At 37.6% G+C, this 144179-nt stretch overlaps 1 protein-coding gene across 3 annotated transcripts; it reads left to right on the forward strand.

Moving 5' to 3' along the window:
* Positions 1–5271: 5271 nt before the first annotated feature.
* SPRED1 (sprouty related EVH1 domain containing 1) lies at positions 5272–120616 on the forward strand. 3 transcript variants are annotated; one of them, XM_046653522.1, is made up of 7 exons: positions 5272–5452; positions 60695–60869; positions 81083–81251; positions 83673–83722; positions 95983–96132; positions 114836–114937; positions 117597–120616. In XM_046653522.1, exons 1-7 carry the CDS (start codon positions 5421–5423, stop codon positions 118245–118247), a joined length of 1329 nt encoding a protein of 442 aa, XP_046509478.1. In that variant the 5' UTR covers positions 5272–5420; the 3' UTR covers positions 118248–120616. The 3 variants fall into 3 exon arrangements, with proteins under 3 accessions (XP_046509478.1, XP_046509481.1, XP_046509480.1); XM_046653525.1 differs by lacking the exon at positions 5272–5452 and adding an exon at positions 9780–9880; XM_046653524.1 differs by lacking the exon at positions 5272–5452 and adding an exon at positions 13212–13566.
* Positions 120617–144179: the final 23563 nt, after the last annotated feature.

The raw sequence follows: 144179 nt of genomic DNA on the forward strand, positions 1-144179 counted from the left end.
TTCATTAAACAAAGTACAGCTTGAAAATAGAGTTCCCTTTGATCTAAGCACATATTAACTACAGTTTTAAAATACAAAATTTTAATAACATCTGCTAAGGGGTAATGTTAAGACTAAGTTTAGAAATGGAAACGTGAACATGTATTTTATGTACTCTTAGAACCTAACACGTTGGCATGGCTGTCACCTCTTTTGGCTTTTCAAATATAGAGATATCTGCTGAGAGCTTAATAGTGCAAGGGACAGTGTGTGTGAAATGCTGAACTGCAGTCGTGTTCCAGTAGCAATAGGAAGCCCGAGGGACCTCCGGATTTCCATCACACTGTCCATCAACCCAGCTTCATTTTTATACATCCATGAGACTTTAGCAGAATATTTCACTTGAAATGTCTCCGCTACTTAAAACCACTGCTGAAGAGAACACCAAAAAATATGAAATGCAGCCTCTGCCTTCAAGTCACTTAAAATTTAACTGGGAAAACAAACATAAACTTATAAAAAGTGGATTAGCCAAAAAAAAAATTTAAAAAAGATAGTTAGCAATATAACTATAATACAGTAAAGGCAAAAATAAAAGAATCTGAGAAGACAAATTCTGAGTTCATAAGAAAGATGATCATGACAGAGTGGTCTGGAAAGAGGGAGAAAGTCTTGAAGTGGAGCGCTACATGCCATCTGCTGGGGTTCCATGAGGACAGGTCCCCTTGCTGTGCTGGTGAACTGTGCTCTGACACCTACCTGGAACACAGAACCCACTGGTACTGTTTTAACTTGGATGATGTCCTATATTGGCTATTACTTGGCAGTTTGCTATTAGCCCACGGCTGCTTTCGATAATTAATTATTTATATCAGGTTGTTAAGTGGCTGTGGCTAATTCCTAAAGCTGAGGACAACAGTACCAAGAGCCACCTGTGAGCACCAGCTACTGTGACCAACCTCTTTCTCACAGACCCACCTGAGAAAACACCACTGAGCAAATACAAGTGTCCTCTGCCCTGCTGACCCCTGACATGGCTGTAGAATCCTTCTCGACTAGTGCTCATTGGGAGCCATACCAGCTGAATGGAGTTGGAACTTGAAGTGAAACTGTGCACTATATTCACCTTCTCACACAGCTTTTCAAGTCTTATTGGGTCCCCCTTCCCTCGCTGAACCAGCCCTCTGGCCTTGAGCAGTATGTACCTTGCCTATGATACACTTTAGGCCACCCTTTTTTGTGTTCTTCTGGAATAGAGGTTTCAGTTAGGGATGTGTTCAGAGATGGGGTGACACAAGTGGCTGCAAGGAAAGGAGGAGAAGACAGTGAAAGCCTAGAAGGACTCAGTGCCAGGCATACTTCTGAAAAAGCAGATTTGTCAGTTCCATTACAGATCTGCCAATCACAGTCTCGGGACTGGGGCCTAGGAATCTGCATTAAAGTAGTACTTGCAGTGTACTTTTAAAAAAACCTTTTTATTATGGAAAATTTCAAATATATAAAATAGTAAAGAGAATGTACTCATCATTGATCCATAACCAATCTTTTTTCATCTATATCCCCACCCACTGCTCCCTACTCCTCACTCCACTGGATTATTTTGAAGCAAATCTCAGACATCCTATCACTTCGCCTGTAAATATTTAGTATGTAGTTCTGAAAGATAAGGACTTAAAAAAATACAACCACAATATCAACACTTAAAAAAAATCCTTATTATCATCAATCTCAAGTTAGTGCTCATTTCCCCAGTTATCTCAAATTTTAAAATATTTGTTCAAATCTGGATCCAAATAAGATCTCACACACTGCATCTGGTTGCTACGTCTCTCATACTTCTTAAGGTCCGGACACTGGAATAGACCAGGACAGGCCTCTTGAATTTAGGGCAGCTACTGATGGAAAGACTAGAAGGCCCCTGTGCTCTCAGCCTCATCATAGGATCATTTCTGACTGTTTCAGGGTAGAGCACTTAGAGCTCTGGCCAGACCAAGATCGTGTTTTAAAAGCTGGTAAGATCTTCAACAACTGGGTGAGAAGAGAGAGCTACGAATGTACCCTTAAAGAGAAGGGCACATAGGTGTCCCGAGAATGGCACGGAGAACACCAAAGGAAAAGAACAGTTTGGTGACTGCTTCGCGGTCACGGGGTTGGGAACAATCTAAAAAGCATTAGTTGGGGTATTCATCATATCTTTCCCCTTCAGGTAAATAATGTGTGTGAAAGTGGCCAGCACAGTGTCTTGCATATGACAGCTAAGGTGCTTTTCATATTTTCTCCCAAAGCCTCTAATTGATAATTTCTCTGATGTACTTGAATCTCAAACTGATGCAAAACTTCTTCAACAGAAAAGGGGGCCTTTGCACGTGACCCAACTTTCCTCGTACTTAGTTAATCATAATGACTTTGAGAGCGATCATTTATTGATGGCTTATTGAGGGCCAGGCCATGTGTCCATACAGGAGAAAACTGCTAGTTATTTGTTGAATGAATGAACAAGCCTACTGAAAGCTTTCCTTTTAACCTTCAGACCAACGGCCACCACCTTGTCATGGAGTTTACTAATATCTCCATTTTACAAAGTCATTCTAAGAGCTGGGATGTATGTATTGAGCTCTTAACCTGTTCAAGTGCTTCATGTATATTATTACCTCATTAATCAATACATCAGCTTTATGAGTTAGGTACTATTGTCCCCATTTTATACAGGCACACAGTTTAGGTAATTAATCTAGAACACACAAATTATAACCGATGGGACTTGATTCAAATCTGAGCAGCCAAAGTGGTTAGCAGTGGCATTGGACAGAGAGCAGGCCAGCACCAACACTCAGCCAGCTGCAGTTTTTTTCGCAGGAAAACGCAGGTTCAGAGGTCATCTCTGTCTATTGCGGATCCCCTCACCTCTTTCTGTCACCAACTTTGTCCCTTCTTCCCTTTGAGCATGGGCGATGCTGCTGCCAAGGCAGGAAGGAAGAGTTACATAAAGAAACCTCAGGAATCAATGGGATGGTTTTTTGGGCAGACTGACTGGTTTAGTTCCTTTATTTACTGGTCAAACGTTTATTAAGCATCTACTTTGTGCAAAACACTGTCAACAGGCTGGTGTACGCGCTCCGGAGAAGAGCAGTCCTGAAACTCCCAGGAGACGGATGGCAGAAGAGGAGGGCTGGCTTGTTTGGGAGGGTCTCCCACTTTCTTCTTCCTCAGGAAACGTTCTACCCCTCAAGCTGGCAGGAGCAGCCACCTTCATTCTCAGGTCGCACAAACCTGAGAGTGAAGAGAATAGCATTGCACACAGAGCTAGGCTGATATCTAGGGAGATGCGTCAGAAACTTGGGATTCAGTCCCCCAGGCTGGATCAAGTATAGGCTGGCTTTCTAGGTAGAGAAGAGAGAACAGAATTTACAGAGCCAGGAGCTCTGAGTCCTCCAGTCGGGCAGACCCTAGACTCTAGCCCGCAACTCCAGCAGGTTTCTGTGCAAAAACCTTTTGAGATGAATGCATACATTGTCCTCTAACATGCAAACGTGACAGCTGCCTATTCAATAATCGTTCCTCCTCCATTTAGAGCAGTTCGTGCCACAGAGGCATCTTCTGCGCTATAGTTATGCAACCTCACTCGCAGCGGGAGTTATTTCCTGTGCTTCTGGCTGCGCCAGATTCATGTAACACGCCTACCCCGGGCTTCAATGGAAGTCGTTCTCCATTAACAACCTCTCTAGCTTTCAGAGATGAATGCCCTGCACTGCATACTCCTTGCGCAGTAAGAATCCAACGTATTAAAACTAACTCTTTCTCTGTCTGTCTTTAACACACACACACACACACACACACACTCCCGCTGTGCATGCAGCTAGGGGACTGCAGCAATGCAACCAGAGGGACAGCAGGCGGAGCTCTCTTGGTACAGTCCCTCCCTCTAACCCCCACCAACTAAAGATGAACTCATGCCAGTTCCATTCTTTGCTCTGCAAGGAAAACACACACAGGCACACACACGCGCGCGCGGCAGAACAGAGGAGCCTCCAATTTCCTTCCTGAGCACACTGTCATCCTAGCCTCTTCGTCCAAACACCCCGGAGATTCCAAAACGAGGAACGGGGAGCAGCGCGCCGCAACAATGCAACCTCCCCAGCAGCTCCCCGTGCAGCTCGCACCCCCGCCCCCTTTCGCAGCGTGCCAAGAGTTTGGAGCGCGCGCACGCACACCGAGCGCGGTGCTGGCGTATCCCTCCGCCTCCCTCCTCCTCTCCCCGCTCGGCGGCTCGACAACGATTTGGGAAATGAAGGGAGGAGGGAACTATTTTCCTGAAACTTGCTATGCTGCACACGACTTCGAGTTGCAGTGATTCGCCCGGAGGCCGCAGCTCGGAGTCCTCCTCCCCACACGCCCTCGCAGCTCGGGCGCCTCGCTCGGCAAGCCCGCCCCGAGCCCGCTCTGGCCTCCGGGGCACGCCAGCGTCCGGGAGAAGTCGCCAGGGACTACTTCGCCTCCCTCTCCCGCGGGCACCCCTGGTTCGGGCCGCGGCGGCGGAAGGAGCGGGCGGCGTGAGCGCTTCCGCCGCCCCCCTCGCGCTCCCCTCTAGCGGGCGTGAGGAGCTGGCCCGCCGCGCTGCTGCTGGGCACGGCTGCCGGGGCCCCCGCGGCTGCGCTCCCCACTCGCCCGCCGCGGCTCGGGACCCTGCCCCGCGGCGCGCCCGTTCTCCTCCGGCCGGGGCGGGGGCGATCGGCTCGGCGGCCCCAGCCTCCCGCCGCCCCCTCCTCCCGCCTCTGGACTCGTCCGGGCTGGAGCGTGTCTGGAGGAATCCGTTGCGGTGAGGCCCGTCGCCGGGTCTGCTCGCGCCTGAGGACCGCCCCGGTCGCCAGCGGGGGCTGAGCGGGCAGCGGCGGCGAGGCGGGAGATGGTGGGGTGGGCTCCGGCGGGACCGCGCCGCCGCCGCCCGGAGCCTGGGCTCGGCACCCCCCCGCCAGCCCCCACCGAGCGGAGCTCTGCTTCCTCCTCGCCGCATCCCTGAGGGAAGCGCCGCCTCTGCTCCCGGGTTCTCCGCCCGCCCGCTCCTTCCTGGCCGGACCCCGCCGCGCTCCACCCCAGCGGCCGGAGCAGCCGCTCTCCAGTCCGCCTCGCAGCCCCCCGGCCGGCCTGGTTTCCTTCCCACCCACCCTCCTCGGATCCCCTGGCTGGACGCTGAGGCGGGGGAAGAGGCTGGGGTCGCCACGGCCGAGGTTGTTGCCGCCACCCCCCTGCGGGGGTGGCCGGGGTTCCCGGCTGGGGGGGCCCCGTTCCGGGTGAGGCATCCACCATGGTGAGGCCCCTGAGCCGCTGCCCCCGCGCCCCCCCGGCCGCCACTGCCTCCTGCCCCTCGGTGCTGCTGCTGCTGCTGCTGCTCCTCCGCCTGCTGTTGCTCCTCCATCTCCAGATCGGATCACGGTGAGGGAAAGATGAGCGAGGAGACGGCGACTTCTGACAACGAGTAAGCGCCTCATTGATCTTGATTCCTCGCCCCCCCCAACCCTCCTCCCCCTCATCGTTCCTCAGCACTCCCCCAGACCCCTCGGAGACTCGGGTGCCGGAAAGCTTGCAGCCCTGAGAGAGTTCGGTGCATCTTGTTCTGGAGAGAACATTTCATTTCTTGAGCCATTTTACTTAATGGCAGCAAACCCACCCCCCACCCCCCGCGTTTAATTGTTTTCTTCTGAGGGAGGGCATTGAGTGTTGGGGTGGGATGGCAATTATTGTCCGTGAGATGGAGTGATGTGGATGGATGGAGGCGGGGTAGAAATTACCCCTGAGCCTGGAAGACCCCTGGCCTGTCCTTTTTCTTCTTAGCATGCCAATCATCACCCCCTGAATATCCATCCTGCTTCCTTTATAGCTATTTCACTTGGAAACTAACGTGTGGGAGCACCTTCTGCAGCAAACTGCTCTTGAATCTTAATTCGATGAGTCAGTGACTGTTAAATACCGATTAAGCCTCCCCCCTCCCCCCCCTTTTAAACTTATGACCTGTAAGATTCTTGCAAAAAATGGGGCTAGGGAAACATTTTTAGCGTTTAATAGCATTAAGGACACCTGGAGTGTGGGAGATGTGGAACTATTATATTTTACCTTTGCGAATACCGGACATGTCTTGATTAGGAGCATAGAAGAATTTTGAATGCTAATTTTTTTATTCTTTGGCTATGTTGAAACACACCATTTACGTTGATCTAACAGTGTTTTACATTGTTGAACATGTTGATGGCTTCATTCATTAACTTCTAGAACATCCCGGTTTAATTTTTGTTTATTTGGGCTGTCCTTAATGTTTTTCAAACGAAATACTTTGCCTTTTAGATATTTTGCTTTGACATAACAGCCGCCTGGAGGACTAATGGTGCACTAACAGTTTTCTTTGAGATGGGATTTAATTCCATGCAGAATATTAGCAGCCTTTTTCTTGTAATTAAGTTCCAATTTTGTTTATCTTTGGAGGGTTGGAAAGAGTTAAGTGAGTTAGGACTAGTCCTAGGAGGCATTCCTTTAAATGAAGTGCATTCCTCGAGTCAGACCGTTTTGAGAAAACTTTAAAGTCCAAAACCTAGGCCTATTTAACATAAAATAGCTTGAGAAATGCCCAGCAGCGTTTCTCCTCCCCCCGCCGCCCCCCCAGCACGCTCTTCTGCTGAGCGGCTGTGGGAGAAGGTAGATTGCTGCAGTGTCGGTGCAGTCTGGAAGCAGAAGTGGCCGCCATGTTCTCTCTCTTTTTGTGAATCGCCCTCATTTGCATAGCACACTCTTCATTCATAAAAAAATAATTAAACATCCTTCACCTTGGACATCTTGAAAGAATTTCCCAAGAAAAAAATTCGAAGCTTGACTCTCGGTCTTCATGTAGATTTCTGAGTTCAGGCAGTAAGGAGAATTCGAAGTTCTAGGTTAAATTCAAAAACCTACGCACACACAAACAACTACCCCTGTTCTCAGAATGTTGACACAGTTATGTGGGAAATATCAGTTCGGGGAGGTGCTGGGATCACGTGATTGCCTCCATTCATAAAATACCTGGCTGTCCATTCACAGTGCAGTACACTGTCTCGTTGCCTTCCGCAGATTAGACCTACTTTGAGAGAGATCAAGAAGTATCTCAGATAACGCTGAGTTAGGAGAAAAACTGCTAAAAATCCTGAACGGAATAACAATAATTTCTACTGGTATCTTTTTTTAAGAAAGTAGCCTGGATCAAAGTTCTATTTTAGAGATGGGCCAAGACTAATTACGATATTTAAAGTAAAATATTGAATACCTCCTTTTGGGATGCAGCAAATGAGGGAATGTGAATTGACGAGTGTAAAATATATTGTTTCTAGATGGGGTCTTTTTGTAATACTTACCATGGACAAATTGAGGGTGCAAGTTTTTGGTGTAGTGCTATCTGTGGGTGATTCTGCTGTTACACTAAAAATTTGTAAATATTCCCAGTAGTTTGATTCCAAAGATGTTGATATTTGAAACACTTAATGGCAATTTTTACTGGGGGGCTTACTTCTTTTTTTTGTTTTTTTTTTTTACTTAGTATGGGACAATTTGGAAATTACTCACCCAGATTTTTAGAATTCTGTTTTCACAAATTTATCCTGTTTTATTAATTTATATTCTAGGGTCTTTGTTATATTAGTTTTGGTAGGACAAGAGTAATATGTTTTAGCATATGATATTTCACTATGAGATATTAACTCTTAATGGGGATAAACTCTTGGGGGAGTTTAAGTTTTTTTTATTTTAGAAAGTGATCATCTGGTAATCAGTTTTATTAGAGCCAACATTGTTTGTGCATTAACTAAACCACAAAGAATGAACTTCTTTGGAATGTACCTTTTATTCCGATAATTTGTATATCTCATCTTTAATATGTAAAATAATGTTTTGAAATGGCAATTTATCATTTATGATCATATAATGAAGAAACAGAAGAGATCTATTATGGCAGACACCCCTACAGCCTTAGTGTGATTTAAAACTGCCCTGAAATATGGATTTTATTTGGACCTTCTGTATATATTTTCTTCCTTTTTTTTTTTTTTAAAGCCACAGTGAACAGGAATTTAATTACAGTACAGACTGTTCTTAACACTCGAATGTTTTTTCACCTGATTTCAATCTTTAAAAAGTTAAATCACCAGTATCTTTGGAAACGGTTACCCTTTCTAGATAGCTGTTGTGGAAAAATCCAGTAAGGCCTTCAGAGGCTGCATTTTGAAATTCTCTAGTACATGCTCTATTATTTGAAATTAGAGTTCTGTGTAGGGATAGAAAGCTCTCAGAGGCTGATTGTGAGTATATATTTAATCAAGAACTAGTGAAGGATCTGTTATGTGTAAGACTTTGTCTTATGCTATGCCAAACTTGGGGAAGGTGTGCTAAAAGTCTGCTTTTCTTTTCCAGTCTTCATTAGGAACTGGAACTGCATTAAAAGTACCATTCTAAAAAATAATTCCCTTCATGCAAGAGTAATGGTTTATTTCAGATAATGTACAAAATGGTCTTTAAAGTGAATAAGTAATAATAATTTAGGATTTGCATTTCTACCACACATAACAGTAAATCTTAACATTTGGTATGTAATTAAACCTTTCTTTTCCTATGGTGTTGACGAGGAATTGTATTTATTTGTTGGATTTTTATTATGTGCCAGGCACTGTGATACTTTACACACGTATTATGTAATTTATACATGTGTGTTCTCAGCAGAGTGGAGTTGCGTACTATCATATCCTAATATATTGTGAATATTTTCCTATGTCATTATTTCCTAGAACATAGTTTTTAATGGGTACATTATATTCAGTGTATAGCATACATTAGTTTTAATCAGTCTGCTGTTGCTGGGTATTTCTGTTATTTCTGAACAATGCTGCATTTGATCCTGAGTTCTGTCTTCATCCAGATCTATTACTTTTTTCTTGACATAGTCTGGGGATGGAGTTTTAAAAAAAAGCAAATTTTAAATTGCCCTCTAGAAAAGAAAAAACTCAGTGTATGAGAGTACTTATGCCTTGAAATGTCCAGTTCTCTTTCAGAAAATTTTTGCCAGTTTTGAAGGTGGAAATGAGATCTCATTCCTATTTTTAAAATGTGCTGGATGGTAAAATGAAATCAATTTTTTAAAAAAACAAAAAACTTGTTAGGTTGTTTTTGGGCAGCTGGACTGTTTTTAAATACTATATTATAAATGGAATTGATCATACAAAAGGCATTTGCAGGTAATTTATTTATCTCCTAGCAACTTTTATGCGGTGTAGTATAATACACAGAGTGTTGGACTTAGAACTGGGAGATATGTTTCTGTCTTAGCTGTCACTGGTTTATTCTGCGATTCTGGGTAAGTGACAGCCTCCGTGGGTCTCGGTTTACTCATTTGTAAATCAAGGAATTTGAACTAAGCATCAGTGTGGGCCCTTCCTGGGCTAAATTACCCTAAAGTAATACAGTGATAGACACATTGCAAGTCACTAGATGTATAACATACACATTTTTAATTGATTACTTTTATGATATTGTTTTTGACATTTAAGTAAATGAGAGACTTCCAGTAGAGATCTGGTAGGATGATAAAGTAAAAGCATGAATTTTGAGGAACCAAGATAAAAAATTTGGAAACAGTTGGTACAGTCATAATTTTTTTAAGACTTTCTTATTTTAGCCTTAAAAGCCATGTGTCTTTGGTAATATATGTATACGTCACAGACAGAGAACTTTGTAATGCTCTTTTTTTTTTTTTTTTTTTTTTAAATAAATATGGCCTGTGGGTGAATAAGTGAGCAAAAGGCTGTTGGGCTTAAACACCAACTTGAGTAGTTCTGAGAGGAATATGCTAACAAGATACCAGCCCTCATGCCTTATTGGCCAAGAAGTATCAGAAGTAAGTCTTTTCATTTGATTATTCATACAAATCATATTAATCTAACACTAAGCGATAACTTTACATTTAATTAGTTTAAGAAGTTAATGTAGATGGCTTTTTTCATTGTTTAATATTTAGATTTAATTAGCTGTTTATGCAAGTTTTGTGTTATAGCTGCATCTTATTTTAGAGTCCAGAACCAAAGTCATGGACAAATGCCTGCAGTGTTGTTTCTGTGGCACTCAGAATGGTTTGAAATGAAAAAACAATTATTGATGTATTTCCGTTTAAATAGAGTTCGTTACTTTTGTTAAAACATAGTTCATTAGTAATGAATTTTGGGGGCCGGCCGGGTGGCACAGCAGTTAAGGTCAGATGTTCCGCTTCGGCGGCCCGGGCTTCACAGGTTCGGATCTCAGGTGCGGACCTATGCCCCGCTTGTCAAGCTGTGCTGTGGCAGGTGTCCCACGTAAAACAGAGGAAGATGGGCACGGATGTTAGCTCAGGGCTAATCTTCCTAGAAAAAAAAAAAGTATCAAAAAGTAATGAATCTTAGACTGACGTGTTAAATAGCTTTAGACATAGTGTTCTTAGAATTTAGAGTGTTTTTGCTAATCTCTAACTGAAACTCGTTTATATTCGTAATTGAAAGAAATGCCAACAAATGATCGCAGCATTATGTATGGGTACTTGTGACAGCAGTTGTCTTAGTTTCCTAGAGCTGCCATAACAAAAGTACGTACCTCAAACTGGATGGCTTAAAACAACGGAAATTTATTGCATCACATTTCTCGAGTTTGGAATTCCAAAATCAAGGTGTTGGCAGGGCCATGGTCCCTCTGAAACCAGTAGTGGAATCCTTCCTTGCCTCTTCCTAGCTTCTGCTTGATGGCAGTCTTTGGTATTTCTTGGCTGGCAGCTGCCTAATTCCATTCTCTGCCTTCATCATCACATGGTGTTCTCTCTGTGTGTCTCTGTTTTCACCTGGCGATCTTCTTGTAAGGACTCAAGTCGTTATTGGGTTAGGAGCTCACTCTATGCCAGTATGCCCTTCTCTTAACTAATTACCCCTGCAGCAACCCTATTCTAAATAAGGTCTTGTTCTCAGGTACTGGGAGTTAGTACCAAACATATTTTTTTGGAGGGATACAGTTCAACCTGATACCCAGTAGAAATTAGATTTTTTTTTTTATAGTACAGTTGCTGTTCAGTTATTACAGATATCTTGAAATAGCACAGTCATCACAAATTTGAAATTATTATCGTTATTAAACCATTGCTAGAGCTTGTATTTTAATATATATATATGTATTTTTTTTTTTTTTGGTGAGGAAGATTCACTCTGAGCTGACATCCATTGCCAACCTTCCTTTTTTTTTTGCTTGAGGAAGATTATCCCTGAGCTAACATCTGTGCCAGTCTTCCTCTATTTTGTGTGTGGAGGCATCCCACACATGAGTGGAGCAGGTCCGCACCGGGGATCCGAACCTGTGAACCTGGGCCCTGGGAGAGGAGCATGTGGAACTTTAACCACTTTGCCTCGGGGCTGGCCCCTTAATATTTTAATAAAGCACATTATATTACTATATCAAAATAAAACATATTTTGATAATCATTTTGTTGCTTTCTTTTGTAATCCTATGTATTTTGTTTTAAGCTTTTAATACTGTTCTGAGAATGGAGGCCATAGGCGTTACTAGACTCCTGAAGAGGTCAGTGGCACAAAGGTTAAAAATCTCCCGCTGTAGACTGAGGCCCAGAAGGCCGAACACAGAGATAGAGATATAAAATAGGAAGATTAAGAAACATGAAGGATAAAATGAACAAGTCCAGCATAGAGTTAACAGTTCCAAAAGAAGAGATAATGGAAGAGAGGAAATATTCAGAGATAATGGCTGAGAAATTTCAAGAAGTAGCAAATCAAACCCAATTCAGTGAACTGAAAACAAAACAAAGCCTCACAGTCAGACCGGGTTTGTCTTGAGATTGCAAGAATGGATCAACATGAGAAAATCAATGTCGTTTATCACCTTGGAAGATTAAGGAGGAGAAGTGATACAGTCTTAAATGCCAGAAATGCAATATTGTCATCCATCTCTACCTGTAATATGGAAGTAAATGTTCATAACTTACAGATTTATACTATAAATGTTCGTAAATATAGGTTTATATTACTTTTCTCCTCCGTAGAATTTTAGCCTTTTTGGTTTCTCTGATTTAAAATGAAAGTGCTGGATTTGGTCAACTTTAGGATTTCTTTTAGTTGAAGAGTTCTAGAATCGTAAGTGATTTTGTTTGTACTTCCAAAATCTACATTTAGTGTATTATTCCTGTTACTCATAAGTGTAGGATGGACTGGTGCAAATTACTTTCTATCTGAAATTTTTGAATTATCTTGGGAGGCATTTTCTTTCTGCATTTAGATGCAAAGAATAAGCTTTAGTAAATTCAAGAGTAATTGCAAATTAGATTTTAATCTAATATCAGTTGTGTATTTTATTTCTAAATTTTATCTATATAACAGGGATTATAGTTTAGATAAAGGCAATTATCGCTTGGAATGTAGAATGTCATTGTTTTCCTGGTCAGATTTAATGATACTATTGCATATGATTAGATGCATCTTGTTTGTTCACTTGGTTAAAGATTCCTTTCACAAATAACACAGTATTTGTTAATGACTTCTCTGTATTAGTATCCTATAGTAAGATTACTAAAAATTTAGGTGGAATTCAGTGAATTGTGACTTTTCTGATGCTACTTTTTTCAAAGTTATTGAAAGTTTCACCAGATTAGAGTATTTTGTTAATTTTGTCATAAAGTCACCAACTTTTTTTTACTGTTGTATATTACATTGATATTTTGCGATTGGAATTAGGGATCAGTTCTGGGTTTGCACCCTTGATAATATGTAAAAGCATTTCAGAATTTTAGTTGCTGAATTACATATATATGGATTTGTTTGTTTTTCAGGACAGATCCATTAGTAACTTTTTCTTCAGGAATTTCGGTTTAGTGACATTTGAGTGTCTGCGAGGCACTTGACTTCTCCTTGGCCCTCGAGATAGAAAGATAAGTAAAACCTGATAACTGCTTTCACTATCCAACAAGGGAACTAGATCCCTCTGAAATGTGATAAGTGCTCTGCTTATGAAGTTCTTCAGGGCTCAAGGAGAAAGTGATGCTGCCTGGGGATGGATGGCAGGTTGGGAGCTGTGTGTGAGGGAAGGCTTCAGAAAAGAGGTGGCATTTTAGGAATCAACCAGAGAGGAGGGCAATGGAAAGGGGAAGGGCATTCCAAGAAGAGAGGGAAAAAATAAAACAAAAACAAGCTTAAAAGGAGAAAAGGAAAGTTTGTTTGAAAAAAGTAGCTTTCTGAATACACTTGTTTGAAGGAGTGGTGGGGGGATAAGAAAAGCATTGGGGGCCAGATTGTGAGTAATCTAGGTTTGTGCTTAATATGTATCAGCACCCTTGGGGCAAAGGGTGGTGGCTAGGACTGGAGCGTGAGACCCACAGATGTATGTGACAGAAGCTTCTGGAAATCAGTTTTTCTTGCAAAGTTGAGGAAAATGTATTTAACTGGTCAGTAATAACGTTAATTTTGAACAGAGTTCCCATTAATTTTTCAGATAAAGGACTAAGAGTTCAAAGAAAATTTGTTTTTCAAGATATCCTCCCTCACTCTTCACCAAAACTCTGAGGTCAGTAAGGATGCTTAATGAAAACCAGCTTAAGTTTATCATGTAGGCAGTGGGGAACCATTATTTTAAGTGAGAGAGGGATATCAAATTTGTGTAGAAAGCTGAATACTGGGACTTATTTGGGCCATTGATTCGAGGCAGAAAAAAATGAACTATAATTGATGAGGAAGCTTGCATAAGGCAAAACATGGCTGGAAGTGGTGCATTTGGAACGGTTGGGAATGAATTGGTGAGGCAGTTCAGATGTCCAGTAAGAATGATTACTTGATTGTGAAGGAAGGAGTAGGAAGAGTGTGGAATGACTGCAACATTTTAAATTTGGGCTGCTGTGATGGTTTTAAATGGAAAGAGGCAGAGAAGGTTTTTGATGGGAAAATAACTCAATTTTGATGTTTTTTAAGTTTGTAGTTTCATGTCCTAGGTATCAAGGAGAAAATGTCTCATAAGGCATTTTAACTACATGTAGTTTTGGTGCCTAAAGAAGGTTATGAATGTAGGGTTAGAGGTGACGTCTTCAGCGTATGTAATCGTTGAAGCCAGTGGAAAATTGCCCAAGGAGAATATTATGTAGTAATGGAAAGAACAGCAAGAAACAGCAGCCTTTTTAAGGCAGACTAAGATGAGACACTAAAAGACGACAAGTCTTGAGAGGTAGCAGAGTTCAGAGGAAAGTATTAAAGACAGAATAGGAAGTGATGAAGTGGAGACAGCAAAGAGTAAGATGATACTCATTCAGGGGGAAGTTGGGCGTTGAGATGACTTGTTGGATGAGGTGATGTCAGTAGTGGAGAGGAAGAGAAAAAAGATTTAAGGAAAGGTGAGTAGAGCAAGGCCCAGGAAAGAGGAGTCTGTCAAACTGTTTTATTGCTTATGAGACGCTGGGCTAGATTTAATCCTTCTAACGACCCGGTGAGCCAAGTATTATCCATAGTTTACAGATGAGATAAATGAGACCTAAGAGAGGTTTAGTAACTTTCCTACAGCCACACAAGGGAGTAAGTGGTAGAGCTGAGATTTAAATTGCACTGTATTGGGGCTGGCCCCGTGGCCGAGTGGTTAAGTTCGTGCGCTCCGCTGCAGGCGGCCCAGTGTTTCGTTGGTTCGTATCCTGGGCGCGGACATGGCACTGCTCATCAGACCACGCTGAGGCAGCGTCCCACATGCCACAACTAGAAGGACCCACAATGAAGAATATACAACTATGTACTGGGGGGCTTTGGGGAGAAAAAGGAAAAAAATAAAAAAAAATCTAAAAAAAAATAAATTGCACTGTATTTATACCACATTGTACCTCACACAGTGGTGTGAGGCCAGACTAATGCCCAGACTAGATTCTAAAGAAAAAAATAAGCTTGAAGTGATAGGTAGACACACAGTATTGACAGCTGTTTGGAGGGACTGGAAGTTTTGTTAAAGAGCATGTAGAGTGAAAAAAAAAAAAAAAAAGAGCATGTAGAGTGGAAGTGGGGAAAATCGAAAGATAGATTTTGATCAGAGAACACCGACTCCGAAGTGATAACATGAGGGAAGATAAAAGCAGAAACAGGTTATTGGAGTAGAGGAGCCAAGATCTGCTAAGATATTAAAAAGGGTCAAGAGTATGGCTGTTTGGGTTACTGGGTTGGTATCAGGAGTTGAGGTGGAGAGGAATCCTGAGCCAGCCTCAGTGTATTTAATGTGTCTGTGGGATGAGTGACGTAGGGTGGGAGTATGAATGTTAACATCTGCCTCTGCAATTTAAAGAGAGAGGAGTAGGGATTTTGGAATTGGAGGTTGAAGAATCGAGTGTCAGGGAGGAAGAGAAGAAAAGGGAAGGGTTTAGCTGGCAGAAGTTGAGAGTATTGGATATGATAGGATCTCTAATTTCTACAATTAACTTGGTGTTCACAGTTAATGTGATCTTGTGGTTACTGCTGACTGTGGCATTAAGACTTTGGCAAATCACATAACCTGTCTTTGTGCTTGATTCCCCATCTGTAAAACCAGGATAATATGTCCCTACTTCAGAGGGATGTTAAGATAAATGTAACCTCCCTTCCCTCAGTAACATTTTTTGATTAGAGATAGGAGAATATTAAAAAGAACTTTTATTTCTTGAGAAGAAAGGTACTAGGTTCATGAAATAATCAGTGTTCATTTTCATTTAGCCTGAAGGTAGGATTACTTTTTAAGAAGAATTACTGACCTGTTGGTAAAATTATATTTCAGTTTAAATATTAAAGGGCAGCTTTTCAGAAAAAAATCTAAAAATTCCAACAAGAAGAAAATAATATAAATATATATTGTGAACATTTTCTTCCGTGTTCTGAGCCAAGACTGATTGAAGATACAACTATTTAGTTATAGAAGGAGTATATTTCTAGATCTTGTTAATTAAAGCAATTTTAATACCTGAGCATGTTTTGGAAGTATAAGTAGATTTGATGTCTCTTTGTCATTTTCAAAGGAAAAAGCCATCTTTCCCAGAGTTGAATACAAGAGCTTTCAAATACTGAATGGAAGGCAAAAATCTGCTTTGTGGGAGAGAAAGGGAGAGGAAGATTTTTTCAGCTTATTAAAGATTTAGACATTTAGTTTTTTACAACTGGTATCAACTAGAATCTCTGTTGATAGGTGAGATAGGCTAGATCTGCTAGCTGGCAGTTCCTTGCTCTTGATTTAGTCTGTTAACTTTAATTCAGGCAGCTAACAGTCTGTAAAATGTTTGGTTCATTTTATAGTCATCAACAACTAAAGCAAAAATTTGTTTATATTTTGATTTAGCCTGATGTTTAGCCTTATTCTGAAGCTGTATAATTTGTTAATTCAAAAATGATTGCCTTAGATACATAATTACTGAAACTTGGTTTGGGAATGAATTTGAAGTTATCTATGAGTCAAGATCTTGAATGAACATAAATCAGGAAGTTAAAAATATGATGAAAAATGTATATATTTTTTCTCTTGAGACTTATCTGATCCAAAAAACCAAACTTAATTAACTTAGTAAGAGTTAAGAACATTAACAAATAACTTATTTGTTACCACATAATAAAGTTAACAAATAACTTTACTAAGTATGTCAGATTAAGATGTTCTTCAACTCTGTATTATCATTTTAAAAAGCAAGGGGAGAGACAGGAGATGAATGACTGAGACAAGCTAGCTTCCAAACACCTTAGTTTTCCTTAGCAATTTTTCCTTGTCTTGATAGTTCAGGAGAGAACAAGCTTAGCTTGTAAGTGAGCTCAAAAGGAAAGGTTTATCTGGTATTATATAGACCCTCTTGCGGTTGAATCTTATATAATGTGTACTAAGCACCAGCATACATCAAATAAAAATAGTTTGACTTATAATTACTGGCTAACTTCTTTTTTTTCTCTCTCTCTTTTGTATCTGGCTACTTTTATTTAATTATTATTGTGGTAACATTGGTTTATAACATTATGTAACTTTCAGGTGTACTTCATTATATTTCAATTTCTGTGTAGATTACATCATATTCACCCCCCAAAGACTAATTATAATCCATCACCCCACACACGTGCTTAATCCTCCCTTTCGCCCTCCTTGCTCCCCCCTTTCCCTCTGGTAACCACTGGTCCAATCTCCATTTCTATGTGTGTGTTTTTCGTCGTTTTTATCTTCCACTTATGAGTGGAATTGTACGGTATTTGATTTTCTCTCTCTGACTTATCTCACTTAGCATAAAACCCTTGAGGTCCATCCATGTTGTCACAAATGGCCGGATTTCGTCATTTCTTATGGCTGAGTAGTATTCCATTGTGTATATATACTACATCTTCTTTATCCATTCGTCCCTTGATGGGCACCTAGGTTGCTTCCAAGTCCTGGCTATTATGAATAATGATACAGTGAACATAGGGGAGCGTGTATCTTTATGCATTTGTGTTTTCTTGTTCTTTGGATAAATACCCAGCAGTGGAATAGCTGGATCGTATGGTAGTTATTTTATTACTTTTTTGAGGAATCTCTATGCTGTTTCCCACAGTGGCTGCACCAGTTTGTACTCCCACAAGCAGCGTTTGAGGGTTCACTTCTCTCCACATCCTCTCCAACACTTGTTAATTATAGCCATTTTGACAGGAGTGAGGTGATATCTCATTGTAGTTTTGATTTGCATTTCCCTCGTAGTTAATGATGTTGAACATCTTTTCATGTTCCTGTTGGCCATCTGTATATCTTCATTGGAGAAATGTTAGTTCAGGTCTTTTGCCCGTTTTTTAATTGAGTTGTTAGATTTTTTTGTTGTTGAGATGTATGAGTTCTTTGTATATTTTGGATATTAACCCCTTATTAGATATATGGTTTGCAAATACCTTCTCCCAATTGTTAGGTTGTCCTTTTGTTTTGTTGATGGTTTCCTTTGCTGTGCAGAAGCTTTTTAGTTTGATATAGTCCCATTTGTTTATTTTTTCTATTGTTTCCCTTGCCTGGTCAGACATGGTACTTGAAATTATGCTGCTAAGACCGATGTCTAAGAGCATACTGCCTATGTTTACTTCTAGAAATTTCATGGTTTCAGGGCTTACATTCCAGTCATTAATCCATTTTGAGTTAATTTTTGTGTATGGTGTAAGATAATGGTCTCCTTTCATTCTTTTGCATGTGGCTGTCTACCAGCTAGCTTCTAGTTGTCCCATTTTTATGTTTACCCTGTCTCAAATAGGTTTAGCTATAGGAGGAGGAAAACAGTGAAACTGAGCTGGAATCCTTTTAACTGACTGCTATGGTCTGAATGTTTGTGTCCCCCTCAAATTCATATGTTGAATCCTAACCCCCAAAGATGATGTTAGGAGGTGGGGCCTTTTCACAGGTGCCTAAGTCATGAGGGTGGAGCTCTCTTGAATGAGATTGGTGCCTTGAGGCTCTAGAGAGATCCCTAGCCCCTTCCACTGGGTAAGGACATAGCACAAGGTCTCTGGCTGTGAACCTGAAAGAAGGCCCTCACCGGACCCTGCTGGTGCCTTGATCTTGGACTTCCCAGCCTCCAACATTGTAAGAAGTGAGTTTCTGTTGTTTATGAGTTACCCATCTCTGGTATTTTGTTATAGCAGCCCGAATGGATTAAGACACTGAGTTTTCTTTGTTTGGGAAGGAAAGGAGCAATAATTACATCAAAGAAAGAATGAAATCAATTAAAAACCCAACACAACTAGTTGCTTCTAGTTCCATACATATATATTTTTATTTGTTTAGTATACATACAAATGCTTATTATTCACTTTTACCTGATATACTTAAAAAATGCTATGCTTTTACTTAATTTTTTGTAGTGATTATTTTAATGCTTGTAATATTTCATCAAGTTGTACTTCAAGATTACACATCTATCATCTTAGTGAACACTAAATTTCCAGCTCTTGGCTGTTATAAATAACATTGTAATGAGCATCCTTTTTTTGCATATAACTGTTTTCTTCTGTTCAACGAATTTCTTAGGATGAATTTACAGGAGTGAGATAAACTGTGTCAGAGTATAAGTGTTTTTTTTTAAATTCTTGATGTGAATTGCTGCTTCCAAAAATTCATTCTTTTCTGTTGTGGATTATTTATAAATAAAATTCATTTTCATATTTCTTAGATTCCATTTTTGTTCTTTAGTACCTTGATGTTTTTTGTATAGCTCACAGTATATAATTAAATGATAGCTAATATTTGAATGTTTACCAGCATTGTCTTAAAATTATTTTATCGATTTAGACTCCAAAACCTGTGCCCTAAAACAGTGGGTTTTAAACTTTTGACTGTTACAGTAACAAATACATCACACCTTTTGACATAGTATACATACATACATGCCTTTCTACACACAGATACACACACACACAAAACCTTTCATAAAGCAACTTAGACTTACTGTGATGACACAGGCTGACTTTTGTATTCTCTTCTGTTCTATTCAATTCAAACACATAATGCTGGTCAAGACCCTTGTAGTTAAAAATCCCCTGTTCTAAACTAAGTGCAGTATATGGGAGGTTGTCGTCTAAACATGTACCTCCTTATTGGTACTGAGGATTTACGTTTATGTTCAGCTTATGATTTCATGAAAATAAGAGATCATACTGAAAGGTACAGGATCCTCAGGGGAGTGCATTTCAAGGTCGAGTTGTGAGGAATTACAGGGGAATTCAGATTTGAATTGCTGTAGCTATAGATAATAAATGTTACATCATTGCTTCTCACATTTCTTCGCTAAATTGCTCCGAATGATAAGGGAATGCATCCCAAACCACCCTTTAAAAAGTATATAATCATTTTGAAATCTAGTAAACTGTCTCCAAGATTCATTTGACTATTGCATTTTAATCACTAATATAGTTGTATTTCCAAATGAAATGTTTTAAATTATTTATCTTGGGAAAAAATGGAAAGCTTTTAAACCACAAAATCTTTGCGTCTTTATATCCTATGGCATTATGTGTCTCGGTCGGGTGGCACATTCTTGGGAGGAAGTGCTGTGGTGCAAGGCAGCATTGGGCTACATGACAGCATTGCTCCAGAGTCAAGGGCGTGATTGTGCACTGTGATTATAGCAGCCGCCATTTTCAAATGAAAAGGAGGGACATCTGGATCTAGCAAAGATTAATAGACACTTTTGAAGTACAAAACAATAGAATCACATTATAGAAAACTTGGAAGATGACAGGAAATTGCCTCTAGAAAAAATTTTCCTATGTACACTTATTTATATTATATATAGGCAAGAAATACATAGAGGGATCTTAAATTTAAAATTTGTTGTTTCTATGAAAACCAGTGGATCATACAATTTATATAGGCGGTGAATTACCTGTGTTGGAAAGAATGCAATTATGCTAATTGGCACTCTAGGAAATCTGCAAAGTTTTGTAGAAAAGAAAAGGAAACAGATTCTAGTCTCAGTTCTACCATTTACTTATATGACTTAGAGCAAATCTTTTAGGGTGAGTATCTGTGCTAATGAAGACAGTAATCTTTTCCCATCCGTAAATTACTTTTGCATGAAAATTGTATATAAATGGATTTATTTATGTATAAGTCTTGATTTACTTTCGAGGAAAAGGAGGGTTTCATAGAAGATTGGAATAAAAAAAGGAGGTGAAGCAGAAGGCAGAAAACGGTCAGGTTTTAGCAAAACCTTAGGGAGAAGAGGAAAGCTGAGGAAAATGAACCTAGGCCTTAGAATTGAATGTCTGGACCTATTTTGGGAGCTAAATGAGATATATATAAGGAGTATTAGCCAACTTAAAGGTTGTATAACCTATATATTGGGAAGTTCTGCGAAATATCTACATAGTTAAAATCAGACTTTGAAAATTTGAGTGGTGTGTTAAATGAACTGGAAAATGCCCTTTTTAGATATTTTTGCAACAAAACAATAAATTCACAGGGATGGCGAGATCATGTAAGGGTAGGGGAGAAATCCTAAACATTTTAAAGTGATCAGGGGATGGTAAATGAAAATTCTTTATATAAGACCTATTATTTTTAAGGAGAGATTTTATTGATATTCTGTTTATTATTTGAGCATGCTTTCCTTATTGCTTCATTAATGAAGGTAAGATAATTGTGAGAGTTTTCATAGGCTCATATGTTGAAACAGTGTTTTGTAGACAGTAAGCATTAAGCATTTGCCAATATGCATTCAGGTATGGCCCCGGTCTCTTAACCTTACTTTCTTTTTAAATTTTCAAGTCCATTCCTCAATTACAATAATAACCTGAGTAGGGAAAGAATTCCTGCCTGCTTTAGTACATCTCCAGCTTTTGAAATCATCAGACTATAAAAGAATTGTAGAAAAAGAAAGTATATTTTTACTACTAGCTTTTAATTCACTGTCTCTCACAGTTCTTTCCAAATCTTTTTATTACTTTATTGCGAGATACTTTTTTCCTGCTAAAATTGTCCTTATTTCCATTTGCCACCCTTTGAGCCTTATTAGAATCCTTTCAGAATCTAAAGCAGTGCTTCCATTAGAGCTTTCTGTGGTGGTGGATATGCTCTGTTTGTGCTGTCCAGTGTGGTAGCTTCTCTGTTGCTTTTTGGCTAATGAGTACTTGAAACGTGGCTTGGGTACTGAGGAACTAAATTTTTAATTTTGTTTAATTTAAATAGCCACATGTGGCTAGTGGTTCCTGTATTGGATAGCATGGATCCTTAGCATTTCTAATCCTTCAATTTCAGCAAATTTTTGAAAACAGTTACATGTTCTCTATTCAATCTTAGCCAATTTGTTGAAGAAAGTAATAATTTTTTCAATAGGGAGGTAGCTGGAGGGTAGTGTAGCTTTTTCCAAAGTGTGGAACTTGCCCCTGGTATGTAAGATAATTTTAGTTGTTTCACAGACATGGCATTAAATTAAAGTTATTCCATTCTCAAAACTTTTTGCATTTTTATCAAGTTAAAAGGTTTAAGTGTGGTGGGACTGTTTTGCTTTTTTTTTTAATAATAGAGTAATATCAACCTCAGTCTCTGATAGACAAGCCAATACTCTTTGGCTTTCACTGTATTAAATTTTTTGGTTACCGTCTATTTATGATTTGTGATAGTTTTGTTTTTTTTTAATTGGCTGTAGTGATTAAAACCTTTCCTTTTAGAAACAACATTTTTTGGATAATAAATGTGGTACACATTTAAGGCAAAAAAATTGATGAAGGTAGAGAATGTCAGAACAAAAACAAGTGTGTGACATACTGGTCTAGTGGGAGGAGAATTGGGGTGGAACCGAGAGTCCTGCTGTGCCTCTGCCTTGCTGAGGCAGTCTCTCTCGTCTTGTTAGGTATGGTTTCTGCTTTGGTAAATTGCTTTGGGAAGAAGTTGGTTTAGAGTGAGAAGAGATTTTAAATTTTAAAATGTCTTTTATTCTGTAATAAGTTCAGGTAGATCCTACCGTTTGGGTAGTAGCTAACATGTATTAAGCATTTTGCTGTATGTCAAACATGAATTATTTCATTTAATCCTTCACTCCAAAGCAGACTACACTTAACCCCTCAGTCGTTTCTTTTAAAAGCACAGAATTGGACTAATCATTATCTTGGTTCATACTGTCATTTTCGATTTAGGTATGGACCTCTGTAGCCTATTATTTTGATTTTTTACTTACCTGACAAATACCCACTCACAGTACAGTTCTAGAGTCAGGACATTAATGATAACTAACATCTACCAGTGTGCTTCTGTCATATTCCCCTGACTTCTTCTCCGAGGTTACTGTGTCCTGAGTTGTGTGTTTACCATTCCCCTCCTATTTAAAAAACAAAGTTTCATCACATGTACGTATGCCTAAACAATGTCTCATTATTTTTGAACTCTATAAAAGGAATATATTTACTTATTTGTCAACTCTTGGAACTTGATTTTTTTTTTTTTTTGCTCAATAATACGTTACTAAGATGTGTCCTTTTTTTTGTTTTTGGTGTAATTTTTTATTCATTTGCACTTCTATATAATTTATTCCATTGTGTGAAGTTACCACAATTTAGACACTCTTGTCTAAGGGTATATTTGCTATCCTGAGCATTACTACTGTGAACATTTTTGTAATGTGCTTCTGATACATATGTGCTAAAGAGTCTCTTGAGTATGTATTTTGGAGTAAAATAGTTGGCTTATAAGATATGTTGTGAATTTTCAAGTTTACATGGTAATGCCAAATTGTGTCCCAATATAGTTCCAATTTGTACTCTTGCTAGCAATGTAACAGAATAAGTATAAAATTGCACTTTATTGTGATCTTGATTTGTATTTTCTATAACAGATAATGATCTTTGCTAAAAATTGTTTGAGTGCCTACTGTTCTAAATACTTTATATGAATTAATCAATTCACTGCCAGACACTGTTCTAAATAATTTACGTGAATAAATAAATTCTTTTATTCCTACAACAACCATATTGGGTAGGTACTGTTACGTCTGTTTTATAGACGAGGAAATTGAGATATGAAAAGGTTAAGCTAGTAAATCACAGAGTTGGGATTCAGTCTTGGGCAGGTCATGCTACAGAGTTCAGCCTCTTAACTGATGTGATATTTTACCTCTCCACATACTCATATTTATGCGTTCATCTTCTCTTACCTTTTTCCCCTGCCCCCATCAACCTTTTGGCCTCTATGTGCTTGTGATGGTGAGTGTTGGTTATTTTATCCTTATATTATTGTGTTGGCATTGTCCATTACGTAGTCTTCCTTTAAAAAGCAGTTTCTTATAAGACCTCAGTTTCTTCATTGCTAGAATGAATAAGATGGCTCAGATGATTTCTAGCACTTTTGGCTCTAATATTTTGTAATTTGACTTACTCTCCTGTACAGTTCATTTTTAGGTTCCGAATAATCTATTTGCATTTTCTCTTTTTTTAGTGTTAAAATGTGAAACAATTTAGTATACTTTATTTAATTGTATAATTTTATTTCAAGTTAATTCTTTATTTTTAATAGAATATTTTAAATGTAAAGTAGTTTAAAAAAATTCTCTAGCAGACTAAAATGTATACTGATCTCCACATAAGCTTTTTTACATACATCTTTTGAACTGAGAGAAATTCTTTCCTTTAATGTTTCTAGGTAATGTCCTTGAGGTAGTTCTTTGTTAAGCCAGTCATCTTTGTTTATCATCTCCTACATGCTCAATAGATGTTTGTTTGTTTGTTTTTTTTAGTGAGGAAGATTGGCCCTGAGCTAACATGTGTTGCCCATCTTCCTCTTTTTGTTTGAGGAAGATTGCCTCTGAGCTGACATCTGTGCCAATCTCCTTCTATTTTGTATGTCGTTTGCCACCACAGCGTGGCCTGGTGAGAGGTGTGTAGTTCTGTGCCTGGGATCCGAACCCGCAAACCCTTGGCCACCAAATGCAGCCTGCAAACTTAACGGCTACACCACTGGGCTGGCCCCTCAATAGATGTTTTTTGTTTTACTTCTTAGGTACTGAGTTTTTTAAGATAAAATATTATTTTACAATTATCATTCTAGTGAGAGATGAGAATGTATTTACTTAATAATTGTTGAATGACAAAGTGCTAGACCCAATAATAAACACCTAATTATCCCTATATTTTGCCAAAGTAGGGTATTATCTAAACCTCAGCTCTTAAGCTGTTTAGATTCTATAAAAAAAGTGTATATGCCTGTTTTGGTAAGGAAAAGTCTTTTAATTCTGATGCATTTTCTGTATGCTGCATATTTCAGCGGTAAATGTTTCAGTGCACTGGGCCGAAAAGGATCAATCACACATGTGCGTTGGAATGGTAGCGTGATAGAAGCAGCCAAACAGATGGAGATCAGGATGTTACAGCTTTTTTTCGTATTAGTCAATTTTAATCCGTCTCCTGGATTTTACACTGCTCTTAGGTCTGGCACAGTCAGTGTTGATACAGAATGAAATAGCTACAACAGACATTTATTGAGCATTTATCGTATGCCAGAAAAAGGATTGGAACTAATATTTGTGAGGTATACTGTGTTCCAGGTGTTGTTAGGACGATGGTAGGGGGGCTGGCACCGTGGCCAAGTGGTTAAGCTTGTACACTCTGCTTCGGCAGCCCAGGGTTTTGCTGGTTCGGATCCTGGGTGCGGATCTAGCACTGCTCATCAGGACATGCTGAGGTGGTGTCCCACATAGCACAACAAGAAGGGCCTACAACTACAATATACAACTATGCACTGGGGGGCTTTGGGGAGAAGAAAAAAAAAAGAAGGTTGGCAGCAGATGTTAGCTCAGGGCCAATCTTTAAAAAAAAACAAACAAAAAACAAAAGATGGTAGACTTTGAGGATGTAGATAAATAAAATCTGGATCTTTGCCCTCAGGAGTTGTCAGTCTGATAGTGGAAATAAATGATTGGTTCTTTGGTAATGAAGGACTTGGAAATATTGATTCCTACTAGGGGAAAATACAGTTTCACCAGAAGAGTGAGAAAGACTATTGGAAGTAAAAATTACTTCCTTTTGAAGAGGCATCATTACATGTTATGCTTAACTTTACATATAGTTCAAGAGTCTTATGATCTGACAAAGTAGCTACCGTCTTAACTGACTTTGGTTCACTTTGAAGTTTGTATGGCAGAATAGATTGTATAAGAAAGGTAAAAAGTTTAGCATCAACAAATTAGAGCTAATAATCAGATGAATATTGTGAACTTAGTCTTTTATAACTTTAGCCTTTATGTATGGTTAATAAAATTTATATATGAATAATACTTTATTATTTATGGGATGTGTGTGACTTTAATCTTTTCTTTTTGTTAAATTGTATTTTTACTAGAAAAAGCTTTGAAATGAATAATTTCTAACTATTTAGCCAAGTTGGGTCAGATTTTAATGTAAGAGCATGAGATGTGTCAGTCTAAGTCCGATAAATGATCCAAACAGCCTAGACTTCTGATTGGAAGACTAAGGGCATTTTAGGTGAACTACACAATTGTAGTTCCACACTCCTCAAATAACTTCTCATGAACCTACCCAACTATAATATTTGTCTTTTCCTCTCAATTGTTTGTATTAAAAACTGGAGATTTTTTTTTTTTTTTTTAAGATTTTATTTTTCCTTTTTCTCCCCAAAGCTCCCCAGTACATAGTTGTATATTCCTCGCTGTGGGTCCTTCCAGTTGTGGCATGTGGGACGCCACCCCAGCGTGGCCCGATGAGCAGTGCCATGCCCGCCCCCAGGACCCGAACCAACGAAACACCGGGCCGCCTGCAGCAGAGCGCGCGAACCCAACCACTCGGCCACGGGGCCAGCCCCCAAAACTGGAGATTTTATGGGTGGGAGGTTAAGGTAGAAGCAGAAGGGATTATGTAAATATGCTGGACTGTCATTGCCTTTACTAGTCTGGATAAGCTTGAGAATTTTTTCACTATTATATACTGAGGAGCTGTTATTCAAAGATATGTGGCAGCTCTTGGTAAAATAAGTGTAAGCTAGTCCTCGTATTTCTATGTTCCTTCAGAAATTCTTATGCATACACAGTATATATATGTATATTAATTCTCACTTTGCAATAATTTTAGACCTAGAAAAAAGGAGGGGAAAATATACAAAGAATAGCCTTATGTTCTTCAGCTGGCTTTTCAAACTGTTAACATCTTACATAGCCAAGTCAGGAAATTAACAGTGATGTAATATTATCTACTGACCTCATTCAAGTTCATCATTTGTTCCACTAATGGCCTTTTTTGATTTCAGGGTACAATCCTACATCACATTATGTTAAGTATTCATGTCTCCTCAGTCTCCTTTAATCTGGAACAGCTCTTCAGTCTTTCTCGCGTAACTTTGAAACTTTTGAAGAGTACTAACCAGGTATTTTGTAGAATGTTCTTCAGTTTGAGTCTGTCTCATTTTTGGCTACAATGCTATAGAGAGATGGCGTCCTCATGCTTCAAATCAGGAGGTCCGTGATGTTGATATATCCCACACTGATGATGTGAACTTTGATCATTTGATTAGGATGGTGTCGGCCAGGTTTCTCAATTGGTAAATCCTCTTTGGAGTAAGTATCTTCTTGGGAGAGGTACTTTGAGACTATGTAAATATCCTATTTCTTGTCATACACTTGCTCCACTATTTTTAACATCTATTGATGATTCTTGCCTGCAACAATTATTGTAATGTTTGCCAAATGGTGGTTTTCTCTTTCCATCATTCCTTCTACTTTTATTAATTGGAATTCTATAGATAAGCTTTCTCTTCTCCCCACATTTAAGTATTTATCAGTGTGGATTATAATCCATTGCTATCATTATTTTGATGTTCTGTTGTCCCAGATTTGGCCATTGGGAACCTCTTCAAGTTGGCTTCTGTTCCCTTTTGACATATTCCTTCATTTTTTGAGCACTTCCTTTTTGGCTTCACAACATGTTCCAGGTTCATCTCATATTTTTCTTGTCCCAGCTTTGGAGTCATCCTATTTATCCAAGGAACTCTGGTTCTTTTTATTGGAGAATTGTATTTAGAAACTATTATCTGATTGCTCGATGTGCTCATTGCTGTTAGGGTGTGGTTGGTGGTACTAACCCCATTTTACAGATGAAGAAAACTAAACTGGAGGTTAAAAGTCTTGTTCATAACACCCAGATAAAAACGATAGAGTTGGGACATAAACTCAGGCCTTCTCAGTCCAAAGTTTAGTATTTTTCTACTTAGTTTCATAGTTTTCCTTCCTTACACTTGTCTTTTCCATTAATTTTATTTGTCTTCCCAGGCAAGGACAGGGCACAATTTAATTCTAATATTCAGGAAGATTATTTGCTAATAAGAGATATAGCTCTTTCAAAACAGAAAATAGTCATTACAGTTCCAAAAATGTTTATTATATGCTTGCTATGGGTAAGGCAGCGTGCTAGACGTTGGTAGTAATTAAGTGTATGTATATATGTGTTGTGGGGAACATTGTGCTGTGAATTTTTTTTTGTCTGATTACTGTGGCTTTTTTTGCCCTCAATATATGGTTAAGGGGTAGAGGTAAGTAGTATAGCTATTGTAAATTAATTCATTGTCCATAAAGCCAAATGGCTTAGGGATTTATATTTATATATAATTATATACTACATAAATATATATAGTATTTAGATTTATATATATTTTTTATTTATTTTTATTTATTTATTTTTAAAGATTTATTTTTTATTTTTTTTCCTTTTTCTCCCCAATGTCCCCCTGTACATAGTTGTATATTCTTCGTTGTGGGTTCTTCTAGTTGTGGCATGTGGGATGCTGCCTCAGCCTGGCTTGATGAGCAGTGCCATGTCCACGCCCAGGATTCGGACCAACGGAACACTGGGCCGCCTGCAGTGGAGTGCGCAAACTTAACCACTCAGCCACGGGGCCAGCCCCTAGATTTATATATATTTATATGTGTCTCCATTTAGTGTACTGTCATTTCATAATTTTAGTAATATTATGCAAACATTAAATGATAGCTGTTTACTAAAAACACTTCAGCACTTTCTATTGTTGCTTTTAATTCTTACAGTAGCTTCTTGAGTTGATGTTATTTTTCCCATATTCCAAGTGAGCAAAGAGACTTAAATTAGGTGACTTGCCTAAGATCATAAGGTTTAATAAATACCATAAGGTAGATTTAAATCCAGTTTTCACATTGCTTACTATTTGAAGTACTGTTTCTGTTATGTATGCATTTTGTTCGGACGTTCAAAGTGTCCCTTGGTTCTGATGTTGAGGATTCGGTGGACAAGTCTATTTTGTACACCTCCATGGGGGTTTTTGAATTCATTCTGCCAAGATTGAAGGCCCAACTCTGTCTCTTACCAGGTTTGCGATCTTGGACCTTTGTAAACTGCATCTGCAAAATGAGGATAATAATCATACCTGTTTTGGAAGGTTATTGTGAGGATTAAATGTAATCCGTGTAAAGTGTTGAACTGTGTCTGCAGGGAACAAATACTAAAGTATTAGCTGCCCCTTAATGGTAGTACTGGTAGTGGTGGTAGTAGTAGTAGAAGTAGTAATTCATTGCAAAGAAACATCAAAAGTTCATACTGTAGAATCAACAAAGTAATACATGACAAACATTTATAGTGGACTAACTGGGGTAATTTTACAAGTCTTGAGTATTTCATGGAATCAAAGAAATTTAGAGTGAGAAAAGATTTTGATCAAATAGCATCTTGCCTGATTTTTTTTGAAGGAGAGTAAAGGCCTGGAATGATAAAATGGCTTGTCCAAAGTATTACAGTTGTGTGTGTCAGTTTCACTGGAAACTTTGGCTTCGTGACCGTTAATTTCAGTGTTCTTTTTCTTTCCACAATATGTCTATGGAAACCTCAATCTCTATTAAGAGAAATAATTTGTTTCGGGACATCATCCTCTTTATTTTTTGGAATCATTGATACCAGTAATCAACACTGATTCTTAAAATATAGCCAATGTAAGGTGGAAGGAAAATGTCTGTTTTGCCTCTTTAAGGGTGTATGATAGCATAGTAATGCTTTTAATCAGAATTCTTTTATTAATGTATGAGAAACAGGTCAATGCAAAAGCTTCTCCAAAAGCACTGTTTAGATTCTCATTCTAGCCAGCGGGCTCTTGGCACAGAATAGTTTATTTAGCTTTTGGGTGGGTTGCTTACTTTTTAGGAATTTAAAAGACAGAAAAATGCAAAGAAGATAAGTCATCTATATTCTTAGCATCGAAAATTAATCACTGTTACCATCTTTGTCCCAATTTTTGTTTTTGCTGAGGAAGATTTGCCCTGAGCTAACATCTCTTGCCAGTCTTCCTCTTTTTGCTTGAGGAAGATTGTTGCTGAGCTAACATCTGTGCTAATCTTCCTCTATTTTATGTGGGATGCCACCAAAGCATGGCTTGACGAGTGGTGCTAGGTCCATGCCTGGGATCCAAAACCACGAACCCTGGGGTGCCAAAGCGCAGTGCGCAAACTTCACTGCTGTGCCACCAGGCTGGCCCCAAGTCTTCCTCTATCTGGTATGTGGTTGCTGCCACAGCATGGCCATTGACGAGTGGTGTAGGTCCATGCCTGGGAACTGATCCTGGGCAGCCAAAGTGGAGCGCTGCCAAATTTAACCACCAGGCTACAGGGCTGCCCCCAGTTTTTTTTTTAAATCAGTTGTATGTGGTAGTTATAATGGAGTTCATCTACTCAATCTATTTTATCTAAAGAGAGCTAAAAGATGAAAAATCTGGTATTTTAGCTATAGTTATTTAGGACATTTGGTTGGGAACTGTATTCATGAAGTTAATGAGTCTGTATGTGGACAAGCAAGCTACATTTTCTTTCATAAGCAAAAACAATTGTTTGGAAAACCAAATGAGTTAGAATTAATAAGTACAAATTATTTAGCATCTCTTAAAGTAAAAGAACTGCTTAGATTGTGAACTCTTGACCATCATTCAGGAATATAATTGTAGAATGGATGGCACATTAAAAGGGAAAGCGGTGAGTCACTTTGCTAGTGAGTGAGCTGAGCCTATGACCTAACCTCCAAATCCAAAAGGTTATTATTTATTCTTTTTCCATACACACATAACCATTGTGATAAATTCATAACCTACCAGTATGATGAGATATTTAGAAACTAGATTAGATGAGGAAAAGTTGTAGAAACTTGTCAGGTTGAGCTTGGAGAAGAGTTGATTAATGAAAATTATTAACTTGTTTCCAAATAGTTGAAAACCTCATAAAATATTAGGATTAAACGTAGACTGTTTCGTCCCTGAGAATAAAACTAGAATTAGTGGATGGAGGTTAAAGGGTGGGGATGTAAATTTTTGTTTTATCCAGAAGACAACTTCCTAATGATGTGATTTGAGTGATAATGGAATAGACTGTCTTGTGAAGTCAGGAGTTTCTCAACTTGTAAGTTATTTTCAAACTGAGACAGGAAAGATGGAGCATCTGTGTGGATCTTTCCGAAAGGAGTGCTGTGTTGTGTGTCAGGTTAGTCTAGATCGTTTAGGTTCCTTGTAATTGTTTAAGTTCCATGCTTTTAATTTTTATACACTTAATACATTACTTTGTTTTTAAAGTTTCCACCTTTTGAAAAATGCATATCTTTTGCTTAAAAATAAAATGCATAGCTTTAGAGAAATACCTTAGAGTTTGAGATTTATGGATGAGGAAAAAGTTGTCGAACCCCATTAATCTTTTGGTTTAAAGGAAAGCACACATACTCAGTTCACGTTCACTTACAAGAAGTTCCTGAAATTTTTAAATGAAAAGTTGATACCCAGTTTAGCATACCTTTCTCTTTAGTAGATGCTGTGAGCTCTTATAGGGCAAAGAAAGTACATTTTTGTGGCTGTTTTAAATTTGTCTATGAAATGAAAAACCTTTCACTTCTTATGTTAAGTGATTGACCCTTAATACTCACTAAATTGTCGTATTTTAGTGGACACCAGCGTTACTGCAGTCATACATGGTCCATAATATTCCATATATTTTCCATAAATACATCCTTTTGGGAATGGGTGTGAGTTTACTGTACATGCATTAAGCAGTCTTTATTCTGCCCAAGAAGCCATGGATAGTATCCTTGATTCATTCCACCTGTGTCTGATGTAAAAACTCCTGACCTAGATGGATAAGTGGTATTAGAATGGTTTGAGTTTTTAGACCTTGGAAACTCTTGAAAATTCTTATCTATGCCTGTTTCCTAATATCAATGGGAAATGTATTCTCTACATTTTACTCATTATGACTTTCAAAATGAAAGTTTCTAGATTATAGTTAGTCTGATGATTAAAATTTATCTGGAGCTGGTTGTTTTTATTTCCTCATTGCCTATTTTTTTTTCCTTCCATGTGAGGACCATGGTTTGTAAGACCCTTCCTTACTGGCATGCTGTTTTTTTTTTGTTTTTGTTTTTTTAAACCACTGTGTATGAGGAGCCTGATGCCAGTTGGAATTCAGTATTGCCCATAGTTAAAAAGCATCTCCTAAGTTTTTGTGTATTTCCATGAGGTGTACTGGGTTGCTGAACATTTTTGGGGTGGAGGCGGGGGGGTTGAGGGGTATTGGGCATTACATAAAGCTTATGTTGTCAAGGTGGATAGGTTTACTTTGTGAAATAGGATTATAGAGTTTGAGATTTGTTTCTCTGCAGGATGGGGAGTCATGATTGTAGAATCCTGTTTTTTAAGTAGATGCTGTGAGCTTACCTTGAGACTTTTAAAATTGTAGAAAAATGAAAAATGTAATTGATAGAGAATATTTACTCCGAATATTTTTACTTCGATGTAAGTGGAGCTGGGGATAAAGAACTCTTTAAGTTGTATAGCAGAACTAGAACAGCATGGATTTTAAATCCTTGCTCAGTCACTTACAAGTGATACAAGTCACTTAACCTCTTGAAACTTTAGTTTCCTTGTCTGTAACATGGAATAACACCACTTTGCAGGGTTATTGTCAGAATTAAAGGTAACAGCTTTAACCAAATACCCGAAATAGATTAGGCAGGTAGTAAGAGCTAGACAAATGTTTACTATTAAATGTTCATTATTAAAGCTTAGATTGCTTTGTTTCATTTTAGGTGGTTTTATTGTGTTTTTGTGACTATAAAAGAAGAAAATAAAGGTAACCTCTAACTCTAGTACTAAGGGGGAGCCATGATGGCATTATGTTGTAAATTTTTCCAGGTGCTTTTTTTTTTTTAAGGCATATTACACATATTTTAGCCTTATTTTTTCCAAACTAGGACTTTAGAGTTTGGCCTCTTACCATGAATGAAATAGGCACCTTTTGGCAGAGTTTTGAGCAAGAGTAATATGACCTGACTTAGGTTTTTAAAAGATCATTCAAATGTTCTTGGCGTCTATATAGACTTAAGACACTTTTTTTTAAAGTTACCTCCTTCTTCCTCAGAAAAGTCCATTAGTATTTTGAACTGAATTTCCTATAAGTAAACAGAATTTAGACAGAATTGTCATCTTTAGGATACTGAGTTTTGCTTTTAGAAAACATAAAATCTTTTTATTCATTCAAGTCCTTTATACCCTTCATTAAAGTTTTACGCATTTCTTCATATTGATCCTACACATTTTATTATAGTAATTTTATATTTCTTTTATTATTATACATTGGCTCTTTTTGTATTGTATTTTTTTTGCTTATTGATAGATAGGAATGAAGGCTTATTAATTTTTTATTATTTCTCATATCTACCACACTGCACTCTCTTATTTTTTTTTAATAGACTTTATTTTTTAAAGCAGTTTTAGGTTCACAGCAAAATTGAGCAGAAGGTATGGATTTCCTGTGTTCTTCCTGCCCCCACACATGCCCAGCTTCTACCGTTGTCCCCATCCTCCACCAGAGTGTGGTACATTTGATGAACCTACATTGATAGATCATTATCACCCACTGTCCGCAGTTTACATTAGGGTTTACTCTTGGTGTTGTACATTCTTTGAGTTTGGACAAATGTGCAATGATATGTATCCAGCATTATAATATATAGAGTAGTTTCACTGCCCTAAAAATCCTCTACGCTCTGCCTGTTCATTGCCCCTCCTTTCCCTAACCTCTGGCAACTACGATGATCTTTTTACTGTCTCCGTAGTTTTGTTTTGCAGAATGTCGTATAGTTGGAATTATACAATATATAGTCTTTCAGACTGAGTTCCTTCATGAAGCAGTATGCATGTAAGCTTCCTCTGTGTCTTTTCATGGCTTGATAGCTCATTTCTGTTTAGTGCTGAATAATATTCCATTGTCTGAAAGTACCAGAGTTCATCCATTCATTTACTGAAGAACATCTTGGTTGCTTCCAAGTTTGGACAAATTATGAATAAAACTGCTATTAACGTCTGTGTTCAGGTTTTTATGTGGACATAAGTTTTCAGCTCCTTTGGGTAAATACCAAGGAGTGCTATTGCTGGATTGCATGGTAAGAGTATGTTTAGTTGTATTAAGAAACCACCAAATTGTCTTCTAAATAGGTGGCTGTACCATTTTGCATTCCCACAAGCAATGAAAGAGTTCCTGTTGCTCCACATCTTGACCAGCATTTGGTCAGTGTTCTTTATTTTTGCCATTCTAAAAGGTGTGTGGTGCATTGTTTTAATCAGATGACATATGATGTGGCGAATCTTGTCATTTGATTATTTGCTATCTGTGTATCTTTTTTGGTGAAGTCTCGAGGTCTTTGGTCCAATTTTTAATTGTTATTTGTTTACTTATTGTTGAGTTTTAAGAATTCTGTGTATATTTTAGATAACAGTCGTTTATCAGATATATCTTTTACAAATATTTTTTCCCAGACTGTGGCTTGTCTTTTCATTCTCTTCACAGTGCCTTGCAGAGAAGATTTTAATTTCAATGAAGTGTTCAGCTCATCAATCTTTCTTTCATGGATTGTGCCTTTGGTGTTATATCTAAAAAGTCATTGCTGAACCCAAGGTTATATGGGTTTTTCTCCTATGTTAACTTCTAGGAGTTTGATAGTTTTGTGTTTTACATTTGAATCTGTGATCCATTTTGAGTCGGTTTTTGTGAAGAGTGTAAGGTCTGTGTCTAGATTCGTTTTTTGGCTTGTTGATGTTGAGTTGTTCCAGCATCATTTATTGAAAAAACCATCTTTGCCCCACTATATTGCCTTTGTAAAAGTATAGATCAGTTGACTATATTTATGTGAGTCTATTTCTGGGCTCAGTGTTCTGTTCCATTAATCTATTTGTCTAGTCTTATGGCAGTACCATGCTGTCTTGATGACTGTAACTTTGTAGTAAGTCTTGAAATTGAGCAGTATCCGTCCTCTAACTTTGTTCTTCAGTATTGTGTTGGCTCTTCTGGTCATTTGCCTCTCTATATAAACTTTAGAATTAGTTTGTTGATATCCATAAAATAACTTGCTGGATTTTGATTGGGATTGCATTGAATTTATAGATCAAGTTGGGAAGAGCCAACATCTTGACAAAATTGAATCTTCCTATCCATGAACATGGAGTCTCTCTCCATTTATTTAGTTCTTCTCTGATTTCTTTCATTAGAGATTTATAGTTTTCCTCATATAGATCTTGTACATGTTTTTTAGACTTCTACCTAAGTATTTCATTTTTGGGGGTGCGAATATAAATATTAGTGTGTTTTTAATTTCACATTCCACTTGTTCATTACTAGTATATAGAAAAGTGATTGGCATTTGTATATGAACTTTGTGTCCTGCAACTGTGCTATAATCACTTATTAGTTCCAGGAGTTTTCAATGTCAAATCTTTCAGGTTTTCTACATAGATGATCATGTCATCTGTGAAGAGAAAGAGTTTTATTTCTTCTCAATCTGTATAGTTTTTACTTTCTTTTCTTGTCTTAATTGTATTAGCTAGAAATCCAAGTACAGTGTTGGGAAATCTGTATACATTTTATTTCCTTTGCTTATCTCACTGCATTGACTAGAACCTCCAATATGTTGTTGAAAAACAGTGGTGAGGGGCCAGCCTGGTGGCGTAGTGGTTAAGTTCACTCTCTGCTTTGGCGGCCCGGGGTTCACAGGCTTGGATCCTAGAAGCAGACCAAGCACTGCTCATCAAACCTCACTGTGACAGCATCCCACATAAAACAGAGGAGGATTGGAACAGATGTTATCTCAGGGACAATCTTCCTCCCAAAGAAAATAAAAAGAGTGGTGAGAGGGGACTTCTTGCCTTGTTACTGATCTTAATGGGAAAACTAGTTTCTTGCCATTAAGCATGATGTTAGCTGTAGGTGTTTCATAGATATTCTTTATGAAGGTATTTCTTATCTATTCCTAGTTTACTGACAGTTTTTATCATGAATGTGTGTTGGATGTTGTCAAATGCTTTGTATGCATCTATTGATAAAATCATGTGATTATTTTACATTACATTAATTGATTTAAAAAAAAAATAGTGATCCAGTTTTATATACCTGGGATAAATCCCACTTGGTTGTGATGTGCATATATATTTTTTTACACATTGTTGGATTCGGTTTGCTATTTTGTTAAAGATTTTTGCATCCATGTTCATGAGAGCTATTGGTCTGTAGTTTTCTCACAATGTTTTTGTCTGGTTTTGATGTTAGGGTAACACTGGTCTCGTTATATAATGAGTTAATAAGTATTCCTTCTCCTTCTATTTTCTGAAAGAGATTGTAGAAAATTAGTATAATTCTTCTTTAAATGTGTGAGAGAATTCGTCAGTGAACCCGAGTGAGGCTGGTGCTTTCTGTTTTGGAAGGTTATTAATTATTGACTCATTTTTTAAAGTAAATATAGGCCTTTTCAGATTGTTTATTTCTTGTGTGAGTTTTGGCAGATAATGCCTTTCAAGGAATTGATCCATTTCATGTACCATTTCATGTAGGTTATCAAATTTCTGGGCATAGAATTGATCGTAGTATTCCTTTATTATCTTTTACTGTCCCTGGGATCTTTAGTAATGTCTCCTTTTTCATGTCTAATATTAGTAATTTGTGTCTTCTCTCTTTTTTCCTAGTTAGCCTGGCTTAGAGAGTTATTGATTTTAGTGAACTTTTCAAAGAACCAGGTTTTGGTGGTTTTGATTTTTCTTTATTTTCTGTAGTCAATTTCATTGATTTCTGCTCTAATTTGTATTATTTTCTTCTCTTCTGCTTTCTTTGGATTTCATTTGCTCTTTTCTTTCTACTTTGCTAAGGTTTTAGCTTAGATAATTGATTTTAGATGTTTCCTTTTTTCCTGATATATACATTCAATGCTGTAAGTTTTCCTCTAAGCCTTGTTTGATGCATCTCACAAATTTCAACAAAATGTGTTTTCATTTTCATTTGATTCAAACTATTTTAAAGTGTCACTTGAGATTTCTTTGATCCATGTGTTATTTTAGATATGTGTTTTGTATATATACACACACACAAAAACACATGTACATGTTTACATACATATAAACGCACATAATCGAATACATTGTTGTTACTATTTTGAACAAATTATTGTCTGCTAGATCAGTTAAGAATAAGAAAAATAAAAGTTTTTATTTTACTTTCACTCATTCCATCTTCGGTTCTCTTCCCTTCTATGTAGATCCAAGTTCCTCACCTATGTTATTTTTCTTCTCCCTGAAAGAACTTTGAGCATTTCTTATAAGGCAGATCTACTTGCAACAATGTCTTCAGTTTTTGTTTGCCTAAGAAAGTCTTTGTATCTCCTTTACTTTGGAAGGATAATTTCACAAGGTACAGTATTCTAGGTCAGTGTTTTTTTTCTCTCAACACTAAATATTTCAGTCTGTTGCTTGTGTGGTTTCCGAGGAGAAGTCAGATATAAATCTTATCTTTGCTTCTGTATAGGTAAGATGTTTTTTCTCTGGCTTCTTTCTGGATATTTTTCTTAATCTTTGATTATGTGTAGTTTGAAAATGACATGCCTAGGTGTAGTTTTTTTTTTTTTTTTGGCGTTTGTCCTGTTCAGTGTTCTCTGAGCTTCCTGGACCTGTGGTTTGGTGTCTAACATTAATTTGGGTAAATTCTAAGTCGTTGTTGTTTCATGTAGTTCTTCCATTTCTTTCTCTCTTCTCCTTCTGGTATTTCCATTACACATTTTTTAGTTGTCCCACAGTTTTTAGATATTCTGTTCTGTTTTTTTCAGTCTTTTGTCTCTGCTTTTAAGTTTTGGAGTTTTCTGTTGAGATATCCTCAAGCTCAGAGATTCTTTCCTCAGCTGTATCCAGTCTATTAATGAGGCCGTCAAAGACATTTCTCATTTCTGTTTCGGTGTTTTTGATCTCTAGCATTTCTTTTTGGTTCTTTCTTAGGATTTCCATCTCTGCTTTCATTGCTCATCCATTCTTGCATATGGTTTACTGTATCCATTAGCAGCCTTAGCATATTAATCATAGTCGTTTTAAGTTCTTGGTTTGATAATTCCAACATCTCTGTTATATCTGAGTCTGGTTCTGATGCTCTGTCTCTTTATGTTGTGTTTTTTGCCTTTTGGTACGCCTTATAATTCTTGATAGCCAGACATGATGTACTGATTAAAAGGAACTGCTGTAAGGAGACCTTTAGTAATATGGTGGTAAAGTATGGGGGCTGGGGAAGTGTTTTATTGTCCTATTATTAGGTCTCAGTCTTTCTTCCTCCAGCTTTATTGAAGTATAATTGACACATAAAAATTGTTTATACTTGTGTATAATTTGATGTTTTGATATACACTGTGAAATTATCACAATGTAATTAACATATCTGTCACAGCACATGGTTACCATTTTTTCTTTCTTTTTCTTTTTTTTTCTTTGTGGTAAGAATACTTAAGATGTACCCTGTTAGCAAATTTCAAGTATATAGTACAGTATTGTTAGTTATAATCACAGTGGCATATATTTCATCTCCAGAACGTATTTAGCTCTTAGTCTTTTTGTGATGCTGTGTCTCTGGACTGTGAACTTCTCCAGAGTTCCTTAGTTTCCCGCTCGCCCCTCTTAGGTAGGACAGGATGGCTGGGGGGCTGTAGTTGGGTATTTCCCTTACTCTAGTCAGTTAGGTTCTGATAAAACTCCAGAAGGTTAGGCTTTGGTAAAATAATTTCTCCTGAGGGCACACTTTGTTAAGAAGAGCAGAGTGCTCTGGTGTATTTTGAAATGCTTCCTTTTCCCGTTCCCTTCTGGAAGCCTGAGGGGCTTTTTCTCTGATATTCTCTGTGAGGATTTGCTAGAGCTCCAAGAGGTAAAACTCTCAAAAGTGTGGGGCACTTTGATGACTGGGTCCCCTTGGAGTTTTTATCTCAGAGTTGTCTTCACTGAACCTTCAGCAGTTCATCACTTAGGCCTCAGGTTTCCCTCCCCCGGCACTGTTTCCCATGGAAGTCTCTGCTCTCTGCTCTTGGGTTTCTGCTCCAGGAAGTTGGATTCTCTGTATTCGTCCACTTGTTTCTCCAATTGTGGGGGCAGCGCTTGCCCTGTGACTTCACCGCTTTTATGGATCTAAGAAGAGTTGATTTTTGTTTGTTCAGCTTTTTACTTGTTAGCACAGATTGGGGCCTTCCAAGCTTGTTACAGGCTGGACTGGAAACTGAAAGTCCTTCTTAGTTTTCTAACAAAAAAATTTGCTTGTGTTTTTTAGGTAAGCAATCATATAATCTGCAAATAAGGGTAATTTTTTAAATTAATATTTATATTTCATTTCTCTTCCGCTCTCCTCTTTAATCATTACTATAATTGTAATTTTTTTTTTTTTTTACCTCCTCAGTAATGTTGTCCTATATCTGGCTGTAATAGAAATGCCTCAGGTGTTTTGCTTTGAGGTATGCTGGTAATTATTGAGGTATTAATAGCCTTTACCATGTTAAGGAGTATCTTTCTAATATTTTTTTATCAAGGACATTTTCAAGAATCAATGTTGAATTAAAAATTATTTTTGAGCATCATTCGAAGTAGTAAAGTTTTTCTGAAACAATGTCTCTTGATTCCCAGTTTGGTTCCCTTTTCAGATGTGAATTTTGGGTTACAAACTATGTAAAAATAATATTGCCCCACTTTATTTTTATCAAATTTACATTTAAGATTCTGCTCCTCCTCTCTATTTCTGTGTGTTTTTGTTCGTACTGCACATTATGTCGCTTTTCCATTGTCTGTAATGCTATTTAATAATGCCATTTAGATGATGAATTCCTTGAGGAGGAAGGGTTGTGAACTCCTGGAGAGAAAGAGGTGCCTTCTCTCAGGAAAACCATTCTTCCCCTCCTTCACTTTCCCCTTCTGTCTAGTTTCCCTCCACTCGTCCTGCAGCTCTCTTAGGATCCGGAGTGCATCTGGCTCCTGGGAAGACACATCACCCTGAAATCCGAGGTAGTCTGCTCTGAATGACACATAATTGAGAAAAGTTCTATATCTTTTGCTCTTTGCTTGGACTGTAAGTTGCTTGTACCTCTCTGTCGTTAGAATGCTTCCGGAGTCTCCCTCGTTTAATTTACCCCAGGTCAGAACTACTTGACCATAGGGTGCAGGGGATGATTGTTTCTGGAGGAAGGGCACTCACAGGAGGAAGGTAGAGGAAACTGGGGAACTGAAGGTTTTCTATTTTAATCTTGCTTAGGACTAAAATGTTATAAAACATTTTATTGTCTTCATAGAGGCTCATTGATATGGGACATTAATAAGTTGAGAGCGAGATTGGGAGTTTGTATGCTTTTCCGTTTGTGTACTCAACAATTCATACATATTGAACACTTTTTGTATCTCAGATAACATTCTATTCAATACAGTAGTGACTGGGGGAAACAAAGAGTCCTGCTCACGCAGAACATAAATCCTATTAGTAGGAGACAGATAATGAATACTAAAGAAGTAAGTAAATAAGATTTCAGATAGTTGTAAGCCTTATGAGGAAAATAAAACCACGAAAAGAAATAGAGTATAATAAATAGGGTGGATGGAAGCTGGATGTTGGCACTAGTTCAGATCAGGTGAATTCTCTTTGAGGAGGATTCATATTAGCTTGATAGTTAAGGAGTTGGCCAATGGAATATCTCAGGGGAGTATCCAAGTAAAGGAAACAATAAGTGCAGAGGCCCTGGGGCAGAAGGAAATTGTTTAAGGAGAGGAAAGAGTGCTATTGTGGTTGGAGATAGTGAGTGAGCTAAGAGAGGTAGTCAGAGAAGTATAGTCTTATAAGTTATGGTAAGAAGCTATTAAAAGATTTTAGATTGCCAAGCTATCTTAAATCAATATTTTTGCTTTGACTACTGTGTTCTTGTGTTAGTGCTTTCCCTAATTTTTAAGATTATCTAGAGCCAGAGGGGTCAGCCCTGTGGCCAACTGGTTAAGTTTGCAGCTCTGCTTCAGTGGCCCCGGGTTTTGCCGGTTCAGATCCCGGACGTGGACCTAGCACCTCCTATCAGGCCATGATGAGATGGCGTCCCATGTAGCACAGCCGGAGGGACTTACAACTAGAATATACAACTAGGTACTGGGGGGCTGTGGAGGAGGAGGAACAGCAGCAGCAGAAGAAATTGGCAACAGATGTTAGCTCGGGTGCCAATCTTTAAAAATAAATTAATTAATTAAATAAAGCCTAAGACTGGAGTGACTGTGGCTGTATTGCCTGAAGTACTAGGAAAGAAATTATTTTGAATAGAATTTTATAGTGACAAATTTTCAGTTAGTTTATTCAAAATTAAGATTAGTTTACTAAGATTCTGAATAAGTAGTTATTCCCAAATACAGCTATACATCAGAACTGCTTCAGAAATTGAAAATACAGATTTCTTAATCCTCATCCCTTAGGCATCACAGAGCGGACCTTGAGAATGTGTGTTTTTAGAAAGTTCTTCACATGATACTCAGAGAGTCACTCCTCAGACGTGAGTTTAAGGACCTCTGAATTAGTGGAATTTTTATCCAGAAGTTTGCCATGATTCCTGATCATTCGTGTGGTCATTATTAAATGAATTTGTTGGGATTTTACAAGTTTTGTGTTTCATGTTTAAGAGCCAAAGTGTATTCAGCACTTTGAAGTGAAAAAATATATTAAAGTGACATTTAGATTAGGGAATTAAAGGTAACGTACTGATTGGTTAATTGCTCCTTCTTGTTTCTTGCATTGTTTGGGAGATCCCAAAATATGCTATGTTTGTTTATGTAGTTTTCTAGTTTAAAAAAACAGATAAATGCAGTGGTAAAAACATTTTAAAACAATTTATATTTCTCTTGAACTAAAGGATCATTATTCGTTTAAGACAGAAGATGAAAACTGCAATTGAAACTTGTCCACATATAAATGAGCCAGTATTTAAGAAATCAGGAGATTTCATATGGGCAGGATTTCCAGCTTCTCTAAAAAGATCAAAACATTCTCGTAGTATTGGGCCTGCATACCTACAAGGCAGCTGCTAGGCTGGAGGGTTAAGTGTTCCCTTTAGATGGCCACAGTCCCCACCACTACAAGTATTGGAAGCACTTACTGTAGTAGTCTTTACTCATTTATGTTTGGTTTTGACCTCTGCTTTAAGACGTCAGATGCTGTTACAGCTATCAGTATAGGCTGATTCTCAGTCTTCTGTGAAATGAGAATTAGAAAATTCTAGTATTTATTTATATTGTGAATTCCTTTCTAAAAGGCAGACTGTCTTACTTAAAATGATTTGGCTTAACAGAAGATATTAGCAGAATCTGAATTATTACCTTAATTATTCTCTATTACTAGAGAAATGAATATTCCACATTTTTGTATCAATCCATTAGTACTTTTGCATTCAAATCATGCTTCCAATAAACTAGGCTTCTCTTTTGCATTTTAAGACAAAACCATTGTCTTGGCTTTCATTAAACTCTGTTCTTCAAATTTTCCCGCCTGTCTTAAGTACTCTAACCCCCATCCCTGACTCCTCTTCTTCCTTAAAAGGAGTCTCTCTCCCAAAGCTCAGTCTCAGTAGTATATTCTACTTTTATACAGTCTTCTGATTCATTTTCAAAACTTCCATTTCCAGAATCAATCACTTGTTCATCTGAAATCTGCTGGCAGTTTAAAAAAACGATGTGCTTATTGTTTATTCGAGTTAGTTGTGAATTCTTTGAGAATAAGAACTGTGTCTTATTCATATTTGGTTACTTGCTGTTCAGTATATCATTTGGTTTGTAAAAGACATCCAATCCATCCATTTCTGTCTGAGCTTTTTTAATCAAACATCTGTTATGTGCTAGGGACTGTTGAGTTTACTTTTCTCCATGGCTTTTTAGTTATTTCCTTCGAGTTTTCTTACTATACTTGACAACTGAACTCTTGTTGTAGATTGACGCCAACTTCTTTTCTACATCCTTTACACTGTGTGCAGTACCACTGGACTGAGTCTTTACAAATTTACAATCTTGGATGTTATCTTTGACTCCTTTATTGTTTGTATTCTCTTCTTCTTAGTTTCTTAGTATTGTCTGTGAGTTTTGTTTAAAAGAATAGATCTAGAATTCTGTCTTCTGCTTCTATCTGTAAAGACACTGCTGTATTCCCAAGCTTCATTAGTGAAATAGCATTTGGATTCAAATAGCTAGCTGCCTGTCTCTGCTTCCCGACTATTCCAAGCTTTTCTGATCCTATTTTTCAATATAATTATTCTTAGATACAAATTTAATGATATCCCCCCTGCACGGAAGCCTAGAATAGTTCCCTTTTGAATATGCAAGGCCTTTTTACCAGTAGGATTCCTATTTAGTCTAACTCATTTTTGTTGTCTTCAGTAATCTTCCAACTCAATCAAGAATAGCATATATATTGCATACTCTTGTCTTCTTTCATGATATGCTACCCACTTTAAAGGATTTTTTTACCTTCTCTCAAATCTATGCCCGTGTTCCCTCCTTTGACATTGTAACGTCCATCTATTGTTTTAGTATTGTTTAGTATGCCAAGCATACCTTGATTCTGTGTCTGTTAAGAGCTCCCTACTTTTCTTTGGGGAATCATCCTTTCTTCACTTTCAGTCAGGCCTTTTGGTTTGAGTGGGTTGAGCCTTCATGGGTGTGATTGGTTCAGGGATTATCCAGTAACCCAAGCCAGACGAATCAGAGACAATGAGACTCAACTCCAGGACTTTTGAACTCTGAGAAGAGGCATTCTCTACTGTGACTCTAAGGATTTTGTGTACCTAGAGGTAATAGGGTGGGGGAAGATAAATAAGGAAGCTTAACCAGAGCCAACTTTAAAATGAGGTCAGTTTTATTTAAAATTAAAACCTTTTGGTTTGAAGCGTTGTCAGTACACTTTAAACAATTGCATAGCAGGGATTCGGCTAAATTTTCCATATTGATAGTTGTTTGTTGTGTCCATATGCAGGCAGGGGTGTGTGTGTGTGTGTGTGTGTGTGGATGGACATGCATGTGTGTAAGAGAGATCGCTTTTTAACTTACTCTACAGGAATCCAACAGCTTCTTGGAAACCTGAAGAATAAGATTAAAAGATTTTATTTTTGACTAGGTGAATACATATGAATGCTGTTTTTTTCAGTGCATTATATCAGTCATGCATTTGCTTTGACATGCATTTGCAGTGATAAAAGCATATGCTGTCTATTCAGACCTTTGCTTGAATACTTGTTCTATCACTTACTATGTATGTAATTGGGTATGGAAAAATTGAGGGATTAAGGAAATCTCACTGTAAGAAAAACTAGCTCTGAAACTGATTCTTAATGTTTTTTAGTCTAATTGGAGAAATGTTATCGAGAGTTTTTGTTTTGATCCCCAAAGGGATCCCTATTCTTTTGGTTAATTGGCAGCTGCCAGACTTTGTCCTCAGAAGGCTTGATACACAGGAGCATATGTCCTGTCTTTCCACTTTTAAAATCGACTCTGTGGCAGTACAAATTGGCTGGCAGGTCTTGTAAACTCCCTCACCTGCTCTCTGTCACCACAATTACAGATACATACTTGATGTTATTTTGAAATGTTCTATCACAGTCCACTTTTTTTATAAGATGCTACTAGAATGTTTTTCTGCCTCTGTCAGTGACATTTTAGATGATATGTTGGAGAATATCTTATTTGTTAAAAGCAGCAATGCTTTTCGGATTTACAACACAGATTAAAAAACATGCGTAAGAAATACTAAAGTCATTGTTTACTGATTTTTATTCTTAGAACTTAGAATATTATTATAATGAGTAAGTTGCATATAATCAGGCAATATCCATATTCTGATAGCTGATATTAATAAGGCAAATTACAGTGAGCAAGCACCTCTTTAAATAGGATATGTATGTAAATATGTCCCCATCACCTTAGTTACTCTGTTTTAAATAATTATAAAAATAACTAAATCCATTCTCCTTCTTTGTGGAAAATGACTTTGGGTTAACTTTTTAAGCTCTGGTCCTATGGAATCCTGATGAAGATGGACTGTCAGTTGTGTGATTAGGCAACATTGCTGATTGATTGGTAAACGGCATCTGGACTGGGAGGATTGTGAATGAACTATATACCTGGTGGAAAGCCAGAGCTTTGGTCTGCCCTGAGTGTGGTGTATTCTTTTACCTGGGGATATCTCTTGCCAGGACTTTAAGAAGCTGTGTCCATGGGACAGTTATGAGATAGTGTGGTTCTGTATGGAGTATGCGGCTTTTAAACCAGGAATGATTCCATACATACACTCATGATTTCATAGCCATGGGGTTTCATTCCCTTGTAACTGAACTGTCAATTAAGGAACTAAAGAATAGCCCCTGAATTGCTATGAGGACTCTTGCTAAAGAAAAGTTTTGAAGTTGTCCTGCTATATTTCCTGTCCTGTGCTTTTTTTAAGTTAAGGATGCTAAGTAGCCTATTCAGGTTGTGTGGACTTTGATCATTTAGTTCAGCTGAACACAATTCGTTGAAAGTAGATGTTGCAGATGTCCTTTTGGTATTATCAATACCTGCATATGAACTATTGTTCATTAGTTGTAGTAGGGAGAGAGCTGTAATGGAACAGGAAAATGTCGAATGTCGAATCATGTTGTTGTTGTTTATGAGGCATTATGAGTGGTATAGGGAAGTTCAAGATGTGATAAATGGGAGAAGTTTGAAGGTAATGATAGAAGATAATGTTAGAGGAATCATAGCGGTAGTAATTGCCTAATGAAAGACCCAGATGATAAATACATTGAATTCACTGGGAGAAGCCTTGAGCCTCTAGAATCCAAGATGAGAGTTAAATGTGTTTTGCACAGGTGTAAAGAGTGCCAGGGGAGAAAAATAGGAATATATTTTCATTTCTTTGGTGGCTATTTTAGTTTATGAAAAAGAGAAGGCATTGGGGATTAGCTGCATGTGTTGTATGATAGAAAGTGAGCACTCCAGATTTTAAGTATGTCGTCTTTAAATATGTGCTTACCTGACAACTAATTTTGTAATCTTTTCATAAGATTCCTTGTCCAGTATGGTGGCTGTTAGCAACATGTGACTGTTGAGCACTAGTTAAAATTGCCATGTGCTGTATGTGTATGTGTACGAAATTTCAAAGACTTAGTATGAAAAAAAGGTAAAATATCTCATTCATTATTTTATATTGATTATCTATTAAAATGATGTGTTGGATATATTGGATTAGTTAAAATATACTATTAATATTAATTTCATCTGCTTTTACTTATTTTTAAATTGAGATGGAATTCACGTAACACAGATTTAACCATTTTAAAGTGTATAGTTTATGGGCAATGTTGTATGACCACCATCTCTATCTAGTTCCAAAACATTTTCATCATCCTAAAAAAACCCCATATCCATTAAAACAGATACTCCCCTTTAGCCACCCCCAATCGCCTAGCAACCACCAAGCTGACCTCTGTCTATAGATTTACCTATTCTGAATATTTCACATAGATGCAATCATACAATATGTGACCTTTTGTGTATGGCTTCTTTCATTTAGCATATTTGTGAGGTTCCATATTGTAGCATATCATTGCTTCATTCTTTTTTTAATAGATGATATGTTCATAATTAAAAGTGTGGTATTGAAGTCTCCAACTATTATTGTAGATCTATTTATTTCTCCCTTCAATTTTGTCAGTGTTTACTTCATATAGTTTGGGACTTTGCTGTTTGGTGCATATATATTTATAATTGTTACATCTTCTTGATGAATTGACCCTTTTATCAATGTATAATGACCGTCGTTGTCTCTTGTAACAGTTTTTTACTTTGACTGTTTTCTCTGATATTAATATATCTACTCCAGCTTGCTTTTGGTTATTATTTCATGGAATATCATTTCCTGTTCTTTCATTTTCAGCCTGTTTGCAGTTTTGGATATAAGGTGACTCTCTTGTAGACAGTACTTAGTTAGATCATGGGTTTTTTTGTTTGTTTTTAATTCTTTCTTCGAGTCTCTGCCTTTTGATTAGAGAGTTTAATCCACTTATATGTAAAGTAATTACTGATAATGAAGTATTTCTGCTATTTAGCTGTTTGTTTTCTGCATATTTTATACCTTTTCTGTAATTCAGTTTCCTCCATTTTTCTTTTTTGTGCATTTGATTTTTTTTGTAGTCTATTCTTAATTCCCTTCCAGTTTCTTTTATACAGAGTTATGTGTTGCTTGATGACAGGGATACATTCTCAGAAATGTGTCATTAGACAATTTTATTGTTGTGCGAACATCATAGAGTGTACTAAACGGCAATCAAATTCTGGCCCCCCCCCCATGTGTCTCTTTAACATGAAGATATTTTAGGCTGATTATTTTTAAGAAAACAAAAGACTCAGAAAGGGGCGGGCCCTGTGGTTGAGTGGTTGGGTTCACAGTCTCCGCTTCGGTGGTCCAGAGTTTCGCCGGTTTGGATCCTGGGCGTGGACATGGCACTGCTCCCGTCTGCCATGCTGAGTCAGCATCCCACACAGCACAATCAGAAGGACCTACAACTAGAACATACAACTATCTACTGGGGTGGGGGGCTTTGGGGAGAAGAAGAAGAAAAAAATAAGATTGGTAACAGATGTTAGCTCAGGTGCCAATCTTAAAAAAAAACAAAAACAGAAAACTCAAAGGTTTTTTTGTTATCTCCCCCATAACTGGTTAAAAGAATTCAGATTTAAAAATCTGTCTCAGGAAGTGAGCTATTGCCTTAGCATAACATGAACTAGGTAGTAGACAGGGAGGAACCTAAAAAGCCTGTTTGTTGAGCTCCCTGCTGTGTTCTTCTGTTTCTCTGTAGCCAAACACTTATTTTCCAAATGTTTACTCCTTTCACCTACCTGTGAATTGCCTTCTTTCCCTTTGAAGTCCCTGACTCTTTCTACCTGCAACATCTTTGTCTTTAGCTGAGGATGATATTTAAGGTGAGGGCTTCAGCCGTTTTGACAAGTTACTCAGTTTTCCTCATGTATACATATTATTAACTTTCGTTTGTTTTTCTCCTGTTAATCTGTTAAAATGTCAGTTTAATTCTTAAGACTACCCAGAACAACCTAGAAGGGTAGAGGAAAGTTTCTTCCTCCTCTACAGTACTTACACAAAGCTAGATGGTATAGCCTACTACACACCTGGGCTGTCTGGTACTAATCTTTTTTTTAAGGTATGCTTCTTTTTTTTTTTTTTCTGATGAGGAAGATTGGCCCTGAGCTAACATCCATTGTCAGTCTTTTTTGTACGTAGTTGTATATCCTAGTTGTAAGTCATTCTAGTTCTTCTACATGGGGTGCTGCCACAGCGTGGCTTGGCAAGCGGTGTGTTGGTCCGTACCCAGGATTCGAACCAGTGAACCCCAGGCTGCTGAAGTGGAGAACACAAACTTAACCACTCACCTGTGGGGCTGGCCTTGATCTGGCACTAATCCTATGGGGCCACCCTCATATAGGCAGTCCATTGTTGACCAAAATGTCATTATGTGGCACAAGACTGTACATATTTTTTAGATATTTTCTTAGTGATTACCATAGAAACCCCAGTTAACATCCTGAATTCATAACAACTTAGTTTAAATTGATACTAGCTTAGCTTTGATAGCGTATAAAAGCTCTGCTCTTATGTAGTTCCACTCCTTTTTATGTTATTATTGTTACAGTTTATATCTTTATACATTAATATGCCTATTAATATAGATTTATAGTTATTGGAAGCAAAAAGAGAAGTTACAAATGAAAAATACGATAATAATGGCTTTACATTTACCTAGGTAGTAACCCTTACTGGAGTTCTTCGTTTCTTATGACTTTCAGTTACTGTCTAGTGTCCTTTCATTTCATCATGAAGATCTCCTTTTAGCACTTCCTGTACGGTTGATCAACTGTGGCAAACTCCCTCAGCTTTTTAGTTATCTGAGAATGTCTTAATTTCTCCTTCATTTTTGAAGGATAGTTTTGCTGTATATAGAATTCTTAGCTGACAATTTTTTTTTCTTTCAGCGCTTTAAATATGTTGTCTCACTGCCTCTGGCCTCCATTGTTTCCTATGAGAAATCAGCTGTTAATCTTATTGAGAGTCCCTTGTGTATGTTGAGTAGCTTTTCTCTTGCTGCTTTCAACATTCTTTGTCTTTCTGCAACTTGATTGTAATGTGTCTCAGTTTCTCTCTCTTTGTTGATCTTTTTTGGAGTTTAGCTTCCTGGATGTGTAGATTTATGTCTTTCATCAAATTTGGGAAGTCTTTTGCCCGTTATTTCTTCAAGTATTCTTTCTGCCCCTTTCTCTTCTCTCCTTGAGACTCCCCATTACACATGTGTTGGTATGTTTGATTGTCCCCCAGATTTCTTAGGCTCTGTCCATTTTTCTTTCGGCACCTCAGACTGGATCACTTCAACTGACCTATCTTTAAGCTTACTGATTCTTCTGTGTGTTCCAATCTGCTGTTGAAACCTTTGAGTGAATTTTCCATTCAGTTACTGTACTTAACAGCTCCAGAATTTCTATTTCATTCCTTTTCACAATTTGTTTTCTTAATTGATATTTTCTCTTTGTTCATACATTGTTTTCCTGGTGTTATTGACGGCTTTGAGTATATTTAAGACATTTGATTTAAAGTGTTTGTCTAGTAAGTCCAGTGTCTGTGCTTCCTCAGGGAGATTTCTCTTAATTTCATCTGTTAATGGGTCAAGTTTTCATGTTTCTTTTCATGCTTCATAAATTTTTGTTGAAAACTGAGCAGTGCATATTATAATGTGATAACTCGGGAAATCAGATTCTTCCCACTCTCCAGGGTTTATTTTTGTTGCTGACTGTGGGCTATAGTTTGTTTAGTTACTTCTCTAAACTCTTTTTGTAAACTCTTTATTCTTTGCCGTGTGTGGTCTCTGAAGTCTTTGTTCCTTTAGTCTGTGATCATCTCATGTTTTGACAGAGATGTCCTTGAACACCAGGAGCTAAAAAAAGAAACTGAAAGAAAGAAAAACTCTCCCAGTTTTTTCAGATTATCTCTGTATCATGACATTCCTTCAGTACTTAGCCACATTTTTTACAACTCTGCCTTACCCTTTACTTCCTGCTTGTGCTGAGCCTAGAGGTGATCCCAAGATGAATACTTGGGATCTTCTCAGATTTTTTGTGAACATGTGTCCTGTCCTGGGAGTACATGTGGCTTCCTAAATTCCCCAGTATATGAGATTGGTTTGATTGTTCTAATTCCCTGAAGAAACAGTCTCCCCAGCTTTTCCTCCCAGGCTTTTGTTACATCTGTTGTTGGCTTCATCTGTAATATTTTGTCCCCAGCAGCAACTGGTTGTTCAGTTGCCTTACAATGTGTTTGAGGAGTGCAGGCACCCTGTGTCAGTCCTTCACATAGCTCAAGACACAATTCTTTGAGACTAAGGTCTGCTCTGCTCTCTCTGGAACCAGGAACCAGGATTCCATGCTGAGAACGCAGGCTGCCATCTTCCAGACGGCAGAGTGGGATTAGGCCAAGGGCAATGAAAGTGCCACAAAGCTTTCCTACCATTTTTTAAGTTGCCTGCCTTTTGGTTTAGTATTTTCCTGGTTGCTGTAAACCTTTGACTGTTTTCTAGAGTTCTGACAAAATTTATTCTGACAATTTTTGCCCTGTTTTTTAGTATTTCTGATGGAGCTATTTTCTTTGCCATCTTCAGTGCCAACCTCCTCTTTTAACTTTTTTAATGTAACTACTAGAAAATGGGGATTACGTATATGGCTGGCATTATATTTCTATTGGATGGTACTGCTGTAGGGTATTAAATTTTCAGTGAAAATTGAGTTCATTTATGTTGCATTCAGAAGGAAAAAATATCAAAAATTTTCAGAAGTCCCACAGTTACACAATTAGGATTAGCTATTTGCCATTATATTTTTTATTCCAAGACTAGTGTGGTATTTTCACAGGAACTCTCTAAACTTCCTTCTGTAGGATGAAGTGTTATTAATGTTGTGTAATTATGTCCCTACATTACTAAAGCTCCTAAATTTTGACTAGATTCTCATTTGATGAAGTGTTTAAGTCACCTTGTGCTGTCTACTTCTCGCCAGAAGCTCTCTTGATAGGTGTTTATAAGAAGGGGTGAGCATTCTTCATGCTGCTTCATCTGATTTTCTTTTTTTCCCCCTGGATTCAATTATACAGGCATTTATTAGATGCCTATTTTATGGAGGTTCTCCTAGGACTTACTTTCAGGTGTTGGCCATATCCAGGACTCTCAGATATTGGTGATTTTTAATACTGTGTGTGGAGATGCTTCCTTTTTTCTCAGGAGATTGTTCTACTGATTAATCTCTGCCACTGACTCCATGTCTTTTTAGCATCCCTGGCTTGTTTGCCTGATCCCCGAAGAATTGGCATTCTCAATATGCAGGGTTGGCAGCTTACTCTTGTTACTCCTCTCTTAAATGCCAAGATATTATATGCATTCTCAGCGTGGGTAAAGCTGTAGTCTAAATACTTGCCTCCAGGTGCATTTGGAAAAGTGAATGCTCTTCACCTCTGCTAAATAAAGTTATAGGTACAGAACCATATTGAAGGAGTTGGCAACATATTCAAAAGTTGAGGGTACTAAATGTAAGGGATTCTCCTGGCTTGCTTAGCAAAAGCCGTCTTATGTTGACAATGAAAGAATTACCTCTTCAGGAGTGTCAACTCAATCTCCCTGTCTGTTCCCTGACTAGAGAGAGTGGTGATTTCTCACTGAATGCTCTTGTCATTGCCCTGGTGCAGTCAGAAGAGTATTATTTCATCTCAGCCCTAAACCCACAGTTTTTTCATTAGTATATCTGAGCACAGGTGAGACCAGGCAATATCATTTTACTGAAGACACTGAGAAACGAGTAGTAGACTACTCTGCCTTCTTCCTACCTGGTGAAAAGGAACTTCTCATATAACTGCATAGTGGTACACTCAAGGATATCATGTACCTAACCTACATCAGAAAAATGGGACAATGTCCCCTTTTTGCTTTAAGTAAGAATTATTAACCATAGCTAACCATCAAGTATCAATTACTTGAGTCTCCCACTCATACTTTATATAATGGAAGCAGTTACAAAAGCTACCTACCCTAATTATAGACATCAGGGAAGACTTTCTGGAGAGTGAGAATTATAATTAGATAATGTGTTAAAATTTAGAGATTGTCCCTGTTCACCTTGGAGTCTGGAGGCACACCTCTCTGCTAACCCTATGCCTGCTTTCACAAGGTGGAAATCGTTTTTCTCCTACCACCCAGCAACCTCTCTCAAGCACGTCTTTCCTTCTTGAAACCTTGATCTAAGGTGCAAGAGGACTCTGGAATTCCTTCTCCTGTCTGTCCACCTTCTAAGAAGTTCCTGTCTCCTCTCAGGACATGCCCATGAGAGTATCCAGCTTTCTTCAGGCAAGACCTTATTTGCTATCTACCCTTCCACAGAGCAGCCACGTTAAGTTTAGTAAAATAAGCCCAGCATCTTTGGAAGAAATACATGCATGTGATGTGATTTGTGGGATGTTCTGTAGAAGTGTGTGGAGAGTGCTGGGATGCAGGCTGTATCTGAACGAGTCTGTGTGATGGGGGAGAATTATAAACTGTAAATAGTGGGAACAGAGAGACTGATTCTTTCAGCTTGGTGGGAAAGGTGCACTGTGCAGGATGCAGCAGGTTTTGACATCAGGAAGGGCACAAGGCTGTTAAAATCAATCTGCATTCCACTAGAAATTCATCGTTGTACTATGAATAGCAAGTGTACAAAAACTGCTAATTCTTTTTATAGAGACAAGTACCATTTTGAGATCATAACCTTTCAGAGAGAGTACGTTTGTGTGTGTCAGAGTTTGCTAAAAACATTTTTGAATGGGTAGGGCATTCACGTGGTATAAATTTCGAAAAGCATAAAAGGATATTTAATGAAAAGAAAATTACCCTTGTACCTATGTCTCATTTCACCTTGCTAGAGAAACAGGTTACTAGTTTTATTGTGTAAAGTTTCTGTCTATATGCAAGCATATGTGCATATATGTTTTTTCCCCACAACTGGTAGCATACTAAACATACTTGTGTATCTTAAAAAAAAAAACAACTAGTTAATAGAACTTAGAGATCAGCTCACTTGATAATATAAAGAGCTTCCTCATTTTTGTCATGGCTACATAGTGTTGCATTCAATAGGTGTTCCACAATTTAACTCGTTCCCTGTTGAGTCTTATTTAGGTTGCTTTCTTTTTTTTTTTCCCCTGTTAAAAACAGTGCTTCTCTTTAAACTATGCTTATCAAGTAATGATTTCTTACATGTAGAAAAAAATGAATAGAAGTAGAATTTGCTGAGTCAGAATATTTGCATCTTAAATTTTGGTAGATATTTCCAAATGACCCTCCAAACATGTCATGCTTCCATCCCCTCACCAACTTTTGTGATAACAAATTTGTTGATATTTGCCAATGTGATAGATGAAAAATAGTCTTTAATTTGCACTCTTCTTTATTTTGAATGAGGTGAATTTTCTTATTATATATTTCATGGCATCTATGTTTTCCTTCTGAGAATTTTATTCATGAACTTTGCCTATTTTCCTCTGGGTTGTTGGTCTTTTTAAAATGATTTTGAGGCCCTGCCCAGTGGCATAGCAGTTAAATCCTCACATTTTGCTTTGGCGGCCCGGAGTTTGCTGGTTCGGATCCTGGGCACAGACGTATGCACCGCTTACCAAGCCGCGCTGCGGCAGGCGTCCCATATATAAAGTAGAGGAAGATGGGCATGGATGTTAGCTCAGGGCCAGTCTTCCTCAGCAAAGAGGAGGATTGATGGCAGATGTTAGCTCAGGGCTAATCTTCCTCAAAAAATAAAATAAAGTAAAATGATTTTGAAGTTATTTTTGAGGAAATACCTCTTTATTTTTTCTGTTATATGTTGTTTGTGGTAGATAGAATACTGTGTTGGTCTTCCTCCCCACTACTCCACACCTCAAAGATGTCCTGGCCCTAAACCCCAGAACCTGTGAATATATTAGGACTTGGCAGATGTGATGAAGCTTATGAGCTTTGATATGGGGTGATGATCCTGGATTATCCGGATAGGCCCAATCTAATCACATAAGTCCTTAAAAGTGGAGAATCTTTCCTGCCTGTGGGGCTGTGGTCAGAGAGAGATGGGACTACAGAAGAAAGATCAGAGAAAAGCAGTGTTCCTGGCTTTGAAGATGGAAGGCGGCCATGAGCCAAGGAAATGTGGACGGCCTCTAGGAGTTGGAAAAACAAAGAAATTCATTCTCTTCCATACACTCCTGAGAGGAATGCAGCACAGCTAGCACTTTGATAAGCCCAGTGAAGCCCTTTAGGCTTCACACTCACAGAACTGTATAAATTTGTGGTGTTTTAAGTCACTAAGTTTTCAGTAATTTGTTATGGCGCCAGTCAAAAACTCGTACATGTGTGCTATACATTTTTTTCCCCATTTGTTGCTTTTTCTTTTTACTTTAATGTTTATGTGTTTTTTCTATGGGGGAATGTGTTTTATATAGTTGAATTTACCCTTTTATTTATTTATTTATTTTTATTTGAATTTTTTTTTTGTGAGGAAGATTGGCCCTGAGCTAACATCTGTGCCAATCTTCCTTTCTTTTATGTGGGGTGCTGCCACAGCATGGCTTAAAGGTAGTGGTGCTAGATCTGCACCCAGGACCTGAACCTGCCAACCCTGGTCCGCTGAACCAGAGTGCGTGGACTTAACCACCATACCACCCGGCCCGCCACATTATCCTTTTATTTTTTAATGGCCTCCAGATCTTAGACCTTTCCTATTACAAGATTATTTAAAATTTTACCGTATTTTCTTCTAATGCTTTTTCTCATGATGAGCTCTAGTATTATTGTTGGTTCCTTGTCTTCTACGTTCTGGTCTCTTATTGACAGTGAGTACTTATATTTATAGTTCAGCTATTCTGACATAGAGCTAGAGAATTTCGAAAGATGAAATCATAGCATCAGTGCTGGTAATTCGGATGTCAGAGGAGATGGACGGTAGTGATGCCAGAAGGCAGGAGACATACAAAGTTAGAATTTTGTACTCCTTTAGCAGATTGCTTTTATATCCTCAAGAAGGTTTTCTCTCATCTTTTGTCTTTTGTCTCATCGATTGCTTTTGTAACAAATTGCTACAGATTTAGTGGCTTAAAATAACACAGATTTATTATGTTGTAGTCTGGAGGTCAGAAGTCCAAGTGCATCTCACTGGGCTGAAATCAAGGTATCGGAAGGGCTGCATTCCTTCTGGAGGATCTAGGGAAGAATCCCTTTCCGTGCCTTTTCCAGCTTCTGTAGAGGCCTGCATTCCTTGGCTCATGACCCCTCTTTCCATCTTCAAAGCCAAGAAGTGTAGTATCTTCAAATCTCTCTGATTCTGACCTCTTCTTCCTCCCTCTTCTACTTTAATTCATCTTATATTGGTCTCATTTTCATTTTCTGAATATGAGTTAACATATTTTCTTCCCTTGGAACCATAATAATTTTATGGTTTACTTAAGAGAGGATGATGTAACTTAAGCAGCTTTCAGGTAACTCATTTGCAAGGAAATAACATCTTGATAAATTTTTAAATTGTAGGATCTGAAAATCTATTGCAGAGCGACTTTTCCCTTTAGACCAAATATTCTTAATCTCAGGTTTGTGAACTTCTTAGCAGGGACTGCGAATCCCAAAATTGTATTTAAATGTGGTTTTTAGCCATATATGTATTTTCTTCAGGGGAGATAATCTGTAGTGTTAATTACACTTTAAATAGCATCAGTGATTACCCTGGCCCCCCAATTTAAGAACCATTACCATGCAAAACAAACAAAATGACTTGTACAGCTCTGACTTTTCCTCAGTTCTGTTTCCTAAATTTATATACATTTCTAATTACCTGTTGGTCATTTATAATGTTGTAGCTGACTGTTCTTTGACTTAGCATTTCAAAATACTTTCCTTAGTCTTTCTCTCCTTTTCTCTTTGTTCCTCTCTTTCTCTCTGCCATCTCATACCATCCCACCTCTGGACTCCATGCTGAGAGCACTTTGGTTCCAAGGTCTTAAGTATTTATTTGTGATTTTTCTCTTTTAGCTTTCTGCTGGAGATTGCTAATTATGCCCTTGTATCTTACCGTCTTTTCTTTAGTAATTGTGTCCCCAGTTTTTAGATGGGCACATGGTCACATGGAAATATAGACTATATTTCCTAGCTTCCCTTATAGATAGGTGTGGTACTGTGACAATGTGATATAAACAGAAGTGTCTGTATAAATATCTGTATTTATTAAGATATTTTATTATGTAAAATTTGTTATAATAACTTCCTAAGTAATCTCTCTGTCCACAGTCTCTCCTTATAAATTTTTCTGTACTTTCAAGCTATGTAAATCTTTTATTAAACACCTTTTGGTAGGAAACTTTAGATAAGGGCATAATTGACGTATATTGGCAACATCATTGTAATAATTTGGCGGTTTTTTAATGAAAATATAATTGAGCAGTGTTTGAGGTAAAGTTTAATATCAGTGAAGTAAAAAAAAAAGAGAGACATCTGGAAGTTTTAAAGCATGGCAGGGTAGGAAGGTTTAGAAGTTGGGTTAAGCTTAGGAATGGGATGAGGAAGTTTTCTGGTAGAAATCCATGCTAGAACAGGTGGGCCCTAGATACAAAGAGATGCTAATGAAGGTAGGCCTCAATTCACTGACACTGTGCAGCAGCTGTGAAGACCTGGTTGCTGTGCCCAGGGGAAAAGAGAATCATACGTAGCTGAGAAGCAAAGACCAAATTGGATTTAACTTCCTGGTAATGGAAAAGGGTTAGTGTGTGCTGTAATTCAGTAAATGCATGAATACTTGCTCTGCCAGATATGGGTGATTTTAGGGACTTTCTTACTTTCACAGAAAGTAGAGCATTCTGTTTGCTTCCTCTTAAGTCACTTTTATCTAAGGAGGGGATGACAAGTACAAATTTTATTATGCTACAAGGCAGAGTATGACAAAGTTTGTAAGAGCTCCTGTTAGTATTTGGGAGTGGGTGAATGTTTTCAACAAAGGAGTTACTGCTTTTATTTGGAAAAGAAGACATTTGAAGGTAAGGGGCTTATGAGATTAAAAGCACAGGCGAAAAGATTAACTTTGGCAACAAGGAAGGTCTGTCAAAAACAAGCCAAACATTTATTGAACAACTTGAAAAGTTTTCTGGTAGGTGTTTTAGTCTTAGGTCTTGAAGTTGAAAGCTGAGTTGTTGAATTATAAACGAATGAAGGCTATGGTAGGGAGAATACACATAAGCTTCTGAAATACTTTAAAGCTTGAAGGATCAACTAGAATAGATAAGGGAAATAGTTATATATTTGGTATAGTTGAAAACATGAGATTCAAAAAAAAATTTCCATAAATTACTTGCCAGCTTTAAAACCTCTTTTGTTGTATTAAGGTGAACAATGAATTGGGCAACCCTACTCTTCCAGTAAGGAAATCTTTGTTTTAGTTATTTTCCTAGAAAGGACAACAAATCTTTCTAGGTGGCACTTTTTATAAAAAAAACTTTTTTAAAAGTATTTACTACTGCTACTTAAGTACTACATAGTAGTACTCAAAAAGAGTACTACTTTTTATAAAGTAGAAAAAAAGAAATTGGGATAGTGAGGGTAATTATGTTGGGGATACCTTTGTTTAGAAATATTCGTACACTTAAAAACAACATTTTAAAATTTTTATAGTATCTTGAGTAGAGCCAAGTTATAGATAAAATGTGAATTCTTAATTTATTTAAGTTTCTTTTAATTTATAGATATTATAAAATAATAACTTTTGAAGAAACTGAGAAATGAAGGGAAAATGCCTAATTTCACCATCCTAAAGTAACCACTAGAGTTTTATAGTTTTTAGTAATCTTACTTATGCACAGATTTATATTTTTAAAATATAAAATATGCCTAAGAAGGATTATACAAATTGTAAAGGAGAATTAGTAAGATTCAAAGATGATAAAAATAAGAGTCTGTGCCCTAACAAGGATAACTATTCTCACCCTCTGAAGTCAAAGTACACCCTGAGCTTCTGAACTGAGTCACTTTACTCCTGAGTCCTCCAAGTCTTGTAGAATCTAGTATAAAATTCTTAAATTTCCCAATTTACTATATAAGTAGAAGAGAAGGAAGAGTCAGGATTCTGTCATAAAATAAACACTTTTAAATGATTATTGGGAACTTGAATTTTGGTTCTGACCTAAGTTCTACTTTGTGACTCTGTATCTTCACTGAACTTCAAATTTATTGAGCTTTAAATGCATGAGTTCAGTTCACACATATTTAATCTGAACCTAATCTATCTAAGTTATGTGCTATGCCTCTTGGGATATCCTTAGACTTAAATTCTTGATAAACCAAAGGACCTTTGTCTAGTATTGATTCTGTCCCTCCAAGCTGGTTCCCAGTGTAATAATTTTCTCTGGCTTCTTGGGATGCATGTCATGTTTATTTATAGTAGAGGTACTTATTCCAGCCCATCCTGGAGTATTCCAATTTGATATCTGTGTCAGCCCAGCGTTGATGTACTCACACCTCCTCTGGCCAGTTCTCTGAGTTGAAGTTTGGTAAGAACTGGGCTCAGACAGGAATCAGAGCCTCTGAATAACTGAATAATAAAAAGCTTAGACACAATGGTAGCCTATGAAGCTAAAGACTTTCAGAGCTTCGGTATAGAGAATTCTTTTGACCCCAGTAAAAGAGAATTATGGTTGACTAGGTAAATTTTATTTTTTCCCAGGCCCTACTTGGGTTTGAATTACCAGGATGACAGCTAGTTCAATTTTAAATTCTTTGTTTTAGTAATAATTAATACTTATATAGTGTTTGTTATGTGTCAGGCATTATTTACATTTGTTAAATGTGGGTTCTTTAACTTTCTCAAGGACACATAGCTAGTAAGTTGCTGAGCCAGGATCTAACTTAGGAAAATTTGACTTTAGACTCCTTGCTCAACCACGACACAGTGCAGCTTCAAAAGTGTACAGCTCTCTGACAAAAGACTTGTGTCAAGAATATATGAAGAACTTCTAAAAAGCAATAATAAAAGACACATAATAAAAAATGATCAAAAGACTTAAAAAGAAGGCATGCAAGTGGCCAATAAGCAGTGAAAAGATGCTCAACGTAATGAGTCATTGGGGAAATGGATATTAAAGCCCCAGTGGGTTACCATTACATCCTCACTACAATAAGTAAAATTTAGAAGTCTGAAAACACCAAATGTTGGCAAGGATGTGGAGCCATTGAAATTATCATACATTATTGATAGGAGTGTATAATGGTACAACCGCTTTGGAAAACAGTTTGTTAGTTTTTTATGTAGTTAAATATACTACCCTATAACCCATTGATTCCGTTCCTAGGTAATTATCTAAGAGAAATGAAAACGTATGTGTACTAAAAGACTTGCACAAGAATGTTTATAACAGCTTTATTCATAATAGTCAACAACTGGGAACAATCTAAATACCTATCAGCGTAAGAAAGAACAAATGAATGGTGACCTGTTTATTCAGTGAGTGAACTACTAACACTATAGAGTGAAAGAAGTCAGACCAACAGGGTACAAGTGGTGATTCTCTTTGATTCCATTTACTGGAGGCCCATAAGAGACAAAACTCACTCACTCGTTAGAAATCAGAGCAGTGGTTACCCAACTGTTGGAAAGGAGCCTTAAGGGAACTTTCTGAAGTCATGAAAATATTCTGTATCTTGATTATCATGTTGATTACAGATGTGTACATTTGTGAGACTTTGTTGTTGTATTTAAGATCAATATGTGATGTTATGTGTAAAGTATGCCTCAAAATAAAAAATAAAGTAAAACAAAAAAAAGCAAGGAGGAGATTTCAGACAAGCACTGACAGTAGAAATGACAGCTGGCAACCTAACACTTAGAACATGCAGAGACGCTAAGCACAGAACTGTTACATAGAACCTCAGTTGATACTCATAATAACCAAGACAAGCTTAGGTTATATTCAGTATAGTTTTCTAAGAAGTCAGTAAGGTATATTACTTTTAGAAAGGATTTCACTAATAATTATTATATTAAAAGTTTTAGAATCAAATGCTTGCATGTTATCTAGAACATTAGTATAATGAAACATTTCTTAGATTTTATGCAGAGTAATTTTGGCTAACATTGGGAAATTATTCTGAATGTAACTACAGTCTAGTCTCTCCTAAGAACAGAGTCTACCAAAAATAAAGCATGAAAAGTTTCTGTAGACCAATTTGCTTGATAAGTTTTTGAAACAATATTTATCTTTATATGATTTATGTCATTTAGATTCCCAGTTGTTAGAAGAAATGGAAAATGTGAGATCTGAGCTAACCATGTTTGTTTCAACATTTTATTTATACTATATTCCAGAAATGTTAGAAACTTAGTGATGTCACAATTAAGTGTGCTCAAATACAGCAGTAATTTGTCCTGGTTACATTGCAGCAGGTGGACGTACATAGATGAGTTTGATAGTGGCCTATGTAGTTTGACAGTGCTTGTCTCTGGGGTCCTTCATAACTTGTTCCATGACAGTCAGATGTGCTTGAACTACTCAAATGATGAATTGAAATGAGAGATCTGTAGTCTTTTATTTTGAGGTTAGTCTTCAAAATGAAGGTTAACCTTTTAAGTTAGTTTGTGGTTTTTTACCTCTTTTAAGTAGGTTACTTTCTGTGAACTATCATGGAAGCAGTAAACACTCTGTTTAGTTACCACACATTAACTAATGTGGTCTTTGGTTTCTCAAACAAGACTGACAGCTTGACTGTTCTTTGTTTATGGAAAAGCTAATTTCTAATCTTTGCATCTATTTTAGTAATAGTTATGCACGAGTGCGAGCTGTGGTGATGACCCGGGATGACTCAAGTGGCGGATGGTTACCACTTGGAGGGAGTGGACTAAGCTGCGTCACTGTCTTCAAAGTCCCTCACCAGGAAGAGAATGGCTGTGCTGACTTTTTTATCCGTGGAGAGCGACTCAGGGACAAAATGGTAAAAATAATGCATCTATTGCTGTAATTTTAAGATTCTCTAGAATAAACTGTCTATTTAAAATTATGATTAATGCACCATTATGAGAATTACTTTTGCCCAGGATAAATGATTATATTTTCTGTAGTTTGTTTAGTGTTAAAGATAGTGAAATGTGCCTGTTTCTTTGCAATTGGGACTAATATTAATGTACACATGTTAGAGGGGAGCTGCGTTTCTGATTAGGTTTAATACAAGAACATTCATGAATAGTCCCTCTAGTTATTAAACCAGGTGCACCCTGCCTCCCCTTCTCCTCGTTATCCCCTAGACTGGAGATTGGCAAAGTATGGTCCACAGGCCAAATCCAGACCTGACACATGTTTTTGTATGGCCTATGAGTTAAGAATGGTTTTTACGTTTTTAAATGATTGAAAAAAGTCAAGAGTAATGATTTGTGACACATGGAAATTTAATGAAATTTAAATTTCTTTGTCCATTAAATGAAGTTTTGTTGGAACATAGCAAAGCTCATTCATTTACGTTTTGTCTATGGCTGCTGTCACCCTACAATAACAGAGTTGAATAGTTGCCACAGACACTGTAAATATCTGGCCCCTTACAGAAAAATTTTGCTGGCCCCTGCCCTAGATTCTTGTGTTCTCAGATTTCTTATTTCATTCCCTATTAGTCTAGTTATTCTAGACTCATAAGACTACCTGGTGGCCAACCTAATTTTAACACTGCTATCTTCCACTCCAACAAGTGTTTCCTTACATCTCTGTATTTTAAAATTTGAACCTAACCTTTGATAATGTTAGATATTTACTCTTTTAATCCGTGTGTAAAGCTCTTCTTCTTTACTTTGTTTGTAAGCCAAAAAACAACTCTAATCATATCTGAAAAGCTGAGTAATGTTAGTGTCATTCCTGCATCAAGCAAAAGGAGAGCATGCACTTAGAAGCAAAATGAGAACAGAGTGCCAAAAACTTCTAAGACTCTTGAGAATAACTAGAATTCCTTTTAAATATATATTTGTGGATAGTCTGTGAGCCCACGTTGCATCTATAATCTTACTTCTATTGAAAATGTATTTTAAGTTCCAAATAATTCTTTCATATATGAACATTTTGAATAAGCCTACTTTCAGTTTGGGTTCTTGGTTTCTGGGTATTTTTCACTAAATTATTTCAGTAAGTTAGAAAGTAGTCTTATTTGTCTGTGCCCCGGTTTCTGCCTCAGTTAAATGGAGACTTAGCCTCTATCATCTTGAAAGCCTTCCAACTCTAGTTTTGTGTAAGTTTATGGCTCACTCGTCACTATGTATCTCAATTAACCAAAGTGTGGTTTTAGGATTGTTGGAAACCCTACTTTGAAGTCAGACATGTGTATAATAAGTTAAACACGTCATCTCTGAAAGTTTAAATATTTAAAGATGGTTCTTGCCATGAGTAAGATGGTGCCTGGCATATACGGATGCTTATTTGAAATAAGGTTTGTAGACTTCTAAGAAAGAGCTTATGGTGATCTGTTCTACTGGTAGTGTTTTAAAAGTAATGCTTTAAAGAGTGTTTGTAAGTCAGAATACTGGTAACAGTAGTGAAGAAGAAAGGTGGCTTTTCCCAAGGGTGAAAGAAGCACTTTGGTAGAAGACTTTTCCAGCCTTTAATTTCTGATTACTTGTACTAAAAATGTCTTGTTAAACTTCCCAAAGAGTTATGTTTCACTCCCTTTTTATAAGAGGCACAAATAAAGAGCAGACTGACCAGGATTTTTTCAGGAAGGCAGTATTTTGTGTGATTGGGTCAGTTCATTCATTCATTGGTTCATTCAGAGTGATCAGAAATTATTTCCTCTGATGCTTACCTGTAACCTGCTTGTTTTTATGATGCTTCTGAAGGTAGGGTTTATTTCCCAGGTTGCCCTTCTGATACTCTAAATTAGAGCTTCCCAAGCTGTGTGCTGTGAATACGTCTTAAGTGGCTGAACCTGCAGGCTGGTTGCCTCTCAACACTAGCAGCTCCTCCTCTTTCTGGTTGCCTTATAAATGCTTTTTCTAAGTGTGTCTGAGGAAAAAGTTGGAAAGCTCTGCAATACATAATTGCCTTTCATACTTTCTTTTTTCCCTGCTTTATCTCCCCAAACTCCCCCGTCCATAGTTGTATATCTTAGTTGCAGGTCCTTCTAGTTGTGGGATGTGGGACGCCACCTCAATGTGGCCTGACCAGCGGTGCCATGTCCACGCCCAGGGTCTGAACCCTGGGCCGCGGCGGCGGAGCGCGCGAACTTAACCCCTCGGCCACAGAGCCGGCCCTGGCTTTCATACTTTCTTGATGGTTGAGAAGGAATTCAAAAGAAACACCAGACGTTGGTGTTGTAGCCCAAGATAATGGAAGTACTGCCTCTCTCCCAGACATGAGGGGATGGATGGAGTGGTCTTTAACAAGGATAGATTCTCAGAACCACTTTTCTTCATCTGTGTGAATTGCATCCTTCATTTCCTGATAAATCTTTATATCCTTGATTTTTTTCCCTTTAATTCTTTAATAGAAGTTAGTGTTATCTTGGATCACATTTTTTTTTTACATGCTAATTAAAATTTAACTGTTAATTTGTATAGATAATCTTCATGATAGAGCTCCACATTCCCCGTGGTAGAAACTTTCTCCTTTGCATTTTTCCTTAGATACAGTGGCTCTTCTCTGTTTGTATAACACTTCTATTTTATGGGCAAACATTTTACCAAAGTGTTTACCGTATATATAGGTTATATTATTTGACCATTTTCAGCTAAATTGTATGGGATATCTAAATTTAAAACACTGAATTATAATACACCTTTACAGACTTTATAAGTACCTGAGTAAATTGTCAATAATGACATTAAAATTTTGCTAAAAGATTTACTCAACAGTTTTTAATTACAATCAGGGATCTAAAATAGCTATTTTTAAGTTTATGTTGTAGACAAAATACTGCAAATTTACTAATTTAATTAAAATTACCATGCTTTTTAAAGCACATTATGTACTAAGAGATGACAAAAAATGGAGTAGGCTACCTAGAAAGATACAGATCCTACTGTATCTTTACAACAACTGGATTACTTAAGACCGTCTGTGAAAACAAGAAAAAAATGCTGCGCTGTTATAAGATAGATGTGATTGTAAACTTAAGAGTGAAAAAGGTAATATTGAAATGAAGAAAGGAAAAACAAACATTTCAAGTTTAGAGACTTGCCAAAGAGAGTTAAGGAATTTTTTTTGCAGATTAATAAGTGATTAGATTGTGGATAAAAAGTGGTTTATAAAAATTAAAATACCTATAAGGTAATAGTTGTGTTATTTTAAAAGGCAAATGGGGTTTTTAAATGGGGTTTCTTTCCTTATGTTAGAGACTAGAACAAGTTTAGAGTATTTGTTTTCTAGGAAGGATGTAAAGTAATTATAAGATAGCAATAGCTGTATTAAAAATGAGACCTTCTTTCTATAGTGGGAAACCTTAAAGACCAGGGAAGCATCTTTCTGCCTTGGATTGCTTTGAAAAAGTGCCAAACAGCAATTTCCCATTGTGCCTCTGTGAATTATTTCATTTGTGAAACCTCAGTCCTTCTGCAGGACTCTTCCTCCACTAAAAACCAATTGCATTAACTAGCTTGTCCCTTAGGATTCAGCAGCTCTGTCACTTGAAAGATAGTAGTTCTCATGTTCACCATAATATCACAGAGTTAGGGAAAAAAGTGGGAGTGGGAGTAGAGCTGGTGTCAGCATTTTTGTGTTTTTTATTCCCCTGCAGAGTATTACTCTATGACCCACTTATATGAATCCCTTTATTGACACGGTACCATTCAGATCAGCATCCTCTAGCTTTCATTTTTTGTTTAGTGACCTTCGCAATTCCTTCCTATAGCCAAGTTTTCCCCATCTGAGCCTCATCATCGTTCTTGGCTACTTTTCTTTGCACTGTCCTGACCTCCTGGTCTTCGTTTCAGCGGGCTGCTTTCCTGAGTCTGGTTGTTACCCAGAACTATTCCATTTGAGGAATTTTACAATTTCTTGTCATTTCTATTTTATTCCCCTTTTCTTGCTCTGCATTTTCATGCTTACTTTATTACTTTTTGCCACTATTTCCACCCAATTTCACTAGATTTCTTCTGGCTTCAGTATCTTTTTTATTATTTTCTTTTTTAATCCAGTCTAAGTTTTTCTTGTCAATCATTTAAACCACTCTATCATTTGTATTTCAGTAAACAATATGTTGCTGAGTTTTTTACCTTTCCTCGCACTAAGGGAACTTCATTGAATCTTATTAAAAGAGAATATTTTCTTTTTACAAGTGAGTCTTTCATGCAATAAATATTTACTGAACAGTTACTGTGTGCTAGACACTGTTCTAGGCACTGGGGATATTTAAATGAACAAAGACGGAAATCTCAGTTCTTAAGGAAATAATATTTTCTGGTGAGGGACTAAGAAATACCACAACAAATAAGTAAGTAAAATGAGTTATATGCTAGACAGTCCCAGCTGCTAAGGGGAAAAACAAATCAGAGAAAAGAAGTATAGGGATTGTTTTATGGGGAGAGTGGATAGAATTTTAGATAGAATAACCAAGAAAGGGCTTACTGAGAAGGTAGGTGTTAACATTTGAGTAGAGATTTCTAGTTATGAATAAGGCATTATATTCTAGTTTATATGTTCAGATTTTCAAATCTTGAGTAAAGTAGAAAACTGTATTGCTGGTTAAGTTCTTCTGCTATACTATATAACATCTTGGACTTCTTGTGGATTTGGTGAATGGTGTCAAACTGTGCATCAATAGTAGTCATAAGCCTAGCTATTTGTGATTCCTCCATTTATTCAAAGAAGTCTTATTTAATCTTGATTCTGTTTCATCCTTTTCATCTCTGCCCCTCTCTCATCTTGCCTGTATTAATGCAGATGAGGCTTATAATATTTTTTCATGGCCTAGTTTTACTTATTCTCTCTAGCTTCTATATTGCTTACCATACTGAACTTTCTAAAGCTTGAGTCTAATATTTCTTTAATAGTTCCCCAAGATTTCCTAGAGACAACTCCATCTCCTTATCTCAACACAAAAACTTTTATAATCCATCTGCCTGTTTCCCAAAGGCAATCACTTCCGTGTTGCTGCCTTACTGAGTTCAACTCATGGTTCACCAGAAACATGCATTGCTTAGGGCAATGCCCTCCCCTCTTTTACATTAACTAAGAAACTATAAAGATAGCATTTTAAGAATTTATGTGGAATAGAGAATGTAGACAGCTTACTGAGGAAATGATAATGGCAGGAACAGTTTCTTTTATATTGTCATGGTAGGTCACAGATGGAAAAAATAGGAAAATTGAATTAGAGAAAGCACCTGGGGCAAACCAGTTTTGCTGTGAAGGACTGGAATTGGAAGAAATGCTAATAATAATTACCTTCATCTAATTCAAAACTTACTTGTTCATTTTAGGGTCAATCCATTTAAAAGATAATAAATTCAACTATTAATAATTTTTCTCTACAGCCATGAATTTTGTGACTTTCTCCCAGCAGTTGTTTTACAGCAGTTAATTCTGAATATTGCCAGTATTCCCTGAAGAGAAAAAACCCTGCCTCTTAGCGTTTCTATTCTCATTCGTTTGGAGCCACGTGATAGCTGTTTCCTGAAAATTAAGATTTAGAATGTGTCCCATATTATCTTCCTGGCTACTTTTATTTCCTCTTTTCAGAAAACTTCAGCTTAACACTTACTTCAGCACTCTCTTTACTGACTACACTATATTTCCTCTTTATTATTGAATTGTTTATTTTAGGCTAACATCACTCCGTTCTTTCGTCATTGATTTATCCTGGTTGATCTAGTCTATCAGGCTCCTCAGGATTGTCTTGGCTTCATCTTTCTCTTTTATACCTGATTGTGATATATTTCGTAATATTTCCATTACATCCCAAGTGCTATTAAACTGTTATAACAGTTAATAGCCTCCCTAATAGCTAAATTAAAGTCTAAATTCTGTTCTCAAATTACTGACCTTAGCTGTTAGCTTTCTAAATGTTTCCTCACTGCTTTTGCTCTATTAGAATCTAAATTATAATCTGAATGTAGCATGCTTTTAATTGATTGGTTGACTAATATTGTTTTAATTAATCAACAGCTGTTTGAGCCTTCCATGTGCTAGACTTTTTTTGTTTTTTTGTTTTTTTTTTTAAGTTTAAGGTGTACAGTACGATGGTTTGATTTAGTCTTGCATTCCTCTACTCGGGCTGCCATAACAAAATACCGTAGACTGCCTGGCTTCAGCAGCAGAAAGTGATTTTCTCACAGTACTGGAGGCTGGGAAGTCCAAGTTCTGGGTGCCAGCTGATTCAGTTTCTGGTATGAGCTCTCTTCCTAGTTTCAGAAGGAATAGAATTCAATCCATACCACTTTCTATTCAATTCTACTGATTTGTTGATTCTTGTGTAAATAATATACTTTTACAGTTATTTTATTTAGAGTTTAATATCTGCTAATACTGGTTTTTCCCTTGTTAGTCTTCTTTATCCTTTTTTTATATATTTCTGCCCATTCTTTCAGAACCCTATACAATTGACCATTTTTTTCATATAGGTGTATTTGTTTATGTTTCTTCCTAGGCACATAAAAATTTTCATGACTTGTAAATGATTTTTTCCCCTCATTTATGGTGTCTTTTAAAGCTCATTCATGCAACTTATCTTCTTTTTGTGTAGCACTAGCCAGAACGCAGAATAACATTAGATGATGTTGGTGATAATTTTGGCTTCTTTGTGAATTTAATGGAATTTCTAGTGTTGCACCGATAAGTATGGTGCTAACTGTTGTTTGGACATGTCCTTAATGTCTCGTAGGTCCCCACCACCATAATTTGATACTGATTTTTCTGAAATCTGGTGTTGCAAATGTTCCATAGACTTTTGTAATCTGATATTTTTATTGAGGTAATTGTAGATTATTAATTGCTGTTGTAAGGAATAATATACAGATTCTGTTACCTTTTACCCAACATTTTGCAATGATACAGTATATCACCACCAAACTATGTATTCACATTGATACAATTCATCATATTCAGATTTTCCCAGTTGTACTCATTTGGGTTTGTATTTAGGTCTATACAATTTCACCACATGTATCCACTACCACAGAAAAGATACAAAATAGTTCAATCACCATAAGAATTCTCCCTCCTGTTACTCTTTTATAACCACAGCTACTTCCCTCTTGGCCTGGCAGTCACTCTTCTGTTCTCCATTTCGATAATTTTGTCCTTTCAAAAATGTTATAAATGAAATCACAAATATGTAACCCTTCAGAATTGGCTTTTTTCATTCAACATAGTTCCCTGAGGGTTCATCCAAGTTGTTGAGTGTATCAATAGTTTGTTCCTTTTTATTGTTAAGTAGTATTCCATGGTATCTTTGTATCAAGGTTTGTTTCACCACTGACTCATTGAAGGACATCTAGGCTGTTTGCAGTTTTAGGCTATTGCAGATAAAACTGCTATGAACATTCATGTACGAGTTTTTCTGTGAATGTACTTTTTGTTTGTCTGGCGTAAATGACCAAGACTAAACTTGCTGGGTTGTATGGTAGCTTCATATTTAGTTTTATAAGAAACTGCCAAAGTTTTTCCCAGAGTGGCTATACAATATTACGTCTCCACCAGCCATATATGAGCAATCCATTTTCTAAGCGTTCTCACCAGTATTTTGGGTAGTCACTGTTTTTTTTTTTTTGGTCATTCTGATAGGTGTGTAATTGTAGCTCATTGTGGTTTTAGTTTGCATTTCCCTAATGGCTAATCATGTTGAACAACTCTTCATGTGCTTATTTGTACCTTCTTTGGTGAAATCTCTCTTCATGTCCTTTGCCTATTTTCTCACTGGATTGTTTGGTTTTTTTGACTTTGAGTTTTGAGAGTTCTTTATATGTTCTAGATACTTAGTATTTTGTCGGGATCTTTTTGTCTTTTCCACAGGGTCTTTTGTAGAGCAAAGTCTTAAATTTTGATGAAGTTCAGTTTATCAATTTTTCCTTTCATGGATGATGATTTTGGTGTCGTGTCCAAGAACTCTCTGCTTTGCCCTCAGTCCTGAAGATTTGTCCTGGGTTTTTTCCCTGGATGTTTTATAGTTTCACATTTTATATTTAAGTCCCTGGTCCCTTTTGAGTTAATTTTTATATAAGTTGTGATATTTAGGTCAAGGTTCATTTATTTCGCCTATGCATATCCAGTTTTTTCAGTACTGTGTGTGGGAAAGATTATCCTTCCTCCCTTAGATGACTTATATACTTGTTAAAAATCAGTTGGGCATTTTTGTGTATGTTCTCCGTTTTGTTCCATTTCTCTTTTGTTTATCCCTTCATAAGTATCACACACTGTATTACTGTAGCTATATTGTAAGCCCTGATACTGGGTAGAGACATTTCTCCCATTGTGTTCTTCTGTCTCAAGATTATTTTAGCTGTTCTAGGGTCTGTGCCTTTCCAGATCAATGTTAGAATGATCTTGTCTATGTCTGCAAAAATCCTTGCTGAGATTTTGATAGTAACTTTGTTAAACCTGTGGGTCAATTTAGGGAGAATTGACATCTTTACTGTGTGACTCTTCCAATCCATGATGTGGTATGTCTCTGGTTAGGTGGTCTTTGAATTCTTTCATTAGCATTTTGTGATTTTCAGCATATAGATCCTATATGTGTTTTAAGAATATACCTGAATGTTTCATTTTTCTTGGAGCAGTTGTAAACCTTATTGTGTTTATAATTTAGTACATGCTCATTGTATGTGTATAGAAATGTGATTAATTTTTGTGTGTTGATCTTGTATCCTGTTACCTTACTGAATTATGAGGGTTTTTTGTAGACTCTGGGATTTTTTAACATAGACAATCATGTACCTACAAATACAAACAGTTTTGTTTCTTCCTTTTCAGTCTGTATGCCTTTTATTTCTTTTTCTTCCATTATTACAATGACTAGAATTTCCAGTTCTGTGTTGAAAAGAGTGGTAATAGTGGACATCCTTGCCTTGCTCAGATCTTAGTAGAAACACGTTGTCTTTCATCCTTGAATATGATGTTAGCTATAGGGTTTTTTTTTTTTATAGATGATCTTTACTGAGTTGAGATAATTCTCTGTTCCTAACTTGCTGATAATTTTTATCATGAATGGGTGTTGGAATTTGCCAAATACTTTTTCTGTGTCACTTGATATAATTGCATCTTCAGCTTATTGTTGTGGTACATTACATTGATTGCTTTTTGAATGATGACCCAGCTTGTGTACCTGGAATAAATTCCACTTGGTCATGGTCTATAATCTTTTTATATATTGTTGGATTTGATTTGCTGCTATTTTGTTGAGGAATTTTGTGTTTAAGTTCATGAGAGATATTGGTTTGTCGTTTTCTTTTTTGGTACTACCTTTGTCTGATATTGGCATCAAAGTAACACTCACATCATAAAATGAATTGGGAGGTGTTCTCTCCTCTTCTGTTTTCTAGAAGAGATTGTGTAAAATGATGTTAGTTTCTCTTTAAATATTTGGTGGACTTCTCCAGTGAAACCATCTCAGTGTAGAGGGATCTCTTTTTGAGAGTTCCTAAGTTACAAATTCAATTTTTTAATGGTTATAGGACTATTTAGGTTAACTGTTTTATCTTTGGTTGATGATAAAACCAAAGCTCTTGGTTGAGTTTTGATATATACAATTTTCAAAGAATTGGCCCATATCTTCTTCCAGGTTGTCTAACTTATGAGTATAAAGTTGCTCTTAGTATCTCAATTATTCTTTTAAAGGCTATGGGATCTTTAGCAGTAATCCCCTGTTTTATTCCTGAAATTGGTGATTTGTATTTTCGTTTTTTATTTGCCAATCTTGCTACAGCTTTATCGATTTTATTGGTTATTTTTAAACCAGATTTTTTCATTGATTTTTTTTCTCCTCTATTTTCAATTTTATTGACTTTTGTTTTTTGTTATTTTCTTCCTTCTGCTTGCTTTGGGGTTATTTTGCTCTTCTTTTTCTAGTATCTTGAGGTAGGAACTTGAATTATTGCTTTGAGCCTGTTCCTCATTCCAACATCCATACCCTTTGAAAGGATTCAGTTCACCGTAATAGAAAGGTTTGAATTTATAAAGTTTAATCTTTAGTATATTCTTTTTTTTTGTCTACTTCAACTCAAAGGCTGAAGATCTCCAACTATCATGTTTTTGGATATTCTTGTGTTTCCGAAATGTTTTTGTGTTATATAGATATTACTGTATGAATCGCTTAATAAAGGTTCATGTCTGTTAAATCCTTAGATCATTAACATTGATTCCATCAGAATTGTATGGGCCCCTCTCCAAGTTATGCAGATCCTGTTGAGGGAGAAGAGAATTGTTTAAGCTTGTTTAGTTTAATTCTGGCAGTTCAGAGGTCCCTCAGCCAGTAGGGTTTTGGGAAGGAGACAAGTAAAGAAGCTTGGGAGTATTTTGTGTGCCCAGTAATTTTGTGATCTTTAGTGTGGCTACTCAGAGTTAGTCAGGGCAGTGTCCTAATTAGAATTCAATTGTGACAGTTCCCTCCCCTCTTTGCTGGTAGTAATCACCCCTAAATTCTCTACAGAGGGTGGCCTTCTTGCTTGTGGCTCCTAGTACTTGACCTGTTTCCCAGAGGCACTGTTCGAATCCCAGTGGATCTCACCTCCCGTTCCCTCATCCCCTCTCCGTCTTATTTTCTAGTGATTCACTTTCTTTAATGGTTTCAGGTCTCTAAGGGTTTTCTAATTTTTTTCAATCAGTTTTGGTAAATTATAGTTTTTCTAGGAAATCAACTATTTCACTTAGGTTTTCAAATTTGCGTCATAAAACCTTACATTGTATTCTTTATTAGTTTCTAAATCTTTGCTGTACCTTCAGTTTTGTTCCCCTTTTCATTCTAATATTGTTTGTTTGTACTTTTGGGCCTTTTTTATTTGTTCATTTCACTGGTCTTTGCAAACAATCAACTTTTAGCTTTTAATTTTTAATTAAACTTTTAATTAAATTTTAATAGTTCAAGAACTCTTATACATCTTTTACTCAGTTTCACTAGTTTTTAACTTTTGCCATGTTAGTTTTGTTCTCTCTCTCCCTCCCCCAGTACACACACACACACTCTTACTTGTTTTTGAACTACAGTCACACACTGCTTAAAGAAACGGATACATTCTGAGTAATGTATTATTGTGCAAACATCATAGAGTGTACTTAGGCAAATCTAGATGGTATAGCCTACTACACACCTGGGCTATATGGTATTAATCTTATGGGACCACCATCATATATGTGGTCAGTTATTGACTGAAACAGCATTATGCGGTGCATGACTGTATTTGAAGTAAGTTGCATACATCCCAACTTTTACCCTTTACTACATCAGTGTATTTTTCCTAAGAATGAGGATATTTTCTTAGATAATCACAGTATAATTATTCTATTTAGAATACAGTACTTTAATCTACAGTTTTGTCAACTGTCCTAGAGATGTTCTTATAACATTTTTGTTCCTTCAGTACAAGATCATGTAGAATTTAGCTGTCATGTGTCTTTACTCTGCTTTATTCTGGAGCAGTTCCTCAGTCATGGACATGTTTAAAGAATGCTGACTCCCTCTCTTCTTTTTGTGGTAGCTGACTGTTGTTATGCGAAAAACATTGCCGTTGTTTCTTCTGTTACTTTAAAACATTTTTTTAAAATATTCTAAAATCCCACTCAGCTCAGAACACAGCATTAAACACAAGTTTTTCTTAATAGAAAGTTGCTAAAAATATGTATTTGATAATATAATTTCATAGAATGCCTTGGTTTCCTTTATATAAAGGATACTACTAGTTTTTATATTGTCCAGAAAACAAAAAGTCATAATATGAGAGAACTGTTTGAGATACCAGCTATTGATTTTGGTTATCAAGTAATTTAATTTGAGTTTGGAATTTTTATTTCAAAAATGAACCTTGGACTCATATTTCAGAAAATTACTAGTAAATTTTTTTTGTCTCGTTACCAACTTAGCTTACTTCTTAGATAATACTACTTGTAAACATGTAATTATCTACTTGTACGGTAGCAACTGTAATAAAGTACATAGTAGTTTGAAAGTACATATTTAATTTTACTCTGCTGTCCCAAATTATTAGTTGTTATTAGTGAAACAAAAATGCTCTTGTACCCATTTTTGGCTTGGTCTATTTTAAATGCTTCTGGCAAACAGTCCAGTAATTTTATGATGGGAGTTTTACTCTATATTTCCCAAAATAACTTGGAATATATCTTCAGAAGTTTTAGTTATTTAGTGACTGTGGCATTTCTTTTTCTTTCTTTTTGCTTCCTCTATAAAATATCCTAGAATTTCTTTCAGAAGAAGGAAAAAGGTTGGAGATTGAAATGTTTTCAGTACCTTTAGAATCCGTTAACTTAAGCTCCTCAGAGTGTAAACTCTTTGAGGTCCTGAGTACCTTTATTTATCATTCATACTCTCCCCCTTCCCATCCTCAGAAAAGGTCTCCCCTCATAAATGACATACCAGCCTCTCATAGCAACTGTTCTATTATGGGCTCGTGGCATCACTTGGTGACCAACATCACCATTACTACTAATATTTATTGAAAGTTTACTATGTGTCAGGCACTATTTGAGTACTCTGTATGCATTACCTCATTTAATTCTCAACCGCCAGATGGATAATGAGTGGTAGAGACGGGATGGGACCCAGCTGGTCTTAGCTGCAAAGCCCACAAGCTTAATTAATTGCTACCAAATTCCTCTCACACAGAGCTAACATTTTTCTTCTTGGGAAGTGTATGTGTCCTGTTCCTGCTCCTTCTGTTATTCATACCTTGGTGACTTTATTTTGGACACTTTTCATTCATGTAAATCTCCATTCTCATTAACCACCTTTCTTCTTCGCCTTTCTTTTTTAACTCTTAGCCTTACTCTTCCCTCTTTCGCTTCATCTATATCAGATTTCAATATATTTATGCTAACAGTAGTTTCACTTTTCTTTCTATTTAAAGTTCACCTGTTCATCTGTATTTTTTTCATAAATAACATCTATTTAGCCTTAAACAGAAGAAACTAAAAGAATAAATGTTCTTTATTGTTACCACTAGATTGAAAGACTAAGATCTTATTAAAATATTCATGGTTCCAGAAGTATTTATCTAGCCAGAAAAGAATTTTGACTTGTATGTCTTAACCAACTTAGTTGTGTTTAGATCTGTATAGGAATGCAAAGCTGTCCTACCAAATACCCTACATAGTTGTATTTTTCCTCCTTCATTATTACAGTCCCCTTCCTGAAGCTGGCTTCAGCCAGTCCCTTTGCAGCAGTTGTATTCTGCTCCAACCTGGTTAGGTCTGTTGGTATGTAAAAGTCTAAAAAAGGTTTTTTTGAGTGTAGTCAGAATAAACATTTAAGTGCTTTTGAATTTGTTGTTTCTTTTTCTAGTTTTAAAATTTTTCATATATGTTTACTTTTTCCTTTATAATAATGCTTCATTTCTAATCCCAGTATACTTGTAGATGATCAAATGTTCAGAAAGTTCTAGTACTGATTCTACAACATGACTCTTTAATTTGTTCTTCGTTGTTAATTAGCCACATTCTTAATGGGTCAGTTAAGGGTTATTGATGTCAAATTTCTTTGGCAACATATTCTTTTGTAGTTATTCTTGTTGAGCCAGTCTTACATTTAATATTCATTTTACATTTGCTGTTTACACTCTTGATGTCTTTTCTGTTTAGTAATTTAATCTATCTGTTGGGTAGGAATGAGGCCAGGCCCACTGATCTACTTTTAAATTTATCTTTACTCTAATTTATAAATGTCCTTCATGGTTATCATAGAGGTCTGATGAAATTCATGTATTTCCAGAACTCCTTAAGCCCAGAAAGAAGTATATTCAACTATTAGTTAGAATTTGTTAAAGACGTGTTTCAGGTTTAACAACTGTATATAAAATATTTGTAAGATTATATTTTTAATGGTTTCTGGCATTTACTTTTAGGATAGTCTTAGCAGAACTTACAGTTATTCATTTCATTTTGTATTCTGGGAGAGTTGTAACCGCTTCAGGCCAGTAGAGTACCTTTTAGTTTACTATATTGGTAATTAATAGATATAACTCCCTATTGGCCAGAAATAATTTATCCTGTTACTTTATTTTTCCTACAGAGCAAATAACTCACCTGGTGATGTTGGATTGATTGGTTGTAATCTCTTAGCAGAAATGTAATTGCAGTTGTCTACAGTTTGTTTGCTAATTATGCCAATCATGAATGTGGTAAACATTGAATTCTACTTCCTATATGCCCATTACTATTAGAATTACCGTGTGTGGTGGATGTGTAACCTCAATATTTACATGACTTAGGTGGAACATCTTCTTGCAAAGGTATTTGTGTGAGTCAAAGAGCTACTTCATTATCCTCCCCATTTCCTCAATGTATTTTAAAGCCCATTTTTAAAACTCACTTCTCTTTGTGTTTTGGGAGCCTCTAAAAAATAGATGCCCTTTGTGAACAAGTGGTAGAGATGAGTGTAGATCATGTTGAGATTTTATTTATCTGAGAGAAAATAGTTGGAATACAGCATTGGAAAATTTAAGATAGGGGTTAGTTCAGCAATATTTTCATGTGTTAAAAATTAATTTAGTGATATTTTCATGTAATAATAACTATAGGACCAAACTAGTTGTTTATGTCCTCCCCTTTTTTAACAATGGCAATTTAGCATCGTTTTCCAAAATGCATATTACTCTCCCACTGTTTAAGAATACAGTAAAAACGTTGCAGTAATCTATAACACCAATTTCAACTTCTTGAATTCCAGAATTTAATTTAATTATGAATTTTATTATTATTGCAAAATGGTTGTTGTGACAAATAGTAAATTTTTACAAAATGCCATGGCAAAGTGCTGGCATGTAAAAGCCCTAGATACTTGTTCATTCTTTTCTAATACATGTAGAATCATCGAAGTGTAGGAAACAAAACTCTTCAGACAGTTTCATTACTTTGTCTCTAAGCAGGCAGGACAGAATTCAGTCACCTTCTTGGTTACTTATTTCAGAATTAACAAGACTTACTACCAACAATTGTTATATTCAGTGATATCCTGGTAAAGGTTTAACAATCAGCTCTCCAACAGAGGGGAAAAAGGCAATGATTTAGAGCATTTACATACTCCCACCATAGCTGATTTCAATCAATAAGACATAGAGTTGGGAAAAAGTGAGCAGTAATACACAATTATTTTTTCTTTTGTTACCTATGCCTTTGGCATCATATCTAAGAAATCATTGCCAAATCCAATGTCGTAAAGCTTTTGTCCTATGTTTTCTTCTAAGAGGTTTATGGCTTTAGGTCTTATTTAGGTCCTTAATCTATTTTGAGTTAATTTTTGTATATAGTGTTAGGTAAGGATGCAACTTCCTTCTTTTGCACGTGGATATTCAGTTTTTCCAGTACCATTTGTTGGAAAGACTGCTCTTTCCCCCATTGAATGGTCTTGGCACTGTTTTCAAATACGTCAAGGTAGTTTCCTTATGGTTCTAGTTTGTTGAGTGTTTTTATCATAAAAAGATGTTGAATTTTGTCAAATGCTTTTCTGCATCAATTGAGATGATCACATGTTTTTTTTCATTTTGTTCATTTGGCATATTACGTTGATCAGTTTTCATCTGGTGAACCATTCTTGCAGTCCAGGAATAAATCCCATTTAGTTACAGTGTAAATAGTCCTTTTAATAGGCTGCTGAATCTGGTTTGCTAGTATTTGTTGAAGATTTTTGGATCAGTATTCACAAGGAAATTGGTCTGTACTTTTCTCGTAGTGTCTTTGTCTGGCTTTGGTATCAGGGTAATGCTGGTCTCATAGAATGAGTTAGGAAGTGTTCCCTCCTCTTCAGGTCTTTGGAAAAGTTTGAAAAGTATAGGTATAAGTCCTTTAAATGTTTGATATAATTTACCAGTGAAGCCATCAGGTCCAGGATTTTCTTTGTTTAGAGGTTTTTGATTACTGATTCAATATCCTTACTAGTTATAGATCTATTCAGATTTTTCAGATTTTCAATTTATTTCTGACTTTGGTTCCTCTTTTTTTTTTTTCCCTCCCCAAAGCCCAAGTACATAGTTGTATATCCTAGTTGTAGGTCATTCTAGTTCTTCTGTGTGGGGGATGCCACCACAGCGTGGCCTGACAAGCGGTGTGTAGGTCCCCACACGTGATCTGAACCAGCAAACCCCAGGCCACCGAAGTGGAGTGCCATGCTGAACCACTTGGGCACAGGGCGGCTCCCACTTATTTTTTAGTGTAACCATTTATAGCGGTACATTTCCCCTTTAACACCACTTTCACTGTGTCCCATAAGGTTTGGTGAGTTGTGTTTTTGTTTTCAGTCTGTAAGTATTTTATAATGTTGCTTGTGATTTCTTCTTTGATGGCTTGGTTGTTTAAAAGTGTGTTGTTTTACAAAATTTTGTGAGTTTTCCAGTTTTCCTTTTGTTATTGATTTCTAACTTCATCCCGTTGTGGTCAGAGAATATACTTTGTATGATATCTGTATTTTTGAATATATTAAGATTTAATTTTTGGCCTTTTCATATGGTGTGTCCTGAAAAATGTCCCATGTGCACTTCAGAAGAATGTGTATTCTGTTGTTGGGTAGAGTGTGTTGTAGATGTCTGTTAGGTCTAATTGGTTTATTGTGTTAAGTCCTCTATTTCTTTATTTACCTTCTGTCTGGTTGTTCTGTTGATTATTGTGAGGGGGCTTTGAATCTCCAACTATGATTGTGGATCTGTCTATTTCTCCCTTCAACTGTGCTGGGTTTTGCTTTGTATATTCTTTGATGGTCTGTCATTAGGTGCATAAATGTTTAGTGTTATATCTTCTTGCTCTGTTGAACCTTTTATTAATATGCAATGTTCTCCTTTGTCTCTTGTAACCTTTTTGATTTAAGTCTGTTTCATCTGATAGTAGTCTAGCCACCCCTGCTCTCTTTTGGTTACTATTTGCATGGAATGTCTTTTTCTATCCTTTCACTTTTGACCTGTTTGTGCCTTTGCATCTAAGGTGAGTTCTGTGTAGGCAGCATATAGTTGGATCATGTACTTTTTATCCATTCTTCCAATCTCTGTTATTTGATTGGAGAGTGTAATCCATTTACATATAAAGTAATTACTAATAAGGAGGGACCTACTTCTGTCTTGTGCTATTTGTTTTCTATATGCCTTATAGCTTTCTTACCTCTCATTTCCTGCATTCCTATCTTCTTTTGTGTTTAGTTGATTGTTTATAGTGAAACATTTAAATGTTTTTTTCATTTCCTTTTGTGGATATTCTATAGCTATTTTCTTTGTGGTGACCATGGAGATTACATTAACAAGGTAGAGTTTTAACACTTGAATTTGAATTTAAATCAGCTTAACTTCAGGGGCTGGCCCCATGGCCGAGTGGTTAAGGTCGCGCACTCCACTGCAGGCAAGCCAGTGTTTCGTTGGTTCGAATCCTGGGCGCGGACATGGCACTGCTCATCAAACCACACTGAGGCAGCGTCGCACATGCCACAGCTAGAAGGACCCACAGCGAGGAATATACAACTACGTACCGGGGGGGCTTTGGGGAGAAAAAGGAAAAAAAAAAATCTTAAAAAAAATAAATAAATAAATCAGCTTAACTTCAATAACGTACAAAAACTCTGCTTCTTTACAGCCCTGTTCCCACCCTTTCTGGTTGTTGATGTCACAAAATTACATCCTTATACATTTTGTGCCCAGAAATATAAACTAATACTTCTTTTAAATGCATTAGTCTCTTAAATTTTGTGGATACAAACCAAAGTTACAGTAATAACTAGCTTTTGCACTAATAATTTTTTTCTTTAAATGTCTTTTAAATATAATAGAAAACAAAGTACAATTAAAAACCAGTGTTACGATAGTACTGCTTTTATAATTGCTCGTGTAGTTACCTTTATTGAGATCCTTATTTCTCCATATGGCTTCAAGTTACCATCTAGTGTCGTTTCATTTCACTTTGTAGGACTCCTTTAAGCATTTTTGCAGGGCAGATCTAATGATGACAAACCCCTCAACTTTTGTCTATCTGGGACTGTCTTAATTTCTTCCACACTTTTGAAGGACAGTTTTGCCAGATATAGGACTTTTGGTTGACAGTTTTTTCTCTTTGAATATATCTACCCACTATCTTCTGGCCTCCAAAGTTTCTGAACAGAAATCTGATATTCTTGTTTAGTTTCCTTTGTATGTGACAATTCTCTTCCCTCTTGCTGCTTTCAAGATTCTCTCTGTCTCTGTGTGGCTGTCTTTGAGTTCATCTTATTTGGAGTTTGTTGAGCTTCTTGCATGTTTATATTGATATATTTCATTAAATTTGAGAAGTTTTCAACCATTGTTTCTTCAAATATTCTCTCTGCCCCTTTCTGTCTCTCTTCTTCTGCAGCTCCCACAATGTGTATTTTGGTCCTTTTGGTGGTGTCCCACAGGTGCCCCAGGCTCTGTTTGCTTTCCTTTAATCTTTATTTTTTTAAGGTATGCTTTTTTCTAGGGGGGTGAGAAAGATTGGTCCTGAGCTAATATCTGTTGCCAATCTTCCTCTTTTTTTTTCTTCTCCGCAAAGGTCCAGTATATACTTCTGTATCCTAGTTGTAATCCTTCCTAGTTCTTCTATGTGGGACACCACCTCCGCATGGCTTGTTGAGTGATGTGTAGGTCTGCACCCAGGATCTGAACTGGTGAAGCTTGGGCTGCCGAAGCAGAGCGTGCTAACTTAACCACTGTGCCACCGGGCTGGCCCCTTTTCAATCCTTTGTCTTTCTGTTCCTCAGACTCAAGAATTTCTATTGTCCTATCTTCAGGTTCACTGATCTTTCCTCAGCCTGCTCAAATCTGACTTTGAATCCCTCTAGTGAGTTTTTCATTTCAGTTATTGTTCTTTTCAGCTCCAGAATTTCTTTTTAGTCTGTGTGTGTTTTGTGTGTTTGGTTTTTTTGTTTGTTGGTTTTCTATCTCTTTTTTTTGATATTTCCATTTTATTCATACATCATTTTCTTGGCTTTCTCCATATCTTCGTTTAGTTCACTGATCATCTTTAACACAGTTTTTTTTAAAGCCTTTCTCTGATAGATCTGGCATCAGGTCTGTTTCAGGAACGATTTCTGTTGATTTATTTTTTTTCATTTCAGCAGGCCACACTTTACTGTTTCTTTGTATGCCTTGGAATTTTTTGTTGAACACTGGACATTTGAATCTAACAATGTGGTAACTCTGGATATTAGATTGTGCCCCTTTTCTGCAGTTTGCCGGTTTTTGGATTGTTGTGAGTTGTCTCTGTGTGGAGGATCAGCTTGAGGTATAAACTTAAGGTCTTCTTTTGTCTTTTTCTGAGCCTTTCCCTGGGTGTGCATAGTCACTTTCTAATTTTTCTGTAGTTGTTTTTGAATGTCCTGGTCTTTAGTATCTGTCTCCCCAAATGGGAAAAAGTGAAATACAATGGGTAAAAAAGAGTGCTGGTCTTTTAAATAACCCTGGAAGTCACTTCATTCTGATTATGAGGGACTTACAACAATGAGGGAAGGTACAGAAATGATGGCTGCCCTCCTCTTTGCACCTCTGTGATGAGAAGCAGTAGTCAGTGACCAGAGCACTGATCCCTGATATTTGGAGGACAGGGTCCTTTTTACCCACCTTTGTTCCCGTAATTTGTGTGCAAGCTGCTCCAGGAACACATACATAGCTCCCTGCCATGGGGTTGGGAGTGGGGGATGGGGAGCTGCTACTGTACTAATAGGTGAAACTGACTGAAATTAACTGCAATTTACTGTCCATGTCTTCCCTTGGAAGTTACAAGCCTTCAACAGACTCCAGAGTTCCAACGTAGTTACATCAGACAGATGCTGTCAGTGCAATTGTTGTCTAGGTCTGGGAGAGACTCCTGGTGTTTCTTACTCTGCCATCTTCCCAGAATCCTCCTTAATAGCATCTTGATTTCTGTATTGAGTGTGAATTAGATTAAGTATCAAGACCTCTGTGTTAATATATGGGGGAAATGTTCTTGTTAAAATTTAATAGCTCTTTTCTCACCTCAGTTTGTATTTAAGAGCTACATCAGATGCATTTGATGTATGTATAGTAATTTTTGGCATTTAACTTTTGGCAGGTGGTTTTGGAATGTATGCTTAAAAAAGACCTCATTTACAATAAGGTCACTCCAACATTTCACCACTGGAAGATTGATGACAAGAAATTTGGCCTTACCTTTCAAAGTCCTGCTGATGCTAGGGCTTTTGATAGAGGCATTCGAAGAGCTATAGAGGATATTTCTCAAGGTAGGTTTTCTTGACTATTTTTTAAATTTGTTTATCAGTTATATATAGTAGAGTAGAGTAACTTTAAGCAAGTCAGCTTTTGTGGCATGTGATCAGACTTTGAAAGCTCACTGTAGGTAAAGATAAAATAATGGGCTTCTTAGTCTGTTTTATATTTGTCACATTACAGTATATACCAATTACATGTATTATCTTGAAGAGCCCATTAACAGCAGCCTTCAGATAAGTTAAGTATTTTAAAATAAGAGCTTGAAGAAGAGGAGAAGAGTCAGGTAGAACTTTCAAAATCCTCGTGTGCGTGTGCTATATCAGTCATATCCTTGTTTGGATAATGATGAAAAGAAAATTTCTAATAATCAAATATATGTAGACTTCAGTTATTCTATGACAAATCCCTTCTTAACTCTTTACTTGATTTTATTATTGAGGATTAGCAGAGACTACAACCCCATTTATCCCTTTGTGTATCTTAGCGATCTGCTTGATGGTTAGTTAACTCTAAAGCTTGCAATTTTTTAAGGGAGAAAGAATACATTTACATATAAAACTAGCCTCTGCTCAATTAAACAACAAAAAAAATAACATTAAAACCTATTTCTTCCCCCAAAAGAAGTCATAACTAAAACTTGATTTGTTTTTCTAATTAGGAAGGAAAATTATCTCTATTAATAGAAATAAGCTTCTATATAGAGTAATTGAATCAAAATGTGTTAGCATTGTAATTTGTATATTTTGAAGATGACATTTTAATTGGAAAATTAGAAGAAATGAACTAATTATGAGATAGACCATAGGTAAGAACATGGAAATGCTTAGTACAAATCTATACTGATAGTACATGAAACTGTGGTTAAATAATTAGCCACTTTAAAGAGTTTGGTAAACAAACAGTCTTTAATTTTCGATTCAGAAAAACATTCCATGAAATTATAGCACTCGTTTGATTTTTATTACAAAAACCTATAAATTCTCCCTAGATCAGCATTGTCAATGTTGGCTGTGCATTTGAATCACCTGGGAGGCTTTTGAAAAATAGAATAACTGGTCCCCACTCCATACCACTTGAATCAAACTATCTGGGGAATGGAGCTGAGGCATTCCTTTTTTGTTTTTTTTGTTTTGTTTTTTTTTTTTTGAAGTTTCTATGCATTTCATATGTGATGAGGACTTGTCAAATGGTTGTATTATGAATTTAGAAAAAAAAAATATGAATGCTCAGATTCTGTAGCAGTGGTTGTGGTTCTCAAACCACTGCAAGGAACTTAATTAAAAATACGTGATGCCCTTTGCCTCACCCCACAGAGATTCTGACATTATTGGTTTGGGACTATACTCTGGCATCAGTAACATGTTTTAAAAGTTCCCTACTTGATTCTGATATTTAGCTAGTGTTGAAGAACCAATATGTTGAAAAGAAAATCATTATCCATGGCTGCTGGAATTTATATGGTTTATTTAAAGTTTTGTATTACTTTTAAGCCCACACTCATGTCCCTTAAGAGCAAAGTTCTTTCACTAGGATCAAATAGATTTTGGGTTTAATGTTTTAAAAGACAGTTTATAAGGAGGAGCTTACAAACTCTTAGCCACGTAGAATAGACTAGTACTCAGCCTGTCTCGTTATTTTTGAACATTTTCTTAAACGTGTTGCTTAACATTTTTATCAGCCATTGTGTTAACTTTCAACAATCCTATTAAATTTCGCTTACTTAGTCTTCCATGACAATAAGAATAAACTATGCAGCCCCTTCTAAAGGGCAGATTTGTCCTCATCTTGATGCTAGCTTTATCTCAAGGGTGGCACAAACTCAGAATACTTGCTAGGACAAATCCTTCCTTATTAGTTTATTGGGACTAAAGGCACACTTGGACACCATGAAAACCTATATAGAGACATTAATGCACAAAGGTCAATAACAACAATTGGCCATTGATTATCAGTAGTGAATTGAGGCTCATTTATTTTCTTTCATTACGAAAGCAACTAAAATCTTAGTTTTGGATACTAAATGCTATTTCCTGGATCAGAGTATTTAGAAAAAATGAATAAATCCTATGTTGGCGTCACCTGAACACCAGAGGGGTGTGGTGTATATACTCTGCCTAGCAGTTGAAGTGTTTAGGAGGGATCATGGGCAGGGCTTGCTAGGGATAGTACACTTTCACAGAAAACATCTCTTTAGTAAGAAACTGGGAATTTACCTGTAGAAGAGGAAAACAATCCCTTTATTCTCTATTGTTCTAACAAATAAGAGTCTTTGCAAGTATACGTGGCCAATACCTGACTGGTTGCCAGGCTTCCCAGATTGATCTCTGATTATTCTTATACAGCGTTACAATGATATCATCAATTAATCAGTAACACTAAAATCTGAGACAAAAATCCTATGCTGAAATTAACTTTTACCTGTTTTTTTGTAGGATGCCCAGCATTTAAAAATGAAGCTGAAGGTGCAGAAGATGACTTACAAGTAAGTGGTTTGGCTTGAAAGGAATTTCTAAACATAAAAGATATAGAGGAAATCACTAGCCTTAATAAATAAACAGCTCATATAAATTTTTAAGAAAATGTCTAAGACCGTATTTGTCAGGAAATATAGAGAAATAGTAACCAATATGGTGTGTGTATATGTATGTATATATATGTGTGTGTGTGTGTATTTATAGGAGAGGAGTTGTTTTGGTTTGGTTTGATTTGGTTTGTTCGTTTAATTGGCTGTTGTGATTGGGGGCTGGCACGTCTGAAATCCACAGGGTAGGCAGGTAGGCATGCATGCTCGAAATTCGGGCGTGAGTTGATGTTTTGGTCTTGAGTCAGAAGGCAGTCTCAAGGCCGATTTCCTTTCTCTTTGGGGAACTTCAGTCTTTAAGTCTTTTCAAAATGAAGCCCACCCACTTTATGGAGGGTAGTTTTTTTTTTCTTTTTAACTCTGAGTCTACTGATTTAAATGTTAGTCACATCTGAAAATTACCTTCACAACAACATTTAGACTGGTATTTGACCAAACAGTTTAGGACCGCCGCCTGGCCAAGTTGACCAATAAAATTAACCGTCACAGCACGGATGTTAGCTCAGGGCCAGTCTTCCTCAGCAAAAAGAAGAGGATTAGTGGCAGATGTTAACTCAGGGCTAATCTTCCTCAAAAATAAACCCCAAAAAAACAAAAGAACAAAAAACAAAATTTAACCATCAAAGATACCCCATTCCGTAAGCAAAGTACTTTTATTACTTATATAAAAAATTCACAGAAAAGGAATTTCAAATTGTTGTAAGTATGTGGACATCCTTCTGTTTTATCTCACTGGTAATCAGCAGGTAGTGTTAATTAACATTTTTTAGTTACCGAAAGTTTGAAAGTTGATAACTACCCCACAGTGTATTTATCCGTGAGATTGACAGATTGATGCCCTGCTGGAGAAAATGTAGATTGGTAGGTTTTTTTCTAGAAAGCAGTTTCATAATTGGTAGGTTTTTTTCTAGAATGCAGTTTGGTGATATGTATTTTTTTAAAAGCCTTACAAACAGAAACATTCATGACTGTTGGTCCAGTGGATCAATTTCCAGTAATCTATACTAAGGAAATAGAGATGCACAAAATTTTTTTTTTTTTTTTTATTAATGTTATGATAGATTACAACCTTGTGAGATTTCAGTTGTACATTTTTGTTAGTCATGTTGTGGGTACACCACTTCCCCCTCTGTGCCCTCCCCCCACCCCCCCTTTTCCCTGGTAACCACCGATCAGATCTCCTTATCAATATACTAAATTCCACCTATGAGTGGAGTCATATAGAGTTCGTCTTTCTCTGACTGGCTTATTTCGCTTAACATAATACCCTCGAGGTCCATCCACGTTGTTGTGAATGGGCCAATTTTGTCTTTTTTTATGGCTGAGTAGTATTCCATTGTGTATATATACCACATCTTCTTTATCCAGTCATCAGTTCATGGGCACTTAGGTTGCTTCCACGTCTTGGCTATTGTAAATAATGCTGCAATGAACATAGGGGTGCATGGGACTTTTGGAATTGCTGACTTCAAGTTCTCTGGATAAATACCCAGTAGTGGGATGGCTGGGTCATAGGGTATTTCTATTTTTAATTTTTTGAGAAATCTCCATACTGTTTTCCATAGTGGCTGTACCAGTTTGCATTCCCACCAACAGTGTATGAGGGTTCCTTTTTCTCCACAACCTCTCCAACATTTGTCACTCTTGGTTTTGGATGTTTTTGCCAATCTAACGGGGGTAAGGTGATATCTTAGTGTAGTTTTGATTTGCATTTCACTGATGATTAGCGATGATGAACATCTTTTCATGTGTCTATTGGCCATATTCATATCTTCTTTTGAGAAATGTCTGTTCATGTCCTCTGCCCATTTTTTGATCGGGTTGTTTGTTTTTTTGTTGTTAAGCCGTGTGAGTTCTTTGTATATTATGGAGATTAACCCTTTGTCGGATAAGTGGCTTGTGAATATTTTTTCCCAATTAGTGAGCTGTTTTTTTGTTTCAATCCTGTTTTCCCTTGCCTTGAAGAAGCTCTTTAGTCTGATGAAGTCCCATTTGTTTATTCTTTCTATTGTTTCCCTCAACTGAGGAGTTACAGTGTCCGAAAAGATTCTTTTGAAACTGATGTCAAAGAGTGTACTGCCTATATTCTCTTCCAAAAGACTTATTGTCTCAGGCCTAATCTTTAGGTCTTTGATCCATTTTGAGTTTATTTTGGTGTGTGGTGAAAAAGACTGGTCAATTTTCAATCTTTTGCATGTGGCTGTCCAGTTTTCCCAGCACCATTTGTTGAAGAGACTTTCTTTTCTCCATTGTAGGCCCTCTGCTCCTTTGTCGAAGATTAGCTGTCCATAGATGTGTGGTTTTATCTCTGGGCTTTCAATTCTGTTCCATTGATCTGTGGACCTGTTTTTGTACCAGTACCATGCTGTTTTGATCACTGTAGCTTTGTAGTATGTTTTGAAATCGGGGATTGTGATTCCGCCGGCTTTGTTTTTCTTGCTCAGGATTGCTTTAGCAATTCGCGGTCTTTTGTTGCCCCATATGAATTTTAGGATTGTTTGTTCAATATCTGTGAAGAATGTTCTTGGGATTCTGATTGGGATAGCATTGAATCTGTATATTGCTTTAGGTAGTATGGACATTTTAACTATGTTTATTCTTCCAATCCATGTGCAAGGAATGTCTTTCCATCTCTTTATGTCATCGTCAATTTCTTTCAAGAAAGTCTTGTAGTTTTCATTGTATAGATCCTTCACTTCCTTGGTTAAGTTTATCCCAAGGTATTTTATTCTTTTCGTTGTGATTGTGAATGGGATTGAGTTCTTGAGTTCTTTTTCTGTTAGTTCATTGTTAGTGTATAGAAATGCTACTGATTTATGCAATCTGATTTTACATGAAGTTTTGGAGATGTGTGTATAAAATAATGATAAAAAATAAGAATCAATCTAAATAGGAGAATGAGAATGGTTGAATTAATTAAGGTATATCTTTGTTATGCAACCATGAAAATTTTTGGTATTTATTTGCTTGCAATATATTGATAATAAAAACACAAAAATTATGTGATGTTATCATCATTACTCAGCTAAAAGGTTAAATGTTTTTGTTGGTTACTTTTGGATTGTGGGATTCTGAGCTATAGGGCTTTCTCTTCAGTACTTGTCTGTATTTTTCAAATTTCTGTGAAAGGTATTAATAGTTTTAGTATAACTGTAAAAGAACCCAAGTTTGTATGTATACCTTGTATTAATAATCAATTATTCATATTATTGTAAAAATAGTTGTAGCTTAAAGACATGGCAAAATGTTTTATGAACAGTTATCATAAAATCAAAATGTTTCTATTTTAGAAAATTTGACAAATATAGCAAAATTTAAATAAACATAAATATGCTACCATCAGTGATAACCATATATATATTTTTTAATTTGTGAGGAAGATTGGCCCTGAGCTAACATCTGTTGCCAATCTTCTCCTTCTTTTTGCTTGAGGAAGATGGTCCCTGAGCTAACATCTGTGCCAGTCTTCCTCTACTTTGTATGTGGGATGCCGCCACAGCATGGCTTGATGAGCGGCGTGTAGGTCCACACCCGGCATTCAAACATGTGCAGTGGTATGCGTGAACTTAACCACTCGGTCACGAGGCCAGCCCCTTTACATACATATTTTTAAATATAGCCTTTGGGTTTTTTCTGTACACATGAATGTGTGTACACATGTGTTATTATGCTATCATTATAGTATAGTCTGTTCTTTTCCCACTTAAATACGTAATAATAATTCTGTATCCTTAAATATTTTTCAGGTTTGTAATTTTTAAGGTTTTTGTTTTTATCTAATTTGTTTTCAGTGGACGTATCCTAATTGCCAATACCCCTATTGTACATTATTTTATTGACTTTTAATCATTGTTTTTAAAATATAGTGAGTTGCAGTTAATTAAGTATAAGAAATAAGTAATAAAATGCAAAATAAATTTTTTTTAGTTAAATCTTTTCCAGAGTTCCATTTTATTCTGGTATCAATCAAAATATGAGACTAAAATTAGGGAAACATTTTCTGAATTGCTTCCTGTGATGAAAGTAAATTTGGTTAAAATTCAACTTAAAAAAGTAGAGTTTTCACATACCAACACTATGTCCATTACACAATGGCTATTCATTTTAATGTTCTTCTGAACATTATGGTAAAAGTTACCATAGACCTTAGCAACCTCAGCATATGGTTTTTTTCTTTCCTTTTTAAGTCGAGAACTTTCACCTTTTCACTTAAAGAAAGCACTTGACAGCTTCTCTTTGGCATATACGAATTGCCAGCATCATTACTCTTGCACTTTGGGACCATTATGAAGTAAAACCAGGGTTACTTGAACACACGTACTGTGATACCAGACAGTTGATCTGATAACTGAGACAGCTACTAAAGTGTACAGGTAGCCTGTACAGCATGGATACTGGACGAAGGGATAATTCATGTCCTGGGCACTACTCAGAATGGCACACACTTTAAAACTGAAGAATTACTGACTTCTGGAATTTTTCACTTAATATATTTGGACTGTGGTTGACCACAGATAACTGAAACTGCAGAAGGCAAAACCTCAGATAAAGGAGGGCCACTGTAATATCTTCACTGCAACCTCATGAAGGACTATGAGCCAGAACCACTCAGCTAAGTTGCTCCCAAATTTCTGACTCACAGAAACTGAGATAATAAATGTTGTTTGAAGCTACTGTTTAGTGGTAATTTATTATGCAGCAGTAGCTAACCAATACACAAGCAGAAAGGGAAGATGGTTAGAAAAAAGCTAACATTTGTAGCTATGTTCATTTAATCCTGCTGCCCATGCTATTCTCAACTATTTTAGGTGATACGTAGCTTAGGCTAAATTCCTTCTTTCAATAGAAGATTGTTTATAGCCCCTTTATAACTAAAAGTACATTCAAGTAGAAAAAGATCGTAGTCCTTATTTAAAAATATTCTGAGCCTGAGTATATATTAACCTTAATTATACAAAAACAGTGGGAGAGGATACTGACAGGTGAGCAAATAACATGAGATCAATTTTTCTAAACACCCTATTTGAAAATTTTTAAAAAATCAGCATCCAGGATTAAAACACTGAAAGAAAACTCTTAAATTTACCTTAGCACCATTTATTTTATGATATGTGGAAGTTTTCACTTCATTCTTATTTTGGAATATATTGGAGGTTGTAAAGTATTCTAATTTATTTAATTTCTTTATTAAGAATTAAGTACATCATTGTTTTTTGATTCACCTATGGGCTTGGCATAAACATTTTGAAATTATTTTGAATACAAGATGACTGATTTCTGGTTGTGGTTATATCAGGTTTACTTTATTGGTAATTATTTGCAAAGACAACTGAAATTCAGGTTTTAAAGAATAACCCATTATCTAATCTGTTTAACCCAGAGGAAGTAATGATTATATTTAGATCGCAAATGTCTTGAAGGCATTAAATATCAGAGCAGAAATCCTCTCCATTTTGTGTGTAAATTCGTTCAATAAATATTTGAGCGCTTGTTCTGTTCCAATAAATGTGCTAGATATTTGGTTATTTGCTGGTGGACAGCTGTCTCCTTTCTACGATTCAGTATCTTCCTCAGCTGTCGTAAATCAACAGGAAGATGTTTACCTTTCTATTTCATACCTATCTTTGAAGGGTTTCATAACACATCGTCATTTGAATTTAAAATCATATCTTGCTCATCTCTTATCCCTGGTGTTTAGTACAGTACTGATCACATATATAGTTGTAGTCAAGAAAGGATTTTTTGAAGAAAAATCTTCAAAATTAGGATTTTTTTAAAACCTAAGCAATAATAAGGAATGAATGTTCTTTTCATTTGGTTTTTTCCTTTGACTATTTTAGTGAGCCAGTTAAGTTTTTTTTTAATGCTGGTTTATATTCAAGATCATTTTTACAGTGTTTTTCCAGTGTCCGTTATAACAGCTCTTATTGTTCAGATATGCTAGATTAGTAATAAAACCCATAAACTCACCTCACGACAGGCTTGGGGTTATAAGAGGAAAAGATCTCAGATTTCATGCTTTTGGGCAGAAGAAAGATGACACCTAATTGATCTGAAGTGAAAAATTGTCATATTTTCTCTTTTGGCCAATGGGAAATTCTTGACTAACTTATTCTTTTTTAGAATTGGGTAGTGTCATTTCTGAGCCAAAATGATTAAAAAGACTGTGATTTATATTTATTTTTTTGAAGTTATTTTGCTTTAGGCAAGGGGGATGTGAATTGTTCATGTAATTTTGTAAAGGCGGTAACGTTTTAATAAGGTGCTGTATTTGAAAACAAAGTTAATGGACAGGCCTTAGTTAGCTAGCGAAATGGATTTTGTATTACTGTGACTAATCACCATCCTACATTAACTACTATCCTATAGTTAAGTTCCCAAAACCTTAATATAATTGGATTTTTATTATCTTATAAGGGAGCAAAAAAAACCCCTCTGTATACGCTTTTTGCATAATGTTTTATCATTATTTAAAATTTTTCTAGACTCTTAGACTCATCCATCTGCATCTAGAATATTTGGACAGTTAGAAAATTATAAAGAAGAAATTGGGAATCATTTATCCCTCCCTACCCAGAGATAACTCGTTTTAGTATTTTGGGTACTTCTGCCTAGGTTTTCCTTTATTCTTGCATATTGTATTCAGATACGTAGTTCTTTTTAAAAGCTCCATCAGGATCTATCTCTCCTCCATTTTGATTGTGTTTTTGTTGGATTTTTGTTTGATTGGTCATAGTACTGATGGTGGTGGTTGGAATTTAAGTAGTACAGATCATAAAATTTGAACCCACACAGTCTGACTTCAGAGTCTTTGAATTTAGCCATTATATCCTGAAACTGTACTACAATTTGTTTAACTATTCATGTTTTGTTGAACATGTACTTTATTTTTCACAGCCTTTTACATTAATTTTTCTTGGTGTGACCTTAGGATAAAATCCTAGAAATAGATCTACCGGTTAAAGGATTGTATAAAGATTTATATAGGTAGCAGGAACTATGTAACTACTGCCTGTTAACTCAAAAGCAGATTTACAGACAATAAACAATACCTGAAAACCTAGTACCACATTTAAGCCAAAGTAACTTTTCATTAGAAACGTAGTTTAGTTTTTCTGTCAATTAATTTAGGGTGGAGAACTTGTTTTCCTTTTCTGTTTTTTCCAGACATTATATCTTGCTACCATTCACTGATTTATGCACGTTAATTTTTATTATGTGAACTGGAACATGTATATATCCTATAATCCAATATTTCCACTCCTATATATGTACCAGAAAAACTCTTGTACAGTCATGTGCCACATAATGACATTTTGGTCAATGATAAACCACATATATAATGGTGGTCCCATAAGTTTAGTACTGTGTATCCTAGGTACATAGTAGGCTGTACCGTCCAGGTTTGTGTAAGTACACTCTGATTTTTGTACAACACTGAAATCACCTAACAACACATTTTCCAGAACGTATTCTTGTGTTAAGCAATACATGACTGTACATATGTACCATGAGGCCTACACAAGAATGCCCTTAGCAACGTTGTTTGAATTAGCCAAAATTAACTATTTCATCTTAGGCAAGTTACTTATCTCTGAGCTTTAGTTTCTTCATGTGGGATAGAGACATAATACTGTCTACCTTGAAGGTTGTTGTAGAGATTAAATAAATTAATCCATGTAAAGTACTTGGGGCAGTGTCTGATACATAGAAAACGTTCAATATGTGTTAGCTATCATTGTACAAAGAAGTGACAATGAACGAGCTGTTGATGCACATGTCAACATGAATGAGTTCCACCCAAAAAACTGAACAAAAAAAATCAAGTCCCATAATGTCGCAAATAGCATGATATCAGTCAAATAAAATTCAAAAGCATCTATAACTAAATATCGTTTAGGGATAATACTTGTTTGGTAAAACTGTAAAGAAGAGTAGGAAAGTGAAAAAAACCTTGAAGATAGTGTTTACCTACTGGTGGTCTAAGTGGTAGAGATGGGGATGCCCACATGGAGAAATACATAGGAGTCATTTGTTGTATCGGTTATATTTTCTTTCTTAAGTTGGGTGACACGAATACACATATTCATTTTATTAGTCTTTATATTATGTTCATAGTTCTTTATGTAAAATACTTCCTTAGGGAAAGATCAATGGTTTAGTGTATAATCCTTCCTGATAGTGGTAAAATTTAAAAATCTATATCCATCCTCCTCTCAATCCGACAGACGGGATCATGTCAGACAGATGGTTCTATACCTAGCTTTTTCTCATTTAACAGTATCTTGTGAGTACGGCATGCAGATCTTTTTAATGGCTGTATAGAATTGTATCATATATGTATGTCATAGTTTTTTAACAAATCCATTGCTGATAAAGCCATGGGATGTTTTCTTTTTTTGTTTAACAATAGTGCTACTGTGATTATTTGTGTGTATGTATCTATATATGCAATCACTTTCTCAAAGAATTGCACTCCCACCAGCAGTGCCAAAGTATGCCTAATTCTTCCTACCCTTGCCAACATTGAGTATTATTATCTGTCTTTTCCATCTTTTCTAGTCTGTATTAAAAAAAGAATTATATTTTTATGTCTTTAATCGAATGAAGTCCAACATCTTTTCATATATTTAGTGTTCCTTTCTTTTTCTTGCGAAGTAAAATTGGACTTTATCTTGTATGTCATTGTTTCTAGGGGGAGAGGGCCCTGGATTGTGTAAATTATGTATCTTATGAAAGCATTCCTCAGACAATACTGATTCTCTTTCCTCTCTCCAGTATGTGCAGGGTCCCCCAACAAAGCCTTGATAACTGGAAAGCTTAGAAGGGTTCTGAGCAGAAAAACCAATAGATTTGCATGAATAGCCTTCCACAGGCTGGAAACAGGATCAATTAGAAACCTACTGAAATAAGACAGGCAAAAAAGATAATGAGGGCTTGCACTAAGACAGTGGATAGTGGTATGGAGAAGAGAAAGTGGATTTAAAAGATACTCAAAAGGCTAGCTGGTTTAGAAAAATTTTTTTGACAAAAAGATATTCTTTTTTCAGAAGGGTTTGGGGCAGGGATTTAAGAATGGCTCAGTTCATTATTTCAGATGTAGAGTTGAGGGAAAATGTATTTAAGCCAAAAAGCAAATGACTGGTTCATTAGTTAGCTGAATTACTTGAAAATATTGGTAGAATATATTGTATCTTAAAGTATTATGATTCTATATCAAAAGAAACAAGGTAGGAGTGTATACCTAGATTTTAAAAGAAATCAACCATATAAAAGTAAACAAGCCATAGAAAAATTGGAAAATTACTCATAATTATGCCATCAAGAATGTGTTAACATTCATTTTATATCTTTTCAATCTTTTACCTTTCTATGGTTATGATAATCCTGTAAATAAAATTTTATATAATGTCTTTTTCTTACTAAACCTTTCCCCACATAGTAGATGTTATTCATAAATCTAATTTCAAATGACCATTAAATATTCCAGTAAGTGGGCATACCGTAATTTACTTAACCATTTCCTTATTTGGGGACAGTAAAATTGTTTCTTCTTTTTTACTATTAAAAATAATTCTGAGAAAAATATTTTGTGCCTAAAGCTTCTTCCATTCAGTACTTTTTTTCTTACTAGATTCAAGAAGTAGTCAAAATATGTGAATATTTTGAAAGCTTTTGATAGATTTTACTAAAATTGCTTTTCAGAAATGATCGTTTCAGATATTACTCCTGTGGTAGAATTAGCAATGAATGATAAAGGTCATTTTCCTTATCACCACTTTTTTTTTTTTGGTCAGTTTAACGTACATCTAAATTTATAACATGCTGAAAGAATTATAATTAAAATACTCTTTCCAAGCTTAGGAGTCTCTAAAAATGTTGCTTTCTCACAATTCATGGATAACATCTACCTTATTGTAAATTGTAAACTCTGCATTTTCAAACAATGAGGGTTTTGGGTTTTGTTTTTTTGTTTACCATATCAGATAGCTGAAAGATGTTTTAGTTGTTTTTAGCTGAGACCCGTTTAGGTATGTAGTTGTAAATCCACTGTGTGATATGAAATATTTCTAGTTAACAGGTTAATTCCAGCTGTTTTGGTAAACATTTTTAAGTAGAACTAAATCATTTGTTACACAAATATTATCCATATTTTTATTTAATAACAAAACAATAAACACTTTAGATATTTCTCTTTAAAAATAAATGTATTCTTAATCAAAGTGAAATATGTTACTATTTAATATACAGAATGTAAGTACACTTAGGTCAGTACAGTAAAACGCTGGGTCATGTAAGCATTTTGTGTTTGTTCAGATATAGATTTTTAAGTAAGCTTTATCTGATTTTACAATTCTTGAGTGCCTCCTCAATTATGTTAGAATTCAGTAAAGACAGCCTGATCCAAATAGTTGTCACCGTTATAAACATGATTACTTTATGATTACTACTGATACTACTATAGTTTTCATGCTCATTTATAGTTTTTTAATCTTGTATCTCAGCTAACCCCGAGATTATTAGTACAAATATTATGCATAGTTTATAATAAAAAGAAATTATGATTCAGGGAATTTACTTGCTTAAATTTTATACCCTAGTTGGATGAAACAAGGTTCCAATGTGGGCCCTTTCTTTAAACTTCTTTTTTCCCATGTTTTCTTCTGTTCGATTTGCTTATGATTTTTGAGAATTACTTGAGTCATTTTTTTTTTTTTTGAATACTTTCTGGAACAAGTAAATATATTTCTTGAGTTTTTTACTCTTCTCAGTTTTGATCATGCGTGTTGAAAGAATGTTTGCTGGATACCAGTATTTAGTGAACACTTTTCTAATAATTTAGCATTAATTGTCATAGCACATTGGGACAACTGTTATGAAAATTAGCTTAAAATAGCAATTAACTGAGTTTGACATATTTAGTTTTAAGTGACAGTAGGTTTTCAGATATATTTTTAAAAATTTAATTGCTTACTCCCTGATAAAATAATAGCTTTTAGTTTTCAGAGCATTTTCACATGTATTATCATCTCACTACATCCTTATGCTAATCCATGTCATAAAACAGTATAGGTATTATAATTATTTAGTAGTTGAGAAAACTGAGTCCCAAAGAAGTTAAATGTCACAAGCCTACTTTGTTCCAGAGCAAGGACTAGAACGTGCATTTATAAATTTAAAATATTGTAGCCATTTTAAGAATTTTATTGCTTAATGTTAGAAGTAACACCATATGTTTTTAATATTTTCATTTAAATTTAAAAAGCTTATAAAGGTTTCTACCTTTAAAATTTTTAGCCCTATAGTGATTAAATTATTTTAGAATGAGCCAATGAAAATATTTCTCGTTTTTACTTAACTGACACTGTTTCTTCTCAAATAATTATACAGTAATGGGAAAAGTAATAGCAAAATTACTTTTTCTTTAAAAAAAACAAACAAACAAGCAAAGCCCTTCAGGACTTTATTTTGCAGTGTGCTAAGTTTCACCTATTTAACACTTATTTCACAGATATTATTGTTTATGAAATTTTAAAAGCATGTTGTTGGCAACTGTCATTGATTGAGCATATCCCCTACCTAAGTCTCATGTGCATGATTTGAATCCTTCTAAATAATTAGGAAGTTCAGGCTAGTCTATTCGTTTACTCATTCAACAAGGTGATGGACTGCTGTCTTCCTTCTTTTGACCCCCTGTATCACACAGCACAGCATAGTCATTAGTACATACTTTTATTTTAACCTGAAAAATGATACTTTTATAGATTTGCATTTTCTTCCTAATAATTTCTTCATTTTCAATGTAAACATAGCACTTTTAGTTATAACTGGAAGCTTCATTATAATTAGAACTCTCTCTCACATAGCATGGTTATTAGCCTTCTAATTCTTCCCAAGATGTGTTCTATTAGAAAGCCTATTTTGCTCATAAAGTTGATTTAAAAAAAATTTTTTTTTAATTATTTTAAAATAAAAAATTTCATTTTATTTTGACACGACTAATCTTGCGCATTTGAATTTGGGGAATTGCCATTCATAGTGATGGTGGTGTTACATACTTACTGATTTGCTAAATACTTGGTAGATACAGTGAAAGTGTCTTATTTTGTTGTTGCTTTTTATATTCTGGCAACTAATTCATTGGGGATTGTTCCCATTAGGCAACTGAAGAGGATACTTCCAGTTCTCTAGTGAAAGATCGTTTCCAACAAGAGACAGTTGTTACTAGTGAGCCTTATAGAAGCTCAAGACCTTCTCCTTTTGAAGATCTGAATGCCAGAAGAGTCTACTTGCAAAGCCAAGCCAATCAGGTGAGAAGATAAATATTTTTCAGTTTATTATTCCTATCTATAGACATTGGATGTGTTCGAGAAGGACATTAAAACCATCTGCCCTTTACCAGACAAAGTAAACAAACAACAGAAATCCAGGAGAATGTGATTTATAGTGAATCAAATCTAGAATGGGGTGATAAATATATAGGCCATAAGGTCCTAAACAAGTATAATAATTGAGCTATAAATTTGACTTTAAATTTTTTGATGACAGAGGTGAAAAGGGGAAATATGTTGGTTCTGTTTTCATTATCCAGGAGGAAAAAGTGTTTCATTTCAGCCTCTAAGGAAGCAAGTTTCCCTTGCTTTATTCTGCAAGAAACTTCTCAGATAAGAGAGATTGTGAAAACATGTCTTTAGCAGACGTATCTTTGGCAAGTACACTGACAGTTTTCCTGAAGTTCTTTCTTGTAGCTTACCTCAGAAACTAATGACGTGCTCCTAAATCACTTCAGTGAGAGGTTTTCCACTGGGCACTAAGGATACAGCCTTCTAATGTTTCCAGCTTCATCTCAAAATGAAACCATGGTTGTGGGGTATAACCCTATTTTTCTGCCATTCACAAGTGTTATCAAATCTCAGAAGACCATTCTTGACCCTAATTCTCTCAGTGATACGAATAAACGCTTTTGTTGTTAAATAAACATAACTGTTATTCTGTGTGAAGTCATGTAGTTTAAACCATACCCAGTATATGTCTACAAAATCAAAGGCCAATCAAAGTGGTTTTAAAAACATATTTTAAAATATCTATTCTCTTTGACAGACGACATCTGTAAGATGTGTTATTGTCCAGCAGCAGAGTGACTCTCGTAAAGCCCCCTAGTTCTCCTTTAATGATTCTCGTGTTGATCTGAGGCACTCAAACAGGCTGTTTGTGAGGGAAGACATTTGTGTAAACTCTTGATAGTCAGACAGATCAAATGAACAGCTTGATAAAGCGCTCAGTTCAGTATTAATATTAGTTTGTTATACCATATATGTATACCATAAGCCAGACCCCATGCTTAGAGTTGAGGGCTACAAAGGAAGGTAAACCATGGTTTCTGCTCTGAAGAGTTTCTGGTGAGGTGAGAGATACATGCTCATAGTACTATGGGAGCACAGGAAGGGGACATTGAACTCATTGTGGAAAATGAGAGATTTTTTTTCTCATATGCCTAACCTTTTCAGGTAAAGAATTGTTAATCAACTGAAGAGGGTAGGGCTGGCTATGAGATTTGCGGGAAAGAACACAGGAAGAGCGCAAGGATAAATGTTTTAGACGAGTGTTTTTGTCAGCTTAGTCTGCCATAATAAAATACCATAAACTAGGTGGCTTAAACAACACAAATGTCTTAGAATTCTGGAAAAGGCTGGAAGTGCAAGATTAGGGTGCCAGCGTGGTCAATTCCTGGTGAGGGCTCTCTTCCTAGATTTCAGAGAGCCACCTTCTCTCTGTGTCCTCATACGAGAGAGAGAGAAAGCACCAGCAAGCAAATTCTTTGGTGTCTGTGCTTATGAGAAGACCAGGATCACACCCTTCATGACCTAACTACCTCTCAAAGGCCCCATCTCCACATACCATCACATTGATGGTTAGGGTTTCATGAATTTTGAGGGACACCAACATGTAGTCCATAACAAGAAGCAACATGAGCAAAGGAATGCAAGATCTGGGGGAAAACCAACACAGAGGGTAAAGAAGAGAGGCAGAGAGGACAAGGGCCAGAGCGTTGGATTTTTATGTTCTGCAATACACCTTGGGCTTTATCTTATTTGTTGCCTCACAAACCTGGGTACATGGTCTTGTGCCAGAAGACACAAGAAACCACAGGTTAAATCCAGTTGCATTTTTACAGACTATCAGTTTTACTGAAAACCAAAGAAATTCCAAATTGATATACCTGTTTACATTCCCACAGTGGGGGGAATTTTCCTGAACACTTGGTATTGCCCTTTTTTTTTTTACCCCCAATTTAGTCACTTGGTGGAAGTAAAGTAATATTTTATTGTGATTTGAACTTATACTTTCGTGATTACTACTCATGTTGAGCAGCTTTTTTCATGTGCCTATTGACCATTTAGAAATTCTGTTTGTGAAGTACCTGTTCAAGTTTTTGTACATCTTATATTGAGTTGTCTGTCATTTTCTTATTGATTTATAGGCATTATTTTTATTTATTTTGGAAATAAGTTCTTGTTGAGTATGTATTGCAGATGTCTTCTACCCTGTGGTTTGCCTTTCACTCTCTTAATAATGCCTTTTGTTGATAAGAGTTCTTAATTTTAGTAAAAGAGCAATCTTAATAATGCCTTTTGTTGATAAGAGTTCTTAATTTTAGTAAAAGAGCAATTTAATAATCTTTTCCTCTGTGGTGAGTGCTTTTTATGTCCTAAGAAATCTTTGAGTACCCTCACCAAATCATGAAGATATTTTATATATCTTTCAGAAGGTTTATTATTTTTCCTTTCATGTTTGATTTTTATATATGTTTGATATTAGGAGGTCAAGGTTTTTTTCCCCTCCATCTGGGTAGCCAATTGTCCAGCACCATCTAGTGAAAAGTTCATGCTTTCTAAAACTATTGCGTTGCATTATCACCTTTGTTATGTGACTAAGTATGTATGGATCTGTTTCTAATCTCTATTGTGTTCCATTAGCCTATTTGTCTATTTCTATACCAATGCTACATTTCTTAAATTACTGTAGCTTTATAATAATTTTGGGATCTGGGAGTTATGTTCTCCAACTTTGTCCTTGAAGATTTTTTTTATTGGGGCTGGCCTGGTGGTGTACTGGTTAAGTTTGCGCATTCTGCTTCAGTGGCCCCGGGTTCCCCGGTTTGGGTCCTGGTTGTGAATCTCTGCACCGCTCATCAGGCCATGTTGTGGTGGCATCCCACATAGAAGAACTAGAAGGACTTACCACTAGGATGTTCAACTATGTACTGAGTTTCTGGGGAGAAAAAACAAAAAAGGAAGATTGGCAATAGATGTTAGCTCATGGCCAATCTTCCTCACCAAAAAAAAGGATTTTCTTTGTTGTTCTTGACCTGTATAAATTTTAGAATCAGTTCATCAATTTCCACAAAACTTATAAAATTTTGATTGAAATTGTATTGCATTCATAAATTAATTTGAGGAGAATTGATATCTTGATAACATTGAATCTTCTAATCCATGAAATGATGTTTATATCCATTTATATATTATTTGTTAACTTATTCTTAGGTGTTTGATTTTTTTGTTATTGTAAGTGTTGTTAAAGAACAAAAATTCAGTCAAGTAAATTTAAAGATCTGATTGGCCTTACTCAGCAGTTCTTGAATTGGGCAGTTACCCATCCCATCCAACAAATACATTGGAACTCTGAAGAGTTGTACAAAATGATGGAAGGTTTTTATAGACAGAAAGAAAGTGGGACAAAGAAGTTAAGACTGGATTATTTCAGGCAAGGTCACCTTCCTTAGGGGAGGGCAGGGGTCTTATCAGGCAGATTACCTCACTGGTGTTGGTCAGGAAATTCTAGACTGATCTGCTTAAAAATCTCCTGAGAGAGACTACAATTGCAGTTAGGATAGGTATTAAGTCTTGGAGGGGGTTAGCATAAATCACTCCATTTGGGGCCTGTTATTTCTTTATAACAGTATATTTTGTATATTGACCTTGTACCCAGAGACATTGTTCAATTAATTTATTAACTCTCTACTTCAATCTGTAGATTCTTTAGATGTTGATTTCTTGTCTTGTTGCACTGACTAGGACTTCTAGTGCTAGGGGGCATTGAAGAAATTTTACTTTTGTTCTTTATCTCAGGGGAAAGCTTTCTGTAGTCATCATTAACTATGATACTTGCTTTATTTTTTCGTAGATCCCTTTATCTGATTAAGTGTATTTTTGTATTCTCACATGACTAAGTTTTAATCACATACTTTGTTTCCAGTAATCGACATAATCCTATTCTTTTCCTCCTTTGTTCTATTGATTGGTAGATTGTAGTACTTTGTTTGCAACCTTTCAGTCTTGGAATAAACCCTTCTTGGTTGCTATATAATATTCATTATACATACACATACATGCACACTTAAAATTGGATTGGATTTATTAGTACTTATCTAGGATTCTTATGTCTTTCTGAAAGAAGTTGGCATATAGTTTTCCTTATAATATCCTGATCAGGTGTTGTAATCAACATATACTAGCTTCATAAAATAAATTGGGCAGTGTTTTTCTCTCTCTCTCTCTTTTGTCTTTTTTTTTTTTTTTTTTTTTTTTGCTGAGGAAGATTTGCCCTGAGCTAACATCTGCTACCAATCTTCCTTTTTTGGTTTGTTTTTGCTTGAGGAAGATTAGCCCTGAGCTAACATCTGCTACCAGTCTTCCTCTATTTTGTATGTGGGTTGCCGCCACAGCATGGCTGATGAGTGGTGTAGGTCCAAAGGTCCAAGCCTGGGATCCAAACCCACGAACCCAGAGTGCGCAAATTTAACCACTATGCCACAGGGCCGGCCCCTAAGATAGGGTGATTTTCTTTCCATCTGGGCCTGGAGTTTTCTTTGTCAGATGGTTTTAAACTACAGATTCATTTTGTTTAACAGATAGAGGACTATTCAGATTTTCTAATTCTTTTTGTGTTAGCTCTGACAAGTTGTGGTTTGCAAGGACTTTGTCTATTTCATCTGAATGTTCAAGTTTATTTGCATAAACATGTCTTATTTTTCATTGCTAATACTAGAAATAGTGTGCCTCTCTTCTTTCAATTATTCTTGCTTAGGGGTTTATTAATTTTATTAGCCTGTTCAACAATTTAACTTTTGGGTTTTTTACTTTTGTCTTTTCTATTTCATTGATTTTTCTTCCTAACTTCTATTTTCCTGCTTTCTTAGGATTTTATTTTACTATTCTGTTTTAGCTTCTTGTGAAAGCTTAGTCCCATGATTTTTTTTCTTGTCTTTTTTTTTCTAATCTCTGTATTTAAGGCTATCCGTATAGTACAGGATTTTGTTTTTCATTGTTTTTTTAATGGAAAATTTCAAACGTATCAAAAGTAAAATGAATAGTAGAATGAACTACCATGTACTACGCTGCCTCTACCGTTAGTCATTGGCAAAATGATATGCCATATATTCATTATTATTCAGAAATGGATTGTTTGATTTCTAAACATTTGGGATTTTCTAGTTTTCTCTCTATTATTACAAATATCCATTCAAAGCATATACTGTGAATGGTTTCTTTCTTTAACATTTGTTGAGACTTGGTTAATGACTCATCATATGGTCAGTGTGCCATGTGCACTTGAAAAGAATGTGTATTCTTAGATGTTGGGTTCAGTGTTCTTTCTGTGTATTAGGTCAGGTTTGTTGTTGAACAACTATTTGAACTTAGGTTCAAATCTTATATATCCTTATTAATTTTGTTTTAAATCTGCTTGTCAGTAACTGAGCAGGGTATGTTTAAAAATCTTCATATGATCATAGAATCATCTTCTTTTAATTTCATCAGCTGTACTTTATATGTTTTGTGGCTGTTATACATTGCATGTAATTTTACAATTGTTATATCTTTTTGTTGAATTGACTCTTCTGTCGTTATGAGATATGCTTCTTTGTTGATGGTTATACTTCTTGCCTAAAAGGCTACTTTGTGTGATGTGAGCATGGCTACATCAGTTTTCTTTTGCTTGGCGTTTGCACAGTATGTATTTTTCCATCCTTTTATTTTAACGTTTCTGGGTGTTGTATGTGAGATGTCTCTTTCAAACCATGTGTAGTTAGTCGTCGTTGTTTCCCCTCAGGGTGTCTTTGTCTTTTAGAGTATTTTGTCCTTTTACTGCAATAACTGAGATATTTAAGTATACGTCTTCCATCTTGTTTTCTGTTTGCCCCATTTGTTCTCTGTTCATTGTTTCCTCCCTTTTTTCCTTCACGTCCTTTCTCAAGTATATTTAACTACTTAATTTCCCCCCTTTATTAGCTAATTAGCACTGCAGTTCAGTATTTTTGGTAGTTATCCTGGAGATTACAGTATGCATCGTAGACTCCTTAGACTCTACCTTAAACTGACATTTTGTTTTTACAGCTTCCTCGACAATGCATGGATCCTACAGTACCTTAACACCGTGTAGCTCTCTCTCACTTACCTTTTGTGCTGCTGTTGTCATGAATTTTAATTCGTTCTCATCCTCCCTATCTCTCTTCTCTCTCTCTCTCTCTATATATATGTTAAAACCTCCCAAAATATTATTATATATACTCAATGTTGATTTAGGTTTATCCTCCTATTTATGATTTTTGATGTTCTTTAAGCCCTTGTTTTTTACTATACTTCCTTCGAGGATCTTTTACTGTTTATTGCTGTCAGTGAATCTCCATTTTTGTTTTTCTGAAAACATCTTTTATTTCCTCCATTTTTGAAGGATGTTTTGCTGACTCTTGCATTCTAAGTTACCGTTTCTTTTCTTTCAGCCATCTTTTCAAAGATATCATACCATTAGCTTATAGTTTTCCATCATTGCTATTAAGAAATATTTTCTTTATTTTTGTCTTTCAGCTGTTTTATTATGCTATGCCTAGGTATTATGTTATTTATCTTGTTTGGTATTATGGAGCTTCTTGAAGCTGTGGCCGATGTGTTTGAGCAAATTTAGAAATTTCTCCACCAGTGTCTTGAAATATTGTTTCTGGATCTGAGGCTCAGGGAAAGATAGGGACTGGAGATAAAATTGGGGAATCATTATCTAAGGATGCAAATTAAAACTATGAGAATGCTTAGAATTGCTTTGTAAGAAGAATGGTGTTCAAAACTAGAACACTGGGGATCACTAAATATTAAAAGACAGTGAGTTAAAGAATAGTCACATAGATAGGAGAACTAGGAAAGGATAATAGCATCTCAGAAGCCTAGGAAGGAGAGCTGAACGAAAGTGATGGAGTAGTTAATGTCTTGCAGTTAAATGGTCCAATAAAATTTGAATTAATCGCTATAAAGGTAATTGGTAACTTTAGCACAGTTTCGGTGGGATTAGAAGGTATTCATGACAGGAGAAGAAACGAAGACTTTTTGTTTTTTGTTTTTTGTTTTTTGCTGTGGGCTCCTTTCAAAAAGTTTGACTGCAAAGGCTTTCCTTTAGAGAGTAGATAGAGCTAGAGGAGTGCAGGGCCAAGGAAGGAATATGTTTATAAGTTGAAAGGATAAAGAAAGTGAGCAGTTAAAGATTCAGGACAGAGAGAATGATTGACAGAGCAGAGGTACAAAGGAGACTGTTAGGAACACAGGTAAAGGAATTACATGAAAAGAGGTGGAGTTACTTCATTTCTAGGCTGAAGAGAAGTTAGGAAGAACTAGATTTAATATGAAGGAGACAGAAAGTTAATGAAATTCAAACTTGATCAATTCAGCAGTGTGGGCCCGAGCATTCTTAGGCAAGCCTAAAATTTAACTCTTATTTTTATCCTAGAAACTTGATGGGGGATGAAGAGAAAATGAAAGACTTTCTAGATCATCTGGGAACTTTTCTTCCAGAAACTCTCAATGTAGCTATACCATAGCAAATTAGTATAGTTTGAAATATTCAGTAGGCAAATTTTGAAAGATTCTCTGCTGATGGATCTGATTAATTAGGTTACTTAAGGTTGCAAGAAATAGATATTCTCAGGCTGTATCAATTAGTAGGGGCTTAGTGTAAGGACCTGGGTAAGTACCAGGCTAACAGCACATACTCATACAACCTCCCTGGTACCTCCACCCTAACTAATTCTGATGTCACTATTTTCCATTTCAGTAAATGGTATATGCATTTGCTCAGGGCAGAAGTTGAAGCCATCCTGACTCATTCTTCTCTTAATCTCACACCCTGTGTATTCAATTGATCAGCAATCCTATCAACTCTATGTTTAATGTATATTTCTTTTTCAGACCTCCATCATTTCCTACTATTAGAGTCTTCTAATTTCTCTACTTCACCCTTATCCTTCCCACCCTCCCCAACAATCTGTTCACACAGTAGCCGAAGTGATCATTTAAAGATGTAAATCAAGCTTGCTCAAAACTTTCCAAAAGTTTATCATCCCATTTAGAAACATTCAGAGTTTTTACACAACTCTACATGATTTTGTTCCTGGCTTCTCCAGAATTATTTCTTCTTATTCCTTCTCACTCACAGTCTCCTACACACTCTGACTTTCTGTGTTAAATATATTGAGAAGATCCATGCCTCAGGGGCTTTGCGTTTGCTCCTCCCTCTGTATCGAATATTTCCCCCAGACCTCCACAGAGCTTGCTCCTCACTGCAGGTCACCTCTTCTGTGTTGCCTTCCCTAAGCACTCTAAATAAAATAGCACCCCTTTCTTGACTATATCCTAACTTCTTTGTCTTCATGACACTTATTACTTCTTGACTTTATATATTTAATTTGTTTCCTGTCTTTTTTTTGTTTGTTCTCTGATAAGTTCAGAACCTAGAATTCCCTGAAATAGAGTAAGCATCCAGTAAACATTTATTTGTTGAATGAATAAATGCTAACAGCATCACCTTGGAAGCAAATGATGTTTTGATTCAACTTATTCCTAGTCTTGTTATCATGCAGTATTGGGAACTTGATTAATGTTGGATCAATTGGCTAGCAAGTGATAAATTCATTCAAAATAGCTTAAGGAAAGGAGACTTTATTTTAATGACTCAGTTGCATTTCTCAGAATTTATTTTAAGAATAAATAGAGATAGGGGCTGGCCCAGTGGCATATAGCACTCGCTCCACTTTGTTGGCCTGGGGTTCACAGGTTTGGATCCCAGGCGTGGACCTAGCACCACTCATGAAGCCACGCTGTGGCAGCATCCCACATAAAATAGAGAGAGGTTGGTACAGATGTTAGCTCAGCAACAATCTTCCTCAAGCAAAAAGAAGAAGATTGCCAACAGATGTTAGCTCAGGGCAAGTCTTCCTCGCAAAAAAAGAAGACGAAAAAGAAATACAGCTAGGACTTTTGAGATCTGGAAAGGCATATTAGGTAGCTTCTCTCTTTCCACTCTTCATCTCCTCCCTCCTACCCTACCCACACAAACCCCACATGACCATCTGTCTCTGATTCTCTTTACATATGTGTTTCATTCTTGTTCTCTATGGTTTAAGTTCTCTGTTGCCTCATTGGTTTGTAGTCTACATAACAATCCACCCTAGATCCCTATAGTCTCTAAACCAGTTCCGTATTCTTACAAGAAGAAAGATGATTAGCTGAGCACAAGGCAGATTTATATGGTGTATACAGCTCTCCCTTCCAGGGTTATGGGATGGGCAGATTAAAGAGGAGATAAAATGATGCGTACTCCATCCAACATTGCCACTTTGGGCAGAGCTCTTGTTCCAGGCTATCTTACAAGCTTGTGGCCTGCCTTTGTGTTGAGTGCCAGATCCTGGTTTGATCATATTTATGGCTGGTTGGGAAGAGAGTTACATGGCTAATCATCTTCATCTTTGAGTCAGGAGATGCTCCTTTCTGCTTTGTGTCAGTAGGAGCTGTGAGTTTTACATTTCCTGCATAAACTTGTTATTCTGCTGTTTGTCTTTAAGGTCTGTTTGCTTACTATACCCAAAGTAGGCATTAGGGAAAAGTTATTCCCTGGATAGGAATTTCTGCAGCAATGGGTAAGATCTTGGGCTTTAGATGCAGGCAGATCTAGTTTTAAATCCGAGCTTTTTAACTTATTCACAGTTACAAAGCTACTGCTGCTCTTCGTCTTCCTGTTTCCTTGTATGTAGACAGCAATAATGATAACACTTATTCTCATAGTGTTATTTTAGGCGTGGAGGAAGCTCATTCACTCATACATACATACAGTGATATATGTGCCTGTGATAAATGTGAGAGCACCCACTGTGTGCCAGGTCCTGTTCTGAACTCCGAGCATGGCTATGAACAAGAAAGATACCAGCCCTAGCCTCAGGAGGGATGTCAGTGCTAGTGAGGGAGATAGACTGTAAATAAGTTCACAAACGAATAATATTTCAGGTAGTAATAAGTGCTATGAATTAAAGTAATGGAAAGTAGAGTAGTAGAAGTACGGAGGGGGGCTTCGACAGATGTAGAAGATGATTGAGGAAAGCCTGTGAGGAGGTTTTTATATAGAGATATGGAAGATGTTTCAAAATAAAACAAAACAGCCGTATGAAGATCTGGAAGGAAAATATTCCAAGCAGGAGCTTGGTATTTTAGAGAAACAGAAAGGCCAGTGTGACTGCGGTTTACTTAGTGCGTGAAGGTGGAAATACTGCAAGTTACAGTTGGAGAACTTGGTCGGGTCTGGACAGTGTAGGCTGTTGGGAGGAGTTGGAATCTTGTTCTAGTTTTGATGGGAAGCATTTGGAAGGTATTTACATTATTCTGGCTGCAGTGTGGAGCATGGACAGATAGAGAATGGTCATGAATAGAGTTAAGACCAATTTAGAAAGCTGTTGTTTTCATCCAGGTAAAAGATACTGATGAGTTGGACTAGATGGAGATGATGAGAAAAGGTTGGATATGGGGTGAATTCTGGAGGAAGAGCCAAAAAAAGACTATCGTAGATTGGATGTGGCATATGAGGAAAAGAGAGGAGTCAAGGATGACCTCTGAGTTTGAAGTTCAAACAGCTGAGTGGGTGGCGATGCCGTTATCTGAGATGGAGAAGACGGAGGAAGACTCCCTCTGTCACCACCAACACAACTCCACTCCCACTTCCACCACCACTTTCAGAGGGCACAGAGTGATTTGCCTAATATTCAAAGTTTGTATGTTAAAGACCACAGACATTTTAGTACATGTGGCCTCTTATATTCTGAATAATGTGTGTCATGATTAAACAAACTTCATGATTATTTAGAGGCTGTAAAAGACATGACTTGTCCTGACAGCCAGTGTAAATTGGGTAGTAAAATAAAGTTAAGAAAAAGTAAATAAAAGCAGTACTTTAAAAAGTAATTAAAGTTAAAATTTTTTAACGAAGTTTGAACCAGAAACTCAGAAACTGGGCATAAAATTGTGATAAATAGTTAACCAGTGAAGAATAGATGGAGTATAAAGATAAAATTTCCAAACTTGTGTGGATTAGGAAATTAAAGGCATGAAAATTAAAAGCGTAAAAATGAAAACAGTAAAACAATCCTTTGAAAGACCAAAAATCTTTACAAGTAGAGAGATCAGGGAGATAAATGATAAACTAGGCCTAGAATAATGAAAAGAAAAACATAACTTTTCTAAACATTATAGTGATTTGAAATAGTCTAAAGCATAAAAGTTGAAGAAATATATACGTCCTAAGATACTGTTTCTAATTTTGTGGTTGCTCTTGCTGCTGTTTATTTTTAGTGTAAAATGGGTAAACCTGGGCAAATAGTTACTATCTTTTGTTGTGGCTGTTGTTTATGTAAAACAAGTGATGAAATCTAACTGCATGGAGTTTGACATCTTGACTCTTAAGAGTTCCTTGAAAAGAATGACATGGTGAATTCTTAGAAAGCTGAGAGAACCCAGTGGAAGATCAGATCAGAACGTTTGGTATTTCAGCCTTTGCCTCAGATTAGGACCCGTAGTTGACCGACTCTCAGAGGATGCGTGTGCGCATACAGAGACGCTTGTGAGCCTATGTGTTGTTTTTGGGGGAAAAGGGCATGGTAACTGGTCTGACTGGTGGGTTGTTGCATTGATCTGGCTTAAGGACAAGCCTTCTGATTCCAGAGATAGCACTCTCAGCCTGTTAATTTTCTTCTGAGTGAATTAAGCAATCTGTAAACATTTTCCTTACTTATGATCTTACTGAATTACAGACTCAGTAAGATATAGGTAAAATACTAGCAAGGTTTAATGCTGTTCATGGTCCCAGTGAGGAAGAAAGGGGAGGTTCCATGGCCAGAATAATTAAAGATTATAATTTCTTAACTCTCCAGGAACTGTGGGTGGCTCAAGGAAAATTGGTCTCAGCAGGAGTCGCCGTAGCAGCATGGATTGTATTATCTAAATTTTTTGGATGATTATCCTAAGTAATTCTCATGATCACATAGTTTTTAATTATTTACTTAACTGAAGTTTTACTTTTCCTCCTCACATCAGATTTTATAATCCTTCTTTCACTTTAGTGTTGACCATTTTTCAAACACGTTAGTTTTGCCATCCATTGCTTAGGGTTTTCTTTCCTTCCCCAAAGACAAGACAAGACTCTTGTTTCTTTGATAGTGTTAGATTGTCTTAGTTTGTCATTCTCATGAGTGTCTCTGTTCTTCCAGTACATTAGAACTGCAATTTATACTGATATTCTTGACACTTTTTGCACTCTAATATCATGTTATAGGAGAAATGGTATGTGAAGTTGCATAATGAAACCTGGTAGTATTCCTGTCTGGTATTTTTCATTAACTTCTACAGAAAATAAAAACATTCTGAAAGCAACACTCAAATTTCTGAGACTCATTCTACTTTAACTTTGGGAAGTGATTCTTAATTCTAATAATTATTTTCAGACTAGTTGTTAACGTGTTATATGTGTTTTTGTGTTTAACAATTTTATACCACCTCTGTGACTATCTTAGGAAATCAAGACTGTTTAAAATAAGAATGAGCTTTCATCGTCCTTTGGTGCTTCACTAAGTTCTTTTGATTCCAGTACTTCATTTGAGCAGAGCCAATATCTTTAGTTTTTATCAGTGAAGAAATTCATGAATAGAATGTTGAGTTATTAGAATTCTAATGTTACTTAGAAACGGTAAATATATTTCTTCTTCCTTCTTCCTCTTCTTTTCCTCTTCCTCCTTTTTATTCTAGCTGAAATTAAAATATTTTCCTTTATGGTAAATATGCAGCTTTATACTTCATTCAATCTGATAATTATGGTTTGTTAATCTTTATCAGAGCTAGTGCCTACTCTGTGCTGGATACGGTTTAAAGCACTTTACTTACATAACTCATTTTAATCCTCACAACAACCTCTATGGCAAACTGCCTCATTTGAGGGGTAGAAATTATCTATAGTTAATGTATGTTTTTTTGTCTAAGTTTCTTATGAAATTTTATAAGAAATTCAGGAAAAATCATATTAAAATATTGGTACAAGAAGGAAAAAAGTAATTGTAAGCCAGTTTTACTTTGAGCAGAATAATAGCAAAAATAGAGGCTGAAAGTAACCTGCATACCTTCTCCAGGGGTTTTCGGATGTTGGAACAATCCATCTGGAGTCGTATTTGCTCATAAACATCTAGGCATCCTAGGAAATGAGGCAGTTAAGTCTGGAGATATCCAGTTTAACACTTTTCAATACAAAGTATATTCCAGCATCTTGAGTGATAGGCAGAAAAACTCATCCCAGTGGAGGAGAAAGTGGAAATACGTACATCTTGAACTAGGTCACTGATTCGTATGGTTGAGCAGAGAAAAAACGAAAAAACCTGGCGGATATAACACAAAGTTATAATAGACTGATATTCAGCATCCCAGACCCTGGGGATTTATTGGGCCTACCTTCTTTGGCTTAGGGAACTATAAACTTAAAGCTATTCTTTTGATTGATGGGAGGGAAATGAACTGAACTCCTCTCCCCAAATGCCAATGATGGTAGTGGTGGGGTGGTTGAAGAATGTTGTCCTCATGTAGAAAAGTACAAGATAGTGCTAGATAACTGCAGAGAGAGAAGCGAACCAGTTGACAGACAGCTCTTAGCATGGGGGTTTGAACATGACTTCTGGAGCCAGGCTGTTTGGGTCTGAATTCCAGGTTCTTTATGAGTAATACTTTCCCTTATCACCAAGATTGATGTGACATAGAGAAACAAGGTTTGTGTAATATAAGTTTGCATAACTAGATATTTAATTACATATTTGCTGATGTTAAAGTAAGTGACCGGGCTGGCCCAATGGCATAGTGGTTAAGTTCAGCCTGCTCTGCTTCGGCAGCCCAGGGTTCATGGGTTTGGATCCCAGGCACGGACCTGCACCACTCATCAAGTCATGCTGTGGCAGCGTCCCACATCCAAAATAGAGGAAGATTGACACAGATGTTAGCTCGGGGCCAATCTTCCTCACCCCAAAAAAAAACTAAGTGACCTTTTCAGTTTATTAGGAATTAGAATGGCATTAAGTTTTTCTTTTCTTTCTTTCTTTTTTTTGAAGAAGATTAGTCCTAAGCTAACATCTGCCACCAATCCTCCTCTTTTTACTGAGGGAGACTGGCCCTGAGCTAGTGTCCGTACCCATCTTCCTCTACTTTATATGTGGGACACTTGCCACAGCATGGCTTGACGAGCGGTGCTTAGGTGCATACCCAGTATCCAAACTGGCAAACCCTGGGCCACCAAAGTGGAATGTACAAACTTAACCACTGCGCCACTGGGCCAGCCCCAATTTTTTCTTTTAAAGCTACAATAGACATTAGCTATACATTTAATAAATATTGCAGAAGTTTCTTAACAGGAATAATGCACACTTGCATTTAGCACTGCACTGTTAGAGTTGTGTACCAATTGTCCATTTGGATGTCACCCAAAAGGCCTCACAGGGTGAATTTCCCACAGTACAGAATCTGGCCATCAACTTACAGATCAGAAACCTTATTTTGCCAGGATATTAAGACTGGAGTCATCTTCAGAGACTAAAATAATCAGGTTTAAGAAAATGAGGCGTGAAAATCATAATGTAAAATTTAATTTAAGCCATCATGTGAACTGTAGTACCAGTAGTATCTTGTTTAGTGCATTGTCTGCATAAAGTAGTTCTTCATGAGATACTAGATCTTTACCAAAAGCTAGCTTTGCAAATCTATACTCAATAGCATGTCTAATTGCATTTGACTGGGATAGTTTGATGGGCTCTTCTCTGTAACAGACGAACAGCCCTGCCAGAAGAACTACACTTCTCCTTTGCTGTTAAGAAATATGAAGAGTCTGAGATTTTTACCCTAGCTAGCAAGTTAACCTGCAGGTTTTACCGATGCTGCCCGAAGACGTAAGGCTGCTAGATCAGAGACAAAAGACTTTGTTACTCACAGCACAATAAAGTAGCATGAGCTTCACGTTTGTGTGTTGGTTCCCCTTGCCTCCCAAGCCCCAGAGGGGCAGTGCTGAGCTGCTCAGGTGGATGTTGCACACTCTCTGGGTTTGCATCACAGCACTGGAACCCTCAGCTTAGGGACCTTAGTCTTTCATGGGCAGTAAGCCTGCCTCACTTTGGCCAGGGAGAGAGGCAGTGTCTTCATTATACTGAATACTAATCAAACCTAACTTCAAATGGGAGACACTGTCGTCCAAGGGTTTTACTATACACCCATCTTTGAAAAGATAATCTGAAACAGGGACAGATGGTGCTCTGCTCACTAGATATGCAGAAATGAGACCCATGGAGAATTGTCACCTAGCACTAGCTTAGGTTTTTCCCTCTAGTAGTGCTTTAGTAGGCATTGCCAGTGTTTGTCTTCAACTCATTTTCTATCTTCCATGAGCTACTTAAATGCTTTTGATGGATAGGTACATTCTTTCAAAATACTGATGCTCTTAGTCAGGTTTTAGTTAAGTCTAATAGGCCTGGAAGCCATTGTGGGTCTTTTACTCATTTTACTTACTTTCAGGTTCCTGGAGGTCATTTCACTATAGACAAATAAGACCATATATCAGTGAGCTTATGATCAAAGATTTATGACATATTTAATACATAGAAAACAGTGTATGTAATGACCCCTGAGAAACCACCAACTTAGAAAAAGGAGCACCCCCAATTCTATCCCCTTCATCCTAGAGGTAACCTTACCTTGACTTTTGTTTGCTTAGCATTCCTATGCTTTTCTTGATAGTTCTACCGCTTATTTTTCAGTTGTGTTATATTTTTGTGGTTATTAGACATACTGCTAGGACAGGCTTTCTTGTCCTCCACTGTTCAAGTGCTGGAGTTTCTTTAGGGTGTATAGGAATGGGCTTTTGCTGGTGTTAGGCTACAAAAGGCTCTGAGATGAGTTAGTCTGTAGGATTCATGTGTTCTGTGAAAACGAGATGTATACTGAGCATGTGAAAGAAGATGGAAATAGCCTGTGATTGGGCTGGCCCCGTGGCCGAGTGGTTAAGTTCGCGCGCTCCGCTGCAGGCGGCCCAGTGTTTCGTTGGTTCGAATCCTGGGCGCGGACATGGCACTGCTCACCAAACCACGCTGAGGCAGCGTCCCACATACCACAACTAGAAGGACCCACAACGAAGAATATACAACTATGTACCAGGGGGCTTTGGGGAGAAAAAGGAAAAAAATAAAATCTTTAAAAAAAAAAAAAAAAGAAATAGCCTGTGATTGTTTCTTTACAAACTGATTTTAACTACATGCTCTTATATAACCTTGTTACTAAGTAATAAAATTTTCTGTGACACTTCTCCTTTTTGAGTTTTATTTGTGGCCAATATCTCCTAGTTTGTGGTTGTTTTTCACTCTCTTTATGGTGTTTTGGTGAACAGATGTTCTAAGTTTCAGTGCAGTTGAATTTATCGTTCTTTACCTGGGGGTGTTTTTATGAACTCTTCCCCATCCTTGTCTCAAAGATTTTCTCTTTATTTTGTTTTAAAAGTTTTGTCTTTAACCTACTTCAAGCTGATTTCTCTTCTGTGGTAGATATTCGTTTTTATTTTTTTCATGTGGATTAATTGTTCCAGCACCGTTTATTGGATCCTTTCCCCTTCTGATAGGCAGGGCCGTATCTGTCATATACCAAGTTTTCACGTCTGTTTGCATCTGTTTCTGGTCTCTCTCTGTGATCTGTTGGTCTCTTTGTCCCTGCACCAGTGCTGCGTCGTCTTCTTTCCTATAGAATTACCTTAGCTCTGTGACGCGTCTTAGTGTCTGTAGAGCAAGTCCTGTCTCATCTTTTTCCTCTTAGCAATGTTTTTGGACTGTTTACTCTTCCACAAAATTTGGAATCAGCTTATCAAGTTTGGTGAAATATCCATTTGCAGTTTGTATTTGAAGTGCACTGAACCAATATATTAGTTTGGGGGAGAATTTAGGCTTCTTATCCATGAATATGATATCTCCTTCTATTTAGGGTATCTCTCTATATCTTCAGTATCTTTCTATATCTCTCAATAAATCTTTGTGTTTTCTTCATGAAAAGAAATCATATTTCTTTTATAAGATTTATTCCTCTATGCCATTTTGTTGTTGTTACCATTATAAATGGAATCTTTTTAAAATTTCTTTTGTGACCAACTTTGAAGAAGCATTTTTTGATTTTCTGGCATTTTTACTGCTTGCTGTTCTCTCTCTCTGAACTTCCTGGATCTGTGATTTGGTGTCTGATATTAATTTGGGTAAATTTTCAGTCATCATTATTTCAAACATTTCTTCTGTTTCTTTCTCTCTTCTTCTTCAGGTATTCCTATTTTATGTATGTTACACCTTTTGTAATTGTCCTACAGTTCTTGAAGATGGTTTTTGTTTTTTTCAGTCTTTGCAATTTTGGAAGTTCCTATTGCTATATCCTCAAGCTGAGAGATTCTTTCCTCAGCCATGTCCAGTCTACTAATAAGCTCATCAAAGGCATTCTTCATTTCTCTTAACGTTTTTGATCTCTAGCATTTCTTTTTGGTTCTTTATTAGAATTTCTATCTGCTTGCATTGCTCATTTGTTCTTGTATGCCGTCTACTTTATCCATTAGAGCCCTTAGCATATTAATCATAGTTGTTTTAAATTCCTGTCTGCTAATTTCAAAATCCCCGCCATATCTGGTTCTGATGCTTGTTCTTGAAATTATGTTTTTGCCTTTTGGTGTGTTTTGTAATTTTTTTCTTGAAAGCTGGACATGATGTACTGAGTCAAAAGAACTGCTGTAAATCGACCCTTAGCAATGTAGTGGTAAGATGTATGGGGAGAGGCAGCATTCTATCGTCCTGTGATTAGGTCTCAGTCTTAGTCTGAGCCCATGCCTCTGGACTGTATACTTCACAAGTATTTCTCAGGTTTTTTTCCCCCACTTAGATGGGTCAGATGGTTAGAGTTGACTGGAGTTGGGTATTTTCCTTCCCCAGGTCAAGTAGTCTCTGATAATGCCCCAGCAGGTGAGGCTCTGGGTAACTAGTTTCTTGTGAGGGCGGGTCTTGTTAAGAACAGAGTGTTCAGGCAAATTTCAAAATGGTTCCTTTTCCCCTCCCCCTGCTGGAAGCATGCAGGGGACTTTTCTCATATTTACTGTGGGAACTTGGTTGAACTCCTGGAGAAAAACAGAAAAGTTTGGGGGCTTCACTGTGTCTGAATCCCCCTGGAGTTTTAAACTCTCAGAGTTGTCCACACACAGTTCAGGTTTTGCTAGCGCTAGTTTCCGCAGCAGTTTCCACTTAGGAGTCTCTGCTCTGGTAAGTAAGCTGTGACTCCCTATATTTTCCTGTCTGTCTCTCCAACCTTGGGGGCAGTGGTTTCCTCTTTTCTCTCATGGATCCAAGAAGAGTTGTTGATTTCTTTTTTCTCTTCAGCTTTTTGCTTGTTAGAGCAGAGAACTCTATTACTTTTTAAATTAAATTTTAAGTATATAAGGAAAGACCTATGTTTAAATAATAAATAGGATGACTCAAATCATGCTTTTTATTAAACTGTTCTGAAAGACTTCAGTACTGATGGGTTATGAAGTTTTGGATTATACACTGTATGTAAGTTTATTAAAAATAAGAAGTCTGTTCTTTTGTCACTTAAGTAGGATTTGTTTGTGTTTTAGATAACGTTCAGTCATCCAGGCCTAGACATTCAGGGTAGAAACACAGAATATGTACAGCGGCAAATATCCAAGGAATGTGGAAGCCTAAAGTCCCAAAATAGGGTAAGTAATCTTAGTTTATCTTCTGATATTGAATGTAGCTAATTAACATGTAAGGGAAATTTTTCAGTTCTTCTAATTCTCCATATAGTTCAATTGTACTAGAAAAATTTTTTGTATATAAGTTTAGTACATATGTGCTTACTACATATATGCTGTTATTTGAATTCCATCCAGATTTCTAGTTTGATTCTGGAGGACTGTCACAGTGTATTTATCACTGGATAGGAATTGAAAATTGTTAATTTAATGGACTACATCCATCACTATACCTTTAGCCCAGACCTGGAATTTTTTTTAGCCCTGATTCTAAATATCTGGGGAATAGGAATTTGCCCCAACTTGGACCAGGTGCTTACTTGTAGACTAGTCACTGTGTCCCAGGACTGGGGCTAAGAGATACAAATAGGACTACTAGAAGCCTACTTGTATGGGTGAAGGGAAGGGTCATTGTGATTTATCCCCCAAGATTTACTTTGCCCCCTGGTCTCAAGGAGACAATCTACAGAAACGTTAGAGAGAGAGGCAGAGAGAGTGTCTGTATGTGGTATAGTGTGTTTTAAGCCCTTTTCAGAGACTTTTGTATAGCCAAGCTATAAACGTGTATGTCTTTGTATTAGTTTGCTAGGGCTGTCATAACAAAATACTACAGACTGAGTGGCTTGAACAACAAAAATTTATTTTCTCACATCACAGTTCCAGAAATGGAAGTCTAAGATAAAGGTATTGGCACATTTGGTTTCTTCTGAGGCCTCTGTCCTTGGCTTTCAAATGGCCCCCTTCTGGCTGTGTCTTCATGTGGTCTTTCCTCTGAGCACCCACATTTCTGGTGTCTCTCTGTTCAAATTTCCTCTTCTTATGAGGACACCAGTCAAATTGGATTAAGGTCCATCCTAAGGGCCTAATTTTAATTTAGTCACCTTTTAAAAGGCTCTATCTCCAAATGTAATTACATTCTGAGGTACTAGGGGTTGAGGCCTCAACATATGAGCTTAGAGGGGGGAGTACAACTCAGACCATAATATTCCATCCTCTGGTCCCCAAATTCATGCCTTCTCACATGCAAAGTACATTCACCCCTTCAAGTGTGGGTGAGACTCAAGGTATAATTCATCCTGAGGCAAAATTCCTCTTCACCTGGGAACCTGTGAAACGAGACAAAATACCTACTTCCAAAATACAGTGGTTTGGGAAAGCCACAGAATAGAGATTCCCATTCCCAAAGGGAGAAATTGGAAAGAAAGGAGTCATGTGTCCCAAGCAAATCTAAAACCTAGCAGGCTAAATTCCATTTGATTTTAAGGCTTGAGAATAATCCTATTTACCTCGGTGTTCTGTCTTCTAGGCCCACCAGGGTGGTGGCCCCACTCCCCTTGGCCTTGGATGATAGCATCATTCCTAGGCCCCCTTCCTGAAACTGAGGAGGTGGCCCCACCCTGTGGAACTACGGAGGAGGCAGTCCCACCTTTGGGGTCATTCTTCCCTTTTCTTACAGGATAACACATGTTCTCAGCCACATAGCTCTTTTTGCCAGTCCTATAAATCCTAGAAGTCTGCCTTCATTTCATCCCAACTCAGTCCCCTTCAGTCCAAGGTGGCAGCATTTCAGCTCAGATGGCTGATTGGATCCATGAGTCTCTTTAATTCCTTGGAGGAGTCCCGTGATCTCTTTATTTTATGATTGTCTAGCCACGCCTTTGGTATTCTTTCTGGAACATGCTTTCTCAATTTTTGCAATATGGATAGGCGATATGCAATATGGAGAATTTTCCAACTCTTCAAATTCTGGTTCCTTTTTGCTTAAAAATTACTACAATTTATCTCTTTCTTGTCACATTTTACCATAAGCAGCAAAGAGAAACCAGGCTGCGCCTTCAGCTCTTTGCTTTGAGATCTCTGCTAAATGCCCAAGCCCATCACACACTCACAAGTTCTGCCTTCCACAAAACACTAGAATATAGTTCATCCACGTTCTTTACCACTTTATAACAAGGATTGCCTTTCCTCCAGTGTCCGATAATATGTTCCTCATTTCCACGTGAGCCCTCACCAGAAGCACGTCTATATTTCTACCAACAGTCCCTTCAGGGCTATATAGGCTTTTTATAACATGCACCTCAAAACTCTTTCAGCCTCTGTCCATTACCCAGTTCCAAAGCCATTTCCACATTTTTAGGTATTTGTTACAGCAACTCACTCCTTGGTACTAAAATTTGTATGAGTCAGGGTTTTGCAGAGAAACAGAATCAACAAGGTGTGTCTATATACAGAGAGAGATTTATTTTAAGGAATCGGCTCCTGCGATAGTGGAGGTGCATAAGCAAAATCTGCAGGGTAGCCTGTCAGTCATGAGACCCAGGGAAGAGCTGCAGTTTGCGTCTGAAGGCAGTCTGCTGGCAGAATTCCCTCTTGCTCACGGGTGATCAGTCTTTGTACCATTAAGGCCTTCAGCTGACTGGATGAGGTCCACCTGCACTATGGAGGATAATATGCTCCACCCATAGTCCACCAATTTCCATGTTAGTCTCATTCAAGAAACATCTTCACTTAAACATCCAGAATAATGTTTGATCGAATATCTGGGCACTGTGGCCCAGCCGAGTTGACACATAAAATTAACCTTCACAGTCCTTAATGCAATTTTCATCTCTTTCCTTTTTAGGTCCCTTTGAAATCAATCCGACATGTCAGCTTTCAAGATGAGGATGAGATTGTCAGAATAAATCCTCGAGATATCTTAATACGTCGCTATGCGGACTACAGACATCCTGATATGTGGAAAAATGACCTGGAGAGAGATGATACTGACTCCAATATTCAGTTTTCTAAACCAGACAGTAAAAAATCAGACTATCTATACTCTTGTGGGGATGAGACTAAGTTAAGTTCACTCAAAGACTCTGTGGTATTTAAGACACAGCCTTCCTCATTAAAATTTAAGAAGTCAAAACGAAGAAAAGAAGATGGTGAACGTTCTCGCTGCGTATACTGCCAGGAAAGGTTTAATCATGAAGAAAACGGCAGAGGAAAGTGTCAGGATGCTCCAGACCCTATTAAAAGATGCATATATCAAGTTAGTTGCATGCTCTGTGCAGAGAGCATGTTGTATCATTGTATGTCAGACTCAGAGGGAGATTTTTCTGATCCCTGTTCATGTGACACTAGCGATGACAAGTTCTGCTTACGATGGTTAGCCCTAGTAGCTTTGTCTTTCATTGTACCATGTATGTGCTGCTACGTCCCTTTGAGAATGTGCCATCGTTGTGGTGAGGCATGTGGGTGCTGTGGAGGGAAACATAAAGCTGCTGGATGAAAGGATCCAGTGCCAAAATGAGCTTAAATCTTTGTTTCCAGGAATTAGCTAACTTGGATTTGTGGAAGCTTTTGGCAAGCAATCTGAAATCTTGCCTGGTATCATTGGGGCCACACGCGGAGGAAGCAGAACTCTTCAGTTCTTGGCGTTTCACAAATGCCAGCCATGCCTAACTTTTTCCCTTGAGTGCATGGCATGTTTTGTTACAGGTTGTAAAGAGTATTTGCAAAAGGAAACCATTTCTGGTTATTGGCTATAAAAAGTGAGCATAAAATATGATCCAACTAAAAGGGATTAATTTTTGGCATTTTTGTATATTTATGCATTAGGTGATGGGACTTTTAAAGGTTTGAATTCATTAAGACGTGAACTAAAAGTGCGCTAAGGGGACAGTTGATTTCAATCTAAGAAAAGTTAACACTTGGGAATTGTAAGACGTAAAAGAAGTGCAACTAAATCATTTATTAGTTGTTTTTTGAAAGCAGTTTTATGTATAAATAACAAATGTTTATATTTAACTAAATATAAGGTACGAATTATTACATATTAAACTTTTCTTCCCCTTCCTAGTTCTGAGGTAGATGTACATATATCTACTATCACATTCCATTATATTTTGAATATTTTACTCATCCTAGTTAATAACGTTTTTATTCCATGTGAATGATTTGATATTTTCATCCTCATTTCCCTTTGGCTACAGTTTATATTGAGTTATATCTGTACATTCTGGTAATCTAAAATCCTTAAAAATATTCTAATAGCCTTGAGTGACCAACTTTTTTTTAAAGCACAGATGTAATTGTCTAATGTTCTGATGGGAACGTAACACTTATTTTTATATAAAAAGAGACTGAGTAAACATTATAGAAAAAAGTGAGGTTTTTGGGTTGTTGTTTTGTTTTTTTGTGGTATTCAACCAGCAAGTTGTTTTCTTTCAGAGTTTCCTCCTTCAAAAAATTCTATTGCATTTACAAATGTTTGACAAGGCAAAAAGTGTAACTGGATAGTCAGTATAAAAGTGTCCTCCTGAGATCTCCATTCCTCTCTCTGCTAAACCAGAATATGTTCAGCTGTGTTACTAATTTCTTAGCTTAATTCTCAGTACTTATTATTCACATAACAGTAATTTTTCTCAGTTGCATTTTATTTTATTTAAACTGGCCAAAAGCAAAATCATTTTGTGTTCAAGTGTGTGCTAAACTATCCCAGGAATGTATTTAATCCAACATTGTGAATGAAATATCTTGTACATATAAATAGATTTCTTCTGCAGAACATTGTATTACTGGATGTTTTATTTACAAAACAGTTGGATAAATGTTCCAACAAATTGTTTAAAATACTTTGGGGTCAAATTGTCTTTTTTAAGTGTTACGTTACAACTCTCGCCAAGTAAGGGGTTCTTTAAGAACATTCCCTGAGAGGGATAAAGTTGAGAAGTGTGCCTTTTTTTTAATGGCTTGAAGTTTCAGAAGTGATAAAAACTAAAATCACACTACCATTTGAAGCTTATTTTCTATGCAGGTTTTAAAATGTCATTTATGTATCATTCTTTTTACATATCACATTTAAGCTTGTGTTTGCTTTCTTCTTTTGCCCCAGATCAAACTGAACAATGTATATAACACTATATCTGTCTGTAAAATACTTTTTTTTTAAGAAAGCATTTATATTTATATGACAGCTTGAACTGACAACATTGTGTATATAGATCATCTTGAAGTATTATTTCACATTGAAAAGAAGAAAAATATATTGATAACTATAGACGTTATGAAGAAGAAGTTATTTCTAGTTTTGTACTAAAAATCAATTGGATGAACTAAATCCAAAACGTGACACTGTGGCAGCAGTTTTAAGTCTTATTTTTACTGTTTATATATTTGGACGCTGCTACATCAGATGATCTTCATCCCTGAAGTTTTCAGCTAAACTTGGTTTCCTAGAATAGACTGTTAACTTTCAAAATTACTTTTTATTGGTGAAATAGAAATATTGGTTTTCCTTGTGAATGAATTTTCATATTTGTAAGTGCTGAGTTTATAATTCAGGTTTGAGCAAGGTGTGAATAACTGAAGAAAATAACTTGCTGGCTATATAGGAAAATGCTGTGGAAATGAACTGTGTATATACTTCTGGAAGAACAAATTTAATCATTTCTTCTGTTATGCACTAATCGGTATAGTGCAACTCCTGGTTCCGTACTGTATTTTATATGCAACATATATGCTTTAAAATTTTAATGTTTGTGCATTAATATTTTCAATTTGTTTAACCACTTTGCTGCTAAGATTTTGCCGTCCCATCCCCATTTTTTCCTTTACAATTTTAAACAAGTTTCTTCATTAAAAACTATGGTGATGAAATGGTTTTTATTTCACCTTGGATCATTGTAGTTACACGCTCAGTTTCCAAATCAGTTTAGAAGACTAACTGATAATAGAATATTAACTGAATCCCTATGTGGAAATTTTCTGGAGTAAATTAGAATTCTTATGTGAAAACAAATGGGTAGTTTGAATTTCTCGCTAAGCAGGTGTATAGGTGTGTTCAGGAACTATTTTCTCGTTCTGCGTACACATTTGGCACTGCCAGTTGGCTTTTCCTTTAAAACCTTTCTGTTTTTAATCTGGTAGTATAAGCAAATGGCTAAACAAAACTGCTTCAGTAACAGTATTGAAAATGAAATCATCTAGATGGCATAACAAGAAAGACTTTGGTCTGGTCTCACGGCTTGTGTTCAGAATTGATAGTTCTTAGAGATTCCTCTCCTGCTCTGACGGGGGAATCATTTGATTTCTGAACACGTATGAGAGGTGGAACTTCAGCACCACCTACTGGGTGATGCATAGACCAGAGACATGAGGTGGCACTGGGATCTGACAGGGCTCCTCACTACTACCAGTACTAAAGGGCTATTTACACGGTGGCCGCCTGCAAACGGAGAAGGCAGGAGTACAAAACATCTCCAAGGAACTGTAAAACAAATCTTTTCCGTAATGTGTCTTGTTGGTCACTGAAAGATTTTAAGCACTTTTTCTTACATATCCTGTTTTAAAATATGTATTGATATTTGGAACTGGCAGTCAAACTTAATGGATGTGCCGAAGTATTTATAGAACCAATTCTTTTAACTTGCAAAAGCCACTACCAAAATGGTATTCTTATTTTTCCTCCCGTTACCAGTCAGGGAGAATTTTTTTAAAAAATAAACATCACGTGTATTTCATCATGACAATTTCAGAGAGTGTGTGTCTGTCTCTGGGATGCTGTTGGGGCAGGGGTTAGAATTTAAAGGGGAAAACTTGAAAACTACCTATTTTCATTGGTTATTCAGCAGTGCCTAAAATGAACTCTTGATGTAATACAAATGCACTTTCAATTCATATGTATAGTGCCATCTGATATCTTGGGTAAGTCTTGCTTTTTCTTTTTTTCTCCCCCACTTAATTGAACGCTACAGAGATTGTTGCTTAATATCCATGTTAGTCTCCAGAGTACAAAAAAAATGGCCTTTCTTCCAGATGGGCAGTTTAAGGAATCTTAAGTATGTTCCTTTTGTTGAAATCTACCTTAGGTTTTGTGATTATACTTTGGAAAGTGTATTTAAGGTTGAGTTTTAAATTTTAGCCCAAAGATGCAATTAAGCAAGTATAACATTTTTCTACATAAAACTTGGAAAACTCCAGTTGCCTGGAAAACACAGATTCTTCGCTAAATATTCTCATTTTTAATTTGACCTCCAGACTCACATTTCTAAGTGTAAGGGGAAGCACTAAAATCTTGCATTATTGTTGCACTTAAAAAAAAAATTGGTCTATAAACCACAATAAAAGCACCATAAGGTGTTTTGCAGTGAGTCAAAATATTAAAAAAAAAAAAAATCACAACCTGAGGTGATTTATGTAAACTAAAACCAAAACAAAAAAAGGGCTTCAAGGTATGAAGGTACTTTTTGCCTAGCAGCCAGGTGGTTATAAAACTTGCATATGCTTTGATACACTGATGTTAGCCATTGTTTCTGAAAGCTCTTTAAATTGCATAAGTCGCTAGTTTTGAAATTTTTCAAGATTAATCTAATTGAAAAGTCTTTGTATTAAGATACACATAGATTTTTGTGGACATTGCCAGTATGTAGTGTCATTTGCTTTCTATTCTTGACCTCAGAAGTGCCTCACTTGTATATTATTTCCATTAAAAGCTTGACTGCATTCTTTCTAATAAGCAATGAAAAATTGTTTAATTCATATCATAATGTATCTCCTTAGATATAGGTGACTAGCTTGATAGTTTTGGATATATAATGTAAATATGCATATATAAGTTTGTAACTGTTTTTGTTACATCATACTCATGTAATTGGACATATCAGATGATATCTTAAGAATTTGTTTTAATTACCTGATTAAACCTATCCTGAAATATAAAAGGACTTTTTCTTACTCTTCTAGAGGATAACAAACTATCACATGAGATGCTAATTATTAATGGAGAAAGGAGTAGAAATGATTGGAAGCTTCTTATCATAGTTTTTTTAAGGTATATTTTTAACTGAAAGTTCATGTATGGTTCATCTTAATGACTTATTTATTCATCCTTGATTGTATCCAGATTTTTTTGTAGTCTCTTACCTAATACATTATATTTATTGGTTTGGGAACATGTTACAGCTAAGTCTGGATTAACCACCTTAAATGATATGTGGGAAATTTTTGACCCAAGGTGACTACTAATTTTTTTTGTGTCCTAGTCAGTTTCAGAGTTTCGCTTAACTTGTAATATAAACAAAAATAACTTAATAATCAACATGAAAAATTATTAGGACAGAACTATACTCAAAAACGATAGTGTATTTCAACACTAGAATAACTTTGGGACCTTTATACCATGAATTATGAAATGTAGTCTTCTACTTATTTCCGGATTTTCAGAAATTTGCTTTATGTTCTTCACATCAAGTTAATACCCAAGAGTAAGTGGAATAGTTTTTACATCAGACAAATTAAAACTAGGGTTTCTGCTTGGCCATCAATATAGTTCGTGCACACAGTGGTCCTTAAAAAAGATAACATTGGTGTTAATATGAAAGCTGGCATCAACTCCTTTAAAATAAACTGCTCTAAGACTTGCAGTTTTAGAGAGATCCTTGAAATAATGGCTCAAAAAAGATATTCTTAATAAAAGTCGAACAAAATCACAGTTGAAATGGTGTTTTCTTTTGTCCAGCAGTCTTTATTTTTGTTGCGTGATGTATTTTAAATGATCGCTTTTATTTCTCAAAGAACACTCTAATGAAAGTATTATCCTCATTTTACTAAGGAGGAGATTTAGCCTTCAAGTGTTAAAAAATATTCCCAAGATCTCATTAGAGGCACCAGGATTTGAAGCAAATTGTCATACTTCAAAGCCCATGCTTTTTAGTCACAATGCGCAGTATGTTTTGTTACAAGGGTCGCAGATTGACCTCACAGAATAGTCATTGTTCTGTTAAAACGAAATCTTTTTTAAGCTGGAATAATTTTATACAGAAATAATTTCTTAACTTGCACTCCCTTTTGTTTCATCTCTGGGCCCCCTGTTCCTCTATCTCAGGAGGCTCTGCACTATCCCCAGTAAGACACATGGGGATCCTTAAAATTGGGAGAATAAAATTGATAATGCTTCAAGATACATCCACTGTGTGCCGATCCAACAGGAAGCAGTAAAGACGTGTACAGGCCAGTGTGTGGGAGTGTTCCTTTTGCTCGGTTGATGTTATTTTTCTAAAGATTCTGAATCTGAGCGATTCTTTTTTGCTAAAACAAGGATACTTCCTCTTGAGGCGATAGAAAACTGCTCTCAAGTGAGTCTTTCACAGTATTCTGTACTCTTCCTTTTCAAGTGGTGAGCCGTTCGAATGTCAGTTTTTCCACCAAGCCTGTCTTTGAGCCAGAGTTGCATTTGGTATCAGGGCTACTTCCTACACGTGTCATCATGATGAGGTTAGTGTTCTCTCTTTCTTCAAACTTAACCTGAAAATAATTTGCAATAACCATGAGGTGTGCAATTTGGAAAGAATTGGGACAGGAAGAATTTCATCATGCAACAAGATCATTCTTTCTGGACAATAAAACTTAAGGAGAGGTGTTTAAGTTTCATTTCCATTACTTATAAATTTTGCATTGCCAAATTGCAAATATTAATTTAAATGCTTTTTTTCTTTTTGAAACACCGTGAAACAGAAAATCATATGGATTTTACTTGTCAAATATAAATCCTTTTTGTGCCCTCCATATTTTCCTCCTTCCTTTTCCCTGTTAAGGACTAGTGTCTCCAACTTTCTCCAAATCTATGAGGGCAAGAATTCATGGAGAAGACTTTTCAACAGTATTCTATAATTCTTTTTAAAATTCTTTTATTCTTCCCCCAAAATGGCTAGTGAACTTAAGTGTGTGTCTTTCATCACTAGGGGAGTCCAGTGCTTCACCGTCTCTTCAAATTTAAGAGAAAACACAAAGTTGTACGAATTCATGAGCTCCCAGCTAGTTAAAAGTTCTTGTTAAATTAGCAAAGTAAAATGCACAGAGATAGCATGATACTCCAAAGTTGTATGGAAATAATGATCCAGACCAGATTACTTACCATTGCTGATAAAGTCGAGTTCACTGATGTTTAGGACTAGGAGGCACTTCAGAAATAATACAACACCCTTATTTTACAAATGTAGAAACAGGTCGCAGGAGGTTGAGAGAGTGCAAGGTCATTTACTTATTTAGAAACACCGCGTGTACTTTAAACGCATACAACCGACCGCCTAAAGTGCATCTCTTGCAAAATGAGCCCAAAACTGATTTCTCCCATTCTTCAAACCTTTTTTTTCTTCTCTGTCTTAGATGGTGACACCACTGCACATCAGTAGTCTGAGCCAGAAACCGATCATCACCTTTAGTTTCTCGTTTTCCCTTGCTTTTCACCATCAATTCTCAATTTTTGACAGTTCTATTCCCTAAGTGTCTCTCAAGTCTGTGTTCCTCTGTCCTCACCGCTGCTGTCCTAGTAGAAATCACCTCATGCTACTGATGTTGGGGATTCGGATTGAATCGCTTGGACATTTTTATCTTTAACAAGAGATGATCTGGATTTTAAATATGATTGGACAGTAAAAGTACTTTAGACTGCAATGAAATGGTGACAAAAAGGTGAGATCTTCAGATTGAGATATCCCCAGATTTAGACAAAAGAAATGGTTTCTAGCGGGACTGAGGAATCGAATGATGGCGACTTGAAAGAAGAGTTCAGCGCCTAAGGAGTTAAGAGCAACTTGAACGACGAAGTACAAGTTTACAGAAATGGAAACTTGAAGCTGTGTATGTTCACCTTTTCTTGAACCCACTCCCATTTTTCACTCCTAGAAGCTTGTTGTCTGTTGTTCGTTGTGGTGGTGGTGGTTTTCTGAGAGCATGGGGAAAGAAGAGAGTGCATTACGGGAAACCTTTGGAATCCTACTGCCAGTAGCATTATAAGTCAATAGCTCCGTAAGCAGGTGAGCCCGTATTCAAAAAAGGTTTCTTTGCCTTTTACAACTCATTGTTCCCTAAAGCAACATCAAAAATTGCCTATGTGGTACAGAGTTTTTTCCCTTTCGAAGGTCACATCTCCAGGCAAAGCCAACTACTTAAAGGATGTTGGGAAGGTGCTATTTTTTAGAGAGGAGTCCCGGGATACTATGCAAATGAGAGTGAAAAGAACCATCCATGTTAAAGGAGAAGCAAGTGCAGAGGCTCTGAATAGAAAGGAGCTTGGCTTCTGGAAGGAGCAGCAAGGAGGCTAGCACCCTGGAGCGGGCGGAGTGAGGGAGCTCCTGACAGAAGCTAAAGTAACAGAGATAGCAGGTGCCAGGTCTTGGGACGTGTAGGTCATGGGACAGAGTTCAGATTTTATTCTGAGAATGATAGGAATCCACTGGAAGGTTTTGAACAGGGACATTTTGTGATCCAGCTGCTATGTGGCTTTTTTTTTCTTTTTTTCTTTTTTTGAGAAAGATTAGTCCTAAGCTAACATCTGCCACCAATCCTCCTCTTTTTACTGAGGAAGACTGGCCCTGAGCTAACGTCCGTGCCCATCTTCCTCTACTTTATATGTGGGACGCCTGCCACAGCATGGCTTTTGCCAAGCAGTGCCATGTCTGCATTCGCACTGCCAACATCACTGCCGGACATCTCCTAACTCACCTCATCAGAGGAGCAGCGCTAGCTCTCGTGAATATTAGTCCTTCAACAGCCCTCATTACATTTATCATTCGCATTCTATTAACTATTCTCGGATTTGATCCGAACCCGGGAACCCCAGACCGCCGAGAAGCAGAACGTGCAAACTTAACCGCTGTGCCACCAGGCCGGCCCCCTTTTTCTTTTAAGTAGTAAACCCAATACTGGTTTCAGATGTTAGGCTGGTATTGTATGACCTCAAGATTTGTCCTGCCCATTCCAGTGAACTGTTCTCAAAGTCCCCCACTACTTCCATGTTTCTAAATCCGGTGGATGTTCCTTTCTTTTTTTTTTTTTTTAAGGAAGATTAGCCCTGAGGTAACATATATCGCGAATCCTCCTCTTTTTGCTGAGGAGGACTGGCCCTGAGCTAACATCCATGCCCATCTTCCTCCACTTTATATGTGGGACGCCTGACACAGCATGGCATGCCAAGCGGTGCCATGTCTGCACCCGGGATCCAAACCAGCGAACCCGGGGCCGCCTAAGCGGAATGTGCGTGATTAACCGCCGCACCACCGGGCCAGCCCCCGGTGGATGTTTCTTAGATAGACCTCACCTCACTGAGCAGCTTTTGACACACTCTTTGCTTCCCTGGCACTACGCTATCCTGGTTTCCTCCCATTTCACCAGTCCCTCCTCTCTTCACTGGATCCTTCTCCTCTTTTCAATCTCTACAAGTTGGAATTACTCAGGGTCCAGTAATAGATTCTTCTCCAGCAATACTCCCCTCTTAGGGGATCTCATCCAATCTCACAGTTACCTGTCACACATATGCTGGTGGTGACCTCATTTAGATCTTCTGCATGACATCTCCACTTGGATGTGTCAGGCATTTCCATTTCAGTAGGGCCAAAGCAGGACTCCTGATTTCTCCCTCCAAACCTACTCCAGTCCGGTCTGCCTCATTTAGGAAATGATTGTAGTTTACCCAGTTGCTCAAAGAATTACTGTCTTTTTTCTTCAAGAGACTTAAAAATAGATGTGCAAATCTGAACAGTTCTTACCATGCGCACACCTCTCCCATCTCAGTGCAAGCCCCAGTTACCTCCTGCCTACACTTCTCGAACAGCTTCTTACCTCCGCTCTTTCACTGCTATGTCCTTTATTTTTAGAACTGATGTATGTATGTATTACAGTGATTGAATATTTGTCTTTTCCACTATCTTAGTTTCAGAATTGTTACTGTATTTTTTTTTCTTAATTAGACAGTTACTTCCCTTACTCTGTTCCTTTCTTTCCCACTTGTACTTTGTGAGCAGGTAATGAGGAAAGAGACCCTAACATTCGTTATATGCCTCTTAGGTACCAGGCACTGTGTCGAACAAATTCACATATGTTATTTAATTCCTCAGTAACTTTATGGAGTAGAGATGATTACTTCCATTTCACAGGTGAGGAAACTGAAGGCATAGAAGAAATTAAGAAACTTACCTACATTCTTAATTAAGTGTAAGAGTGGAAATTCAAACCCTGGTCTTTCTGACTCCCATTCTTTCCTGGCCACGGCTCTGCCTCTGAGGTGTGTCCTCCATTGTCCCCTTAAGTCCCTGGTCTCTTCTTCTCTGTTTTGATTTCTATTCCTTTATTGCTTTTGCTCAATCTGTCTTGTTTTCCTTTGAATTGCTGCCTTGATATTTTGTCTCATTCTGCATTTTCCTTTATTATTCTCACTGACCTATTCTTACCTATAAATGACACTCAAGTAATACTAGATTTTCAAGGGACAGTCTGTAGGATTAGTTTCATGATTGCCATCAATAGCAAAGCCACTTAAAGATGGTAAGTCTATACTTTGAAGACTTAGAAAGAAAATGACTAACTGGAACGTCAGGCTGGGCCTCTGCAGCAGGTTTCCGAGAAAGAGGCCGTTATTTGCTTCCTGGTAATGGGGCAGCATTAAGTCCTGTAGTTTGATCTGCAATCGATTAAAATCATCTCACTTCTGATAACATAATGTAGATTTAATCTGTGTGTATCTTAATAGAGAATTTGTCCTTTTCAGCATTTAAAAACCACTTTCTTCTATATAAGTGATCTTTTTCTTAGGCTTTTCATTTTCTCCACTTAATTTTTAATGTGAGCAAACCTAACAATACATGACGGTGTTTTTAACCAGAAATAAATTATTATTTATTATTATTAGTAGTAGTAGTATCTAATTTTCCAACTCCCCTTTGCTTCTTAAGAAGCCATCTGATTCAGAAAATTATAAAAGAAAACTGAATCAAGAATAAGAAGTCTGGAAAAGTGGTGTTCAAGATTTAAAACCACCCTCGGACCACCAAATTTCAACCAGCAAGAAGTAAGCTGAGAAAACTGTGTGGCCTCCAGAGGCCCACTTTGGGTGGACTTATGGAGGATAATAATGAAGAAGAACTAGCTTCCTGTAGTAGGCTGAATAATGGCCCCCAGAGATACCGGGTCCCAACCTGTAAGTGTTACTTTATATCAAAAACAGTCTTTGCAGGTACGACTATTTTAAGGATCTTGAGATAGAGAGATTATCCTGGATTATCCAGGTGGGCCCTAAATACAATCACAAGTGTCCTCATAAGGAAGAGAAAGAGAGTTGACACACAGGAAAAGACAATGTAAGGATGGTGCAGGGAGACATTTGAAGATGCTGGCCTCCAAGACTGGAAGGAGGTAGCCACCAGCCAAGGGATGCCAGCAGCCACTAGAAGCTGGAAGAGGAGGAAAGGATTCTCCCCTACCTTACAGCCTCCAGAGGGAGCACAGCCCTGCTGGCACCTTGATTTCAGCCCAGTGGTTCTAATTTCAAACTACTGGCCTCTAGAACTGTGAGAGAATAAATTTCTGTTGACTGAAGCCACCAAGTTTGTGGCAATTTGTTACAAAAGCCACAGAAAATTAAAACACCTCTCAAACGGCAGAGTGTTGGGCCATAGAGAACAATGGATACGGGAGTTTTCTTCAGCAGAATGGGGCTGATCAAGGATTTTTTCCCACTTCTAGGGTAGGAGACCTTTCTGGTGTCTCCCACTTGGAGGACTTGCTGTGGATTATTGATTGCTTTATATTTACAATTCCTCCTCTTTTTAGATGAGAGTTTTTACTGTTTTTGCCTCAGCATCATATAGTGGATGTGTTGGAGGGAAGGGCAGAGAAGTTAACTCTTTTGGCTCATAGATCTCTGGAGAAGAAACATGTCTCAGAGAAGAGAAATCGATCACTTGGAGATTGAGGACATTAAGCTGCATGCAACAATAGGACGGTACTTTAGTTTGTCTCCCTGGGGAATGGATTGCTTGTGTTCTTGGGATAGAAAGGATCAAAGGAATAATTGATGACCTGATTAAGGCAGAGATTGTCAGTGCTTATCCAGTATCCATGTGCTTTCTCTACATCTCCGACCTTCCCCTGGGGAGAGGTTGAGGCCACATGACTAGTTCTAGCCAGCGGAATTGGAGAGGTAGTGACATGTGTCACATTTGGGGCAAGGCAATTAAGAAGCAGTGCACCTCCTTTGTCTCTCGCCCTGCTGCAGAGCCCTCGGAGTCATGCGTAGCTGGTGCAGCCAGGAGACGGAGGAGGGCCACCTGAACTCCGTTGGTCTTTGCCTGAATAAGAAACAAATACTTGTTATGGTACATTGGGGTTTTTGTTTGTTTTGTTTTGTTACAGCAGCATAATCTAGCACTGTCATGACTGATATAAGTGATAAGCATTTTCTGCAATTATTTTAAAACATTAATTCAGCTTCAGCCAGTGAAAGCAAACTAGAAATGGATCTCTTTCTTCATACAATTTGCATATTAGTATACCGTTAATCTGTCCCCATCTTCACTAAATAAATCCTAACTTTGGGGAGGATCTATCTGTCTGAAGAAGCAGGAATTTGTTGGCTGTCTTAGGTTGTTTATGTGACTTTGTCTAATACCGAGGACAGGAAAGAGTAGGGCAAAATATGAAGCTGGAAATTCTAAGTTTACAACCACATCCCCAGCGGCAGCCCCTGGGCATGAATGAAAGGTAATCAGCCATTATATTATGAAGACTCATATGTCATGCCAGAAAGTTTAAACTTTATCCCAAAGATTGTAAAAATCCGTTAATGGGAAGGGGAATGCCATGATCAGATTTGCATTTTTAAGTGATTATTTTGTTAGATTATTCAACAAATATTAAGAGGATTCCAGGGTGAACAAGACAGACAAGTTCCCTGCTTTCACAAGGATTATACTTTAGGTAGGAAGAAGGCGTTCAATAAACAGCTAAATCAGAGAGTTGAAAGTGATATACAGAAAATTAATATTTAGTTGGAATACAGAGTGCCTGGGTGGCGAATGGAGAGCCTAAGAAAGTGAATTTGAGATGAGACCCGACTGTCAGTAGGGAGCCAGCCATGTGAAAATTAGAGGAAAGTGCATTCCAGGAATAGGCAACAGTTTTGTGGTAGAGACTTTTGGCACTCGTATCTTGTTCCTCCTTCTCGGCATACAGGAGGATCGCATTTCCCTCCCATCCTGCACGTAGATGGGGCTATGGACTAGTTCTGGAAAATGGGCTGTGAGAGGAAGTGATAGAAATAATTTCCAGGCTGATGTGAGACCCTCTATTTCTCTCTTCCTTTACCACAACAATCACGGATGAGGCCACCTACTGAGATGGTGGAAGCTCAAGATTGAGGCAGCCTGAATGACTGAGTCCCCTCGTGGACAACAGTTGTCCCAGAAAATTGCCTAGCCCCCTGGATATTTTGTGTGACTTAGAGATTGTGTCTTACAGTGGCATAACCTATCCTATCCTGTCTAATGCGGGCCCTCAGGTGAGAACAAGATTTGTGGGTTTCAAGAAAGAGCTGGAAGACCAGAATAGGTGCAGAGTGAGCATGGGGAGACAGAAGCCAGATCATCTGGGCCTCGTAAACCAAGGTAAGGAGTTTCGATTTTACCCTAAGTATGAGAGGAAATAACTGAAGGGTTTTAAGTGGGTGTGGGGATGACATTTTATAATTTCCAGTTCTAAAAGATTAGTCTGGCAACTATCCAGAGAACTGGTTGGGGAGAAGGGAGGTGAAACAGAAAGGAGGAAGGAAGGCCAATTCGGAGGCTGTTCGAATAGTCTTGGTGAGATCCTTGTTTGGATCAGGGTGGCGGTGAAGATGAAAAGAAGTGGACAGACTCTGCATATATTTTGGAGGAGGTAGCAAAAGGACTTCCCAATGGAGCAAATGGGGAGGATGGGGGAGGGAGTCAGAGAAAGAGAATAATCCTTGGGCTTAAGTCTGGAGAGACGTTGATGTGGGCAAGCCTGGGGAAGGAGCAAGTCTTGGCGGTGTAGGAAGGAAGGCCGTATCACATTTGAGGTGACTATTAGACGTCCCAGTGGAGATGTTGAATAGGGACTTAAATATATGAGCACAGTTTTGAGGAGCAATCAGGTTTAGAAATGAAAAATTGGCATATAAATGATTTTGCCTTGACCTTCAGTTTTTGTAGGATTATTAATTGCATAGTTAATAAGCTTGATCTAAGGAACACATACTGTACCCTAAAACTGTGTGGACGTGTTTTCAAAACTTTATTTTCAAACACACTTAGAAAATTTACATAAGCTGACTATATATTGGGTCATAAAACAAATTTCAATAAATTTAAAAGGATTAGTCATAGACATATCTCTGATCTCAATGAAGTTAGGGAATCAAAAGATAATTAGCTATATATATATATATATATATGTATATATGGAACATTAGAATCACACAGCTAAATAACTTGTGGTTTAAAGAGGGGCTTATAACAAAAATTTAAGATTCTTTAGACCAGAACAATAATAAAAATAGCTATCAAATATCAAAACATGTAAGGTGCAGCTAAAGCAGTGCTTGGAGAGAAATTTATAGCTTTAAATTCTAATATTAGAAGAGAAGAAAGTTTTAAAACGAATGAGCTACTAAAGAGTCATATGAAAAGTTAAAAAAGGATAGTGTAATAAAGTTGAAGGAGTGTATAAAGGAAGAAAATAAGAAGATAAGGCTGGAATTTAGTAAACTGGAAAACATACAACATAGAAGATCAACAGAGCCAAAAAGTGGTTTTGAAAAAACTAATAAAATTGATAAACCTCTAGTAAGATTGGATCAAATAAACAAAATCAGGGCCAGCCCTGGTGGCCTGGTGGTTAAGTTTGGCATGCTCCACTTCGGCAGCCCAGGTTCAGTTCCTAGGTATGGCCCTACACCACTCATTGATGGCTATGCTGTGCCAGTGGCTCACATACAAAAAGAGGAAGATTGGCAAGAGATGTTAGCTCAGGGCAAATCTTCCTCAGCAAAAAATAAATAAATAAACAAAATCAGAGCTCTATGTCCAAGAAAAATATATTTCATAAACAAAGGCAAAACAAAGACTTGTGCAGATATATGACAGCTGAAAGAATTCATTACTGGCAGACTCACACTGCAATAAATGTAAAAGGAAGTCTTTTAGCCAGAAGGAAAGTGATAGCAGATGGAAATCTGGATCTAAACAAAAGAATGAAGAGCACCAGAAGTAGTAACTACATGATCAAAGAAATGTGTAACCATGGGCCCTCCAGGACCAGTTCAACTGACCCCCTCTTATCAACAGAGTAATTGAGAGTGGGTTTTTCAGAAACGGAGACTCCTTGTCCAGTTCAGGCCAGTTGAGACCACCAACACATCAACCAGGCCTGCGCAAATGCTCAGGAAGTGACCTTTTTGATGTCAAGGAGCTAAAAACTCTACCCTCAGATCATTGTAATGCTGCCACCTTGTGAACATGCGTCCTAAGAAGAGCCATGAAGCTCGACTACGCTTGAGCAGGGCATCAATTACTCACTTTTCGTTACCCCCAATCATCTATCTCCACACTTCAGACTGCCCTGCCCTTCATCCCATAAATTATGCCCCAAGTGCTGGATAGGGGAGACAGACCCAAGGGCACATGCCCCCTGTCTCCCTACAGGTTGATCTCACAGAATAAAGCTGATTCCTTTCCCCAAAAGCTGATGTGGTAATAATTGGTTTTTTTAATGTGCATTGGGCACGAGAACCCCAGTTTCATCTGGTAACAAATGCTTTCCTTATATTTAATTCTGTTTGAAAGAATATTGGCTATTTCACTGAAAATAAAAACAACGTAGTATGTGGCTTATAACAGATGTAGAAATAAAGTGTATGACAATAGCACAAAAACTGGGAGGGGAGAAAGGGAACTATAAGGTTCTTAGACTACATGGGAAATGTTATCACTTGAAGGCAGACTGATAAATATTTATACTATAAATTCTAAAATAACCTCTAAAATAGCAAAATAGAGTTACGCAAAGAATTCTCCTGTCCATAAAGGAGATAGCCTCTTATGTTATTAGACTGGAAAGCTTTAGTCCTCCAGACTGGGCCCCAGAAGCTAACTTGCATGACAAAAAAAAAACAAAAAACACTCATTAAGATGTTTTCTTAAACAAAGGTGCCAACTTCCTGATCCTTGGCTATCTGCACCACAAGCAAACCCGGCTTTGAAATCACCATTTCCTTAGGCAGGGCTTCTCCCTCCACTAGTCTCAAAGGAAGGAGGTTAATAGAAAATTTTATGTTCCAGTCGAGAGCAATCCTTTCATGTACGTGTCGAATCTTCCCTAACAAAGTAGAATTTCCCTTGGGCAAGGACTGAATGTTATTTAAATATTGTTTATCCTTCAGCCCCACACAGTAACCTTGATTTTGATTTGTATTTCTGCTTAGAGTTCACTAAATATTTGCTGAATCAATGAACGCTTGGTGACATGTTATTTCCACGTGGAAACAGTATAGAGGAATCACAGAAAGGGGAGGGTCCCTGGGGTCCCTCCCACGTTCCCACCTCACCAGCCAGAAATCCGTCTTCCCAGAACTGGTCACGTGATGGGGCTGCTTCCGCCTTGCTGCTTCTGAGCTGCGTCCCGACACTGCTACTTCTGCTTTTCTGTCACTTTTATCCTGGCCTTAATTCGCAAAATTATCTGTACTCACTTCTAATACCTTGCTCATCAAATATTACTGCCTCTTCTGCCCGGACCTTTTCTGTGTCAGGAGATCAAACATTCCCCACTGCAAACACTGAATAAAAAGTACATTCATTACTTCAATTATTTACTCAGTGTTAAGAGTCCCTTCTCTGAAGAGGTTCTGAACAGATTTTTGAAAGACTAAAGAAAAGCAGAGAAAATATCGCTAAGCAACTTTCAGTCTCTTTTCAAAAGGCTTCAATTTAGTGCCTCCTCTAGAGAAATTTATTTTCCTTCTCAGTCAATAAGGTGTAAATAATAATGTTTTCAAATACTAGTTCACATGGTTAAATTTGTGGATCTGTTTCTCCATTTGGTAAATATTATGGTTTATAAATATTTATTGTGCCAGCTTTCTTTAAGAAAACCTTTAACATCCAATAATGCCACCTAGTATTTAAATAACAGAGGATTTCACAAATAAAGTTATTGTAATTTTTGTATAGGACCTGGCCACCCAGTTCTGAAAAAACTGACCATGAAAACTCCACGACTAGCAGCAGATCATTGTCTGATATAGCACCGGAAGGTGAAGGATGGCACACAAAGACCAAGCAGGGTATCTCTGCTGCACACAGGGTCACTGGAGTGAGAATCAACGGGGAGGGCTGGCCCAGTGGTGTCATGGATAAGTTAGCACACTCTGCTTCAGCAGGCTGGGGTTTATGGGTTTGAATCCTGGGCACAGGCCTATGTACTGCTCAGCCAGCCATGGTGTGGTGGCGTCCCACACACAAAATAGAGGAAGACTGGCACAGATGTTAGCTCAGGGCCAATCTTCCTCACCAAAAAAAAAGAGAGATAGAGAGAATTGGTTTGAGAGCACTAACACAAAATTTTTGCATGAATAAATGGGACAGAAAGGAGTGTGAAGAATGTCACTTCCAAATTTCAAGCAATGCCTTCCTCTCTACCTCTAACTTTGAAAATAGTGCCTGGGGGTGGGAGATTGGGCTTGGGGACAGGGAAGGGACACGGGGTCAGGAAGATTGAAATTTAGAGTGGAGTGGAGAAAAAAGATAAAAGGGGAGCAGGCCTGTTGTCTTCTCTGGGCTTTCTTCATTGGCTCCTTATCTCTAATCATGTATTGAATACTGGAGACTCAAAGATTCCATCCCAGGACCTCTTGGCTTCCCACTCAATGCGCCCTTCTGGGGAAACCTCACTGGTTTGGGGGGCTTCAGCTGCCATCCTTATACAGGTGACACCCAACTGTCTAATTGTGGCCCAGACATTTCTCTATAAAACTTGTGTTTCCAGGGGCTGGCCCCGTGGCCAAGTGGTTGAGTTCGCGCGCTCCGCTGCAGGTGGCCCAGCATTTCCTTGGTTCGAATCCTGGGCGCGGACATGGCACTGCTCATCAGACCATGCTGAGGCAGTGTCTCACATGTCATAACTAGAAGGACCCACAATGAAGAATATACAACTCTGTACCGGGGGGTTTGGGGGAGAAAAAAGGAAAAAAAAATAAAATAAAATCTTTAAAAAACAAAAAAATCTTGTGTTTCCAGTAGACGTATGCCACTGGATATCTCTCCAGTTGAGAAGGGGTTGGCAAACTATAGCCTGTGGGCCAAGTCTGCCCTGCCATCTGTTCTTATACAGCCTGCAAGCTAAGAATGGTTTTTACATTTTTTTAATGGTTGGAAAAATCAAAAGAATAATATTTCATGACACGTGAACATCATGTGAAATTCAAATTTCATTGTGCATAAATTAAGCGTTCTTGGAACCTAGCCAGGTTCCTTTGAATTGCCTGTGGCTGCTTTCATGCTACAGCAGCAGAGATGAGCGGTCACGAGTAGTTCTGACAGAGACCTTATGGCCCAGAAATCCTAAAACAGTTCCTGTCTGGGCCTTTCTAGAAGAAGCTTGTCAATCCCAGCTCTAGAGTGCAACTGAAGTGATGCTACCTGAGTCCCCAGGCTGGATTGTCAAAGGCGATGCAGCTCCGCCCTGGTGACAGGAGTACTCAACTCTGAAGGCTTCGGCCACCACATAAGCAGCCTGAGGGCCCTGGAGTCATCATGGTTAAGAATCCGCAAACCTGCTGACATGGAGAGTCCCTGAGACTACCTGAGAGCGAGCCACCCCAGGCCCCAGCCCCTCAAACCTCCACTGCTAGGGCATTATAAACCCGAAGCCAGAACAGCCCAGATGAGTCCCACCTGAATTCTAGAGCCACAGAAACCACGAGCAATCATGGAATGATTGTTGTTGCTTTAAGCTGCCACATTCTGGGGTGACTTGTTACGCAGCAGTAAGTAACTGGAGCATTGCTGTTCCTTTTCACTACTCCAACAACCGCTTCCTCGCTCCCTCTTGTTCCATTTGTGCTGCACTGTGTTGTCGTTTCCAATCATCCATTTCCTCCTCTGAAAGAGCATTTTATATCAACATCCTTGTTATGCTTCCTCATTCCTTTGTTTGGCTTGGCCACGCGGCTTGCCTGGGCCCATGGAGAGGTGAGTGGACGTCACTTCTAATCAGAAGCTTTTAGGGGTATGGGAGGTTTCCTCCATGCCGTCTGCCGTGGGAACAGTGTGTCTCCTAGAGGGCCCACTTGGTCAGCCTGAGTCCTAGAATGGGAAGAGAGGGGTCGGCACGTAGTCCCCCTGCAGCCTGGAGCAGAGTCTCAGAGTCACAGAGCTGCTGCACCTCAGCACGCCCATTGCTGCCAGGTAACAGGAATGACAACCTTTGTTGTTGCAAACTACAGAGATTTTGAAGTTACTTGTTCCTCAGCATGACTGTAGCAAAATGAGCTTCTACTATGTGCCAAGGCCCTGAACATCTTGAAGCCATTGCAAGGGATTGTTTCTGACCCCTCATCTGCCGTCACCTGACAGTTTCTTCCCAGTGGTTCCATGTTTCTGTGCCCTTTGCGCACACTCTTCCCTCCGCCTCGAATGCCCTTGGCTGCCTATCAAATTATTTGTACTCTTCAAAACTTCACTGAAACATCATCTCTTTGTGAAGCCTCCCCCAACATCCCCATCCTTATTTCTAGTACCTTCTCCAGCACTCGCTCCTAGGCCAGTGAGCACCTCTCTTCGTATGGTGATATTTGTTTACCAGTCTGAGTCCCTCTAGACGTAACCCCCCTGAGGACAGAGAGAGTGTCTCTTCCATGTTGGGATCAAGCCCCCAGACGCTAGCACAAAGGCTACAGTGACGGCACTCAGGGAGTGTTTGTTGAAGGAGGGACCTGAGGCTGAGGGAGCCCTAAGGATGAGGGGTAGAATTTAAGTAGGGGGCAAGTCCTCTGTTTGAAACTCTCTCATTTCTTGCCTTCAGCATTTTCCTGCAGAACAAATTAGATCCAAATAAACATCCAGGGCAAGCTTGAAGCTAAAGGAGGCACAAAAATTCATCCTGAAGACTGTTGGGATCTTAGAAGTTTGGGGGTTCATTTTAGGTACAAGAAGCTTGGTTTGTTTTCTTTAGTACCACCACTCCACCCGTCATCTCCTCCTCTCCCTTTAGCAGTCTTCTTGTCCTCAAATCTCCCCAAAAGTAAGTTCCTGGGGCTGGCCTGGTGGTGTAGTGGTTGAGTTTGTACATAGTCTCAGTGGCCCAGGCTTTGCAGGTTCCGATCCCGGACACGGTCCTATACACCGCTCAGCAGGTCATACTGTGCAGGCGTCCCACATACAAAATAGAGGAAGACAGGTAACGGATGTTAGCTCAGGGCCAATATTCCTCACCAAAAAAAAAAAAAGTAACTTCCAGGCAACCACCCAATTTACAATACCCTAGCACAGAGAACAACTTTGGGTCCCTGCTAAAGTAGACATTTCTGGTTCACCTACTCACCCTTTGGGGAGGCTCTGTCAGAGTCTTGGGGGCAGCTCTCCCCTAGTGGAGAATGCCTGATGTGGATCAGTACCCACCCAGGAGGGGCAGAGGTGAGGGAACTGAACCTTTTCTGCCTTTTAGTGCCCACAGCACATTGTGGGGAGCCACACAGCTTTCGCTGATTGATGAGGACTGCTTGCCAGCAGAACTGGGTTGTCATGTTAGCATGACAAGGACATGCTTAGGTGAATCTTAAATTTTCTGCATATTTCTTTAAAAACCTTGTATGAAAGCAATATAATAACCATCAGAGATTGTGAGTAATGTCTGCATGTGTACTTGTTTTATTTGACTATAATCCTGGCTCTGCCTCTAGCTAGCACTTTTGGGCCTCAGCAAAATGAGTGGTTTGGAAGTAACTGAGAGCTAATGTTCCCTCAAACCTCTGAGATTCTAAGATTTCATAATGGATTTAGCAGCTGCAGGTTTTTGATGATGTGCCCAGAAATACACACCACAATGGATCAAGATCGTGAACACGCCAATCTTTGAACAAGGATGAGGAGGGGAGCTGAGGAAATTTTGGTGAGGACAAAACAAAATGCTGGATGCGAACAGGCTTTGAAAACGTTTACGCATTTTATGCGAAGTCGCACCCATACTGAAGGGTGAAACCCTACGTTCAGTAGCTTACTATCTCCTTAACAAAATTGGTGATTATTTTGTACTAATGGTAGCCCACAAAGGAGAGAAATTGGCTGTAAGCAGCTTCTACTGAGAGATGGTATAAAGAATAGAATGTTCCTCACATTGCTCAGGTCTTCCGCCCTTTCCTTGCCCCATAAATCAGTGACTGTCACCACTCTCTGACCAGTCTGCAAGCTCGAAACCCAGCGTCCTCTGGGCTCAGCCTCTCCTGCACTCCGTTCTGGGGCCGCTGCTCAGCACTGCCTCCTTGATCCAAGCTGCCCTCACCTCTTGCCTGGACTTCAGCATTAGTCTGTTCCACCCGCATCCATCCGTGCCTGCCCATCTCCCTCAGTCCCTTCTCTACACTTCAAGTCCGATCCAGGGCCTCCCCAGCCCAGACCCCTTCTGTGGCTTCCCATTGGCCCCAGGACAAAGCACAGCCCCTGAATCCTGCCACACCCGCTCCGCAGCCCCCTCGGCCCCCTGGGCCTCTAGGGCTCCAGCCCCTCTGGCCTCGGTTCAGTCTTTGAGTCCAAGTGCTCTCCTGCCACGCAGTCCCGGCCCGCCAGTTCCCACCACATCTCCTCTCCTGACCAGCTCCTACTCACCTTGCAAGAAGCCACAGAAGCCGCAGCATCATTTCCTCAGGAAAGCTTTTCCTGGACTTCCTGACCGGTTATGCTCTCTCGTGGCTTCACGCACGCACTTGACGTTTATTTGTGTGATTTTTGAGAAATTATAAACGGTAATCCCCATGAGACCAGGGACTATGTTTATTTTTGTTTATCATTTGGATCCCCAGCAGAGGAGGTGTCAATAAATATTTTTTAAATGTGTTAAGTATCGCCCTCTTCCTCTGGTCCTCCCTTGAGTCCCAAGGACCAGAACCCTCCGAGTGATTAGATCTGCTTTCCTCCGTGACAGTGACCACCTAGAGAGGCACTGAGATCATCTGAGACTTGCATTGCAGGGGAGGGAAAGGAGAACAGCTGTGCGTTGGGGAAGGCCCCCCCCGTGCCCCTGGCACTAGGCCTGGTTCTGCGCGTTGGTCTGTCTCCTTGGAGATCCTGCATGGACAGAGGGCATCTGCCCGCTGGTCCCTGAGCTCTAACGGCCCTTCCACTTCTGAAAACCAACAGAAAGAAAATTGAGGAAGCCATAGATAATTAAAGTAATTATATCTGAGAGTAACCAGAAAAACCATGGGCCTGGCCTAAATTTATCCACGTGGGTGAACCAAAATTAGCCCACTCAAAAGAATTATTAAGGCAACTGGGAGAAAGGGATTAAAGTTGCTTTTTCTTGCTCCCTTAAAGTCCTGCTTATTCGACGGAACGATTCCATCTGTGCATAGTGTTTCTTATCCTCATATCTCCAAGTGAAAGACGCTCCTACCCAACCTCTCAGCTTTGTCCGTGAGAATGGACCAACCCTTTTTTCTTTCTTGAAATCTTTGAAGCTCTAGAGATACCACTTTCTGGTTTTCCCTAAACTCCTTTTCAGGCTCCTTTGCTAGCGTCTCCTCCTCTGGTAAGCTGCTAAACTGTGCCCCAGGGCTTGGGCCTCAGCCCTTCCATCTTCTCAGTGGTCTCATCTGGAAAGTGGTTTTAATTACCATCTATTGACCAAAAAAGCTCCCAAATTTATATCTCTGATTTTGACCTCTCCCCTTAGCTCCTAGCTTGCATAACCAATAAAACCTTCTTAACATCTCCATTTGAATGTGGAGCTGGATATCTTCCATTTTCCCCTCCAGATCCGCTCTCCTCCCATCTCCTCCCTGTTCCGTGCCCTGCGAGGCTGACTAAGCTGTCTTTCTTCTGACCTCCAGTTGGGTTTGCCCAATAGGAGGCATTGGCAATAGATGGGAAGGCAGGATGAGAGTGAGGCTGGCTATGTGTTCCCTTGCTTCCCTCCTGGCCTGCTCACCGTGGGTTAGGTGTTTCTCTCTGTTGAGGTCGGCCCTCCTCAAGGGCTGCAGCTATTCTCTCTGGTTTCTGATAAGCCCACCCTTCCTCCCCTTGCTCTTCAGACCTGCAGCAGGTCACCGTTCTGCGAGGTGGCTTGTCCCAGGGGGCTTCAGCACTGCTTGTTAGTCTCCTTGCCTGTGCGCTTCTTACGGTCTCTTCATTCAACTCTCTTCAGTGCTCCGGTTTGGGTGCACATCTGTTTCCTGCCTGCTCCTGATTGATATGAATATCTACTGGACAACTCAAACTCAACACGGCCCAAACAGGACTCCTGTCCCTCCCAGTCCTCCCGGCGCGGTACCTGGCCCCAGCATGCATCCCTTTGCTCAAGCCAAGAACCTAAGACTCAGTTCTGTTATAAAATGCTGACGTTTTGCTGGATCCTCGTGGTTTTCATCTGAACGCTGTTTGTCTGTGACTCTCCATCTTTAGAATTAGAGGACTGTGGTTTGTCCTGAATGCTGTTTAGTCCATCTGCCACGAGAATTTCCTGCCGTTTCTCCCCACACTGTGAACCCTACAATGGCATAACCTTATTCATCTTTGTATCATTACCCAGCACAGTATTTGAGATACAGTAGATGCCCAAAATATGTATGTTGGATTTATGAGTTAATTAAGGTGTGCTAGATATTGGTTTAGTTAAAGGGACCCTCTTTGTTCTCGTATATTTCAACTTTTAATAAAAGTGTAAAACTTTTATCTGATTAGTACTGTCTTAGCTTACCTAGAAGTAATTCTTTCTTAGCCTTAGAATTCTATGACTTTTAGTTTGAATTCTTCCAAAGTGCAAGGGATGAGGATTAAATAGGAATGTTTTTGGCTTTTGAGTTGTTTTGGAGCTGAATGGAGTTCACAGAACTACTGGGCGGCTTTTACATGAACAGCTGTTATGTGACCCCGGAGAAGGAAATGTGCATTCAAAAAAAAGGCAGAGGATAAACGATAAACACACTGGGAGGTCAAACTGAGACGCTGAAGAGGAAAACTGGGAATCGGAGGCCTGAGACAAGGGAATATTTCACACCAGCTCGGAAAGAGCTAAGCATTTTTCCTGATGTCTTTAAAAGAAGTTTTAGCCATTTTTGGAGAAGAGATGATTGTGGCTATTTATGAACATTGCGTTGCTAGGTGACACCATGGGATGAGCCCCATGCTAACCTATCACTCACCGATTTCCAGAACTAGCAATGAAGAGGATCTACGGGGGGGGACAGGATCCAGGAAGGAATGCAGAGGCATCAGGACAAGAAGTGTCTGGAGTAAATGAATCAGCTTTAGAAAAACCTTCCTTTTTCTCTCTCCATTCCGGGAAAATGATCTGTTCAGGATCTTGGGTCCAGCCTTTCCCCTGCTCTCTCATTCGGGGCCCCTGGTTGCTAGCAGCCTTTTCCTCTATTCTGACATTTGGCCTCCTCTGGGAGAAAAGCAGCTCTGCTTCCTGCAGAGGCCAAGTCGGGAAATCACCAGGGAGGAAACCGGGGAGTCAGGCTCCCCACACAGCAAGTCTGTGGACGGGCATTGTCCTCTGTCTGTAGCCCGCGGCGTGGGAACGTGTGGGAGGCCGAGCATCAGTGCTGGAGCGTGAATCGGGGCGTTGAGAATGAATGCTGCGTGTGCCACTGTGATGAGGCTGACTTCCAATCGAGCGACCACCTTCAGTTTAAATACATTTTTAGCCATTCTGAAACAATCGTGGCCTGAAGCAAAGTCAATCACCATTTTGAAATGCACCTATTGCACACTAGGCTCCCAATGTGTAGTTACCTAATAAGCGTGGATTTAGGTTGGGAAAATACAGGTTCACACGGCTGGCTGGAATCAGTGAGTGGCCACCTGTGGGATATTAGCCAGCATCCTGGGGCTATCAGGCACATATGAATGCTTTGGGGCAGGGTGGGGTGTGTGCGTGTGTTCTGGAGGCCTGTGTTTCCTGAGGCCACCCCCACCTTAGGGACACGGGCTTGAATGTAACTGCAAGGCGGATGCCTTGAGCCTCGTCCAAAGCACTTACTGGAACTGAGAATGCCTTTTATCCCCGCCCATCGCGGAGGCTCCGGTGAATCTCATGCACCTCCTAGTGGCCGCTGGCTTGTGTGAACCCGGTCCCCTTCCCCTGCTGCTCTTCGGAACAATGCGGCGGTTACTGTTCACTCTCCTTTGGTCTTACCTGGCTTCTGCTGCTGGTACCCGCGCTGCGCTCACAGCTCCACGGCCGTTCTCCAGATTAGAGAAGAGGTTGTCCGCTGTGATGCTAGCTAGCTCTTGAATGCCACCTGTGTTTAGGCCCGATAGTCACCTTTATACAAATTTTTAAAGGATGATTTCCCACTAGGAATAGCAAAAAGATGACCTCTCTAACTGAAATTTTTTTTAAAAAAAAAACATGCTCCTTCTTTCTGCTGACACCACTGCCCTCCAAGGCAACTGGCTTGTCAAGAGAGGCCAGGCAGGGCTGGACTTCCGTCCCCAGTCATCCTCTTAGCCTTGGTGCCCTGGGAATACCATATGAGGCCTTGTGTTTCAGACAGCGTGCTAGTTTTGTTTTTTTGGTTTTTTTTTTTTTTTTGAGGAATATTAGCCCTGAGCTAACATCTACCACCCATCCTCCTCTTTTTGTGTGTGTGGGTGCTGAGGAAGACTAGCCCTCAGCCAACATCTGTGCCCATCTTCCTCTACTTTATGTGTGAGATGCCTGCCACAGCCTGACTTGATGAGCAGTGCATAGGTCCGCACCCAGGATCCAGACCAGCCAACTCCAGGCTGCCGAAGCGGAAAGTGCGAACTTAACAGGCTGTGCCACCAGGCCAGCCCCAGCATGCTAGTTTTGAAAAAAAAAAAAGTTTTATTATGAGAAATTTCAAACCTATACAAAGCAAATGGAAGAAGAAGGTAAAGCACTCAGTATGCAAATCACCCATCTTCAACGATTATCAGCTCCCGGCCAATCTTATTTATACATATTTTAACTTTTTCCTCCACCTCAAGTATTCCAGAGAAAATTCTGAAAGGATTGCATCGAATCTATATCATTTCACCTATAAATATTTCAGTAGACATCTCTAAAAGATAAAGATGCTTCTAAAAATATAAGCAATACCATTATCATCAACAGTTAAAAACAGTTAACAGTAATTCCTTAATATCAAAAAATATCTGAGTTGATGTTTGTGTCTCCTGGTTTGTCT

This window comes from Equus quagga, chromosome 2 (assembly GCF_021613505.1).
Source record: "Equus quagga isolate Etosha38 chromosome 2, UCLA_HA_Equagga_1.0, whole genome shotgun sequence".
In the NCBI taxonomy this organism is placed as follows: domain Eukaryota; kingdom Metazoa; phylum Chordata; class Mammalia; order Perissodactyla; family Equidae; genus Equus; species Equus quagga.

What these genes read in the sequence shown, in the direction of transcription:
- SPRED1 (XM_046653522.1), top strand. Translation starts at nt 5,421, where the DNA reads ATGAGCGAGGAGACGGCGACTTCTGACAACGA. An exon ending in TGCAAAGCCAAGCCAATCAG is followed by an intron (nt 96,133 to 114,835) that starts GTGAGAAGATAA and finishes TTTGTGTTTTAG; the next exon opens with ATAACGTTCAGTCATCCAGG. An exon ending in GCCTAAAGTCCCAAAATAGG is followed by an intron (nt 114,938 to 117,596) that starts GTAAGTAATCTT and finishes TTTCCTTTTTAG; the next exon opens with GTCCCTTTGAAATCAATCCG.